General features: G+C 32.4%; 7 protein-coding genes across 17 annotated transcripts; 4 read left to right on the forward strand and 3 right to left on the reverse strand.

The window, feature by feature from the left end:
• Positions 1-12,601: 12,601 nt before the first annotated feature.
• LOC131596522 (26S proteasome non-ATPase regulatory subunit 14 homolog) lies at positions 12,602-15,778 on the reverse strand. Its single transcript, XM_058869191.1, has 6 exons — positions 15,517-15,778; positions 15,238-15,415; positions 14,105-14,186; positions 13,252-13,428; positions 12,995-13,162; positions 12,602-12,907 (listed from the first exon to the last, which is right to left on the reverse strand). Exons 1-6 carry the CDS (start codon positions 15,659-15,661, stop codon positions 12,716-12,718), a joined length of 942 nt encoding a protein of 313 aa, XP_058725174.1. The 5' UTR covers positions 15,662-15,778; the 3' UTR covers positions 12,602-12,715.
• An 8,482-nt stretch (positions 15,779-24,260) lies between these two features.
• On the reverse strand, positions 24,261-26,614 carry LOC131594165 (patatin-like protein 2). The gene is made up of 7 exons (XM_058866257.1): positions 26,334-26,614; positions 26,056-26,237; positions 25,703-25,892; positions 25,461-25,622; positions 25,067-25,369; positions 24,737-24,912; positions 24,261-24,623 (listed from the first exon to the last, which is right to left on the reverse strand). The coding sequence occupies exons 1-7, from the start codon at positions 26,475-26,477 to the stop codon at positions 24,533-24,535; spliced, it is 1,248 nt and encodes a 415-aa protein (XP_058722240.1). The 5' UTR covers positions 26,478-26,614; the 3' UTR covers positions 24,261-24,532.
• A 15,819-nt stretch (positions 26,615-42,433) lies between these two features.
• Positions 42,434-49,995, forward strand: LOC131596523 (uncharacterized). 4 transcript variants are annotated; one of them, XM_058869192.1, is made up of 10 exons: positions 42,435-43,476; positions 43,824-45,026; positions 45,145-46,290; positions 46,451-46,492; positions 48,344-48,420; positions 48,573-48,657; positions 48,731-48,814; positions 48,932-49,033; positions 49,109-49,207; positions 49,364-49,995. In XM_058869192.1, exons 1-10 carry the CDS (start codon positions 42,727-42,729, stop codon positions 49,472-49,474), a joined length of 3,699 nt encoding a protein of 1,232 aa, XP_058725175.1. In that variant the 5' UTR covers positions 42,435-42,726; the 3' UTR covers positions 49,475-49,995. The 4 variants fall into 4 exon arrangements, 3 of the variants coding, with proteins under 3 accessions (XP_058725176.1, XP_058725175.1, XP_058725177.1); XM_058869194.1 differs by having other exon boundaries at positions 43,346-43,476; positions 43,870-45,026; XR_009282330.1 differs by lacking the exons at positions 48,932-49,033; positions 49,109-49,207; positions 49,364-49,995 and having other exon boundaries at positions 42,434-43,476; positions 48,384-48,420.
• Positions 49,996-51,912: 1,917 nt separating this feature from the next.
• Positions 51,913-55,518, forward strand: LOC131596524 (probable inactive heme oxygenase 2, chloroplastic). 2 transcript variants are annotated; one of them, XR_009282331.1, is made up of 5 exons: positions 51,913-52,448; positions 53,458-53,681; positions 54,634-54,741; positions 54,839-54,984; positions 55,246-55,518. XR_009282331.1 is itself a non-coding variant. In XM_058869195.1 (4 exons), exons 1-4 carry the CDS (start codon positions 52,034-52,036, stop codon positions 54,929-54,931), a joined length of 840 nt encoding a protein of 279 aa, XP_058725178.1. In that variant the 5' UTR covers positions 51,913-52,033; the 3' UTR covers positions 54,932-55,518. The 2 variants fall into 2 exon arrangements, 1 of the variants encoding a protein (XP_058725178.1); XM_058869195.1 differs by having other exon boundaries at positions 54,839-55,518.
• A 9,706-nt stretch (positions 55,519-65,224) lies between these two features.
• LOC131596526 (uncharacterized) lies at positions 65,225-73,467 on the forward strand. 6 transcript variants are annotated; one of them, XM_058869200.1, is made up of 7 exons: positions 65,225-65,358; positions 65,447-65,499; positions 65,589-65,681; positions 67,043-72,631; positions 72,746-72,925; positions 72,990-73,145; positions 73,258-73,467. In XM_058869200.1, the coding sequence occupies exons 4-7, from the start codon at positions 72,419-72,421 to the stop codon at positions 73,420-73,422; spliced, it is 714 nt and encodes a 237-aa protein (XP_058725183.1). In that variant the 5' UTR covers positions 65,225-65,358; positions 65,447-65,499; positions 65,589-65,681; positions 67,043-72,418; the 3' UTR covers positions 73,423-73,467. The 6 variants fall into 6 exon arrangements, 5 of the variants coding, with proteins under 5 accessions (XP_058725183.1, XP_058725184.1, XP_058725185.1 ...); XM_058869201.1 differs by having other exon boundaries at positions 67,057-72,631; XM_058869202.1 differs by having other exon boundaries at positions 72,373-72,631.
• Positions 73,468-73,653: 186 nt separating this feature from the next.
• LOC131596525 (uncharacterized) lies at positions 73,654-82,022 on the reverse strand. 2 transcript variants are annotated; one of them, XM_058869196.1, is made up of 16 exons: positions 81,820-82,022; positions 80,588-80,988; positions 80,264-80,489; positions 79,938-80,186; positions 79,727-79,842; positions 79,119-79,217; positions 78,939-79,026; positions 78,107-78,336; positions 77,305-77,477; positions 76,873-77,072; positions 75,981-76,313; positions 75,763-75,864; positions 75,342-75,639; positions 74,616-74,764; positions 74,256-74,540; positions 73,654-74,166 (listed from the first exon to the last, which is right to left on the reverse strand). In XM_058869196.1, the coding sequence occupies exons 2-16, from the start codon at positions 80,884-80,886 to the stop codon at positions 73,948-73,950; spliced, it is 3,066 nt and encodes a 1,021-aa protein (XP_058725179.1). In that variant the 5' UTR covers positions 80,887-80,988; positions 81,820-82,022; the 3' UTR covers positions 73,654-73,947. The 2 variants fall into 2 exon arrangements, with proteins under 2 accessions (XP_058725179.1, XP_058725180.1); XM_058869197.1 differs by having other exon boundaries at positions 81,815-82,022.
• A 53,541-nt stretch (positions 82,023-135,563) lies between these two features.
• Positions 135,564-138,181, forward strand: LOC131594166 (uncharacterized). The gene is made up of 2 exons (XM_058866258.1): positions 135,564-136,804; positions 136,874-138,181. The coding sequence occupies exons 1-2, from the start codon at positions 136,458-136,460 to the stop codon at positions 136,971-136,973; spliced, it is 447 nt and encodes a 148-aa protein (XP_058722241.1). The 5' UTR covers positions 135,564-136,457; the 3' UTR covers positions 136,974-138,181.
• Positions 138,182-144,179: the final 5,998 nt, after the last annotated feature.

Here is a 144,179-nt window from a genome sequence, read left to right on the forward strand (position 1 = left end):
TATGGATTTTGTTTCTGGTTTTCTAAGGACAGTTAAGAACTGTGAAGTTGTTTGGGTTATCGTGGATAGATTGACGAAGTCTGCTCACTATATATCGATGAGAATGGATTATCTATGGAGAAGTTAGCTTAGTTGTATATTGAGATGATCGTTAGTCTGCATGGTATTCCTTCGAGTATTGTGTCTGATAGAGATCCAAGATTCACATCTAAGTTCTGGGAAGGTTTGCAGAAAGCTTTGGGTACTAAGTTGAGGTTAAGTTCTGCTTATCATCCGCAGACTGATGGTCAGACAGATAGGACGATTCAATCGTTAGAAGATTTGTTGCGTGCTTGTGTGTTAGAGAAAGGTGGTGCTTGGGATAGTTATCTACTTTTGATTGAGTTTACCTACAACAATAGTTTTCACTCGAGTATTGGTATGGCTCCGTTTAAGGCTTTGTATGGCTGGAGGTGTAGGATGCCATTATGTTGGTATGAATCTGATGAGAGTGCTGTGATTGGACCAGAAATTGTTCGACAGATTACAGAAAATATTAAGATGATTCAGGAGAAAATGAAAGCTTCTCAAAGTCGTCAGAAGAGCTATCATGATATGAGGCGGAGAACACTTGAGTTCCAAGAGGGAGATCATGTATTTCTGAGAGTTACCCCTACGACTGATGTTGGTCGAGCGCTGAAGTCAAGAAAATTGACACCGATTATTTGGATTAATTGGTATTTTATTGGATTATTGGAGAAATTGTGAAAATAATGTTGTTGGGCCAGTGTCGTGATTAGTAGAGGGGAGGTGCTAAGTGTTAGGCCTTACTAAAGTTGGATTTTATTTTATTTTCATAAAACAAGGAAATAAGGGGAAAGAAGAAATTAGAAAGCAAAAGAGGAGAATAACAAAAGAACGTGAAAGAACCAAGAGAAGAGGAGGATAACATTCAAGGGCATTTGACTAAGGTAAGGGGTGACAATCCATTTAGCCTATATTATTAGTTTAGATATGATAGAACTGGATTATGTGTATTGTTCATGTCGATCGAATGTTTAGATTTTGGGATTTTTGGGGGTTTGGAAGTTTAGGTTGTTTGGAGTGATTTGATGAAATTCATGGAATGATGAATGTGTTTGGTGTTAAATGACCCCTAAAAAGTGTTAGAATCATGTTAGGATATGTTATTTGGTGATGTTTTGGTATGGGGATTGTTTTGGTGCGATTGGATTGGAATTGGGTGAAGAGGGATGCCAAAATCGCACAGCAGAAATTCTGGTTCTGGTGCGGAGTGTCGGGCGGACGAATCGGAGCACCGGGATAGCGTGCGCCCACACGTCTCCGCCGGGCTAGCGTAGCAGGAAAAGGGATTTCACGTTGCTGCCTCAGAGCGTCGGGCGAGCTAGTCTAGGCGCCTGTCAAATGAGCCCAGTTTTGCAACTTTATTTTTCGTATCTTTTGAACCGTAGGTCCGTTTCAAGTTCCGTTTGGGCATTGCTAAGCTAATACAACAATTTATGTGATAAAATGGTGATATCGACGGTGGCCCGAATTTAATTTACAGATTCCGATTTAATTATGTTGGTGAGTTATACATTGTGTGCATGTATTGTTAAATGTTACAATGTGATAATATGGTGATGATATGTTGTGATATTAATATGATATTAACTGTGATTATGAATATTTGATTATTGAATAATGCCAAACATGAACATACGGTGATGTGGTGTTGAGATGAATTGTTTATCGTGATCGGTGACGATGGTAAGTATGTTAGATGTTTTTGCACGCATTCATAATCAGTTTGTGGCTGAACCCAGGTGATGTTTTGGATCAGTAGATTAATGATTCCCATTGTGTGGAATTACTGCAGGCATGGCTGTATCTCAGTGATGTTTAGATCAGTCAGATGGGTTAATCCCATGACGAATTGGTACCACATGCTATGAATATGTACTTAACCCCTAGGTACGTGGTTCGATTCCTGCGGGAGGCAAAAACAATATTTCCTGGGCAGCCGATAAGCGGACCTAGGGGGGATTATTGATTAAGCCGGTAACATGCTCGGTTGGCCGACACGGTTGATGCGTGCAGCGGATATCGGGGTGTTACATATAACATGATTGAAAGATTTTCAAGTGTTATTTCATGGTGACGTAGTTGATTTTATTTTGTGTTAATTGCCGAATATTTTATGAATATCTTAATACATTGAAATTGGGTGAATAATATGTTGATGATGTTTTGTCCTTATGAACTTATAATATAGTTTAATTGTGAAATGTCTCACCATTACTATTGACATTTTTCAAATTGAGGAGTAACGGATTTTGGCTTTGGTGAGGATGGCTTATAGGCTAATCCGTATAGTTTAGCGTTGGTGTCATGCTCTGATTTGTAACACTGGGGAACACTTGTTTTTTTTTGAGTTGATTGTTATACTTTCAGTTTATTAGTTTTGATGGATTATGTTATTTGGTTTATGAACAGGTGATTGGTGTTTATAACTGATAGTTATGTTATCCAATTTTTTTAAAATTATTTCCGTTGTGTTGAACATGGTTCACTAAAATGAGATTTTCGATTCCTCGTGAAGCATGACATTCTATATGACGTGCTGTTTATTTTAAATTGTGACATCCTTGTTCCATGTTTACTCTAAATTAATTATATATATTCGTAGGGGTTTAGAAGGGTGTTACACCACAGACTCGGAGAGGGATGTCTGTGGAAGATAAGGACTGTGGCTGGAAGTTGTATCCTCTTAGTATGTTTGATCACCGTGTTTTTTTTAAGGTTGAATACTATAATACTTCCTTGATATTATTGACCGGGGAGAGGTGTCGGGTTACACTGAGGCCATACCGCGTGCTTAGAGCCTTCACCCCCCTCAGAAGGAATCAGGTGTCGGATCCTTACAGGCGCTCTCTTGACCACATGGCCATTGAGGAAGTCAGATATGACTGCTATGATGATCACCGTGAGACGGTTCCATTTGATAAGATCACACTATATTCTTGATGGTTGGTTGCGAGTTCGACCATCATTGTTCGTTATCTTCTGGAGCGCGTCATGCGTTAGTTTGGATACCAGCAAACGATACCCCGCCACCCTTCTGACTCCGTTCATATCGCCATGACCCGTCGGCAGCTAGATGAGGTCTTTGCAGACTTGGAGCATCACATGGTTCCTGACGAAGCTTGGGCGACCACATCAGAGGTACACTGGAGTTGCATCGATGGGTACATCACCTGGTAATATAGAGTGTCACACCCATACATGATTCCCACCGCACCTGGATCACCGTCAGAACCAGTCCACTTGGAGATTTTGCGGGCTCATCAAGCTCAGTTGGACTACATTCAGAATGTTCTTCCTCGGTGTCGTCAGATATCTGACATGGGGCGGGTAGGCATTGCAGATGGTTTCTTCTCTAAGGAGTATGATGTCAGGCGTGTAGTGGATGGTATGATTAGGCTGGCAGAGGAGGCAATTCCGTATCATCGACGTCGTGTCAGGATTGGTGGAGCACTTGACGGTAGAGGCAGAGTAGTCAGCAGACGGTGTGGTGGACGTAGGCTAGAGGCAGAGGAGATGCGCATGATGATGTCCGACACACACAGTAGTGATGCCTGTGATTTTTTTTATATTTGTATTTAGATTTCATTTATGTACGTTACTTTGATTTTGTATTCGACATTATAACCAGAGATTTTTACGATGTATTTTCTGGTGTACTATTTACTATTGCCTTTAAGTTGCATTACTTTAATTTACTATAATTTGATTTTCCATTTTTTTTAATAAAAAATGAGTTTTTGAGTGAAATATATGTGATTTGAAAATATAGGAGACTCTTCCGTTGGTACATGTACGAAAAACTCTGTTTTAACACGTTCCGTAGATGTACCTACGAGAAGAAAATTTAAAAAAAAAAAGTTTTCGGATGTGTATCTACGAAAGTAAGAAGCATAATTAAAATTTTTCCAGATAACTGAGAAATTCAAGGGGTGGATTGAAATTTTCTCTTATTATTCATAGATACTTATTTTTAATTAATATAATTTAAACTATTTATTTTTATTATTTCATTTATTTTAACTATAATAAATCATTCTTATTTTATCAAAAACGAATTATAAACCACCCTAATCTTCCTGTACATTACTGATTAACGATTTATTTTTTCAATATGCTAAAATCAAATAAACAATAAGTCAGTTATATTATATAAAATAAATGAGATATAGTAAAATGAGTTGGTTAAAATTAATGGTTTTTTAATATTAGAACGGTATAAAATTATTATACATCCATATTAATTAAATTATTTATAAGGTCAATGCTGAATTATTCTACATCATGTTAATTAAACCGATTATCCGGTTAATGTTGTATCAATGAATCTAAAATTATAAAGGATTTTTCTAACCTATGCAACATTGTATAGGATAATGGACAATTAATACACTATTTTCTTCAATATAAATTATCATATTAATTGTTCTTCTTTTGAAAAATATTTTTTTTGTTTTTTCTCTCCCACCTAATTAATTAGTCAACATGAATAATAATCAATATGTTAATTTATAATGAAGAAAATAGTGTATTAGTTATCCCTTATCCTATGGAATGTTGCATAGGTCAGAAAAATACAATTATAAAAGTCAAATCCATTTAATAATATTTAATTTTGTTTAACTTTTAATTTATTAAATTTGTTGTAATTTTATTGGAATTAGTTTCTTCGTGTTAAATGAACTTGCTACTTTCAATAAAAAAAAATCAAATTTATGGGTTAAAATTAAAATTTTATTTTATAGTTAAATTAAATTAGATTTAAATATTAAAATTAGATTAGATTTAAATTTAAATTGTTTGTGTTTAGGAATATTTTAAGTCTTTAAATATGTAATAACTATCTACATATATTTAAAGAGATAAAATTGTTTATTTGATATATATCACATTATATAATTATCCTTTTTCAAAAAGAATCAACTCCTTCTAGGGTAAGTCTGCATAAAATTATTTGGTTAAATAATTTATTATATTTTATTAACTCAATGGTTGAATTAAATGTTTTATCAAACAAATTAATAACATAAATTTTTATAAAAATTTGATAATTGTAATTAAGTAAATAAATAGGTGATATTTATTTATATTTAAAATACATATCATTCCATTAAAGTTATGAGATAAAGTATAAACTAGTTTAAATTTAATAAAATTCTGTGAACTAACCATTTCAACAAAAAAAAAACTTTTAAATCAACGGCGAATTTGTAAAATCTAATGCTTATAATAAATGGTTAAAGAGAACAACTTTATGAAAAACGTCCAATAAGTTTAAGTAAAATCAGTATAGTGGATTGCTAAGGAGCTCATTCCCTTATATGAGTTGGTTGTGATATCTTATGCTCCTCGCTCTACGAATATGTCCGCGGACGCGCTTGCAAATAAGGGTTGTTCGGACAAGTCCAACTATGTTCATAGTGATGCTCCTGAGTTTCTGTGGTCGCTCTTAGCAGCGGATTCGTTAGGGATTAGCATTGTTTTTGTTGATCCGTTGTAGTTGCTTCTTTTTTCGGGCCTAGGCCCTCCATAATATAAAAAAATATATATCGGTATAAATTCATTTATTTTATAAATAATATTAAGTGTTTTTTATATAAAAAATTAATCTCTCCTCTAATTACACATAATGAAGTGCAATCTAAAACTATGTTTGGGATTTATCAAAAAAAAAAAAAAAAAACTATGTTTGGGAGTTTGGAGGAAAAGGGAGGGGAGGACTTTGAAAAATAGAAAGAATCGGGTAAAAAGGATAAAAAGATTTTGGGTAGGAGGGTTTTGGAGGGTTTGAGTTTATTCATAATACCAAAAACCCCATAAAATGGGGAACGAGGGTTTTGGAGGGTTTTGAAGGACTTACAAAAATTTTCAAAATATCTTTTAGGTTGTTATAGTATTCTGAAAATTAAAAATTTAGTAATGATAATGACTCTTTTATCATTTTAAACAAAATTATTTTTTCAAAAAATATCAAATATTTTCTTAAATTTTTTTAAAATTTCATTTTTGGAAGCCTTCTCCTCCCCTCCAAACTCCCAAACATAGCCTTAAAAAAAATTACATCTTATTGTTTGTCTTTTGCTAGTATATATACTAAAATAGCATACATAGTATGTGCGATACTCATCATGAGAAATGGTTGTTTTATAGGTAGTCATGAGAACTTACGGATTCTGTTACATTATTATTTTATGCAACATATTTATCGAAGTTGTTATAATTTTTGGTAGGTAAAAATATATTATTTTCCTGAGAAATGGTCATGCTTTATATCTAATACATGTAAAGCAAAGTAAGTGATGTCTATAGTTATAATTCATACTAAAATAGTGAAGTTCTACGAGAGAGATTATTGTGTGATTTGAGGGCGTCTAAATTGATGTGTTTGGTTTGGACGAGGTAATTGGAAATCTTAAAAAGATTTAAAATTTAAAATAATTTAAATGATTCAATTGAAATCCATTTATTTTTAAATTATTTTGTTTGAATGGAGTATTAAGATAATTTATTTTTAGATTTTTAGGGTCATTTTTTATAAAATTTAATTTTTTTAAACCAAATTAAAAAATTAAAAAATTAAAAAGTAGACATCAAATTGCAATTTTTAAAAATTTAAAGAACCAAATTGTAAATTTTAAAAATTATTAAGGATCAATTTGTAATATTTAAAAAAATTGGGGTCAATTTGTAATTTTAGAAAATATGAGGACCAATTTACAAAATTTGAAGAAATAATAGTAACAAATACATTCTATGTAATAAGAAAGAAATTTCAAATTTTTTAATTTTTGGTGTCATTTCAAAATGATTAAATTTAATTTAGATAAAATACTCCATAAATTTTAATCATTTTAATAATTCTTCATTTTTCGTATCCAAACAATAAATTTTGTACAAATTATTTTAATTTTTTTTAAAACATTACATTACCTCATTAAAATTATTCATCCAAACACACTCTAAGAGAATATGTGAGTTGTTCATTTTATGAAAATTTGTTTAACGAGTGTTCAGGAAAGTCAAATATTATGTTATTTAAATTAGACCGTCAAATATTATGTTAGTCGTAAATTAGTAAGTAAGTGGGATATTAATTGACCGATGTTATTTTTTTTAATAGAAGATGAGTTATAAGAATTGTTGCGAATATATTAAAGTTGAAAATAAGTCGAGTCGAATTTGTTTTAGTTTGATTCTATTTAAGAATTGTTTCAGTTCAAAATTTAATTCGAGTTCGATAGGAACCTCTTTTTAAGTTCAAATTCGACTGGTTTTAAATTCATACATAATTAAAATTGAAATTATTAGATTCAACTTGTTTGCTTCATGAATTTATCCATTTTTTTAATTAAATTTTTTTATACATTTGACAAAAAGCTAAGATTTGGTGTAAATTCTTAAAACCTACTCTTGGAACCAAGCCGACTTCCTATTTACAATATAGGAATTGGTGTTTGTTGGTTTTTATAAATAATTTATAATACAAAACAAAACATTGCAAACAGGGTTTCCATTGTCTCTAATACTTAAAAAAATTATTGAAAGGAATGGTAAAAAGCTATTATATTTTATTTCCTAGTTCTAGGGTGGTATATAGAGTGGTAATATAATAATGATATTAATTCCCTCCTTAATAGAGAATAAAGGAAAATAAAAGAGAATAAATGAAAATAATACAAATAAGAAAATAAGATATTTCAAACACCCCCTATCATGCCCAATTTATCAATCAAATGTTCAAAGGTTGGTCTTGCCAAACTTTTAATAAGGATATCCGCAGTTTGCTGATTTGAAGTCACAAAAGGGAGACATATGATTCCAACATCTAATTTCTCTTTTATGAAGTGTCGATCAATCTCAATATGTTTGGTTCTGTCATGTTGAACTGGATTATGAGCTATGCTAATGACAGCTTTACTGTCAGAGTATAATTTTAATGGAAACTCAGTTTTCATCTTAAGTTCTTCTAGGACTCTAAGGAGCCATAACCTTTCACAAATACCTTGAGACAACTCTAAACTCAGCTTCTGCACTACTTCTTGCTACAACTCATTGTTTCTTGCTCCTACATGTCACAAGATTACACCAAACATAGGTACAATATCCTGAGGTTGATCTTCTATCTGTGACTGAGCCTGCCCAATCAACATCGGTGAAGATAGACACATTTCTTTCACCAGTTTTCTTAAAATGTAAGCCTTTACCAGGCTTTCCCTTCAAATATCACAGTATCATGTAGACTACCTCAAGATGTTCCTCGTAATGGGAATGCATAAATTGACTTACTACACTAATTGAGAAAACAATATCAGGTCGGGTGTGTGACAAATAAATCAGGTTTCCAACCAATTTCTGATATCTTCCAGTATCAACAAGAACACTACCTTCTCCCCAAAGTTTAGCATTAGAGTCCATAGGGGTATATGCAGGAAGATATCCACTCATTCCTGTGAAACCACAATACCATTCTTTGACCGAGAAACCTCCATACCAAGAAAATATCTCATGGATCCAAAGTCCTTGATTTCAAAGTCTACTGCTAATTTCTCTTTTACTCTTGTCATTTCAATTGTCTCGTCTCCAGTAAGGACAATATCATCAACATATACAATCAGGGCAGCCAATTTTCCATCATGGGAGAACTTCGTGAACGAGGTGTGATCAGCCTGTCCTTGAATGTACTCTTGTTTCTTCATGGATTGAGTGAATTTTTCAAACCAAACTCTAGGGGACTGTTTTAATCCATACAAAGACTTATTTAATTTTCATACATTTGATCCAAATTTGTTTTCAAAGCTAGGAGGAATGTCCATGTATAATTCTCCTTCTAGATTACCATTAAGAAAGCCATTCTTAACATCTAACTGATGTAGGGGTCAATCCAGGTTAGCAGTAAGAGATAAAAGAATTTTTACAGTGTTCAGTTTTGCAACAGGAGCAAATGTCTATGAGTAGTCTATACCATAGGTCTGAGTAAATCCTTTAGCCACCAAGCGGGCCTTGTACCTTTCAATTGACCCATCTGAATTATACTTTACAGTAAACAACCATTTTCATCCAACTGTCTTCTCGCCATTCGGTAATGTCATAACACTCCAAGTTTTATTCTTTTCTAGAGCTTTCATCTCCTCAAGTACAACTTCCCTCCACTTTGGAATTTCTAGAGCAACCTGTACATATTTTAGAATTTCTACACTACACGATTTTGAGGTGAAGGCGGACCAAGATGAAGACAAATTTGAATATGATATAAAATTGGACATGGGGTGTTTAGTACAAGATCTAACAGGTTTTTTAATGGCAACATGATCATCTATATCAGGATATAAAATACGACTTTCAGAAACAGAGATGAACTTACCTTTCCTATTCTTAGGAGGTTGATCATTCCCCGGTTCAGATTCCTGACAGTATGGAGATGTGGACTCATCCATTCCTTTGTGGTGTTTTTTCACAAAAACCTTCCCTTTCAAAATCCTGTTTCCTAATTCAAATATGTTTTCCTGAAGTGACTCGTTATTCTGTGGCATTTCAATTAGATCATCACTATCATCGTTTTTCAGGAATTTCATTGTTTTCTACATGAAAAAGTGTAGGCTCGGAGTCACAAGGATCCTTACTCATAACAGGAATAGGATTAGATAAAGAATCATGACCATTTTTTTGTTGGTGCATAAGTATAAGTCTCAGAACTTTGTGATACAGAAAAAGATAAATTATTTTAAAAATTGATGTTCTCATTTTGAAACATGTCTTCCTTTATATCCCCCTAAATGAGTGTCATAAAAAAAAGGTTTATTTTCAAAGAATGTAACGTCCATAGTGACAAACATATTTTTGGTTTTTGGATCAAAATATTTATATCCTTTTAGGGTTGGGGAGTATCCAACAAAAACTCACTTTATAGCACATGGTTCAAGTTTTCCAACATATTTATGTTCATGAACAAAAGCTGCACAACCAAATATTTTTAATGTCAGATCAATTAAAACACGAGTACTAGGAAAACGTCCTTTGATAGTATTAATTGGAGTTTGAAAATTGAGAAATTTGGAGGGTATTCTGTTAATCAAATATGCAGCTGTTAAAACAGCTTTGCCCCATAAATATTTTGGTACTTTATTTGAGAAAAGTATAGCTCTAGCAACCTCCAATAAATGTCTATTTTTTCTTTCGACAACCCCATTTTGTTGAAGAGTATTAGGACATGAACTTTGATGTACAATCCCATTTTTTAGAAAAAATCATCCAGGATAGTGTTAAAATATTCTTTGTCATTATCTCGTCTAAAGACTTGGATATTTGTTTGAAATTGATTCTACACCATTGTAAAAAAAAAATCTTTACAACCTGACAAACATCTGATTTCCTCTTTAACAAGTACACCCAACATACTCTTGTATGATCATCTATAAATGTGATAAACTATTTTTTTGAGAGAGTGTACTTGTACGGTTAGGGTCCCAAACATCACTTTGAATAATAGAAAAAAAGCTTTGATGGTTTATAAGGCTGCATTGAAAATTGGGAACGATGATGTTTTGCAAACTCGCATGCTTCACATTTAAACGAAGAAAAGTTCTTATTATGAAATAACTTAGGAAACACGTATTTTAAGTAACGAAAACTAGGATGACCTAATCTTAAATGTCATGTCATAATGTTGTCATCTTTATTATTCAAAACAGAAAAAGACTCAAAACAGGAACTTATTATTTTTTAAGGTAGTTGTAATGCAGATCCAATGTCAAGGTAGTAGACACAGTGAGTTCGAAAAAAATTAGTTTGACAATTTATATCTTGGGCTAATTTACTGACGAACATTAAATTACATGATAAATTTGGAACATGAAGGATATTTTTCAGAGTTAACATTGGAGACAACACAACTGACCCTTTACCTGCAATGGCTAAAAAAGAGCCATCTGCATTTTTTTTTGATTACCTGCACATGGACTATATGAAGAGAAAAAAATAGATTCACCAGTCATGTGATCAGAGGCACTTAAATCTACTATCCAAGTATGATTGGGACTGACACTAATAAATGAAGAATTACCTTTTGTTGCTATAGAGCAAGAATGAGTTGGAGACTCGAGGAGTTTGTACAGTCTGTCTAGTTGTTCCGTAGTGAGTGGAAGTTGGGGTGAAGAGATTTACTGCCCTTGATCAGAATTACTAGCCTGAAATGCACGACCACCTTTCATCTTCCAGTTAGGAGGTTTCCCTTTGAGCTTCCAACAGGTTTCACATGTATGCCATTCACGCTTGCAGTGGTCACACCAAGGAACTTTGTCTAACCTTTTTTTTCTCGTCAAGGTTCCTAGTAGCCAAAGTTGAGCCTTCGGATTCAGAGCTGCGTGGTGTCTTGCCCATCATAATACCTTTTCTTGCCTCCTGCCTTCTTATTTCTGCAAAAGTTTCACGAAGAGTTGGCAATGGTATTTTTCCTAAAACTCTACCTCTTACCTCATCAAGGTCTTTATTGAGCCCAACGAGAAACATGAAGACACACTCATTTTCTTGTCTTTTGAGAAACAAAACACTATCTTGTGTACACCTCCAATTGTCATCATAACATAGATCAAACTCTTGCCACATGGTCAACAACTCATTGTAATAAACAGTAACATTCCTGTCCCCTTGTTTCGCATACCATAACTTTGATTTTAAACCAAAAATTTGTGAGGAGTTTTGAATATCAGAGTATGTTTCCTTAACAACTTCCCATACATCCTTTACAGAAGACAAAAACAAGTAAGGCTTACCTATTCCAGTTTCCATAGAGCTTACCAACCACACAATAATCAAGGAGTTTTCAAATTTCTATTGTTTGTAAAAAAGGTCTCCTTCTGCCGGTTTAGCTACTGCTCTTGTTAAAAAACCAAGCTTCCCTTTGCTATCCAATATTAAGCGAACTGTTTGGGCCCATTCATTATAGTTATTCTCTTTCATCTTAGGAATATCGACCTTGAGGGAGTATGAGGAACCCTCTTAGTCATTGCCGCCTAAATTGAAATAACTGTCATTGTTTATGACACCCGACATCTCGTCGCCGTTTCCGCCACCATTGTCATTTCCTCTACCGTCGCCATCTCCGCGGCCACCACAGTTATCGCGGCCGCCGCCATTACCGCAGCCACCACCATCACCGCGGCCACCGCTGTCTCCTCGGTCGCCGCAATCATTGAATCCAGTGTAGGCGAAACATAGAGCGGGCAACCTCATGTTGTTATTCATCGTAGGGGATTAAACGGGTATGTCAATAGGGTTGGGTAAGAAAGCGGGTCAATCAGGAGTCCCCGAACCCCCACTAATTGTGGAAGCTTTACAGTAAACCCTAACCCAGAACTCTTAATACCATATTGAAAGGAATGGTAAAAAGCTATTATATTTTATTCCTCAACTCTAGACTGATATATATAGTGGTAATACAATAATGATATCAATTCTCTCCTTAATGGAGAATAAACGAAAATAATAATAAGATATTCCAACAAAAATGATTATCATCAGGAAACATTTGATATGAGCATAATGAAATGCAAATAACTTTGTAATAAAAAACAATCCATTGCAAACAGGTCAAAGAGTGTGAATGAAATATTGCTGGACATCATGAAGAAGAAGAATACAGTGGACGATCCTAACTCTAGAAAACAACTGTGTCGAGCATCATTCCCAAAGTCTGAACAATGTTCGACGACATTAAATTAGAAACATGCTCTTCAAGGTGCTTCTTAGCATCCTGCCTCCCCACATTTGCAATTGCAAGTTTTTCAGGGGGCAGCTCATCTTCCTCCTGCACTGCCTTGTTGTACTTGGTTGCTAAACTTAGCATCTCCTGAATTACCAAAAAAATTATAATAAATGAAGATTTTCTCTTGAGCATATCTTATTGTGAAATTTACATCCAAGAATATTAACTTACCTGAACAGTCTGTTCATTAGTTTTAGAATGTGAATCGAATCGTCTGAGTGTCAAACCATCAGTCCACTTCTTCTTATGAAGGTTAAGCAACATCTTCTCTTCAAGCTCGTTCTTCCTGTAATTGATTGCTATTGAGTAATAATGTCGGTTCAAGCCATGGATCAGAGCCTGAAAAGGAGAATAAGATGTCAAATTTGGTGCAGACAAATAAAAGAACGCAGAAGCTATAACTTTGAATAGAATTTCAAGACACTCACTTGAATAGATGGCTTGTTCAAATGGCCAAGGTTAGAGGTTGTCTGTCGTGGTTCTTGACCCAGCATCATAGTTTGTGGATTAATCAGCCGGAATGCATCAATCACCACCTTGCCTTTAACACTCTGAATAGGATCCACCACGACTGCCACTGCGCGTTGATTTAAAGCCTCGAAACTCTGTAATAGATAAAAGTAGCATACATATCATGAGTAACTTTCTAAAAATAACAGCACTATCTGCATAAGACATTGGCATGGCATGGCTCAAATAAATTTGACTTTTCATTTTATTGCATAAAAACTCCTTAGTTTACAGAAGTTTCAATTATTAATTGTCTTAGTGCTTCACAATCTAAAATCGAGCTAGAACTTAAATATAAAGCTCAAGCTACAGTCTTAATCTGATTGCAGTTACTTTAAAACACAATAGAGAAAATATTCAAATATTGTACAATTTCATTACTGAAGCAGTATTATTCATCCACATATTAATATCCCTCAACTATCTAGCTTGCTTGTAGCTCAACAAGCACTGTCCCAAATCTAAGAATGGGGGAATGTGATGATGTTAAAGCTTTAGAGGTTCAATCCTACACCAGGACACATATCCTCCCCTATTTTTTTGCTTGAACCAATTAATGTACACATTTACCCCAAAAAAACTGAAGCATAATCTAGGAGATAAGTTTACTTGTCTATATGTCCATCTTAAACAATAAAACTAGTATAGTTACCCGTCTTCATTTTTGCCCCACCTGGAGAAGTTTCGTAAATATAATATTTTTTATTTTGAATGTTTGGCTAATTAAAGAAGCTACCACGGTTAACTGAAGATTGAAGAAAAGTTGAAAACCTGTTGAGTATTAATGTCCACTCCAGAAAGCCAGCAGCCAAATCCAGGATGTGAATGATACCAACCTACAACCATCTCTGGTCTGAAACAGAATGTATAAAGTTTCAAATAACTGATGTAAAGTGATCCAGTCCAGACATGGAATGTATAAGTTTCAAATAACTGATGTAAAGTGATCCGGTCCAGACATGGAATGTATATTCATGGCAGAAATATATAGATCATGGAATAGCAAACCATAAGTAAAAACATGGTTATAAAACAGTTGCCAATGTCTTCAATTTTTTCCCACCAAGTAGGCTACATGAACCAAAGGACATAATAATATCCTATTTATCATGAATCATGTCTATTGACAAATCATTTGAATCAAAATCCCTCTTAATGGTTTGGCCTATATAGTGTTTCTTGATCTGCCTCTATCTCTAGTTGTTGTACTTTTCTCCATCTTATCTCTAATCACCTTATAACAGCTTTTACAGATCTTCTCAAAACATACCCAAATAACCTAAAGCAAGATTCTACCGTTTTTTTCACAAGAGATAGTACTCCAACTTTCAATCCATCCAATGCAATCACCACTAGTCTTATATTTAGACAACCTTGATAACATTGCAAAACTGAAATTATTTTTTGTTAGCTCTTTACCACTACATTCAATCTCATACAGCATCTCAAGTCTTATTATCATGGCTAAAACTATTCTTTAAGCTTGGACGAAAACACCATTCACTTCATGCATAAATTCTACCATTAAGGTTACATCTCTTTCTATCTTCCTTACCTTTAAGTATATACTCAAACAGTGCCACTTATAGTATGATACATTTCAATTTTTCATAAATTCTTTTTACTTATTAATACTCTTCCTGCCTAATTTACATTCAATTTGTAACAAATTATATGAGCAAACCCTCACTTTGACCTCACTACGTGTGAGACGGTGTAACCAAGGAAATAACACATAACAACGACCAAACTAACTAACTTTTGATCCATTCAGAAAATATAGCAACATCAACTAACACATTCAAGCAACAAAATGATAATTCCCGCATATTATCCACTACGAAATCTCATTTCGCTTCCCGTTTAAAAATGTAAAATTGAGGAGAACCCTTAACACAAAATACCTTCCAGTTTGTTTCAACATATCAAGCATATTAGTTTGAAAAACATGATCAACAGCTTCAACACTAACACCAGTCCCACTCTGGGGCATAGCAAACACATCAACAACGCGAACTGTATACTCATCCACAAACTCCCCCAACATCAAACCCATAACCTCCATAGGAACACCAGCCCTTCCTAAATTCAACCAAAAAAATTAGGGTTTCGAAAATTAGGGCTAAATGAAATTGAATGAACAGATTGAAATGACTATACAAGAATGGAAGAAGAATGTATACCGTGTTTGAGCATTTTGAGAAGAGCGAGAGAGGAGATGTAAACTTGCTCCGATGAATCTAGGGTGGGGGAATCCGGTGGTGGATGGCCGCCGAGTGCTCCACCTGCACCCGCGAACATTCTTTGAAGTCTCTCCATACCTGACATGATTGTTCAAGATTTACACAACTGATGAATGAATGAAGTAAAATAGATTTTTTTTTTTTTTTAGTTTGTTTTCTTTTATAACAAGTTAAGAATGATATTATTTTTTTTGGTTTTTGATGAACACTTGAAGAGAGAAGAGGAGAAACTAAGAGAAGGTTAAATACGACATTTCACGAGTTAACGTTTTGATCAAGAAACTAGTGAGAGACCCGTGCTGTCGCCCGGGTGCATTATTTTTTGTGTAGTATTTTTTGAACGATATGAAAAATGTGTACTAAATAATCTCAAAAATATGTAGTAATTTAGAATCTTCAAATAATAACCATGAAGTAATAAAAATAATAACAAAATATTTGTTAATGTGATAACACATGAATGAGTCTTAATGTCATAACATTTAGATACTATGAAATACAATTAAGCAATTTTAGATATGAATGCAAAATTTAAAATTGTTTACTTTTTTTTAAAAAATGAAAATAATCATACACAAAGAAGAAAAAATATAATTGTGAGATGGAGAAAAAATCTACTATCTATCTACTATCTACTATCTACTATCTACTATCTATCTACTATCTACTCTACTATCTATTCATTAATAATAGATTGACCAAATTGCCTAAATTACCCTTTCACCAAAATTTATTTGCACTAATAAAAGGTCATTTTTGTAACTAACAAATTAAGTATTTACTCTTTCAACTTTATTGAATGGATGCACCAAGTGTTAGCTTTTCATTGGTCCGAATTAAATAACATTTTCCCTACAACTTTATTGCATGAATGATGACATCACATGTAAGCCATGGATGATGGAAGTCATATTTAAATTTCTTTTACATTTCATTTTCCCACACTTTCTTACTTTCATTTTAATTTTTCTTAATATATTTATTATCACAAAAAATATTAATAATCTATTTTTAAATTTTAATCTTACTAAAAATTTCAAATTTCTTTCGCATTTCATTTTTCCATACTTTCATTTTAATTTTTCAATATTTATCTATTATCGCAAAAAATATTAATAATCGATCATTTAATTATTATTCCCAAAAATATTTAATTATTTCACGGGCCACTATCAACTCAATATTTAATTTTTTTTAATCGATCATTATACATTTTCTCTATCTTAATTAAAATTGCAAATTTCTCTCACATTTTTTCTCACTTTCTTACTTTCATTTTAATTTTTTCTCTATTTATTTATTTATTTATTATCTCACGGGTCACTATCAACATAATGTCTATTTTATTTTAATCAATCATTGTCTTTATTTGAGAGATAATATATTTATTTTTATTTTTTTCTCCATCTCACGATTTTTTATCATTATTTAATACAATTAATCTACTATCTATTCATTAATAATAGATTGACCAAATTGCCTAAATTACCCTTTCACCAAAATTTATTTGCACTAAATTCTCCATCTCACGATTTTTTATCATTATTTAATACAATTAAATTTCCATGATTATTGTTTATTTTACATTTGTTTTTAAAAATATTTTATATCGCATCAAATTATTTTTTTATTTCACGGGTCATTATCAACGTTAACATAGTAGCTATTTTATTTTAATCAACAATTACTATTAATTGAGAGTTAATTTTTATTTTTAAATGTTAATATTTCATTTTTATTATCTCCATCTTATTGTATTTTTTATATGATTATTTAATATAATTGAATTTATATGATCATTTTTCATTTATAATTAAACCATAGTGATCTATATCATTTTCTTTTAATTGTTGTTGGACCGTCAATTATTAAATTACCTGACCCAATTTTGCTATTGTGTTCTTAACCTATCTTAAACATTTTTTTGTGGATCATTGTTTTCTATATAATTATTGTTAAATTTACAATTAAGTAAATTATTTCATATTTTTCATTTATATTTAAAACTTTACATTTGCATTTGTTAAGATTTTATTTTTTTCTCCAACTCACATGTTCTTTTTTATATGGTTCTTTATTACACACAAAATTAGCACATGAATACGATAATAATGTTTAATCTTAATGGCCACTTTCAATACAATGCCTATTTTATTTTAAACAATAATGATTTTTATTTGAAAACTAAAGTATTTATTTTCAAATTTCAAAACGATTCCTATGGATATTCGGTTTTCAAAGAATTGGGAGTATAACAGAGCAATCAATAAAACTCAAACTCTATTCAAGTAAAACAATTCCTTTTAATTACGCATATTGCTTATAATTCCTTTTATTTATATTATTCATATCATTACAAAAATACTACACCAGAAAAATATCACCCGTGCGGAAGCACGGGTCTCTGACTAATTAATATTTAAAAATAAAGATTTTGTCTCTTATATTAAAATAACGATTGATTAAACTAAAATAAATATTGTCTTGTTGTGACCCGTAAGATAAATATATTTTTAATGTTATTAAAATTAAGAAATACGTTATACTATCATGCCATTGATATGGTATAAAATTATTTAAATATAAATAAATTTAAAATGAATTACTTAATTATTAAATAATTATACAAAAAAATTGATCCATGAGACGGAAAGAGAATAAAAATAATTTTAACTTTTGAAAAAATAAATAAAATATGTATTTTGTTGATAGTGACCCGTAAAATATAACCTAATAACATGTAAATTTTTTTAATATTGTATATAATATATTTAAAAACATGTAAATTTAAAATAAATAATTGAATTATAAATGAATAATAATCATAAAAATTTAACTATATTAAATAATCATATAAAAAAGATATTAATACAATCCAATTAAATTTTATAAACCTTAAAGCATTTGAAATACAAAACATGTTTGTTAAATTATTTATAAAAGTGTAAATAACATTGTCTATGTTAATAATAAGTGATATATAACTTAGTGCTAATCAAACTAAAAACCAAAGGATGCTAGTTGGCATGTAGTGAATAGGTTAGTTTTCTGAAAATGTGACAGGAAAATATAGGAATTGATAAAGTAGGCAAGTAACCTTTATAGTAGAGAAACATCTACTTAATGGCTAGCTATGATATTACGAAAAAAATTAATGTCAATATTTCAACTTAAAAACAAATTTTCAACTTAATTTTTTTTTCCTGATATCAATCCTACCCTACCTATTCCTATTCATTTCAACTTAAAAAAAAGTCAATATTTAAATTAACAATTAACATACACTCTTTTAGCCTATGTTTGTTTTAAGAGAATTATAGAAGAGAGAAGTAGAAGAGAGAGAAGTAGAGAAGAGAGAAGAGTTTTCCTCTGTCTGGTATAAGAGATAGGTTGAGGAGAGAGAATTAGCAAAGACCAAATTTTTACTTTTTGCTTTCTTCGTTGTTCAGCAAAGAAAAGGAAAAACTGCATGAATTAGTTATGAAAATTACAATTTTGTCCATGCGTTGATTTTTTTTCTTTGAATAATTCATGCTTTTACTATTACAAGTAACACAATGCTTAGTTGTGTTGTGATCATCTTTTAAAAACTAAGCAAGACACAACCGTTAATTTACAGCAAACAACATTCATATTTTTATTAAAAATAATAATTTAAATCGTTTTTAATTTTATTTTGGAAAGGGATTCATAACTGTTATTTTTATTTAGAAGTAAAAATAATTTAATATTACTTTAAGATAAGGGTATATTTGACAATTTATAAAGTTAGTCAATTTCTCTCTTTTGCATTCCTCTTCTTTCTCTCTTATACCAAACAATCTATTAAATCTATTCTATTTCTCACCTATTTCTCTCTTTTCATACTCTCTCTCACTTATTTCTCTCTTTACAATTTCTCTTAATAACCAAACACACCATTAATGTTTTTCTCGATATCAATCATACCCATTCCAATGACACACATAAAATAATAATCAAGGTTGGAGCAGTGTTTTCTGTATTTTTATACTGACAGGATTGGAAAATATATTTAGCTGTCTTAGGAAATTGACAGGACTGCACACGAATATCAAGGAAAAGCAGTATGGTTGAAGCAAGAAAAAAATAAAAGAGACCTGTAGAACCTATATAATAAAGTTGTTGAAATTGCCGAGCTAATATGTGATCTGCTTGGCTATAGCTGCTGCAGAAGTCAATTCCAATGAAGCTCACAATCTTGAGATGAGCGAAATAATACCTGCAAGTGGTATTTTTCTAATAAGTAAAGTATAAATGAAACAATTAGTAATAATGAAATAGACATGGGCATATAATAGGTACAACTGTAGTTCTATACAAAGGATGGAAAGAGATGGGTTCAAATATATATTAAATTTATTCTGTTATGAGATATATTAAAAGGACATGTAAGTGCAGTATTGAAGAAAAGCATGAAATCGAAGAACAATCCTATCTGGAGAAAAGCATGTTGCAGAAAAACGGAAAATGTTACAACAAATAATGGTAAATGACACCAATAGACAAAGAAAAATCAAAACTTTAAGAAAAACCAAATAAAGATAAAATTTTGAAACAAAACCCAAAAGCTTATAATAAATGATGCAAACCGGGCAAAGTAAAGATCTTTCCACACTTTTAACAACACCCATAATACAAAAGAAGGGAATAAACACCCAACTTTGACAACAAAGCAATATCATTGCAGAAAATATTAAGGAACATATATGAATGCACTTTATGGAAAGATAGATGAAGAAGAAAATCACCTGTGAGCAGGATGAAGATGAAAATTTAAAGCTGAGAAACCAAAATACTGCACTTTGAATTCCGCAGGGGAGAGAGAAATGAAGCACAATGTTTATGAAATGAGGAAGAGCAGGGAGGAAGAGTTGTTTTATTGGAGGGAAATATTATAAAATAAGTAGGACCAATTAAATTGCAACACTTGGTGAATGATTTCACAAAAGTAGGAGAATGTAAGGGTGAATTTGTTAATTACTAAAGAGGACATTTGGTAGTGTATTTAATTTTTAAGGAAAGGGCAATTTTGGAAGTTTGCTCAATTTTTTAGTAATGGCTTTATAGTTGATTGTGTAATGTCAAAGTCACCTCTATTATTATTTATCTCTTTTAAAAATTACAATTTGAAAAAAAAATTCACTCTCAAAAAAGAGAAAATGGATGATGAATTTATTTTACACTATCAATTAATTACGTATTTCGTCAAATCATACATAAATTTTTAAATTATTGATATGATATGGCAGGAAGATATACTTTTATTGAATGACAGTGTAAATTTTTTTACACTGTTAGTGCATCTCCATTAAACTCCTCAAAAAAATGAGTACACCACAAAAAATTTGGTAGACTTTTCGAAAAATCCGATAGTTTTATTGATTCAGGTGAAAATATGTGCATTTTTACTCAATTTTCTAAAACTCGATAGATTTTCTTACCATTCCCGGTGAAAATATATGCATATTTATCGAATTTGTAAAAATCTAATTTGAGTTTTTATCGGGTTTTTCTATACATCTGATACTTAGTTCTATTTTATTGGAAATTTTAAAAATTCATTATAAGTGTGAGTTGGAAATGTTGAGAAACAGGTGTGGGGAAGTCTCACATTGATTAGAAAAATGAAGATTGAAGACTTTATTAGTGAGAAAACCCACACATCTATCACCTTAAGATTTTTGGTGGATATGTGATGTGTCTCTCACAAAGGTGTGTTGCTCATAAAACAATGCTACAATGTAAAAATATTCTCAAAGAGATGAAATAATATGGAGAAAAAATCTCTAAATTGTAGAATATGGAGAAGGTGTTAAGGGCTCTTCCAATCAAGTTTGATCACATTGTGGTGGAAATTGAGGAATCTAAAGACTTCTCAAGGATGAAGCTTGAAGGACTGCAAGCATCTCTTGAAACGCATGAGATGAGGCTGAAGAAAAATAATTCAAAGAAGGTATCTAAATAGGCGTTACAAGCAAAATTCTTCAAGAAGTTGAAAGCAAACTCCTCAAGCAACAACAAACTGAAAGCAAAATGAAAGAAAAGGTTGAATGATGATGGTGATGCTGGTAAGGCTACAAGAAGCCATGGTGAAACTAGAACAATTCATTTTACAAACAACAACGTGGTGCGAAAAAAATACCAGAGCGTATCGCACGCTCGAAATACAAGAGAGTCGCTATCAAACTTTATTTATTCCAAAAGAAAAGGAAAAATATCGATAAAACTCACGAAAGAAAAGAAAATGATTGTTACACCCAAACTTGAATTCGAAAATCGCTTATGCAAAGGGAATGTATTAGCATCCCTCACATCCGTTGTACCCAACGGAACCCCTTTGTTAATTTTGTGAATGAGTGTTAGTGTGATTGTTTACTTGTGATCCTCTAATTATTAAAAGAAAAAAAAAAGAAAAAATTTTGTTTTTATTTTTATTATTGTGCTCGCCAAAAAAAAAAGAAAATATTTTTATTATTATGAATTGCTTTTATTTTTTAAACAAAATAAATTAAAAATAAACTAAAACTAAACCATATTTTTGTGTGAATTTTTAGAATAAAAAAAGGAACTGGAATGAACAGAAAGGAGTAAAATGCAAGCGTGCACCATGTCAAAAAATATAAATGGACGTATCAAAATGATCTACGCGCAACAAAGTTTAGTAAAAATGTCTGGTAATGTTGAAAATCGCAATTAAAGTACTCGAATAAAAAGGCTCTGACTAATAAAACAGTGAACTCACGCAACGCCGAAAAAATAAAATGAGCACACCATAATGACCTACGTGCACCGTAGTTCCGTTATACTGTCCGGTGAAGGTCAAATCTCAATATTTCGCCCGATAATATTACGCGCAATGGAAAAATGCATTTATCAATCAGCTTGTAAAATTGAAATTTTATTCGGATTGACATTTGGTCGACTTCACACAATGCATGAGGCGATGGTAGTGAATGAAAATGCATGAAATACAATTATATTATTTTTTAATTTTAAATAATGCGAAAATTGACCTTATGTTGACTTTTTTTTTCAAAAATTTAATTGATTAAAGTTTGTCGCTCTATTTTTAGTAGTTAATTTCAATATTTTTAATTACTTTTACTAATAATGCATTTTCATCTTGTAGGTTTTAATAAAGATTTTGAAGGTTTGTGAAAAATATCAAACTAAGTCGAAATCATTCTAACTAGACAAATTCATTGTATTTTAGAGTGAAAGTTACAATGAAGAAGTAAATAGAGAACTAGCACACGAAGAACGAAAGAGAAACACAAAAAAATTACAAAAGATAATCAACAATGGCGCACCCACACACAACATCGGCGTTATCTAATTATGTATGACCAAAGCGGCGCCTTCAATGGCATAGCGACACAATTGAAACATTATGCCAAAGAATTTCAATTTTCAAAAATAGAGAAATTGACTAATAGTGGCACAGTTAAGTCAAAATGGGAAACAATCAGCTGTTTTTCAAAATAATTTCTATAAATTGTAAAACATGTTTAGTCAATAGGTTTCTGATATTTTTAAAGAGAATGGCATGTTTTGGTGCCAAGGAGCAAGAAAAATGAAAGCTACTCGTCATCCATAGTCGTTGTAAGTTTTAATTCTTGCTTTTTACTTGTTAAAGTCATGAATACCTTAAGGATAAATGACTAGTTCTCTTAGATTATATTTTCTCCTAAATGACTTTACCTTTTACAGTGCGAACAATGTAATCTTTCTTGATTATCTCTATAATGAACATTGTTTGATTAATTATATAATACTATTTGAGTTTAATGTTTTCCCTCTTCTACGAAAATGAGAGAATTAATTTAGATGGCAACATAGACCTAACTAGAGATTTGTACATCTGATGAATAATATTGTGGAATTTTTATGATTGCCAACAAGCATTAATCAATAGTCTTGGCCATTAGTCTAGTTTTACACGCTATAAAACCTTCTCCAATTGCGAATATATTCCCTTAGGAGTTCTAGGGGCCGCTTCAAACGAACCAGGTTACTCAACGATCAATCCATTGGGTAATTGTGTTTTATAAACTAATCTTCTTATTTTTGCATTAAAAACAATTCATCTATTGCGATTATATTCCCTGTGATCTCTAGGGGTCACATTAGACGAATCGGGTTATTTGGCGATCAATTCATTGGGTAGTCGTGTTTTTTGTAAAATGTCATAACTAAAATAAAATTGTTATCCGTTCAATCAGTTGTTTCTCACACATAGGGGTAGATGATTCGAAGAAGAAACTTAACCGTCTTTATCATCATCTTAGTTAATTGTACTAGTTCAATTCACTGATATTATAATTAGCTACAATTCAATCAATCTCGCTCTGCGCACCTCATTATAATTACAACTTTCGCGTTAAAAATCACAATTACATTCATCTTATTCTTCCTTATACAATGTTAACATAATCTTCCTAGTTAGGCTAATTTACTTACAACTTTTTTTTGATACATTTTACTTACAACTTTGTCCTTGTTCAGACGACAATTACGAAAGAAAAAAAAATTAAAAGACTATTATTAGAGTGTTTTAACGGATCATTGGAACCTAATATATGGAAATACTTGTGTTATTTAATTTAAAGTATGATAAAAAAACATGCTGGTGAAGAACTTGGTTCCAATTAAATAACAAATATTATTTGCAATATGGTTATGTTTGATTTAATGGCAAATTCATAATGGAGTTTTATTCCTTAAGCAAATAACAAATCAATGAAAAGAAAGAATACATTATTTTACATTGAATAACAAGCAAACAAACTTTTGATCTAATTCATGTTACATTCTATAATCTCATACTGAGTTTTTTTTTTATTGTATTTCTTCTTCTACAAACAACATATCTGAAAAGTTTTAAAGATGATGTACTCAAACACCTTAGTAAAATCTAAGAGTCATGAAAGAATCATTAAGCTAGATGCCGATTTTTCCTGCCTCTACTTGTATGCGGGGATCTCATTTCGCGGAGTCTCCTCTCTTGTGAAAGTATTTTTGCAAGCCTGAAAAATTACAATCAAATAAGTTATGATTATTATTATACTAATCAGAGCACAATTATATTTGAGTAATAATTTAAAATGCACCATTAGTACTACTAACTAATCTTAATTACCTCTTGAGAGCATCTTCATTAGTTTCTCCACTTTTCAATGGCTCAAAGTGACCATTTTCTAAATTAACCCTAGAAACTGGTTTCTTCAATAAGGTTTCACCAATTTGGCAAAGTTTCTTCAAGTTTTCCTCGGTAGCAATGTCGACCGAAGAATCTATTCCAGTCAATGTATCATCCTGCATTTTGTGTAACAAATTAATCATTAATCCTTCAGAATGAATCAGTATTGAAAACCCTAAATACGAATTCGAATCATACTGATATAAATATATATATATATATATATATATATATATATATATATATATATATAATGTTAATTTTTTTTACCTGAATTCGAAGATAATTATCTTCTGAATGAAGAGCTTGAGTGACAGCAGATAAATGAAAATCAACCATATCACCACTTGATTGAGTAAAAACATCAATTAAAGGATTAGAACCACTATGTGTTAACCAATCCAATAATCCCCATTTTGCAGCCATTTGTGCATTAAACTTTTCTTCATTTTTCGCTGTTCCGGTCCCTATTGAAATTATCAGAAACCTACCATATTCCAAAGGCTTAATAGGAAAAAAATCAGGACTTTGTTTGATGATTTGCTTTGTCACTTCATTCATAGCCACTAAAGCCTAAATCATAGAAAAAAAATAGCAAATTAGTTTTACCTTCAATAAATGATTAACAACTAATTAGAACTTATTATTGAAAATTTGAACGTACCGGATTATTTGCGCAAACACCACCGTCAATGAGATTGAACTCTTCTTCTTTTCCAGCATCATCTTTATTTATGAAGTTATGAGCAGGAAGATAAGTCGGTGCAGCAGATGTACTAATGCATATGTCGGAGAGTTTCGCATTCAAACAAGGAGTATTCTTAATCTGCATAAATTTCAAACTACTAATTTAGTCTAAGTTTGAACATAAATGAAAAACATAATCAAAATGAATGTATAATTAACCTGATAAGATGAGAAAATAATTGGCTGCAAAGTCTTGATATCAAATGTTGGAATAACAATGTTGGTGATGGTTTCATTCAACTTTACGTCACCAAGCTTCTGTCTCACAACTTCATGAAGATACTTTCCATCATATTTAGGTCCTCCAAGCGATCTCATTACTTTCGCTAACATCAACCCACCTACGCCTCTACAAAAAATTAATTCAACAAAAAAAAAACATAAATTTCTCAATTTTTTGTACATATATAAACAAAATATCAAACACCACGTAAACTCTGACAAATAGAACTCCGAAGTCTCAGGTTTGAAGGTGTTCAGTCTAGTAATATCGACTTAGTCAGATGACTGACCTATGTTGTGGGAATATTTTTGGGCAGTGTTCGAGGTAGAAGGGTTTGATATCTTTGGCAGCAAAAAGTGGACGATTGTTTTGATCAGGAGCGGCTAACATGGCAGTAACAAGACCGCCTGTGCTTGTTCCGGATATTACATCGAAGTAGTCTGCAAGTCTCGCATCTTCACCGTCCAATTCCTACATAATTATCAACTTAATTAATTAGAATATTTTCAAAGAATAAATAAAGTGTATAGTATATTATTGAAGATTATATATGAGATTAAAATATACCTGAAGTTGAGATTCAAGGAATTCAATAATTGCAGCAGGAATGAGACCTCTAATGCCACCACCATCAATGCTAAGAATGGTTACTAAGTTTCCATATGTAGGGGGTTGAATTTGTTCAACAGATAATTTTGTGACACCCTCCATAGAAATATTATGTAATTTCTCTTAAGTTTAGTGAAGAGTAATGGTAATGAAAATCAAAGATGGTGAAAAGAAAGGTAGTTTAGAGTATGGTTTGCAAATGAAGAGTTTAGTGTAGAAATATAAGTTTGTGATATGATATGATGTGGTAGTTGATTATGATATTTATAGTGGAAGGAATGACTTTGTTAGATTTTATTTGACAGAGTCCATATTAGAATTATAAGGAGTCGTCAAGGGGGGCTGCGAAATGAATTTGAAAATGTCCTAGTGGGTAGTTCAATCAATTCCAAGGTCATTATAATATTATAATAATCAGGCCATTTATTAGGATAACGCATAGTTAATTAATATTATCCCTTGTTTGGTTGATGGCTTAGAGTATCTCGATGTGCATCATTGTGTTTAGTAAGGGGCTCACGTGAGGGGTTTAATTGGTTTTGAGGTACAGTGTTCTTTGATTCAAAGAAAACCTATAAAGAAATTTTACATCTCTTAGCTTAGTTTTCAAAGGAAAGAGAGGGTCTAAGGCAGGAAGACTTTTATATTTTTTCTTATATTTGTGTTAGACTGTTGTGAGGAGTAGTTAAATATTTATTTTGAAAAGTGTGAATGTATCGAGATTTTGGGGTGGTTGAAGATAGTCTAAGTCTTGTAATAATTTTTATATAGTATTATTTTCTGATTTTCATTTGAGAACAGTTGAAATTTGTTTTCCGATTTTCGAGTTTCCACGATAACCTTTTATGTTTAGGGATGGCAAACGGATATGCCCGCCCCGTTTAGACCCATCCCGCAAATGTCCGTCAAAATTGTGGTGGGGCGAGCATACTTAAGAATGCGGGCCTAATATCTTGATCCGTCCCGTGCTAAAAGTGAGGACGGGGACGTACACTGCTCTTTTTAGGCTTAAAAATATAAAAATTAATATAAATACATGTACCCTCAAAAACCGCATAAAAAACGGAGCGGACGGTCACATTAACGTAATTTAATTTATTGACCGTTAATTTATTAGAAGTGTTTCACTTTTATTTTAATTTTTTTAAAAAATAATATAATTAAATAATTGTGTTGTATTGATAGTGTAAAAAAATTTACATTAATAATGTATAAAAATTAAACTCTATTTATTATTATTATTATTTATTTATTTATTTATTTTTATTATTATTATTATTATTATTATTATTATTATTATTATTATTATTATTATACAAAAACAAGCTTTAACTCATAATTATTCAAAACTTGTTTACCAGTTAGTTGTAATATTTTTATTTGCATATAATTATATTGGATCTCGCTAACCAGTGCCTTCGGGGGCATTTTAAAAAAGAAAATATTTCATAGAAAATTTAATATTTCAATTTTCGAAACATTAAATACGCAAATTACCAATATAAATTTACTATTTTGGAATGCTTAATCATTGCCCCCGAGGACACTAGTTAGCATTTCCGAATTAGTATATTATATCAATTTTTTTTACCGGATATCAAACTATTTATTAGTTGCCAAATTAATACAGTAAAAAAGATTTAAGAGCATAGTTCATAAATGCAAAAAAAAATAGAAGTTGTAAATTTTACTTTTTAAAATCAAACTTTTTAATTAGCCTCCAAATAAACTTTTAATTAGGCCCGTTCAAATAAATAAATCAAGTTTGAATTATTATGTTTTCGAAAAAACAACCTACTATAATTTGAGTGTTGGACCAAACTGAACTTTTTGGAAAAGATTATAGTTTGAGAAGAGGTTAAAACCACTTTAATATTAAAATTAACCTTAAACAACATTAGATGTCTCATTGAACCAGATACAAATAAATGGAGAAAATAAATTTAAAAAATTATAATTATAATCCTGAAGAGCATGAGTGACAACGTTACCTATACCTCTTGCACAAGCAAACGAAATTCTTGAATGTTTACATTCAAAGAAGACTTTTTTCTTTTTGACAGAAGATTCAAAAGAGACTTGTCAATGATATAATCACAATCATACAATAATGATCACTAATCCGTGTACGGATTGATTTGGTTAAAACCTAGAATTTTCTCTTTATGAAAAATTGTAGTAAAAGAAAAAGAAAAACTCATGCAGTCCTGCCTAATTTCTTAGTCGTATGGTCGACCAAGCAACAGCACGTATGGAAAACAAAATATGTTCAATGAATTGTATGGTTTAGGAAAGAAACTATGACATGGACGAGTTCATTTATATTATTTTATAATTAATTTTTTTTATTAGAATTATTTTGAATGTATCTTTTTATTTAAAAATATCGGTCTTCAGTTTAAAACCGACTCATCATCAACAAAACGGAATTCAATTAAAATTTAAATAAAATTGTATATAAACTGATAAATACAAAAATTGTTGTTGTTGACATCTTAAAGATTTGAATTGAAAATTTATAAAAATATATATATCTCCAGGTCTCAACTTTTCACCATCAAAATATATTATCTTGAATGTATTTAGGCTTCAAAAACTATATATTTTAGTATTATGAAATTGATAAATTATCTTTCGGTGAGTTATATAATCTTGCTAAAACTTCTAAGCAACTTAACACAACTAGATTATCCATCAAGAAATGAAATTTTACACGTCTAACGTCAATTTTATTTTTTTTAAAGAAACACTAGTAACATTTTCGGCAACACTTTCGACGGTGATAACTCTGATATTATCAACAAAAACACATAACAAATACGAATTTTGCTCACACACTCAATTTTGCAACCATCAAAGAAGTAATTATTTTGATTTTGATCTAAACATGTGTAAAATCTATTTTGGGGACTAGTATAAGTCTCTGTTTGGTTCGTGAAATTTACCATTGAAGAAAATCTCTCTTTTGGGTTTGTGAATATTAACTAGTGAAAAATCTTCACAACGGTCCTTGAGTTCAACGCGGTTAAAAGCTCAGTTGATTCGAGATCGGCCTAGTATAAAATCTCACGTGGCTTGTAAGTTTAGCCTGTGTAAAACCTTGGTTTATTTTAGAGGATAGTCAACTCAAAACTTCGTCTTGGTTTGAGATCAGCATGTGCAAATTCTTCCTTTGTTGCAAAGAATAATCGCTTTAAGTCGTTGTGTGGTGTGAAGATTAACCGCTTCAAGTCGTTGTTTGGTGTGAAGACTAACCACTTCAAGTCGTTATTTAGTGTGAAGACTAACTGCTTCATTCCATTTCAGTTGTTTGGTTGGAAGTTAGCCTGAAACTTCATGTCCTTGTATAAGGGGATTCATGGGCTTAACCTTCTAATAGCTTTCAAACTATAGTGGATACTCTTAAGATCAATTCTTGGGGAAAAGAGTGGGTCATTTCTTTAAGAGTGAATCTCTATAAATCTCTGGTGTCGTTATGTCTTTCCTTATCTTTTTTACTTTCCAATTAGTTTCATTACTTTGATTTTTCACTGCATATTCAAAAAAAAAATTGTAAAATATTTTCAAACTTTGATTTAAAAAATTATTTATTTTAAAAGAATCATTTTCCAAATCTCTACAACTCACCCCTCTTCTGTATGGAAACAGATGTTCAACACTTGTCTCCTTATAAGACAATTTTCTTTTGGAATCCTCACCAAAGCCGACCCAAGTCCCAACGCACCTGCAAGTAATGCTTGAGGGACACGCCTACAGGCAACACTTGAGAGACTCTCCTCAAGTGGGAAATCTATTTAGTTAGAGTGTCATGTAGTAATACGCCTAGAAACTAATTGGAACTACTAATAAAGAAGTCCAAGTAAAATAAGGCAAATAGTCATAAGGTATAAACATTTTCATTAATAAACCCTAAAGGACGTGATTACATATGGGGATACCGAGGGCGAAATATAAATAGTGAATAAAAATACACATATCTAAAGCATTAAATGGTGCGCGTGCTCACCTCAAGCTGCACTTGAGAAACTCTCCCCTAGTCTCCATCTTAGAGATGCACTTAATTAGAAAGAGATTAATGCCTCATATGTGTAAATCATTTCTCCCTTCTAAGATCTTTTTTCTTCGTGAGAAGTCAAGGTCTCCGTAAGATTTTATCTTGTTTTAGAAGTGTTTCTTAGTGAGAAGTCAAATTATAACCTCTCTTCATGGGTATTCCTCACAAGGTGTCTTCTCCAACTCAAGGAACAACAATAAAAATAAATCAATAAACATGCCATCTAAGGTATAAGTACTACCATTAAAGATATCCCAATGGGTGATGTTGCAATAAAACTCATAACTCAGTAATGTGAATACAAGATTACAATCACAAAGATGTTTTTGATTCATGGCAAACTCAATAAGCATACAAGCAACAAGGTGGAAGCAGAAAACTCAAAGAAAAGCAAGCATTGATCACTCATGACAGAACAAGTTGATCTACCATGCATATAGGTCGACTCAACACAAGCCAAACAAGAAAAATGCAGAAAAGCAGCAGTTAGGTCGACCTACCATCAACCCAGGTCGACCTAAAATGGAGAAAAATCCATATACTTCTGCTAGGTCGACTCACACATCATCTAGGTCGACCTAAATTGATGAAATTTACATACCAGTCTGCTAGGTCGACCTACACAACAACTAGGTCGACCTAATCTGAGAAAATGTCCCCAGAATGCATTTGAAGAGGATTCTGGTCGACCTACTCCTTAAACAGGTCGACCTAACTGGGAGCAAAATTCTGCAAGCACTGCTAGGTCGACCTAAGCTCTACAAGAGGTCGACCTAACTGATCAAGAATGCCAAAAATTCTGTTTCTCTCATCTCCAACTGTCAAGCTATCATATATATTGTCCAAGGTTCATTATTCAAAAGAACACCAACGACTGAAAGATACACAAACGCTTCTCATCTTCGTTCTTCATCATCTCCAACACAATTACACATAATCATTCTTGCGTTGCGGGTTAGTGATGAGTTCGATAACGTCCATGGAACGGAATTGAAGATTCCTAGTGGGTGAAGGTCTGTGGGGTTTGTTGGTGAATAAAATCTGCGGGTTTTGTCCTCCACGACGGGTGGTTCTTGGGGGTTTTTATCAAGAGGCGTTCATTGAGGATTCGGCTGAGTGTAACGATTGAGGAACGGGGAGTTCAAGGAATCAAGACACTGCAGAAGGGAATCAAAGTGAAGCTCTTGGATAACCTTGATCTGACTCAAGATTAAGGGGGAAGAAGATTCAAAGGATCGACATAATTGGTTTATCGTTTATCGCTTTGTTATCTTCTTTGTATATACTACTTTTAACATTAATGAAAGATTACCCAATTTCAATTTGGAATTGGGGACAGACGTAGTCGTAGCGAGGACGATCGACGAACTGCCTAAACAAATATCGTGTTCTTGTCGCTTTTACTTTCTCATTTACGTTCTGTTCATATTTGGTTATAATAGCAAATTGATCAACGATTCGAGTGTTAAGATTGTGAATTAAGAACATATATAAACATCACAATCCATCACATATTGAATAACCGTCAATTTGATCATTATCACCAAGTGTTTGTATATTTGTTTCTATCACTTTTACTGCATTGCAAACATTGTCCATCATACAAGAAGTTAATCTGATTTTCAATAAGAGCAACGCTTTGATTCTGCAACATATACTCTTATCACTTATCTCAAGTTTTCGACTGGTGTTAAACACATATACAATCGTTTCGATAGTGGTTCGGAATAGACGCGAGTCGATTCAGAATCACTTCCGCTGAAAAGTTGTTTAATTCCGAAAAACTGTGAACGATCTATTCACCCCCCTCTAGATCCTAAGGCCAGCGTCTAACAAGTGGCATCAAGAGCTCTGGTTTATTCCGTGCTACGTGAAACACTTATTGGAAAGATGGCTTCCGGACCTAAAGGGGCTCACAATAGAGCTCCAGTTTTCAACGGTGAAAACTATGGCTATTGGAAGGATTGTATGTGTGTCCACATCAATGCAATTGATAGGAACATCTGGACAGCTATTGTCAATGGTCCCTTTCAGATCACCATGACAAATGCAGCTGGTGCAGTTGTTCCAAAACCAGAAAATACTTGGGATGCTGAAGATGAAAAGAGATATGCATACGATTGGAAAGCGAGAAACATTCTAATCTCAGCTCTAGGAGTTGATGAATACTATCGCGTTTCCCATTGTAGATCAGCTAAAGCTATGTGGGACACATTGCAAGTTGCCCACGAGGGAACGGATGATGTCAAACTAGCTAGGATCAATACGTTAACTCAAGAGTTCGAACTCTTCCACATGGAAGATGGTGAATCCATCGAAAACATGCAGAAGAGATTCGTTCATCTGAAAAATCGGTTAAATTCTCTTGATAGACCTGTTTCCAATGCAGTTGCTACTAACAAAATCTTAAGATGTTTGAACAGGGAATGGCAACCCAAAGTTACAGCAATAAAAGAAGCAAATGATCTAAACACTTTAGACATCACAACTCTATTTGGTAAACTAGAGGAACATGAACAACACCTTAAATGCCTTGACATGCATGAGAAAAGGACAAAGAAAGAAAAGAACATGGAGAAAGAGGTAGAGAAGAAGTCAATAGCTCTAAAAGCTTCGAGCTCCAAGACCTCAAAACGAGAGCCAAAGGATAGTGACACAAGTGATGACGAAGACTCCGATGATGAGGAAATGGGACTGTTTGTGCGAAGATACAACAAAGATCTAAAGAAAAATGGAGCAAAACATTCTAACAAAGGCTTGATCAACTATAGAAAGCAATCAAACATGTTCAAACAAGATGACGACAACAAGGGAAAAATCAAAGGACTTTGCTTCAATTGTGGGAAAGCCGGTCACTACAAACCGGATTGTCCATACCTTAAGAAAGAAAAGGAGAAGAACCAAAGCAAAGGTCATAACAAATCTAAAAGAGCCTACATAGCATGGGAAAGTGATTCATCTAGTGAAAGCTCATCAAGCGATGAAGAAGAATCAGCAAACCTATGTTTCATGGCTCATCAACACAAGAAAAAGAAAGCTGTAAGTCATCTTAAACCTGAACTCGTAGATAAGGTATCTCATTCTCAACTAAAACTTGCTTTTGAAGAATTACATAGAGATGCAATTAAAGCTTTCAAACTTTTGGCCTCAAATAAGAAAATATTTTCATATCTTGAATCAAAAGTTGAGAAAACCGAGAAGGATATGGAAGCTTTAAAACAATCTATGCTAGACATTCAAAAGGATAAAGTTGAAATAGATCCTACATCATGGTTTGGTTGTGAGACATGTCACATTTGGCAAAAAGAAGTAAGAGATCTAAAAGCCAAATTAGACAAGGCTCTACAACCAAAAGTAACTTTTGCGGTTGATCCAAATAAGTTCAAAAGATCGTATACTCCTTTATATAGTAAATACACTTTTGTACCAAAAGTATCAACTAGCAAAACTCCATATTCTCATCATATTACCTGTCATTATTGTTGCAAAAAGGGACATACCATTGAAAAATGCAAATTTAGGAGAATTTTAGTTCCTAAAGGAGTATTTCAATGGTTGCCTAAGTGCAACAAATTGTGTACTCACTACCAAGGACCCAATGAAAATTGGGGACCTCCCTCTTTAAATTAATCTTGCAGGAAAAGTGTCTTGACATTGCCGAAAGGTTGTGGTTCCTTGATAGCGGATGTTCGAGACACATGACTGGAGACCTATCTCTTTTCGTTGAGTTTCAAGCAAAGAAAAAGGGTATGTCACCTATGGAGATAACAATCGGGGAGCCATACTTGGTAAAGGAAGTGTAGGTCCATCCACTGAAGACATTGTCAAGGATAAGGAAGACGAGAATGAAAGTATTGTAAAGAAAGATGCTGAGAGAGAGAAAGATAAGTCTCACGATGAAAATGAAAAAGAAAGCATCTCAAACAATGAAGAACTTCCCAAGGCCTGGACAAATGTGAAAGACCATCCAATTGACAATATAATAGGAGACATCTCAAGGGGCGTTACAACACGCTCAAAGATAAGTAACTTCTGTCATCATTTTGCTTTTGTTTCACAAGTTGAACCGAAAAACGCTAAGGATGCATTACTTGATGAGCATTGGCTAATGGCCATGCAAGAAGAATTAAACCAATTTAAACGGAATGATGTTTGGGACTTAGTCCCTCATCCGGGAGATCATCAAGTAATAGGCACTAGATGGGTTTTTCGTAACAAACTTGATGAAAACGGCGTTATTACTAGAAACAAAGCTAGATTAGTTGCCCAAGGTTATAATCAAGAGGAAGGTATTGATTATGAAGAGACATACGCTCCTGTAGCATGTCTCGAAGCTATTCGTCTCTTACTTGCTTATGCTTGTTCTAAAGACTTCAAACTATTCCAAATGGATGTTAAAAGTGCCTTTCTAAATGGCTATATAAATGAAGAAGTTTATGTTGCTCAGCCACCAGGCTTTGAGAATTACATGTATCCAACTCATGTCTATAAGCTGAAACGTGCTCTATACGGTCTTAAACAAGCCCCTCGGGCTTGGTACGAACGTTTGAGCAAATTTCTCCTTAGTCAAGGGTACTCTAGGGGTAAAGTTGACACTACTCTCTTTATTAAAAGAAAAGATAAAGACATTCTCCTAGTCCAAATTTATGTAGATGATATTATATTTGGGTCGACTAATGCAAAACTTATCAAAGATTTTTCTAAGCTTATGCAGAGTGAATTTGAGATGAGTCTCATGGGTGAGCTAAATTTCTTCCTTGGCCTACAAATCAAGCAACTCAGTCATGGAACGTTTGTGAATCAAACTAAATACTGTACGGAGCTGCTCAAAAGATTTGGAATGAGTGAAGCAAAGGAAATTGACACACCTATGGCAACAAATACTAATCTAGACAAAGATGAGAAAGGTAAAAAGGTTGACGTGAAATTATACCGAGGTATGATAGGTTCGCTATTGTATCTCACTGCCTCAAGACCAGACATCATGTTTAGTGTGTGTATGTGTGCAAGATATCAATCTTGTCCAAAAGAATCTCACTTAAAAGCTGTCAAAAGAATTCTGCGATACTTACGTAGAACTACTACATATGGCCTATGGTATCCAAAGGGAAATGAGTGCCATTTGGTAGGATTCTCAGATTCAGATTTTGCTGGCTGCAAATCCGATAGAAAAAGCACAAGTGGAACATGTCATCTATTCTCAAATTCATTGATAAGTTGGCATAGCAAGAAACAAGTCTCAGTTGCATTATCTACTGCTGAGGCAGAATATGTAGCTGCTGGAAGCTGCTGTGCACAAATATTATGGCTCAAGCAACAACTTCTTGACTTTGGTATTAAGCTTGATCGCATACCTATCATGTGCGACAACACAAGCGCCATAAACTTGAGTAAAAATCCTGTCTTACACTCACGTACCAAGCATATTGAAATAAGACATCACTTTCTACGAGATCATGTAGAGAAAGGAGACGTTACATTTGAACATGTAGAAAGCAAGAAGCAACTAGCTGACATCTTCACCAAACCTCTAGCAACGGAGCAATACTTCAACATTCGTAGGGAATTAGGGATACTCGATATCTCTAATTTGGGCTAATCACGTTTGTTCTCTCTTAATATTATTTCCTTACTTTATATATAATTCTGCTAACATTTCTCTTAGCGTAAAGGTAGTTCATCATCAAGCCAGGCGTCATTCCACATTGACTAAAGGCTGCCACTAAAGCTGACACCTACATATTGAAAAATGCGGTAACATAATTGTTGTTCACTTCCAAAAATATCATTGATACTATAATATGCTATCAATTAACATGCTTATAGTGACTTCATGCATATAATCGTTCTTGCTCATATATGTGTCTCTACCTTTTATCTATTACACTATGAATGTTAGTGTTTCCTGTTTTATTATTTTATATATGTTTCTCTCGTTACTCTTCCATTTTCGTTGTATCTCTTCTTTAATTTGTTGTCAAAGGGGGAGATGGATGCTGAGTGTACGGGGGAGCTTTGTTGAGAGAGTGCCTTGTTGAGAGATAGATGCTGAATGTACAGGGGAGCTTTGTTGAGTCTCTATTACCTACTACCAAAGCTTCGACTAATGGTTTGCCATCATCAAAAAGGGGGAGTATGTGAATACAAGATTACAATCACAAAGATGTTTTTGATTCATGGCAAACTCAATAAGCATACAAGCAACAAGGTGGAAGCAGAAAACTCAAAGAAAAGCAAGCATTGATCACTCATGACAGAACAAGTTGATCTACCATGCATATAGGTCGACTCAACACAAGCCAAACAAGAAAAATGCAGAAAAGCAGCAGTTAGGTCGACCTACCATCAACCCAGGTCGACCTAAAATGGAGAAAAATCCATATACTTCTGCTAGGTCGACTCACACATCATCTAGGTCGACCTAAATTGATGAAATTTACATACCAGTCTGCTAGGTCGACCTACACAACAACTAGGTCGACCTAATCTGAGAAAATGTCCCCAGAATGCATTTGAAGAGGATTCTGGTCGACCTACTCCTTAAACAGGTCGACCTAACTGGGAGCAAAATTCTGCAAGCACTGCTAGGTCGACCTAAGCTCTACAAGAGGTCGACCTAACTGATCAAGAATGCCAAAAATTCTGTTTCTCTCATCTCCAACTGTCAAGCTATCATATATATTGTCCAAGGTTCATTATTCAAAAGAACACCAACGACTGAAAGATACACAAACGCTTCTCATCTTCGTTCTTCATCATCTCCAACACAATTACACATAATCATTCTTGCGTTGCGGGTTAGTGATGAGTTCGATAACGTCCATGGAACGGAATTGAAGATTCCTAGTGGGTGAAGGTCTGTGGGGTTTGTTGGTGAATAAAATCTGCGGGTTTTGTCCTCCACGACGGGTGGTTCTTGGGGGTTTTTATCAAGAGGCGTTCATTGAGGATTCGGCTGAGTGTAACGATTGAGGAACGGGGAGTTCAAGGAATCAAGACACTGCAGAAGGGAATCAAAGTGAAGCTCTTGGATAACCTTGATCTGACTCAAGATTAAGGGGAAGAAGATTCAAAGGATCGACATAATTGGTTTATCGTTTATCGCTTTGTTATCTTCTTTGTATATACTACTTTCAACATTAATGAAAGATTACCCAATTTCAATTTGGAATTGGGGGCAGACGTAGTCGTAGCGAGGACGATCGACGAACTGCCTAAACAAATATCGTGTTCTTGTCGCTTTTACTTTCTCATTTACGTTCTGTTCATATTTGGTTATAATAGCAAATTGATCAACGATTCGAGTGTTAAGATTGTGAATTAAGAACATATATAAACATCACAATCCATCACATATTGAATAACCGTCAATTTGATCATTATCACCAAGTGTTTGTATATTTGTTTCTATCACTTTTACTGCATTGCAAACATTGTCCATCATACAAGAAGTTAATATGATTTTCAATAAGAGCAACGCTTTGATTATGCAACATATACTCTTATCACTTATCTCAAGTTTTTGACTGGTGTTAAACACATATACAATCGTTTCGATAGTGGTTCGGAATAGACGCGAGTCGATTCAGAATCACTTCCGCTGAAAAGTTGTTTAATTCCGAAAAACTGTGAACGATCTATTCACCCCCCCTCTAGATCCTAAGGCCAGCGTCTAACAAGTAATAATGAAGATAATACAAAAGCAATGACCTAAGTGTAGTCAAAAGGACTCGATTATCTAAGTTTCGACTGAGGGACTTGACTTTCAATTCTCACTTGAGGGACTCGACTATCTAAGTCTAGATTGAGGGACTAGAGTATCTAAGTCTCACCCATAAAAAAAATTACCTCCTACCCGACTTAAATTACTTCACCTTTCCCTAGGCCTTGTGCTTGAGGGACTGTGGAGTGGGATAATTCTAATTGGGTCTTAGAAGAGATAAACCAATAAACTCTAAACCCAAAACCCATATTAGTTCGCCTCCAACTTCCCCTATGATGAAAGGAAATCAATTCCACTCATTCCATGATCTGGTCAAAACCCTAGTGGACTAGGGAAACTTTAAAGGTCCTAAAGAGAAATAGCCCGAAAAGCCAAGCAAGAGTCGGGATGGCACCACTGTAACACCCCTTTTCTAAACCCCAAATTTAACCCAATCATGTTGGCAAACATTGCATATTTCGAACAACCACAGAATACATGATATACACACAAATACAACACATATTACGGGTCTTATAGCATCATACCAACACCAAACATCAACTAAGCACATTTCAATCCATCAATTTATGCATATGTTCATAAAAACCTAACCTTTCTATGTTTTTCCATGAAATTGCAAAGATGAAGAGATAATCACAACAAAACACATTACCCAATCATATAACCTATAAGAACTTGTATTCAAACCCTTACCTCTTGAATTTCTCCTCCTAACTTCAAGAATCTCACAATCCTCTTCTCTTGTCTCTTCCACTATTTTGCCTCTTTTCTCTTCTCTCCTCTTCTTTCTATCTTTCTATCTAATTTAGGTTAACTCACAAATACCTTCTAACTTTCATTATTTCATTTGGGCTTAACCCACCCAATACTCTTTCTCACTCAACTAGGCCCATTTAGCTAATTCCAAACAAAATTCTACCACTCATTAATTAGGTAAATAACACATTACCACAAAATCAAATAATTATTATTCAAACAATAATTAAATAAACACGTAAACAATGCCAATTATCAAATAATCCTAATTAATTAAAATGATAATAAAAATAGGATGTTACAACCACCTTGGGTCTCCCAGCTGTGATTTGGGTTACTCGACTCAAACTCGTTGAAGGCTCTCTGATTGTTGGCATGCATTTTGCTAAAACATACCGAGGAATATCATGTTGGAAGATATGCTATATGACTTAGCATTCAGACTTCAACATGTTGAAGAAGATGTCATGACATCCTGGCTACAGAAAGCTGATCTGTGTTAGAATATAAAATAAGTATTTCCTTTATCGTTTCCTTAGGGATTGATGCGATACTACCGCCGTTCTACAGTTTAGTGTATTTTGAGTTAAGGTTGGGTAAAAGTTTGGTGACATAAAATGTATAGAGCATGAAAAGTAAATAAAGACAATAAAATATGGTTTGAAAACGATTTAAGAAAATTGTGTCAAGATTAGTGTTCATTATATAATTGTTAACTTAAATCAAACAATATATTAAGTTATCAAGTAGGACATTTCAACATCTTTTGAATATCTTTGGTTGATCTTGCAATCTTCACATCTAGCTTGATCATACCTTTGTTTCGTGACAGTGAAATGTACTCCATATAACTATTAAATCTTCATATGTCTTCAGATCAAATTCACTGAAATATATCTTTCCACAACTGTCAATTAAGGGTGAACGATAATAGGGCTTCACAATTCTGTGATCTTTGAGAACCTAAATTAAAGAGGGAGCTTCTCTCTGTTGAAGTAGACCAAAGCAAGATATGCACATTGAGATATTTCATATGTTCTTTGTATGTTTGTGAAAACAAGTTTAGTGACACCCATATTTTTAATATTTTTAGATCAATATAGACCTTAGAAACTCAATCATGTGTCAGGGGATATTTCGGAGATGTACTTCTGGGTGCACCATGTTATGTTTAATGAAATTAGGGTGAATTCGGAATTGCATTTCCAAATAAACCCCTATTATCATTTTTTAAAATTGAAGTGCATTCAAAAATGCATTCCGGGATTCACCTGTTACTATTCACACAAAACTTGTTTTACAAACAGAACCTGTTATAACATACAACAATATTGGAAATTTTGGAAAAAAGAAACATACATTAAAATCTATGAAAATGTATACATTTGAAATCGTTAAAATTAAAACAACATTACATATAAAACATGTCTAACCACTTAAATACATTGTTGGAGAAAAACTAAAATGAACCAAAATATGTGACACCGCCTAAATCTATATCTATGCGTGATTCCGCTTTGACTTTTGCTTATTATATTATCTTTCAATCTCACTTAACTTGGTGGATTATCGCATCCTATCCATAAAATATTCTGGCCAAGTTTTAGCTTCCTTTGTTGAATAAGTTGTCATTTTTGAAAAGTATAACAAAATCAGCATATAACTCTTTCATGGAAGAATTTATCATAACATTCTAGGCTTCCATTGTTCTTTCTAGTATCACGCTAGCTTTGACCATTTTTCCATATTCACCTTTTATTTGTTTGGTCCCTACCACAAACTTAAGTTTACTTCTCACATTTTTGTGATGTGATACCAACAAAGTAATGTGCATGAGGTAGGAAACATCTTTGCAACCGAATTCATCAACGTGGTATTTCAATCAGTGACAATGACCTTCGGCGTATTTTCTTTATCCTTCAGTATTGTCCGACACACTTATAAAGCTCAAGTAACATAGTTTTGTTTTCAAAATTGCAAACCCAACGAAATAGGTTTTTTCTATAGAAGTAACACCAACAATTTCCAATAGTGAAAATTTGTACTTCTTGGCCTTATACGCTAAATTAATAATGAGTTTAGTGAGAAATGTATTGAACAACTTTATGGAATCAGGATGAGTCCAAAATATATCTCGAACAATTTCTCCACCCTCGCACACTCGATACCTAGATACATAATGATTATCATCCAGAAGCTTTAACAATTTTTGCATTTTAGTTCTATCCCCTCTTATCGCCTTATTTTTTTGGGTACGAATATTGTATACTTCTCCATTTGTCACGGAGTTGTTAAATAAGCAAAATCCTTGATGAGGTGTGTCTGGAGATACATTTTTTGATTAAATTTTGGAAAAATAAAGCGGAGGTGTCTCACTTAGAACGTGTTTTGGTGTGAAATGGATGCGTTAAAAAATGCACTTTAGAATTCGTATGGACTTTTCCAGATTTCTATATGGCGCTTCTCCACCAATCAGGGTGGGAAAAGCAGTTCCCTTTAGGAATTGCTTAACGCACCCTAAGAATAGCTTCCCCACCCTGTGAAAAACCAAAAATACCCCATAGAATCTGGAAATACATATTCGGACGCACCTCATGCACACACATCTCATTCGTTTTTAAGCCACGTCCCAATTCTATAACTAAATCTATTTTGAAAATACATTTTTCGGAACCTACTAAGGTCAACGACACATGTTCCTTTACAAAAATTTATCGTTTAAGTATATTAGTCAATTGCGTGAATTAATATGATTACGAGAATTTACTTTCAACACCGTTATTTTCAAAGAAAGATAACAAGAACTTCAATGCAGTGTTGTCTATTCACTCAAGACACTACAAACTAGAGTACTCCACTCAAAAGTTAAGATGAATAATTAATATTAACTCATAATAGCCACCCTCATTCCATAAGTGATCAACGATTGTTCACTTCTTCTGAACTTGGGATGGTGATAAATGAGTTGCTTCTTAACTTTTCTAAGATCACTCAAAATTGTTGTTTTTTTTTTTTTTTACAAAGATGAATGTGAGTTTTTAAGAATCAAACATCGGATTTCTATTTCATAACATTCTCCTACACATAAGAACCACCTATTTGCATTACTCAAATAACTCCCTCTTTTTAATTCATTTTAATTGAATGTTTTAAAAAAAATTATTGATATTTCCAATGTATGTAAGCACTTAATATAGTAGGTTCTAGAAATGTATTTCTGAAAATATTCTGAAAATGCATTTTTAAAATAAATTTAGTTATAAAATTAAAGATTGAATTAATAACAAATGAAGTGTGTGTATGACCTGCATCCGAATTTGCATTTATAAAATTAGAGAAACATTTTAAAAAAATTTCTTAGGGTAAACCTCTTAGGATGGAATTAGCAATTTTCTTCCCTTTAAAGAATCTAATATGTACTATATCCACCGAGTCCATCACACTTATGGGCCGAAGCCCAATACCTCTACCTCACACTAGAGTCATGACCAAAATGGTACCTAATTCCCATGGCATATTCTCCTAACAAAATTCCTAAATCCTTAATTAGAGAAACTCACAATCTTGCCAAAGTTTCTTCCATTTCATGCAACAAAACCGAGATACACTCCCGCCATCTTCGCCAGCAACTTCTCAAAACATCTTCACAAAAACAAAAACACTCAAGTCAATCAATCAACAACCCTTCTTCTCTTCTCTTTCAAATCCTCAATAACCAAATCCAAAACCATGATATTATTATTATTATTATTATTATTATTCTCATCACATTGCAATAATAACACTAATTATCATCAAAACTAAATTAACAAACAATGCATCGATTCTGTTTTAGAACCCAACCCCTTCTCCGTTCCTATCATCCCCGCAAATACATTTCTTCATCATCTTCCAATAACCATCTCAACAATCCACATTCACCCGATAAACCATTACAAAATTCCCAAATTACCCCTCAACAAACTCCTAAAACTCTCTCTCCTGTAACTACTTCTTCACCTCTCTCAAAAACCTCCGTTATCGCCATCTCCGCCGCCGTCGTTGCTTCCGTCGCATTCATCTCCTACGATTACGGCCGCGAACATCAATCTCGTCCAAGCGGTGAAACCGGAGAAACTAATCCTTTATATACCACCGCCGAGCACGCGGTACATCGTTCCGCCGACTCTGTTAACCGGATTTTCCACCATGTTAAACGAACTGGCGTTGCCGCCACTGTGCTATGGCAGTCGCTACGTTCGGTGTTGTCATCGGCGAACCATGAAGTCCGGTCTGGTTTTGAGATTCGTGTTGCGGCGTTGCTTGCGGATATTGCTGCCGCGAATTCGAGTCGGAGAGCTGCGATTGTTGGTGCTGGTGGTGGTGCTGTCGTGGATTGGTTACTTGATTCTGTCGCTGTTGTGAAAGATGCCGGTGGAGGTACTCAGGCGGAAGCGGCGAGAGCTTTGGCGTATTTGATTGCGGATCCTGATGTTTCTGCTGCTGTGTTTGCGAGGCCTCACGCCGTTCCGAATCTGCTGAGGTTTATCTTCTCTTGCAAGCCTCGGCGTTCCAAGAATAAAACGGTAGTTGATTTTATGTCTAGATTTTCTTTCTGAATTGTCATTATCGATTTTACTAAGCTTGAAACAAGACCTAGTTTGAATTGTACTTGTAGATGCTGTAGTTTTTCTTTAATAATGCAGTTCATAGTCTAGATGTATTTATTTATAAAACTGTAACTGATTTTATGCGTAGATTTTCGTTCTGAGTTGTAATTATTGATTTTACTAAGCTTGAAACAAGACCTAGTTAGAATTGCCTAGATGTTGTAGTTTTTCTTTAATAATGCAGTTCATAATCTAGATGCATTTATTATCTTGATATAGTTTACTCTTGAGCATTAGTGACATCATGCAATTTTTTATTTCAGAAAAATTCAAGACGTAGTGGATTTGATGTTTCTGATTCTTTGAAAGGTAGGAGCATGCTTGTGGCTGCTATTATGGACATTGTTACTTCCAGTTGTGACAATGCGGACAAGATATCTTTTAAGCCGTCTTTGCCTGGAAATGCTGAAACTAGAGATATTGCTGCAGCCCTACAAGTTATCGAGGAAGGAGGTTTGCATTTGGACGAGCCGCCCGATGATGATGATGATGGTGGTGGGATAGGAAGGAAAGGGATTGGAATCAAGATACTTGAAGGTACCACTGTTTTAGGGCTTTCAAGGACCCGCGATGCAATGGAGTTGGATAATACTGATTTTGGTCGTGAAGAACCGTTGAATCATGGTATATCGACAACAGATTTAAGTCATGAAAAACCGTTGAAGCACGGTACACCGACAACCCTTGCGTATCATAAATTTGATGACTCGCAGGTGAAACACAATATGTCCTCTGTCGTTGTACCTGGTCTCTGGGATGATTTGCACTGTGAACACGTTGCTGTTCCTTTTGCCACCTGGGCATTGGCAAATTGGGCAAATGCATCACAGTTGAATAGATCTCGTATTCATGAGCTAGATCAGGATGGAAATGCTGTCCTATCTGCTCTAATGGCACCTGAGAGGTCTGTAAAATGGCATGCGAGTTTGGTTGTGCGGTTGCTTTTAGAAGACCGCGATATGCCTTTGAATGAATCTGTTACTGATTGGAGTTCCAATCTTCTTTCTACTATATCTCATGCATGTAAGCATGAAGATGTTTCGTTGGCTGGGGTAGCTTTTTCTGCTTTTCTTTTATCTGTTGAGAGGAGTCCTGGGGTGCAGAAAACAGTGATGGAGAAGGGTCTTAATTCAATGAGAGACATTGCTAAGTCAACAAAGCATAAGCAGGTGCAAGAAGCAGTGGCAAAGGCATTAGAGCTACTCTGTTCTGGGGATCGTCATTTATCTTTTGAGGAGAGTCAAAAGTGGTCAGGCATTCTCATTCCCTGGGTTTTTGGAACATTTTCTTCCGATACTATACGAAACTCGTCCATAAAAATTCTGTCTCAGATCCTTGAAGACTATGGAGCAAAATCAGTACCACTTTCCCAAGGATGGTTGGTTATGCTGTTAAACGAGATACAGAATTCCATCAAAAAATCAATTGATAAAGGAGCGAGTCAACCAAAAAGTGATAAAGTGAAGGTATAAAAATAATCTTATCTCTTTCTGTTAAAAACCATACAGGCTATAGTTGTCTGATTGTGCTGCTTCAATTCCTAGTCAGCTTTTGATTTATATTTAGCTGTCATAACTTTTGCAGACTTTAATCAATAATGCAAATATTGCTTCTGCTGCACAAGTTGCAAATCAGCTTTCTAGTGCTGTTGTTAATCTGGCAGCTAAACAACTGAGCACTGTGTCTAATTCTGAGGATATATCCCCACTGGCAGACTTTCTCTCTCTGGAACCTTTAGCAGGGCCATTTAAAAATTTGAAAAAGGATAGTCTGCCTAAATTTGGTGCTGCGGACTCTGCCTTGGCAACCCTTAAAGGTATTAAGGCACTCACTGAAGTTTGTGCAGAAGACTCTGAGTCTCAGGACAAGATTGTAGATTTCGGCATTTTATGTTTGCTGAGGCGCTTTTTGTTGAGTGATGATTATGAGAGACTGGCTGCTATGGAAGCTTATGATGCATCATCAAGAGCGCATGAGGGGCAGGAGAGGAAGTCAAATGAAGGTGAGGAGCCACCTAGATCAGACATAAATGATCCAGCTAGTGTCCGAGTTCCCCCCACAGCTCATATCCGCAGGCATGCAGCTCGGCTGTTGACCATCCTCTCACTGCTTCCCAGAGTCAAGAAAGTAATTGTAGCTGATAAAACATGGTGCAGTTGGCTTGAGGATTGTGCTAATGGCAAGATTCCAGGTTGCAGTGACCTTAAGTTACAAAGTTATGCCAGGGCAGCACTTTTGAATATATTTTGCAATGATCAGATTAATGGAAGGTCTGACAGTGCTGGCCCTTCTGGTGGTGTTGTAAATAATTATAATTTGTGTCCCCGTTATGATGACATGATATTCTTGATAAATTCTCATCTTCCTCACTGGAAATGTCACAATGAAACATATCCACAAGGATCTTTCTCAAAAGACATATATGTGGCCACTTCTGCTGTTGTTGAGGATGGGTCCAAATCCTTGAATGATGGCACCTGCTCTAGTGGTTCAATTGATTCAACTAAAAGCAGCCTAGATACAGATTGTCCTCCACTAGATGTGGTTTTTGTCCATGGCCTCCGTGGCGGTCCTTACAAAACTTGGCGTATATCTGAAGACAAATCCTCGACTATGTCTTCCTTAGTAGAGAAGATTGACGAGGAAGCTGGAAAGCTTGGAACCTTTTGGCCTGGGGAATGGCTTTCCAATGATTTCCCCCATGCACGTTTGTTTACCCTCAGATATAAGGTTTGACTTTGTAAGATTTTGATACAGCCTTAGAAAAATTACTCTTGCTTATAAATCTTGCATGTTTTTTTATTCTTAGTCCTACTTCTGACAGATTGTTTAGAGCTTGCCAAATGTGTGATTACCTTCACCTGCATCTAACCGTTGACGTTTTATACAGACTAATCTCACACAGTGGTCTGGAGCTAGCCTGCCTCTTCAGGTTACACTTTTTTTTCACCTCTTTATCTGTTATTACTAGATAAGTAGTTTAAGAAGCAGGATCACATTTTCTTTCTCCACCTTTAACTTGATTTTTTAAGTTATTTGGGAACTTGACAATCCTTCGCCATATGCGAGTTGATATGGTGGAGGTTTTCATCCTCTACGAACCTTGTTAAGCATTATCTTACTCTTACTTCAAAGTTGTAATTTCAGCATCTCTTCCTATAGTCCAATCCTGGAAGTACTATTACATGATTGTGTAGTCAATACTAACACCATTATAAAACACATAGTTCTGTACTAATTACCAAGTACATTTGCGGTTTCTAAAATATATTTATCTTACTGTTATCCCCATGCTTAAATGAATTCTTTATTGAAGTGAGTCTGACTTAGGTCGATGAAGATTTAAATAGTGCTCACTGTGATTTGAATAGATGGGTTGTGAAAAAAATTATTTTTACTTTAGTATATCATTTAGTTTCCGCGTTTTTAATTTGCTCTTGTTCATATTGTAGTTTGCAAACTACAGGCATATATGACAGCACTGAAAATACTTCATAATTTTCCACGGTCCCAGTCAAGTTTATCTTCTTACTCGTGGAAGAGTATATAGATATCATTTTCTGTCTCATGGGGAACTAAATGTTAAGCCATTAGAACCTCTGACCTGATAGAAACTGGTACCAAACAATGAAATTTAATAGTAATTACAATGAGTTTCCAAGAAATTCTAGAGTCGTGGTTCTCTCCCTCCAAGAATTCGAGAACTTGGTCTCTCTCCCAAATAAACTCTTCTAATTATCCAGGATAACCCATCTAACCTACGGTTTCCTCATTTTATTCACACTCCCCAAATAATTACTTAATAACTGCTACTAGATGTTCATATTAATAACTGTAACTGTTGAACATCCAGTGAACCTTCAATGGTTAACGACTCTGATTCAATTTCAGGGTCCTCTTATTTGTCAGAATATATAGTCAATATACACCGATATTCCGGCTTGAAATGCCAAATAAATGAAAACCAAAGGGTATGCCAACTAACCTGTTGATGGCGTGTATTCCACCAGTGCGACCATTGACGAGCACAACCTTTGAGAAACTTCAACACCTCTGCCAGTTTCTCCACCACTGGTATTTCTCTCTTTTTAAATATTCCTCGATGCATAGTACCCAGTCCCACCAGTATGCATCTTCTTCTCCACCAAACACTCGAAACTTCATTTCAGGCACGATATACCACAGATCCATGAAACGTGCTCTGATACCGGTTAATAGAAACTGGTACCAAGCAAATGGAATTTTATAGATATTACAATGGCTTTCCAAGAAATTCGAAAGTCTTGGTTCTCTCCCTCCAAGAATTTGAGAGCTAATAAAAAGTAACTGCCTGACAGAATAGAACAGGTACGTTAAGTTTTGGTTCCTAGTAATTCTTAAGGTCTATCATGACCTAAGCTCTCTAGAAGGGGCTGTTGCACGAGTCTTCCACTAGGTGGAGTACGAAGAAGGTAGATGTATGCAGTCTACCTCAGCATGAGGCGATGCTGTTTTTAGGATTTGAGCAGGTGACATCCAGGTCACAAGGCAAGGCAGCAAGATTACCGTTGCACCAAGCTCGCTCTCTTGCTTACCTCTCTCAACTTTAATATTTTAAAATCGTGATCTATCAATACACATTTCTGTAATTGAATCCCTGAATTTCTCAATTTTTTATTCCCCCCATACACACATAGTTGTGGTTGGCTGGTCTCTTTTATCTCTCCTTTGGTTCTCCCCACACTTGTTGCTTTACTTTCCAGTTACATTCTAGTTCATATACATCTGTATTTTAAACTTGCAGGAAGTTAGTTCTATGCTAATGGAGAAGCTTGTTGCTGCAGGAATTGGGAATCGACCAGTTGTTTTTGTTACTCACAGGTTAGTATGGCTGTTGGACAAAAACACAACTGGTTGTTCTAATTTTTTCTTTTAATTGAAGTTTCTGATTATCTTGGGTACCTAGTTATTTGTTTAATCAAATTGTGCCTCACTTAATTTGGATTTTCCTCGTGGTTCTCTTTTTTCTGCAGCATGGGGGGTTTGGTCGTGAAGCAGATTCTTCATACTGCAAAGGAGGAAAAACATGATAATCTTGTCAATAACACTAGAGGAATAGTAAGTATCAACTCCTGGATTAAATATATGTTTAAAAAGTTGTACGTTTTTTATGCTTTATTTTTTGTTGTAGGTGTTTTATAGCTGTCCACATTTTGGCAGCAAACTTGCTGATATGCCTTTGCGAATGGGCTTTGTACTTCGTCCTGCTCCATCGGTGAGCATTTAAAGTTCCCAACCCTCATTTAACAATATATGTTAATTAATGTATTTCCTATTAATAAATTGCTTCACTTGGAAGAATTTTTAACACTTGATTCTTAATATTATATAGATAGGAGAGCTAAGAAGTGGGTCTACAAGATTGGTCGAGCTTAATGATTATATGCGACTACTTTATAAGAAAAGCATTCTTGATGTCCTCAGTTTTTGTGAGGTAATCAGCAGTTCCGTTTTTCCTTGTTAGTATCATACTGGTTTTTTGAGTTTAAGTTGTCACCTGTTTTTGCAGACCAAGGTAACTCCAATAGTGGAAGGTTATGGTGGATGGGCCTTTCGAATGGAAATTGTACCAATTGAGTCAGCATATCCAGGATTTGGGGAACTAGTTGTAAGTATATTGTGAAACTGTATCCAATGTGACAGGCAAAAGGAATAAAAATAAAAAATCAAACTTTTTTTTGAGTAAGCTTTGACTCAAGTGAGCTCCTTCTGAGTTCCCAGCTGCAAAGGCAGTTTCCTAATTTATCTTGAAATTTTGAAACAGGTTTTGGAGTCGACAGATCATATAAATTCTTGCAAGCCAGTGAACCGCCTAGACCCTTCTTATACAGAGACATTAAAGTTCTTACAAAAATTAAAAGCATGCTATACCTAAATAGATATGTTTCAACAATAGATATGTAAATACTTAAAAAGCTAGGTAGGCGTTTCGGAGTAGCATTTATACTCAAATGCACAGGAAGCTTGTATGTCCTGTGACATCGGCTTGATACTATTTAACATGTTTAATAAGCTTCAAGGTGGACTAAGACATTGACATGCCTAACTTGCATATTTTTCCTCTCTTCAATCATCCTGGTGCTTCAAATTTCGTCGGTGTTGCAGATCAGCTGGCTCTATGGTATTGCAATCAGTATCTCTTGTACATAAATAGGATACACAATTGTAACCCATGTATATTTGTATATGCATGTAAATCTCCATTTTTTTTTATTGTTAGGTGTTAAGCATTAGAGATTTTGGTTTCTATTTCTGTTTTGAAAGTAGTTCAACTTCGATTCCTCAGCGAGGACATAATTGGAAAGGTGGATTTTTTTCATTTCTCATCAAAGAATTCATTTATGTGGTGTGTTTATGTATATATAGGTGATGCCATTGCCACCTCCTTTATATGGAGATGTTCTACTGGGTTTATTTTGTGGTGAGTTAAGGTTACTTGGGAATTGAGTGAGGAGAGGGATAGAAAAAAAGTTGGTCGAGTTGTATAGACTGAAACATATATCTTTTGCTATAATGCGGTTTATACATGCCACCCATTAAGTTGTCCATGCCACTGAGTATGCTTTTACCATTATATCCTGGCCTAAGTTCCTAATTTTCAAAAAATATGTGTTTTTACCGAAAATTTGGGGGGTGTATTGGAAATTTCGAAAAAATTATCAGATTTTTCAAAATTTCTAGTATTCTATATCGGAAATTTCAAAATTTTTGATATTTTGTATTAGAAATTTCGAAATTTCCGCTACTTTTTGTAGGGGTGTACTGGAAATATTGTTTGAAATTTGTTTGTTTCTCATCAGGGTAAACTTGGAATATTTGAATTTTGGAGTGTTATGGTTAATTTGGAGTGTTATGGTTAATTTAGAGAGTGGCACGTTAGTTCCTCGGTCTCAATGGAATGCTTGTCAGTTTCTCAACGAATTCCTCCTATGTGAGTTGATAAGGCAAGCATGAAAAAACTCTTCAACGTAGTCAGCAACAAATTTCCATGAGAAAATGCTAGAGGAAACTGATGGAGACCCATGACTGAAAATAGTAAAATAAAAAATGTAAGTATTTATATACAATTTTTTTAAAAAGAATATAAAATTAATAAATTACATGTAATTGCTTTAAAAGACAATTGTTTTATGACATTTGTCTCCACTTTGAATTACATTAAACAAAATATGCAGGTTTTTAATTAAACTCATGAATCCTCTCTAGATCTATGAAGTAACAAACATATAACGTCCACAAATGTTGCACTTTTATTCATAAATATAACTGTATCAACATAGTACAAGAAATATATCCTCAAATCACATTGCATGTAATAATCAACCAATGCATAATTACAAGAATTAGTAACAATGACAATCAAATGGTGTTCTTGTGAGTCTTTAGAAATCCAAATTGCGCATGGACTCCTTATGTCTGCAAAAGATCAAGCTCGATCTCACTAGGATAAACTCCTAAGTGTTTAACCATTAGTCTAGCACTTTAAGCCTCTAAATAAAAAAGTGATCCAAAAATTGACCTCTTTAAACATATGCAGAAGACAGAGTACATCATTCAAAATGATGCTCATCTCACCAATTGGTACATGAATGGTAGGTGTCTATAAATATCATCTCTCAACAAAAACATACATAAATCCATGGTGGATGAATTGAAAGCACTCCTAGAAGTATCTTTTAGTCGGGATGCTACTAATACTTCATGAAACTATGAAATATCAGGGTAGAGGAGGAGGATGTTGTCCGGCACACACATTAGTGATGCCTATAATTTTATTGATGTCTATATTATGATTATATTTATGTATTTTTTTTTAATTATGTATGACACTATTTGGATGATTTATACGACATATTATTTTTGTATCCTATATACTATTGTCTTTGCATTGCACTACTTTGATGTACTATATTTTAATGTTAAAAAGATTGGAGTTTTGGAGTGAAATAATATTGATTTAAAATATATCAGAAGGTTCCGTAAATATATCTACAGATCTACGGAAGATTTAGTGAATTGAAATATATTTTTAATATTTTCGTGTATATATATTTACAGAAAAAAATAATTTTTAAAAAAAAAAGTACTGTGTACTGGACATAATTAAAATTTTGTAAGACCGTAAGAGTATTAGACATTCTCTAAATTAATAGTATTATGTTACTCCCTCTGTCCAAAAATAAGTGTCACATTTACTTTTTAGATTCATTGAATATTTAATGTATTTGGTCTCTATACAGACTAGATACATTAAATATTCAATGAACCTAAAAAGTAAATGTGACACTTATTTTGGGACGGAGGGAGTACAGTTTATAGTTACCATTTTTCAACGAAACATTTCCCACAAAGAACACTCTAGCAAGAAAAAAGATATTTGCAGTGACGTTAACACAAGCAATAGCCAGTAGCAAGTAAGAAGAGTAACATCACAATGTTGATAACAGCAAAACCCACTCAATTTCAACTACGGTTACCATTCCCACCATCAACTAAACGAACAACCTTCAACCCTAGAAGAACCATCATTCTCAACAACAACAACGAAGATACCAGCAACAACAACACCGCATCTTCTTACCCACCGATGCGTATAAAGAAGAACCTCCATCGTAAACTCTACCCCGGAGAAACCATCGGAATCACCGAAGAGATGAGGTTCATCGCCATGCGCCTTCGAAACGACACCGTTTTCACTCCCGAAACTACTTCTACTGTACAAGACGATAAAGACCGAGTTCCTGACATGTGGCATCCTTCCATGGAAGGCTTTATCCGATTCTTGGTTGATAATCAACTCCTTTTCGCCACGCTCGAACGCATTGTTGATGATTCCGATAACGTTTCCGGTAACTCCAATTAACTGTGTGTTTACCTTTATGGTAGCCAAAATTGATTTTGGACAATTATTTTAGGGTAATAATAGCATTTGTAGGCAAGGTTTTCAAAAAAGGGTTGCCATAAGCTTTCGCGATTTCGGTTGGTATACTCATTGCGGTCATCGTCGCGATGTGACTTAATCGCAATTTGTTTTAAAAGATAAAAAAAAAAGTGAATAACCTACTGTTTTGTCGCGGTCGTTTTTGCGGATTAAAAAAATTCAATGCTGAATGAATTTTAGTTTGTATGTGTTGATTGACTTTTATTATCTGTCACTGAAAAGAAACACCATAAAAATCTGTTTGGATTGACAAATTGGAGTTTATCTATTACTATAAGCACTTATGAGACCGTTTGCAAAAGCTTATAGAAAGAACCAGGGTTGTCATGATCGAGTGCTGGATCGTAACATCTTTTGTGCCAAGGGTGGCAGAGAGTGATACGATCTGAAAAAACCGTTTTTGTCGGCGGTGTGGTCAAGATCGAGCTTTCTGAAGCAAGATTATAAAAAAAAAAAATTGCTGGACCTTTTTTTTGGGACTGAATTATAATTAATTTACATGTTTTGTGTATGTGTGTGTATAAATATATATAAAATTAACATTTTTCCCTTCGGTAGGATCTTACATTTCATGCTAACGATTCGATTTTTACGATCTTTTACAAGATGATCGATCTTACTTAAGATCTTGTGCTTGACTACATTACAAAGAGCTTGCCTGTCAACTTATTTCTATAAGCTTTTGCTTTTTTTTCTTACAAAAAGTTATATAGCTTATATAAAAACAAATTGACTTTATTTTATCTTTTGTTATAAAAATAGCCTATATATACACTTATATTATAAACACTAATTCTGTAAGAGCTTAATTAAACTGTTTATCCAAACGGAGCCTTAATCGTTTGCGTGATTTATTTTTTAGTTGATTTGATTTTGTTAGTTATGATGTTGGTTTTTTCTGTGTCTTTGAATTGCAGTTGTCTACTTTAGAAAAACTAGATTGGAAAGATCAGAAGGGATTAAGAAGGATCTAGAATGGTTGAAGGAAGATGGTGCTGAGATTCCCAATCCAAGTTCTCCTGGGATAACATATGCAAAATATTTGGAGGAACTTGCGGAAAGAAGCACGCCTTTGTTTCTCTCCCATTTCTACAATATCCATTTTTCTCATATATCTGCTGGCCAGGTTATTACAAAGCAGGTACCCACTTTTCCCCTCTCTTATAGAGAATCCAATCTATTCTATTTAGGTGGTGTTTTTATGGTTCTTTAACCACAACAAATTCCTTATTTGCTTATAGATTTTTGTGGTGAAGTTAAACATTCAAAAAGTTGAAATGGAGAAGCTAATTTTAACTTATACAAGAATTCATTGTTTAACCAACATGGTGTAGTTGAGTAGCTAGTAGCATGAGCCCTCTAATCAGATGTCTATGGTTTGAATCCTGATGATGATAATAATGTTTAATCGGAGTTTCATCCATTGGTAAAGGAGTTGTCTCTTAACTGCTACCCTGCTTCCTCGCGTATTAGTCATACAGTTACCAGCTATGAAGATACCCTGAGTACATTCCCGGATAAAAAAACAAGAATTTATTGTTTAAAAAATTCAGTCCTTTACTCACAGAACCCCTGATTATTAGCTAATGAGAGTATGAGACAACATTGAAAAAACTGGAATCGAAAAACTTATTTCAACTTATACGAGAGTAACTATTGTTTAAATACTTAAGTAATTACAAGATTCTCTGAACATTTCTGTTTTTTAAGTGTTTTTTGATAAACTCACTCAACTGGCTCTAATAATTAGAAGAGAAACCAGAGTCACTGAAAAGAGATTTTTTTTTCTTTTACCTTTAATGCTAATGTATCAATTCTTCACTTGGAAGGACTGGAAACTAACAATATAAAGGAGGTAGTGATTTGTATCAGCTTGAGAGCCTAGTGAGTGAATGCGTTAATGATGGATGGATTAAATTAGGTGATAATTTGATTTGATTGTATTTTTGGACAAAAGTGAAACGAGAATTTGATTAGTTAAAAGTTAATGATGAGATATGGCTTCCATAAGTGAGAATGTGAGATTACTAAATAGAGTGTTGTCAGACCACAACTCAAGATTTAGCTTTTACTTCTATTGTTATTGCTTGTAGGTTTCTGAAAAACTCCTGGAAGGTAAGGAGCTGGAGTTCTGCAAATGGGAAGGAGATGTACAGGAATTGCTGAAAGATGTACGAGAGAAGCTTAACGTGCTTTCAGAGGTTGAATACTGAGAATCCTTAATTGTGGCTTTAGTAGTATAATATTTAGCTGCTGCATTAAACTTTTTATTTATGTGTATACTTGTATTTTATGCAGCATTGGCCTCGAGATGTAAAAAAGAAATGTTTAGCAGAAACAAGAAAGTCATTCCGGTTTTTGGAGCAGATTGTTCGTTTGATCATCTTGTGAAGATGCTGGTTGGTTCTCAGTTTTTTTGTTCGTAGGACTGACTTTTTTTTATGGTAAGCCTTCTAAAAACATATTCTTCCTTTAACTTTTAAACTCAGTGGTTTTGAGTGATAGAGGATCAGGAACGGTCATCTCAAATGTCTGATGTATACTATGATAATTTATTATTCTATTCTTAAGCAACATATACAAGTGATATTTTATGCTTCACTATATGCTGCTGAAAAGTGGTCAAGGGTCGAGGCATGTCGTGATGTAGGATAGTGGGCAGTTTGTGGGCGTTAACTGTAGCTTGGCAACCGTTTTTGTTACAGCAAATATTGATGTTGCGGCATCTCACTTTTTCCAGCAATTTCAATGTTTTCCCCAAAGTTTCCAGGACCTGGTTACATCTCTTATAGATTTTTCGATCCTTATTGATATAGACTTTAATGGTTAAGCCAGGGTATAGGAATGCTGTAATTTGAAGGCTTTTGAGTATGTAAAATCACTGGAGCCATTAGTTGCTGTCATATGGATCCCCTCTATTTGTATTTCTTAACTGTCACTCTTTATTATCACATGCATACTCCATTTTTTGGGTTTGAGATGCTAGCCTGGTTGGTGCTCAAACTTTGTGCTTAGAATGTTTCGTCTGCATTGTTTTTTCTAGAGGAAGGAGAAGCCATTGCCACTTATTTTTTTTAAAGGGACTTCACTATGCTGGACTTTGCAGGTGTTTGGTTATGTGGTAGTAAAAAATAATTATTGTGAATTCATTTTTTAATTTGATTTGAAGCTATTTTAAATAGATTTTCATAATTGAATATCATTTTTAAAAAATCACTTAATTTTCTAAAATTGAATATCAAAATTTCAAAAAATCACTTAATTTTGAAGCTATTTTAAATAGATTTTCATAAAAATTATTTTTGAATTATAACTTTTTGAAAAAATTCCGACTTTATCTTAGTTTTGGTCTCAATAATGCATGGTTATGTTATAGGATGTGAAAATTAGTGTTTCATTTTAGTAAAAACGAATATAAAAAACTTGAAATATTTTAGAAAACGGTTTTGGAAAATCTATTTTAAAAAATACAAAGAAAAAATTCATTTTTTTAAAGCTGAAACAAATAGGCTTATATCAAATCAGAGAACAATTAGATTATCAATTTCTACTAATGTGTTTATATCTAAGACGGTCGATAGGTTTGATTTGTGAATTTTGCTAAATTAAAATTGATAAATTAAAGAACTAAGTATAGGGTCATACACCGATTAGACAAACAAAGTAAAATTAAGTCTTTAGTTTCCTTTGTTTTAACACTTGATTTTTCAAAGAAAGATTTAGACTATATTTTATTTCAAAGCATATAACCATATCATAAATCTTTGAAGCCTCCTATTTTCATGATTTGTTTCACAAACATGATCCTTGAAGTTTAGCCATTTGCAATTAGATTGCGCTTTCTCGAATAGGCACAAGCTACTTTTGTGCGTTAATTTATTTGTTTGAATTTTTAGGTTCAGACATCAACCTTTGTCTTTCAGTTTGTCTGTTGATGTGTGAAACTACCTCTACTTCCGTAGAAGTATTCACATAAAAAAACATAATGAATAAAAGTAAAGATTGTTAAAAGACAGGTTTTTTCAAAGCTTTTATCCTACCTATGGATGATGCTCATGATCCTAAGTCTAAGGGAAATTACTCACTCATGACAATGATAAATATATACATAATTTTAAACAAAAACATGAGCATGATAAACAATATATAAAACCAAACAAATACCATGTATTGCAGAAAAATACTGGTTACAAACTACTACATAGAAAGTTTCACCATCAGCTACACAAAAGTTGTGCAGAAAATAAATTGCCGAAAATTCTATAACAAAGAAATGTGAGTTGTATAAAGTTTGGTGTTTCTTTTTTTGAGTTTACATCCATCTATATAGGCCTAGGGCAATAAAATCGCACTAAACAAACTTATAGCATGTTTGGATTGGTTTTTGGAGGTGATTTTAAGGTGTTTGTTTCATCAAAAGTAGAATTAATTCTGCCTTCAGAATTAATTTTACTTGAAGTTAGAATTTGTAGCTTCTACCTCCAAATTTGATTATGGTTGATTTTTACACTGAAATTATTTGTTCAACTCACTTTTACATAAATGTATTCAAACATAAATTAATCTACTTAATATAAATCCAAGGTTGTCATGATGACAACCTTGGACACAACCCTAACCCTAAATCCTAGGTGGCATCATATTAGAAACCTTAATCCAATGTGACATCATATTAGAAACCTATTAAAATTATGAATTTTTATCACTTTTTTATTTTTCACATCAAATCACATTTATCCAATCTAATATCCTAATTTTATTATAATAAATAAATAATTTGTAATAAATTGTCTCACTACCAAAAAAACGTTTGATATTAAAACATTTGAAGTCAATAATTTAATATAAAATTTTATATTATTAGCTCATAAACTTAGTTTATTTTAATAATATATAATATTTAATTTTATTTACTTATATTTGATTAAAAATAATCGATTGACCAACTAGAACTAATATGAGTAAAAAAAAATTATTAGGACAAGATTTTATTAAAAATAATTAGTCAATATTTTTATTGATTATTATTATTCATTTTATAGATATAAACTTCTACATGAAAAAAAACAAATTTCATAATTCTAGATTTTTTTACTTGGCTAAAATATATTCCATAAATATTCTTCATTTGCAATACTATGAAATTATTATAATGAAGATAAAAGTAAATATATTTTAATTAGGATACAAATATTTAATTAGTATTAATTAATAATAGATTTTAATTGGTAAAACGGTGAGTTACAATTTTTTTTTGTAACATATGAGTTACAAAACAAGAGTTATTGTCTTTTTAATAATCATTCTTATGGATATAAATACATTGCTGATAGATGAGTTTTACATGTCTGTATTATATATTTTGTTTTAGGTCTTTATCATTCTCTTTAAATAAGGTTGAGAGTTGAAACAGTACTTCATTTTTTATTTTGTGTTGATATTTTCCTTTCTTTTTCATATGTTTTAGCTATTATTTGATTTATATGACAAGTAACTCAACTTATTCTATTGTAGTAATTATATATATTTCAACTATTTTTTGTTGCAGTATATCTTCATCCTCTTCTACCCAAACAAAGACAAGGTACCTACTTTTTTTTGTATCGATGTTTTATTTCCTTTTTTTATTTTTCACTATGTGTTAACTATTCTTCAATTTATGTGACAGACTTATGATTTAATTTACTCTATTATATCAATTATCTAAATATTATAACTATACGGTTTTGTAATAATTTTTTTATAGGATTTTGTGATATAGTTTTCTCTACTATTTCTGGCTGACGTAAAGAAGGAAGAAGAATTATTTTGTTGCTACTTTTATATTCTTATTACTTGAGAATCATGTGAAAAATCATATAAGTATCTGTCTCTAACCATCATATATTGAAGGTCTTGAATTATGTTACAAATGATTCAAACAATATATGTTATTTTGTTCTGCATTATTTGAATTTCATAGAGAACAGTATTTTATTATAATAAATAAATAATTTGTAATAAATTGTCTCACTACCAAAAAAAACGTTTGATATTAAAACATTTGAAGTCAATACTTTAATATAAAATTTTATATTATTAGCTCATAAACTTAGTTTATTTTAATAATATATAATATTTAATTTTATTTACTTATATTTGATTAAAAATAATCGATTGACCAACTAGAACTAATATGAGTAAAAAAAAATTATTAGGGCAAGATTTTATTAAAAATAATTAGTCAATATTTTTATTGATTATTATTATTCATTTTATAGATATAAACTTCTACATGAAAAAAAACAAATTTCATAATTCTAGATTTTTTTACTTGGCTAAAATATATTCCATAAATATTCTTCATTTGCAATACTATGAAATTATTATAATGAAGATAAAAGTAAATATATTTTAATTAGGATACAAATATTTAATTAGTATTAATTAATAATAGATTATAATTGGTAAAACGGTGAGTTACAATATTTTTTGTAACATATGAGTTACAAAACAAGAGTTATTGTCTTTTTAATAATCATTCTTATGGATATAAATACATTGCTGATAGATGAGTTTTACATGTCTGTATTATATATTTTGTTTTAGGTCTTTATCATTCTCTTTAAATAAGGTTGAGAGTTGAAACAGTACTTCATTTTTTATTTTGTGTTGATATTTTCCTTTCTTTTTCATATGTTTTAGCTATTATTTGATTTATATGACAAGTAACTCAACTTATTCTATTGTAGTAATTATATATATTTCAACTATTTTTTGTTGCAGTATATCTTCATCCTCTTCTACCCAAACAAAGACAAGGTACCTACTTTTTTTTGTATCGATGTTTTATTTCCTTTTTTTATTTTTCACTATGTGTTAACTATTCTTCAATTTATATGACAGACTTATGATTTAATTTACTCTATTATATCAATTATCTAAATATTATAACTATACGGTTTTGTAATAATTTTTTTATAGGATTTTGTGATATAGTTTTCTCTACTATTTCTGGCTGACGTAAAGAAGGAAGAAGAATTATTTTGTTGCTACTTTTATATTCTTATTACTTGAGAATCATGTGAAAAATCATATAAGTATCTGTGTCTAACCATCATATATTGAAGGTCTTGAATTATGTTACAAATGATTCAAACAATGTATGTTATTTTGTTATGCATTATTTGAATTTCATACATAACAGTAGTATTATTATTATGATAAATTATATTAATTTCTCATATAAGTAATATTTATATTTTAATTATGATTGTGATTTACTTGCAAGCATGTTGTTGCAACAGTAAATTGAATTATTGTTTCAATTGTTGTAACTTATCAAAATAGTCAATTTTGTCTTTTATTATTCCAAATAATTGATTCGAAATTGTAATGTTTAAAAATGGATAATAATCTACTTAATATAAATCCAAGGTTGTCATGATGACAACCTTGGACACAACCCTAACCCTAAATCCTAGGTGGCATCATATTAGAAACCTTAATCCAATGTGGCATCATATTAGAAACCTATTAAAATTATGAATTTTTATCACTTTTTTATTTTTCACATCAAATCACATTTATCCAATCTAATATCCTAATTTTATTATAATAAATAAATAATTTGTAATAAATTGTCTCACTACCAAAAAAAACGTTTGATATTAAAACATTTGAAGTCAATACTTTAATATAAAATTTTATATTATTAGCTCATAAACTTAGTTTATTTTAATAATATATAATATTTAATTTTATTTACTTATATTTGATTAAAAATAATCGATTGACCAACTAGAACTAATATGAGTAAAAAAAAATTATTAGGGCAAGATTTTATAAAAAATAATTAGTCAATATTTTTATTGATTATTATTATTCATTTTATAGATATAAACTTCTACATGAAAAAAAACAAATTTCATAATTCTAGATTTTTTTACTTGGCTAAAATATATTCCATAAATATTCTTCATTTGCAATACTATGAAATTATTATAATGAAGATAAAAGTAAATATATTTTAATTAGGATACAAATATTTAATTAGTATTAATTAATAATAGATTTTAATTGGTAAAACGGTGAGTTACAATTTTTTTTGTAACATATGAGTTACAAAACAAGAGTTATTGTCTTTTTAATAATCATTCTTATGGATATAAATACATTGCTGGTAGATGAGTTTTACATGTCTGTATTATATATTTTGTTTTAGGTCTTCATCATTCTCTTTAAATAAGGTTGAGAGTTGAAACAGTACTTCATTTTTTATTTTGTATTGATATTTTCCTTTCTTTTTCATATGTTTTAGCTATTATTTGATTTATATGACAAGTAACTCAACTTATTCTATTGTAGTAATTATATATATTTCAACTATTTTTTGTTGCAGTATATCTTCATCCTCTTCTACCCAAACAAAGACAAGGTACCTACTTTTTTTTGTATAGATGTTTTATTTCCTTTTTTTATTTTTCACTATGTGTTAACTATTCTTCAATTTATATGACAGACTTATGATTTAATTTACTCTATTATATCAATTATCTAAATATTATAACTATACGGTTTTGTAATAATTTTTTTATAGGATTTTGTGATATAGTTTTCTCTACTATTTCTGGCTGACGTAAAGAAGGAAGAAGAATTATTTTGTTGCTACTTTTATATTCTTATTACTTGAGAATCATGTGAAAAATCATATAAGTATCTGTCTCTAACCATCATATATTGAAGGTCTTGAATTATGTTACAAATGATTCAAACAATATATGTTATTTTGTTATGCATTATTTGAATTTCATACATAACAGTAGTATTATTATTATGATAAATTATATTAATTTCTCATATAAGTAATATTTATATTTTAATTATGATTGTGATTTACTTGCAAGCATGTTGTTGCAACAGTAAATTGAATTATTGTTTCAATTGTTGTAACTTATCAAAATAGTCAATTTTGTCTTTTATTATTCCAAATAATTGATTCGAAATTGTAATGTTTAAAAATGGATAATAATCTACTTAATATAAATCCAAGGTTGTCATGATGACAACCTTGGACACAACCCTAACCCTAAATCCTAGGTGGCATCATATTAGAAACTTTAATCCAATGTGGCATCATATTAGAAACCTATTAAAATTATGAATTTTTATCACTTTTTTATTTTTCACATCAAATCACATTTATCCAATCTAATATCCTAATTTTATTATAATAAATAAATAATTTGTAATAAATTGTCTCACTACCAAAAAAAACGTTTGATATTAAAACATTTGAAGTCAATACTTTAATATAAAATTTTATATTATTAGCTCATAAACTTAGTTTATTTTAATAATATATAATATTTAATTTTATTTACTTATATTTGATTAAAAATAATCGATTGACCAACTAGAACTAATATCAGTAAAAAAAATTATTAGGGCAAGATTTTATTAAAAATAATTAGTCAATATTTTTATTGATTATTATTATTCATTTTATAGATATAAACTTCTACATGAAAAAAAACAAATTTCATAATTCTAGATTTTTTTACTTGGCTAAAATATATTCCATAAATATTCTTCATTTGCAATACTATGAAATTATTATAATGAAGATAAAAGTAAATATATTTTAATTAGGATACAAATATTTAATTAGTATTAATTAATAATAGATTTTAATTGGTAAAACGGTGAGTTACAATTTTTTTTGTAACATATGAGTTACAAAACAAGAGTTATTGTCTTTTTAATAATCATTCTTATGGATATAAATACATTGCTGGTAGATGAGTTTTACATGTCTGTATTATATATTTTGTTTTAGGTCTTCATCATTCTATTTAAATAAGGTTCAGAGTTGAAACAATACTTCATTTTTTATTTTGTATTGATATTTTCCTTTCTTTTTCATATGTTTTAGCTATTATTTGATTTATATGACAAGTAACTCAACTTATTCTATTGTAGTAATTATATATATTTCAACTATTTTTTGTTGCAGTATATCTTCATCCTCTTCTACCCAAACAAAGACAAGGTACCTACTTTTTTTTGTATCGATGTTTTATTTCCTTTTTTTATTTTTCACTATGTGTTAACTATTCTTCAATTTATATGACAGACTTATGATTTAATTTACTCTATTATATCAATTATCTAAATATTATAACTATACGGTTTTGTAATAATTTTTTATAGGATTTTGTGATATAGTTTTCTCTACTATTTTTGGCTGACGTAAAGAAGGAAGAAGAATTATTTTGTTGCTACTTTTATATTCTTATTACTTGAGAATCATGTGAAAAATCATATAAGTATCTGTCTCTAACCATCATATATTGAAGGTCTTGAATTATGTTACAAATGATTCAAACAATATATGTTATTTTGTTCTGCATTATTTGAATTTCATAGATAACAGTAGTATTATTATTATGATAAATTATATTAATTTCTCATATAAGTAATATTTATATTTTAATTATGATTGTGATTTACTTGCAAGCATGTTGTTGCAACAGTAAATTGAATTATTGTTTCAATTGTTGTAACTTATCAAAATAGTCAATTTTGTCTTTTATTATTCCAAATAATTGATTCGAAATTGTAATGTTTAAAAATGGATAATAACGATATTAATATTAACACTATATAATTAAATATTTTTGTCATCTTTATTTTATTAAATATTAAATTAACACTATATTAATACATAATAATAATAATAATAATAATTACTAATAAAAAATACTAATAATAATAAAAACATAATATTGAATCATCTCTATTAATAATATTATAATAATAATATATAAAGTTTAAATTATACAAATTTATTGAAATAAATAAATATAAATTTGATGCAAAGAATAAAATAGGGATACCATACTAAACAACAAAATAATTGAAATCAACAATTATATTCTATGGCATTGAAATAAATAATTAAGTTCGATTAAATTTTTTAACCCTCAAATTATTAAAGTCAGTTTTAAAATTTCAATCAATTAAATTCAGTTTTAAAATATCAATCAATTAAAATCCGTAAAATAAGCATTTATACAAAGAATTAAATTTGGTTTCATTGAAACAAATATTTAATTTTGATTAAATTTTTTAACCCCTCAATTTATTAAAATCAGTTTTAGAATATCAATCAAAATCGATTTACTTTGACAGTTTATTTCACAAATCTGTATTCCTTTAAAATTTGCACAATATTGGACGAGTAAGATCTTAAATCAAATGATTAGAGTCATATCTTTTTCCCAATGATCTTACAAATCATTGAGATCAAAATAGCAAATCATAAAAATATAATAATCTCACGGATCATTGGGAACATAACTAAGCGAAAAGAATTTACTTACATTATAATTTAAATTTTTTTCAAACTATTTCTTCCTTTAAATAGTTTAACATTATATTACTCATCTTTCTATTACAGATATGATGTATTATTATTTTTGTGATATGATATTTTTCTCCCTCTTAATTTAAATATATTTCTACTATCCTTTTTTATTTGTGTTCATTTTCTCTAATAAGTATATCATTACCCACACCCAAAATATAAATCTTTATTATTTTTATATATTCTTTATTTTTCATTTGACATGTGTCATCATAATTGTTGATTTTTTTTTAATTTTTTTGTGTGTAGGAAAACAAAATATACATATTTTTCTCTAATAGGTATATCATTACCCACACCCAAAATATAAATCTCTATTATTTTTATATATTCTATATTTTTCATTTGACATGTGTCATCATAATTGTTCATTTTTTTTATTTTTTGTGCAGGAGAACAAAATATACATATTTTAGATTTATAGGTCAATTTATAAAAGTTTTGTTTAAAAATATGTGTCTAATCACCCATTTTTCCATGTATTTTTATTGAATTTTTCATATTTGTCATCCGATACTAAATATTTTTAATGACAATAACATCTCAATACCTCAAAATTTGCAAAATTATGTATACCATTAATAATATATTTTCTTTTATTTAGATTATTTATTTAAATAATGATTACGTTATTTTAAGAGATATTGAAAACATATGAGAATGTATTGATTTTTAAGTGACAATTTTAATTCGATAATAAATATTTTAGTGATAATAATAAGTCATTAAAACAAAACTATTGTAATAAAAAATGAAAATAAAAATAAAATAAAATAAAATAATATTAATAAAAAATATCATGATATAGTAATGTAATTGTTAAAAATTAACATTAATAATAATAATAATAATTATTATTATAACCTACTTAATATAATAATAATAATAAAATATTAACTTTTAATAAATATTTAGTTTTCAATCTTAAAATAGCCGTGCATCGCACGGGCCAATAATCTAGTTTTTCCAAACTCTATCTTGTTAAAATTAATTTTACCAAACTCAATTATGTTAGAATCAATTTTATTCACCGTCAATCCAAACACAACCTTAATCAAAAGAGAAAAACTATGAAAAGAATAGAGGTTCACCATTTCAATTCTCATGTAACCTTGATTCCAATCTAGAATATTTTTTATAGGCAAAAATTGAATAATAATAATATTAAAAAATATTTCAAACAAACAGTGTTTGACCTTCTAAATTTGCCAATAAATATTCAATTAATTTTTTTGCTTATTCATTCTTTCATCCCAATTTAAAAATTTCCATCCTCAGCGCGTCAGATACACGACTAATACTTAATTAACAAAATCCAATCTAAGTAACACTACTTTCTTGTTTCCTTCTCAATACGTTTGACTTTGCACCAAACATGATTGAAGTTGAAGAACGATTTATCCTCAACAAGGTAACAACACTATTGTTATGATTTTCTATTTAATCTTCATACATGTCACATACTCACATGCTAATTAATTAACCATTCTTTTGATCAGGACAATGAGGACAGTAACAAATGTATTAAGAAGAAATCTCCATTAACATTGAAGTTGGTACTTTTTGTCTTATCTTCTGTTAATGCAATATACATTTGTTCAACTAATTTGGAGCAACCAATGGTTTTCATTCGTGCAACAGCTAAATTGTTGGAACTAAGAGTCACCGATCAGTCATGTCATCCTTCTCATCTTGAAGATTTGGAACTCCCTTATGTGTATTTTCCTCACCCAGGTAAGAAAATGTCTAACTATTTCTTATTCCACCTATTAATAATCCAACATCTTAAAAGTCGGTTTTGAAAAATAGTATCTAAGAAATTATCGGGTCGAGTATAGGGATGGCAAATATATTGATATTCAATGAATACCTACAACAAATACTAATAAGTAGGGTAAAAATCCAAAAAATAATATGGACGTGGATATTAGTAATTACCCATTAAAATAAGCAGATTAGAGTATAGGTACGGATACCTTAGTACCCACACCGCTCCATACTAATAAATGTATATTCATGTATTTTAATTTATATTATCATATAAAAAATATGTCTCTCTCTTTTAAAAAAACACACCACAATTAAACTATTGCACATATTAATATAGGTGTTTGTTTATTTCATAATTCAACAATAAATTTTTTGATTTTTTTGTTAATTTTGTTAAAAAATTAAAATGATATGATATTTTTTTAATTGATAGATTTATTTTTACTAGAACTACGGATAACTGGTACGAGTACTTAGGTACTCATATGGTACAAGTATGGGTATAAAATGTTGGTGCCCACATGGGTACGGGAATTTTTTCAAACTGCGGCTATGGAGATGGGTACTATAGTAACTTATCCAAACCCTACCCATTGACATCCGTAGTCGAGTCAGGAATTAAGTCGCTCTTTTTAAAATCTTTCACGACCCTGCCCAAAATTGTGAAGACAGACTATCATCTACGACGCCTCCAAAATAAAACAACTCAATTCAATACTATGGTTATTGATTACTACTGCACAATGTATAATCGATCTAGAAATACACTCTCTAGGATACAAATATCACTCTTTAATAATTTCTCAAAAGAGAAGTTCAAATAATTTTTCAAAAAAAATTCAATAATGGTCGTTTGACCAACTTAGATAATTTTCCAAAAGAGCGGAAATTTAAATAATTCTCCTAAGAGAATTCAAGAAAATACTCGAAAAAATCAACGAGTAGAAAGAAAATGAAGATGTTGACGCTCTAACAATTTGTGAGCATAGAGTAAGAGAGTAAGGAAGGAAAAACTCAAAAGTAGTTTTAGTATGTTTTGGAATGTAACGTGTGCATTTTTTATATAATGAAATAAACTAGCTAAGATATGTAAACTAAATGCGACTTAGAATTTTCTTTTTATTATATAATAGTGAAAACTAACTTTAATGTCTAAGCTAAGCAATGTGAGACTTAGAATTTTCTCAATTAACACAAACACAAAGTTTTTTTAAATGTGGAATTTAATAATTTTTTTCTTCAAATTCATCCTCCATATTAGAATTTTGACATGTTCTAACACAATAGCATAATCATGTGCACTTATTGTTCTTGAAATGATAAAGGTCCTGTCAAACAGACACAATTATAAGGCCATACCCAAAGCAACATCGAAAAAGGACAACGAACAAGTGGAACCATGCTAGAAAGTTGGACATCTGATTCGAGTTAACAATGCATCAGCCACATGTTACCATGCATCAGCCACATGTTATATCATGTATTATCATTCTACTCCATTATTATCTCAATGGCTTTGGCGTTTAGTGTTAACCTTACAGGTCCACCCTCACTACATCGCACCAAAGATTCTCACCACTATACCTAGAAGATTTTCTCCCTTAACAGACCAATCTCTTTTTTGTGACCAAAACACCAATGTCATCTGTAGGAAACAAATTCTAATTCTAGGAAATTTCCAAAAAAATCCATCATCTCTTAATCGCTGCATCAAACAAACATTTCTTCTCTGCTATTCTTTGATCAACTATGTATCAACTATGGTGGCATCTAAGTCTGCTCATATCACAACTCAAGGTAACGCCAACATCGCCTCTGAAGTGACGAATAATGCTTTCGACCTCTGTTGGCTGGGATTTTTGACCTGAGCTAAAATCCAGCGAAAGAGAATGAAAAGCATTGTGAGAGAAATATTCTCAAGTCGAACCACATTTGGTCGACTAAGAAACCAAAAGGAAAAATAGCTTATCAGGCTTATAAGTACTTAAAAGCCCAAGAAGCGGGCAAAAGGCCCAAAAGATTCAAATAAAAAGTATATTTCATGCAGGTTGAAGTTTTGGAGGGAAAAGACACCTGAATGTATAACGTGGAAGCGTGGGATGGAAGTTAAGGTGAAGAACGTGGGGTTCTTAAAGAAGTCGACAACCTCACCAAAGTAGTTATTTTTATGCACTATAAATAAAGAACTTTGTGCATAGCTTTAGAGGTTCACAATTTTACAAACGCCTGCACGCTGTAACACTCCGAGTACCCAAGCGAACGAGCGAAATGAGTCAAGCAAGGGCTATGTATGTTTAAACCATCTACTTTTCTGCAAATTTTAAATGTTATGTCATTTATCTTTTACTCTTTTCGTTTTCCTTTGTTCATTTGTGGTTTGATTTTCACCAAATACGTTTTTACAAAAAATATCGTTCTGAGTGTGTTAGACGTCGTGTCGAACACCCTCGTTTTTGTAACTAAAACAAAAGAACTTCTCACAAAAATTATTGCAAACAAAAGCACTATTCTGAGATTCTCTGGTCGATCTCGCAAGTAACCTTTAAAAAGAGACTAGCGAAGTTTACCAAAACCCGAGGTGGACAACCCCGCAAGAAAAGCTTTGCCTTCTACAGAATGAGGAATCAATCCAGTCCTCATGACTTCTCCCATCGTTTTGATTTCTTAAGCTTTGGTTCCTCCGCTTATGTGCAAAAGAAAATTTCTGATCTTGCCGATCTTTCAACCTCTCCAACAGTTACACGTAGGTCAAACATCTAAACAACTACAATCACACGTTCCTAGATCAGAGATGCTCCAAAGCCTCCAGCAACTCCAAGCCAATATTGGCATGCAAGGAGGCGAAATGAACTTCTCACTAGCATATACAACTTGGCGCAACAACACAATGCCCATCTCTTAAACTAAATACTCCTCAGAATAAAAAGAGAACCTACAACACGCTCGATCTTGAGATTGCTCGCTGCGGGAAGTGACATTACGCAATAATTACGAAACCTCGCCTAAACCGATCCTCATTAACACCGTCTCTTTGTATCGATTTGTTTCTAAATTGTCACCTATATCAGACACACCACTCTCCATCACATGACTTGGGGGGAGAGGTGACATCCATACTCCCTCTAAAGAACGTCAACCCAGAAGATCTATGTTACGCCACCCTTAGGAATGGGACAAGCGAGACATCAAAATACAAATTTTTGATCAAAGAAGAAACCAAAGATTTAGGCACATCCTTGATAGTCCGATCCTAATATTTCTCAATAAGCTCCCTAAGTTGGATAATTATGACGAGATCGGAGATCTAGATGAACATATTGATCAAGTGGATACTATGCTTGATTGTCACAATGCCGTGAGTGCGGTGAAACGCAAATTATTTGTCTTGACTCTCAAAGGAGCAGCCGTGACATGGTGCAAAACGTTTCCTAATAGATGTATAAATAGCTCCTACAAAATCTCTATGATTCCTTCACAACTTAATTTACATCCCAAAAACGGCAGCCCAAGACTATTGTCTTCCTCAGCAAAATCCAACATAAAAAAAAGGAAATTCAGAGGAAATACATTGATCGATTTACCAAGGTATCTGTCGAAGTAAGGGATCAAATGAATTACTGAAATGTTGGATATTTGGAAAAGGATTAAAAGCATACTATATGTTTAACGAGAATTTAAGGAAGGAAGGTGTTAGAGGCATGAGTGACCTCCCCGCCAGGGCAAAACCGTACATTAACTATAAAGAAATATTCTAGATGAAAAGAGGAAATAAGTTGAGGATAATTGAACCTGGAAAATAACCGATCAATTGAAAGAGACCTCAACCGATGTCGAGACGACGGAGACCAAGGTCCCTAAGCCATATTTTCAACCTACACGCCCCCTCAATACATCTAAGGAGAAGATCTTGCAAGAATTCTCAAACACTGATTTCAAGGAAACGGAAATAAAGAATCCTCGACTCTTAAAATAATTGTCATGACTTATAAGATGAGATTTTTTTTCGATTTCAAATGAGCAATGAACATAATACAAATGAGTGTGTAGCCTGAAAAATGCAATTAAGGAACTGATTAAAAAATGAAGCTTAAACTAGTACACCAAGGAAAACGTACAGAAGGAAAATTATGGGATAAAAAGAAAATATAAAAGGTGAGACGAGTCATCAAGGAAGAAGCAATTGCCTCGTCGAGAGAATGTGTCCCTAAAAAAGACAATTGATGTCGTGATAGAGGGAAAAGGAACACAATATAGCAGTTACAAGGAGGATGAAGATGGAGGAGGAAAAATGTCAATTAATAGCCTTTATCACCAGAGGTTTTTGCTGCCTAAATATCCCATCAAAAGGAATGTTCAAGAAAGAAGATGTAGCTTCTAAAAGCAAGTCAGAAAGACTTATCCTTGGATTCAAAGATAGTGAAATAGTGGGTGGCATCACAAATGAGAATTTTCCCTTGATTACAACGACGACTATTGCCAACTTTGATGTTTCATGGATCCTTATCAACGGGGGAAGCTCGTATGATATCATGTGCACCAAATTCTTTGAAAAGTGGAACTTGAAATAAAAAGGTTATCGCCTTATACATGCTCCAACCTAATGCTATCATTGGCACAATAACCCGTTCATGAGATATTTTTAGATTTCATGGTCACGCTTGGAGAAGGAAAAGACACCAGGACAATAGACCTACAATTCTCTATGGTTCCGTGCAAAAGTGTGTACAACTGCATTTTGGGTAGACCTTTCACTGCAACACTAGATATTGTGGCCTCCATGATTCAATTGAAGATGAAATACTATAACTTCCATGATGAGTCTATGACAATATGCGCCAGCAAATCTAGAGCTCGGAAAATACGCAAATCTTTGTAGCACAACAAGGACGTGACACCTACTAAAAAGGGGAAAGAAAATGTGTTGGAAAAGTCAACATCGCCAATCTCCACAAGCGCTTAGAGGAGATGGTAGTCATTTCTCATAGCAGAGGACGGGCTCTCTAACAGTTATAGTATGAAGAATCCTAACTCAATCAATGCAAGTGACGTCATCAAGAAAATAGCTTGTCATTTGGTTCTGAAAAAATAATCAAGGAACAACGCTGAAGCAACTTAGAGTCCATTACAACACTCGACCCAAGAGACTATAATGATAATAAATCTACTACTAAGGAGAAAATATCTGGACCAATAAGACGAAAATTATATCATGATAGCTAAGTACTTTTAACCATACATTCAAAGGTTCATTTTATTTTATAATCATTTTCTTTCAGTAGTGAATAAATCCTTCGCTAAATTCCTTTCTTTACTGTCATGAAAAGACAAGTATGGATAAAGGGTGTTGTTGCAAACACCATGAATGTGTGACTAAAGCAATCAAACATCCACAACGAAAGTCAGTTAATCAAAGACACCAAACCTAGAAATAAAATATGGTGATACGGGTTTACCCCCTCCTCTTGGTAACTAGTCACTCCATGGTGCTTGAGGTGAAACCTTATTACGCGGGCCTAGAACTTAGTCTAAACTTAGGGGTAGGAAAGAAGAGTAGACCCTTGGTCGCGCGAGCTCCTTAGAGACGTCTAGTAAAGCTTCTAAGCACAATCACGCGAATGAGCAGGGAAGAATGTTGCTTAGAAATCCTGTTTAAGAGCATAAACATTCATGAAGAGGAAGAATACATTTATTGTATGTACTCCACAGTCTTTTAACATATTCTGGAGAGAGCGCCCTTCCACTCCGAGGAGGAACACACCCCGGTAAAAGCTTGGTACATACCTCCTTTATTGGAAAAAATAGAAATGATGAGTCTTCGTCTTTAGACTCTCAAGCGATCCGACAATTACTTTGGTCCATCTCGGTTTCACTGCCAATACATTAAAAAAAACGATAGTGAGTTTAAGCATGAGACTGAGATTCCAACCACCACATCACTTCAATGTCATTAGGATCAAGACCAACAACCAACCCTCTATCTTTGACGACAATATATTATTTCGAGACCTTCATACAAATCTTAATAGCAACTCGAACGATTAATAAGTGGGCATAATAAAAAGAAGGCAAAGTAATTACCTTTAAGACAAGCAACTCCCGATATGTGTGAGAACCAAGTCGCCTGAGCACCACGAAAGATGTTGGAAGAAGAAGAAAGTGATACACAGATCCTTAAACCTCACAGGCAATGAAAAAGAAAATATGATCAAATTCACCCTTTAGCCTTCATATATTGATTGTAGAAGACCACACGATCTGCAATTAAATATTTAGGAAAGCACATCATTACCACAAACTATCTTGATTGAACCTCACTAGAGAGTCGGGCACCTGACCTGAGTTATTGATGCATCAACCACCGTCAAATCTGATCGGACAGCTTCCCGTGAAACACACTGGATCAAGTAGGAACAATTTTAAACGTTTATTGTGTACAAGTTCTACCATATGCCATAATAGATATTTTCATGTTCACTCTTGCCATCGTACCATAAAGACTTTCTCCCTTCATCCAACCAATTTTCGTTCTCTCATGAGAGTAGATTCAATTTTGACTTGTGGTCTAAGGAGTTATCAAACTTTTAATATGTACCATTTTTAGAAGGTTGTAATTTGAAGTATAGTTCACTATGTTATTGAATTGATGAACGGGCAGGGAAGAATGTGGTTGCAATCCTGTGCGGTATTTTTGCATCATATCAATGCAAAGATCTGGGAGTGGATGGTTAGAGGCACTTTTGAATAGTCACATTAATATAAGTTCCAATGGGGAGATATTTTCTAAACACAAAAGAAGGGGAAGTGTTTCATCAATTTTAAAGACAATGGACAAGGTGTATAATCTTGACTACTTTACAAGTGCTTCCAAGAATCAGTGCAATGCAGCTGTAGGCTTCAAGTGGATGCTTAATCAGGTAGGTTGGTACCACTCTTTTCATTGCATGGTTCAATTCACCTCTTAAAAATGTTTAATCATACTCATACAGTTTTCTATAAGATACTAAAAGAAGAAATTAATATTTTCATAGGGTTTGATGGCCCATCATGAGGAGATAGTGGAATACATCCAAAGAAAAGGAGTTTCTGTAATATTCCTATTAAGAAGGAATTTCCTACGTAGAATAGTATCTTTGTTAGCAAATTCCTATGACAAATATGCCAAGCAACTCAATGGAACCCACAAATCTCATGTCCCATCCACAACAGAGGTATCTTTCTTGTCCTTAATCTTATGTTCTAACTTAATTGGTTTCATCCTACTATATATTGCAGGCTGAAGTTCTTGCCAAATACAAACCATTGATCAAGACCACATCACTAATGGCAGAGCTAAAGCAAACAGAGGAGACAGTTGCAAAAGCCATTGAATACTTTAACAACACTCGCCACATTGTTCTCTACTACGAGGATCTTCTCAAAAATCGCACGGTAATTACAGTCTATATCATACTTACAAGATAGTCATTGCACATTACGGTAATATTATTTAAAAAGTTTGATATGATTAGCTGTTGATCTACTTTTCAATTTTCATTTTCAGAAACTCAATGATGTTCAAGAATTTCTGAGGTTGCCATATAGAGATCTGCAAAGTGTTCAAGTTAAGATTCACACTAAGCCATTGTCTAAGCAAATTGAAAACTGGGAAGAAGTAAAGGATGCCCTAAAAGGGACCCCATATCAGAGTTTTCTCTTCTCAAACTAACAATAGTTTGAAACAATTGCTTATTAACACATTGTAAGCACTTGAAAGATACATGGAAGAATGAGATTAACATCATTTCTTTTACTGAAGAATACAATCTTTGTTCTGGAATCCTTGAGAGAATCAAGAGATTAAAGCATTAAGCCTAACAAGTAAACTAAAAATACAATCAAATCTAGTTTCAAACAACATAACCTCTATCAATTTGAAGATTTTAATGTTGGAACGAGATCAATCTAACTTCTAGCATTTGTAATTATACTACTAAGTGTTACAAGATTTTTTTTACAAAATTACAATCTATAATGAAGATATTTTAACTAAAAATTAGAGAACGGAAGAGTGAAGGCTCATACTTACCCATCCCTAAATCCTTAAGGTCTTATGCTAAGAGATTGGTCACCATCTCACTTTGCAAAAAGATAGTAGAGAGTAACAGAGATGTGGAAAGTGTTGTTCTACTTTCCATTTCTTCAAATCTCTTCCTAAATAATGTTACATATGGGACACAACTAAATCAATAAATCATTGATCTAATGGCCCTTTAGAATCAGTATCACCGCATTCATTTTTATCTTCAGTTCGGTCAATAACAAAATGATCAACAATTTTGACTGTATGTACTGGATCCTGGTGGGAAACGGCTGCCCTCCATTTGCTCGGAAAGCGTCTCAAATGGCTCGAAATTTGTGGATTTTTTGTCTCTCCGTCCCAATCAGAATCAAGCTTCCACTCCTTAGGAACCTGCAAATGGAAAGAAAAAAAACTGAACCAATTCTATACCTCACTTTACATAAAATAAGACAATACTAAAGTAATTAACAGCTTCTTACCTTATCAACTGCGAGAGTATAAACTTCAAGATTGCCATCAGAATTGATGTGAAATCGTGTGAATGATTTGTAATTAGCTATTCTGAGAGAGGAGAAGGCTTCGTCAAAGTGTAAATGGAGCCAGTTAATGCAAATATATAAGTAGCTTCCAAACACTAATGAAACAACCGGAGTAGAGAAAACCCAAAAGTAAAGGAAGACGGAAGCATAATAGATTACGGCACCCCCTCGGGAAATAGACTCTAATCCATCTTTGCAAATATTGTTCCGAGAGACAGCCATGACCTGAGAAAATAATCTTCATGATACTATCCATTTTAAGAATAATCAGAACTGTAAAAGTCCAAAGATGTTTCATACCTCTGGCACATCAAAAGCAGACATTAAATACTTGATACATGCTGGATAAAGACCAAATGTCCATTGTTCAATACGAGCTCTGAGGCCAGTTGGATCTGGAAAATGTTCACTTTCCACTGATTGATACCATTGATATAACGAGTGATACCCTGGATCATACACACAAAAAATCATCATCTTAATCCATATTGGTTACATACAAGACAACACTACTTTACACATTATCAAACTCCTAAGTACAGAATCACCATAGATTAGCAAGCAGTGACACTGAACACGACACCAACACTTGTAGTATTTGAGAATATAGACTAACTGAATGTAACCACATGTATCGGTGTCAGACACCAGACACGCCTTAAATATGAAGTGCCAGAGCTATTTAGGTTCTTATACTACTACTACTACTACCAAACACCTAAAAGTTCACAAAGTTTGGCGGAGACAGTTAAGTAACCTTCTAAGTTTGGTGCTGTTGTGCCAATATTATTTGAAATAAAAAATGACAAGACATTTTATCCGGACATTTGGAAATATGGAAAGTTAGAATACTACGGACACATGGCATAGTGCCAAGTCGATGTCAATCTAACAAGTAGACTCAAATTAAAAACCAAATGTAGCCAAAGTATATATATAATTTATCAATTAAGGCTGAACACACGAATTACATAAATTTGTAGCAATACAATTATACAAGTCATTCAGCAGGAACGAAAACCAAACCTGAATTTGCCAGCAACTTATGCCGGATGCATATTTCAATGCCTATTTCAAGAAGTAACATAAGAATCAGAGCTGCGGCGAGATGAGCAGCAACATGAAGAACTCCAATCATTAATCGTTTCTTCCGTGACATCTTTGGTGGAACAAAAGAATATGCTGAAATTAGTAATACTAAAGCTCCCACAAATGACACACAAGAGTTTTGTAGGATATATATAAATCCGTTCCACACAGTACCAAGGAAACTGCTTAATTGATTTGAAAATGTATCATCTTGGAGAATGTGATTCAACTCACACTACAAATTAAGAAAAAAAAGACAGTTGGGTATTAGTGACAAAGGAAACTGCTTATCTGTGCTTACTTTGAGCCAAAAGGAAACCACTGGCTAAATTAGCATTGAGAACATAGAGGAACTCACTTGAGGAAACATTGAAAATACTAGGACAAAATATATGATGCCGCCGATAAAATCAAATTGCCAGTTCTTCTTCCGAAATTTAAGGATATTTCCTAATGCAATCTGCATTAAATTAAAAATAATGTTATAATCCCGTAAGTAGTAACATGTATAAAAACCAAACATTTAGTGGTTAGAGTTAAGAGACTAGAGTAGGAAACTGTTTACATTCTACATACCCTGCTTGAATCTTCAAAGGAAGGATATGCAGCTTTGCATTCATAGGAAACTCCATCAAATTTACTAAATTTACTGAAAACATGGGTAGGATGTAAGAAAGCTCCACCACAACCATTTACAAGAAGATGATGGACATGGACAGGCCCATCTGATTTTACATGTGAATGACGCATGTAGTGGTGCAAGTCCCCAGCCATCCGAAGCGTACATCTTCCTTTCAAATAATCACAAATCAAATGTGAAATATTCTTCCCAGTAACATCGCTCCAATACCAATCAGTAAGCCAATTAGGCTCGTGAGTTATAATGATCACAGAGTCATTCTCTTGAACCTAAGATGAAAATGGGTCACAAAGGCAGGTATGCTCAATCAGTGTACAGGTAAAAAATGAGGCATAAAATAGAGACAAAATTGGGTCTATGTTTAGATTCAGAAAGTAACCGATATTACGAAATAGTTTATCAAATATCTGGTACTTCACTTGAACAGAAACGACAATCCAAAACAAGATCATAATCAAAATACAAAAAAATTATGACAGCAAATTCAACTAGCTTAAAAATAATCACATTATGCCGAGGGGGCAAATAGCATTCAATCTTCAGAGTCTATCTCTAGTTTTATCTGTTATAGCTCTTGTTGCTTTTAAGGTAATTAGAGTATTGCTCGATAAATTTCCCCATAATTTCGGTGTAAATACCAGAATATAGCAATACATCAATTTTTCATTTCATATTAAACCAATGGCAACAGCAAAAGAATGACTAATTAAAAAAAGTTTAAAAAAATGTAGTAGTTAAACTCACATTAGACACTAGAGACTTTAAGAAGCAAAAATTAAATTATACATCATGTAAATATAAAAAGAGAAGAGACAGACATTATTTTACCTTTTCCGTTATCAGCTCAGTAAAGAATTTGAATTGGTACACATCAATATCACCATGAAGAGCAAGATCAAGCCCAAAAATCCACCACCGCTTAGGGAGTTGCAAAGCAAAGTAACTCTTTTTCTGAGGCATGAGCCATCCACCTAACCAACTCCTATGACATATATACCTCATAAAAGTCTGAAGTCCATCAAACCAGTCTGTGAAGCAAGACAATAATAACGATGAATACATATTTCCGTTACGCATAGAAACACAATTTTATAGACTTTTTTAAAATGAGATCAGGTAAAATGACCAAAACAAACATAACAATTAATGAAAAATAAATGAAGCAACTAAATAGATACAAACAGGGAAAACTGTGAAAATTTAATAAACTCCTTGAAAAGTATAGTAGTTTGGTGAGGCTCAAACCACGCTAAAACTAACCATGGTTTCCAGGAATAACGAAGCACTGAGGTCCATCATACTGTCTCAGTTGATCACCAAAGGGCTTATTTACGGCTATCTGCTCAGCTTTATATGAAGGAGGAGGTTGGAGTGCATACTCAAAGGGAACAAACAGACGTCTTTCATATGTAAATGCTGATGGATTGGGATACCTACAACAGTACAAACAAGCCCTTGAGAAAACAAAAATAGCAACAGAACTCTAAAAACAAATAATAGAAAGAAAAGGAGTTAATCTTCAAATGGCAATACAAAGATATTTTTGGTCTGTTATAAAAGCAGTTAGGGTGTCTCCTATCATGCTAACAAATTGCAAACTAATTTTAAGCTTGATTTGAAATTCACAAATTTGATTACCATATGATATTCAATAAAAATACCTTCTCTTCTATATAATAGATCATATATTCCGAAACAAAATGTAAGATACACTCAACTTCTTAAATACTCCCAATTTCCCAAACTCTATAAAATGCGACTACTCCATGAAAATAATACTTTTTTCTTAAACATAATTATTGACTATAACTTGTTTCCTTTACCCCTCCACCTGATGTACTTTCTAATAGGGCTTCCATATCTTTTTATAAAAATGTACAAAACTAAGGACAGAAAACTCAGAATTTTATTATTCATGATTTGATTTTAGACCTAGCTATTCAAAATTCAGTATCAAAAACCACGGGCATTAAATGGCTAGCAAATCACTCAAGAGAATCTTTCAATCAGCATAATAATTGATCCCAAAAAATTACAAAAGCACAATAAATAAGCAACATACGCAAGGTCACCCCCGATAAGTAGCAGGTTACCACGTGGTAGGGTAACCTGAGCATCATCTTTCATTGTACGAATGGAAGGCTTTGCAAGTAGCCGTGCAACGGCATAAGATGAGTTCCCACCATCACCGGTATCAGCCATAAAGTCAAACCAAAAATCATCCTTCTCACTAAAATGATCAAATAAAAGGTCACGATGCTGCTTTCCATCTTCAGCCCTGCTCATTGCTGCCTGGCAATGAAAATAAGACTCAGTATACCATCGCATACAAGTACGTGACAAGACTCATTAAAAGATACTTTTTCCTGAATTATAAAAATAGATTTTAAAAAAATGCCATGCAAGACTCATTAAAAGATTTTATACCAAACTTAACTACACCTACAGGCTACAGTCAACATATAGCTTAATATTGGCATGCTCAGTATAAATATAAAAATTGCAAGAAAAAATTTTAATATAAATTTGACGACTAGAAATCACATGGTAAACTGAATTTTAAAAGCATAAAAATTTGTGTGACAAATTCTTGTATGATTCATAAGCTTTCACATCCACATTTCTTGCAACTTGTGTTATTCTTATACAAGAAAATACCAGAAACAAGATCAATTGGCAACAGTATATGGAAAAAAAATCCTTTCAACATTATCCTACATCACATTTGGAGTAACTATAAACCCCTTGAAGGTAAGCAAGCACTTACTGTCACACTGTATGCAATTTAATAGTACATAGAATGTAATACGGTAATATAAGCAAATTCAGGCTATAAGTCAAATAGCATATTGACAAAATATTATGAATTATTGCAAGGAAATATAAAACATTACCTGCATCATTCGCATGTCAAAACGGCCAACGAACACCGTCACTGATACTAGAAGATCAAAAACAGTTTTGAATAAATCAGCAGATGTTCTGCATAATTCATCAAGTGTAAACATACAATCATGATCATCTCCAACACCTCAAAATATAACAAAGAAAGTAATATGGAATTATACACATACCCAGAGTACCAAGGAACCATGTCCAAAAAGTCAGGCTTCAAATGCTTCTTCTTCACCTTCTCAAATTCTTTAACAGAGAGCGGGTGAGCAAGAGCCCAACTGTTGATTTTTAAGACATCAAAAACAAGATATTAAGATAATGAAAAAACAAATTGATATAATGATTAGATTAATGTATTATGAAAATGTGATTTCCCATAGTAATTATTGCCCTCAGTATACTACTGTTCCTAGGGATCATGACACTGTTGTGCATTGCATTTTGCAGGGAACTATGGCCAGAAAAACAGTTTTGCAAAAACAAAACAACTATAACTAATACAGATTTCATTGGGATGACTAGACAATATAACAAGAACACAAGCTCAAGTTAAAAACATCCCAAGAAATTCAGGCGCAAAATTTCATATATGTCCAACAGCAGTCTGCCAAACCAAGAACAAAAACTGGCATATTCTAAAGTTTTCACGTGACTAACTTCTACCGGAATTTAATATCAGAAGGATTTTACAATACAACTTCAATACTTTGGACCACGTAAAAAAAAAAAAAACATACTAACATGCAGAAATATAGCAATGTTTAGCACATAAAAAAGAATTACTCACCCTGTTGACCTTTCAACCACATAGTTTGCAATGTAAAGCCCAATAAACGTAGCCCAGAGTGAGTAGATGGGGGAAATCTCATCTGACGAACCAGGACATGAACCATTGCAGGCTATCTAAAACATTAAAAGAATTCTTACATCACAACATGTAAATGACCACTACAGACAAAGATACACAAGATTATAAATTATAAGCTTATATTAAGTACCTCTCCATAAATAACCCACTTTGACAAAAGAGGATAATCACTTGCTGATCCAACTGGAGCAAACCAAGATGAGCAAACCTGATCCTTCAACTCATTCATCCGAAGAAACTTCACAAGCCATGTGTTTCTATCTTCTTTCTTCCAAAAAGGAAACCAGGTTGATTTTGTTTGGTCAACAAGCGGTTTTTCTCTTAACATGGCACGGTTTCCACAATGACTATAAAATACACAGCATGCTACACTAAGTACCTATTATTAATATAAAGAAAGGGCATCAGAATGATATTGAATCTTCTAACGAACAAAAAAGAATCTTTCAAACTTACAGCGCAATTTTGAAGAATGGCCAAGATCTCTGGTCTCTTTCCAGCCACACGTGAAACCAACCCAATATACCAGAGGCCGTAAAAAAGAATATGGAAAACAATAAGAAACACAATGGATGAGATATATATTGTCAAGAACAAAGATAGATTCATCCTCATATCCACCCCCATTGACTGAAAACTAGGAAGATGGTACACTGCAGCCACTAAAATCCAGGCTATGTACCTGCAAAGTGGATGCCATATCAGTACTAATCTTGTAGAATCTTTTTCATAAACATAGTCAGTAGTAACACATATGCACATTTGTTAAAATAAACTTACCATCGACTGAAATTTGAATAACTCGGCTTGATAGTCTTGCCTACAAACGGTGATGAAAAGAAATAAAAGAAGCCAAACAAGCAGCCATACATAGACCACCATTTAACATTGTTGTCTAATTTTTCTACAAGAGTATGTATATTGTCGGATGAGATGAAAAAAAGGCAACCCACTGCAACCGCAATTACAGCATGGCGAGAATGCTCGTGAGGGTAAGGATAAGTGTGGGTAAATATAGTTCTGACCCTCTCCATTTTGAGTGTATCAAGAAGACCCGCAGGATGCTTATCAGAGCCCATTTCCGATCTTTTAAAAATGTCCAATACAAAGAATTAAAACTCTTGCAAAGAATCCTACTTTAATAATTCCAGAATACCATATAGAACAGCGACACAAGAATCCTGCAGAAGATGAAAAATAATAATAATTTCAGTATTATTGACAAAAGGGTCGTCTCAGAAACAATAAAGCAAACTGTAAATTTCTTCATTTTGAAAAATTTCATCTTTAGTCAAGCATATATATGGCATAAGATTTCAATGGAAAGAAGAAAAACACGACTTATAACAGTAACTATTCAAAGCTATGAAACTAAATCCTTTGTCAGTTCAACAGAAATTCAACTGCAAATCGTCGTTTTCATATTCTATACATAATCAAATCCTTCTCCAAGATTATTAGCACAGTGATTGAATTTCGTAATCATTGAATTCCACTAAATTTCCATATGTAGACATTTTCACATCAAGTTTATGGGCATGATTAAAATATGTCAACATCATGATAGTACAAAAACACAAGAGAGGCAAAATAATGATCACGATGAAAAGAATAAAGTTGTTGAAAAATATAACTAAGTAAAGAAAAACAACAAATTAAATTCCAATTATATAGCAGTTAAGAGAAGTTGAAAATCAATAAAATTAGGGAAACGGAACAAAAGCCCTAATTATAATTCCTCTTATATAATTATTATAATCATAAATTTTCATTTTTTTTTAATACCTTACAATGTTGTAGCTAGCCAAAAAAGCAACAAGAAATTGAAAAAATAAACAAAATCTTTTAAACTAAAAAAAATAAACAAGAGATGAAGCAAAAGCAACCGTATATTTATAAGAAAAAACAAGAACAAGAATGAAAGAAAAGAACAGGTTGGTTGAGAATAAAGAGATTTTGCAAATGTTTAAAGAAAAATGAAGAAAAGAGAGAGATAGAGAGAGAAACCTTACGTTGTTGTGGTGTGTTAGATTGTATCGAGAGAGAATAGAAGAGCGTGCGATGATGAAATTGAAAGAGAAAAGGTTATGAAGTGAATGTTTGTTTTCAGAAGAGTATTATTTGGTTGGAATCTGAGAATATCTGTGAGGAACATAACAATTTAACTATGGCATATTCTTTTCTCTTTTCTGAATTCCCAAAACCCAGTTTCTTTTTTAAATTAATTCATGTATTTCGATTTTATTCGTAAAAATAATAATTGGACGGTATGACTTGACTTGATTGCATATATATATATATATATATATATATATATATATATATTCGTTACTTTTAAGATTTCATCTAAATTAATAGAATATCTTGAAAATAACATGAATCCAATATTGTAAAATATGAATTCAAAAATAAATTTAATATTTTTAAATTAATAATACAAAATGTTTTCTCGTGAACTTAGGGTATAACAAAAATTATTCTTGAAAATAAGACTATGGGAATGCAAGATTCTCTTGTTTGATTCAAGTTTTTAATAATTATTCTATGACATTTTTTATTTCGAGGATTCCTATTTACACATGATTTTTCGATTCATATTATAAGACTTAAAGGGTTAGAATATAACATTTCAATGAGAATAAATTCATTCAACTCTAACTTCCTACTATCAGTGACATTTTTTTATATAATTTTAAATTTAACAAATTTTATTTATTCCTTGAAAGCTTAATTCTAACCAAATACATAAGTTGGAATAATATTTCAAGGAATAATAATTCTGAAAATACCATTTTATGGAATAATTTTTGTAACCCTGAAACAAACACAACCTTATAGTAAAAAGTGATGTTTGAATGAGAGAATTTAAATTTAAATACTTGAAAAATTACATGATTCATTCTTTAAATATGGAAACAATTAATAAATGAATGCATGTGACAGGTTGTGAATTGTAATCAAACGTCAGATTAATCTGGACGGTTGTTAAGGTCTTCCCGAAAAAGATTGTCTGTTTAGTAGGGAAAGAATCTATCTATTTTTGCGTTAAATGTTTTATTGCTCATTTATTGAGCCTTAGCTTCTTGGGTCTTGTGGTCAATTCAAAATAGTTGTCCTCAAAGCTCTAGCTTTTACTCTGTATGGTGAAGGTTTATAATATGTCTTCTCGTAATATGCATAAATTTGATAATTTTATTAATAATGTTCCATTTTAATAGAATAAAAAATATAAGATTCATTGAAATGGATTTCATCAATTTTTCATTATATTTATAAAGAGTTCACTCACACACCGAGAGATCATAGATTCAACTCTTATAAAAACATCCTTAATGAATAACCTATAAAATATTTTTATAAATGTTGATTGAATTTTGAAGTTTGCTCTCACTCTTACGAGCCTCATGAAAACTTATGAGCCTAGTAAAGTCCAACTCACACAAATTTTTACACCACAAACATGTAGAAATTATTTATAAATTCAAATAATAAAATCACATAATTTATCTCTTCATTCCATCAACTATCATTAATCCAAACATATCTTATCTTATGCCTTAAAAGAAAAAGAAATAAGTGGGGAGAGTTATCTGACATGGAACATGGTCATATATCAACTAATTTCATGACAGGACTTGGAATGTGATTAAAAAATTAAAACAAAAAGTTTAGTGAATATATCTATAAACCAAAATATAATTCTTTAATAGTAGTAATAGTTATAAATAAAATATATACATTAATTACACTTTGTAAAATACTGTACGTGATTGAGTTTTATTTATGTAGTTTAAATTCACACGTCACTCCTTTATAAATGAATTAATTAATTAATATACTTTTCTGTATTTTCCAAAACGATATGCACAGAAAACAGGTAATTTTGCTTGCACGCTTTCAGTTTCGGCGGCTTCTTTCCGCGTCTTTTCTTTCCGTCCAACTTGTCTAAGTTTCTATCACCGACCCCAACTTCCAACTCAAAGTCGGTTACAGCATTTATTTCTTTGGGCTTTAGGCCCAATATGGAATCAAGGCCCAAAACATAGTCCACCAGCGTTTTAAGTAAGGGCAAAGCATATATAAAATAAAACTACACTAGTACTTAGACCCGAGGCACGGGTTAAATATTTTTTAAGTAAAAAAGATTATTTTAAAAATACTTATAATTTATAAATTGTATTTATAATAAGATTACTATTGTATAAATAAAATGTCATTGTAATTAATAATATACATAAAAAAGTTAATATAATTTTTTTTATAAAACTATAAAATAATTTGGAAATTTTTAATTTATTAATAATTTATGTAAGTTTTAAAAAAATTAAGAGAATCAATCAAGATGACATTCAAATTAAAAACATATATTTGTAACAATTATTATAAAAAAGTTTCTCTTTTTATTAAAAATAAATTGTAATAATTGTTATAATAAACAAATTAAAATTTTCAAAAGCAATAAATGAGATGATAAATTAATTAAAATAAGGCTAAATTACAGTTTTGATTCCCCTATTTTAGTGTTTTCACGATTTTAGACCCCCTATTTTATTTTTAAACACATTTGATACATCATTTCCATTTTGAATAAATAAGACATTATGATGAAATAAAAAAATCAAAAAATTTATTAATTGTTCCTAACCAAAATATTTATTATTTTTAAAAGAGATTATAAATCGATTTCTATAATTTTTTTATAGTAAAACAGCACAATTTAAAAAAAAAACTCTATTTTACTTGATTTGCATATGCCTAAAATTAAAATAAAATATATCATAAATATTAAATAATTTATTTTAATTTTTTACAAATAAGGCAATTAATTCTAAGAGAGATAATTAAGATAATTAGGTCACTCTCTTATCTTATAATAATTATCTATAATAATTTTACATATTTTTTTAAAAAATAAATATTTTTTTTGCAATTTTTAAGTCTTTTACCAATAATATAGTTATTTTATAATCAACAATATACTTATTTATTAAAAATATATTTATTTTAGAAGCATGTTGTCTAATTATTTAAGAATTATAATCTTTTTATATATAGAAATAATCATACATGATACGTGGGAAATAATTCATTTAAAAATTTTAAATCACAATATTTATCCTCCAAATTTTTAATTTTAGCAACATATTATTTTAAAACAATAATGGCACTAAAAGATTACAAAACAATGCATCTTTGAGTGCCGTCAATAATCATTAAAAAAAATAAACATACATGAGTAAGGATCCGCTCCATTTCTTAAAAATAAATGGAGGGTCCATTACTATAGTTTTGTGTGCATAAAGTTAAATAAATAATAAATATGTGTCATAAGTCTTAGAAATACGTGTAATATACCCACAAAACTATAGTAATGGAAAAGAAATGAAGTTTAAGAAATGGGGTGGATCCTTACTCACATGTAATAGGAAAAATCCATACCAATTTTAATAATTATTTATGGGAATACTTTTTAAAAAAGATTTAAGATCTTATATTAGAAATTTAAACAATTATTCTCTCATTACTGAATAAAATTCTAAGAATCACTTATTACTAATGTAAAAAAAAATTGTAGTAATAATTAAAAAATTGTAAATTATTATAATTTTTACAAAAATTGTTAATCAATTCTAATAAACACAATTGATAATAAATATAAATATTTAATCTTTTCAATTATTTGATGAAACCAAATTAATTTTCACGTTTTAGATTTTATAAAAATTATCTAAATATTTTAGAATAAAGAGTGTTTTTTTAATAATGTATTGTCTTTTGTTGTAAGTATAATAATCTTTTGTATATATTTTTTTTCATTTGAGATGGAGCATGATATTTAAACTTTTGAAATCTATAAAATAATCCATTTAAGAAAAGTAATTAACATAATAATCACCTTTAAATCCAAATTTAAAATTAAACCTTAATTTATTTTGCATATCTAATAATTTTAAATAAAAAAAATATTTAATTAATATTACACATTACTTATGACAACTAACAAAAACCAATGAGACACACGACTGATAATTTTTTTAACATAAATAATGATAATTATATCATTTAATATTTCTCCATTCTCCACTATTTTACCAACTCAAATATTCATAAACATTCCATCAAAAAAGTTTAACATTTTATCCAACTAACATATAATAAATCTTATCTTATTAATGATATAACATTAAAAAGTTATGAAAAATTTGTTAAATAAAATTTTATAAAAAATTTGTGATTAAAACTTCAAATTGCAGTTCCAAATGACTTTGCAATGAGAAAGCGTTGAACCGAAAAACCCTAGATTGAAAAAAAAATGGCTGCCTCTTTTTACTTTTCTTGTTTCTTTAAATCTCAAGCAATCATCTCAATTTCCAATAAAAAATAATAATTTCTAAACAAAATTCTCTCTTTGCTTAAACATCCCACGCTCCCCTCTGACCCTCAATTCATCTCCTTCCTCTTGTTATCCCTTTCACGCTTATCTTTCTCAAATCTCTAATCTCACGATCTTTCCCTTCTTTTCTCTCATCACCGAACGAAATTATGGTCAAACCCTAGTCTCTTTCGATTACACAAATCAAACACTATAATCAAACAAAAATAAAATAGATAAAATCCAACAACTCTTACCCCAATTCATTCACATTATTTTGAACATTATAAATTACATCAATCGTGATTGCAAAAGGTAAAACATGAAATCGAGCAATAAAACGAAATTCTTCTTTTGGACCCTCTTTGATTAGGAATCTTCTTCTGGATATGAAATTTTGGCCCTATTCTTCTTCTGGATATGCTGTGTTATGCGATTTGACTCTGAATCAGGTTTGAAGGGTTGAATAAAGTGAAGACCAATTCACCAATTCATCAAACAGTGAATGAACATTCTCAAGATCAAGAAGCATCAAAGTTTTCCTCTTTTATTCATTACTCTAAAATAACACAAAATTGCTTCTTGCAATCAGGAAGTTACCTAAAAATTTGAAATCAAAACACAAAGGGTGAATTCAGTTTGTATCAATCATACACGATATAATAAGAAAAAATGAAGGCGAAATGGTTGAAAAAACTAAACTGCAAAATGTGGAGTTAGAGTTGTTCCAATTTGCACATCTTTATAAGATGGAAGATCGGATGAAAGAGAAGCATGGGTAATGACATAAAAATTTGATTAAATTAGAATAAATTGAATTAGACTAGAAAATCTGAAAAGTTGGAATTGGGAAGGTAGAAAGCATTAATTAGGGCAGACATGCATATTTCGGCTAGGACCATTGAAGCATTTGTTGCAAATTCAAAGAAGAATTAATGACAGTGAACATTTGAAAAATTAATAAAATAATAAATTAAATAATAATAAAATAATTAAAATTAAATATAGTAAAATTACTATTAATAGCATATTTTAAAATAGTAAGAGTTCTAAGAAGATGACACTTGGCAAACTTGCCAAAGAACTCATCTTGCTTTATTCTATTGTATGATTTAGAGAAATTGTGAATGCCTATTTGAATATAACTCCGAATGAATAAACTTAAATTTGCTATCTCATCTGCACAATGATCTTATTATATATATGAGAAATAATAAAGGAATTTCTATCAATAATCTTAAAACAACTATTCCATCTATTTTCAATTGCTAAATGGACGAGGTTCGAAGGCTTAAAAACTAGAGTGAATGGTTTAAAATCCCATTCTAATCGTATTTGATTTTAGTCTTTTTTGTTAACTATTTCACCTAGAAATGGCAAAAGGGATTGAATATGTAGAGGATTTTATGTCACCCATTAAATTATATATGATATCCTTCATTTTATGGTGTTTTGTCGTAAATATCTTTATCTGAACCTAATTATCGTCGTTGACAAAGCCAATATCAATGATTTTATGCATGTTCGTATATATAGGTGGAGCTAAGGCAAGAGGAAAAAATGTGATATTAAGTCTTTTGAAAAGGTAAACAAAAAACAACATTGTATCTATAAGCAATAGGCAACCCATATCAGGAATTATTATCCATTTGTCCATACCCTACACACCCAAGTGGTCTACTCGTAAAACATTCCTAACTGTAGAAATCGTATCATAGAACAACTTGGAAAATAATTGAGAGTGTTGATGAACTTGAACATCTAAATGCGTCCAAATCAAGGTCACGACTCTTCACCTCATCCAAGTAGAGTTGCAATAACACGAAAACCACAATCTCCATTGTCACCAACATCAATAATGTCATCGATGTATGGATGTAAGGAAGTAGGGAATTGCGATAAGAAGATATGCCCTGAAGATTTGGTGGATGGTTGGCTTCTAATTGGCGTACTTGACAGTTAACTTGTTGTTGGGTTTGTGCATGATCTCTTCGTAGTCTGACTCCTTTGCAAGCCCTCTGCATTCTTCCACTGGCTAGGATCAAGATGCATGCCACTCTCTTGACTCTTTCTACTCTTCTTAACACCCTTCTTTGGCTTGTACTTCACTGGCGGTGGACACATAGAAATTGTGGATAGATGTATTAGTTCCTAAACCTTTTTCTTCAACACTTTCTAGCCTACAATATCCAATGAGCTGAAATATATCTTCAACTCTTCACACTCTGCTTCTAAATCCCACTTTGTACCACTCTCATCATGACTAACCACATGCTCTACAATGTGTAATTTCGTCCAAAAATTCATGAATCGATTCTAAAGGAACAAGATTGCCTAGTATTTGAAAAGTGGAAAGTTGGCACGCACACGGTAATCCATGTGTTGTTTTGATGAAGCAACAACATCTTACTTGGCTAGAACCAACAAATTTCACCATCCCTAGTTCCTTTCCAATGAGTTGTATACAATGTCTTGAGACAAAACCGTACAACCTGGAATAGAAATGAGTGTTAGATCGATGCTCAATATTGACAATACTTTTTGAAGTGACACTCTGATTAAATTGAGCTACAACTTCAACATGGTGTTCACAACATCCCAACTTCGACATAAATCTCCCCGCCTTTTAGCCAACATGTTTTTTAGTCTCCAATGAGCAGACTTCACCCTAAAAATCATAAATAGAAATATATGTTAGATTATGACTAGTTATGTAATAACATCAAACTCTCATGTTCTATGTACCTGTTTGTTGTTGTGTTCCCTTAATGAGTGACTTTGTTAGTCCAAGCAGCAACAAATCTTTCTTTGTAAGGTGTCAACCATGTTTTATTCACATATTTAACAAATAAAGGAATATCAACACAAACAGTCTCAAAGTGCTTCATGTGTTTGACAAACTCAACTTATGTATTTGAATACATGATGTTGTTCCATAGATCCATGACATTAGGCATGGCAACGGGGCGGGTTGGGGATAGTTTTTACCTCCCCAAACCCAAACCTGAATCCCCAAACAATCTCCGTTTCCCGCCCCAAACCCAAACGTGGATGGATAATTAAAACCCAAACCCGTCCCAAACAGATTTGGGTATCCCTGCCCCGCCACCATCCATTTACTAGAATCAATTTTTTAATAGAAATTTTTATTTTTTATAAAATCAAATTAAATTATAAATAATAAAATAAAACAATCTCAAAAAATTCCATACATACATTTCAAATTATCAAAACATTAGCCACAAATTTAATAATAAAGTATCAAATATAAATAATAATATACATAGTGAAATAAACGGGGCGGGTTCGGGGACGAGTTTGGGGTGGGTACTAGTGTCCCAATTACCCGACCCATTCCCATATTTTGTAATTGGGGAAAACCCAAACCCAGACCCAAACCTAGTCAAAGTGGGTTTTCTCCGTCAACTTTGGGGCGGGTTCAGGTGGATACCCGCGGGTACAGGTTTTGTTGCCATGCCTACATGACATGTTCTTGTCTTTCTGATTTGACGTACTCTCTACATTTCATGCTCACGTTTTTGTTGAAATATGGAACAAACACAACAGATGTGTTGCATTTAGGAACACAAATTTCATGGCATTCATCAATGCAAGTTCTCGATCCGTCACCACAATCTTCGATTGAAATTTTTCCTAAGAGAACAACTCTTTGAGCTTCTCCAGTGCCCATGCGAAATTCTCCTCCCTTTTATGTTCCAAATACACAAAGGCAACTGAAAACGTCCACACCAACAATCTCAAGTAGTGGTATCTGGTACCTACACATGAAAATGCACTTAATCAAACTCAACTCAACATCTACAATAGATATTAGGATGTGCACTCAAAAATTATTACCTTTTTATCTTGTATGTGCAATCAAAAATCAACACCAAATGAAACATATTCAGCAACTTCATAGAATCAGGATGTGTCCAAAAGATATCAGCTACAATATTTGAGTTATCCCTCTTTCTAGTCCAACACATGTATTTCTCTTTATGAATAAGGCTCAACAACATCTGCATTTTTGTCAATGCACCTCTCTTGCTCGTTTTGTATGCATCTCTAGTTGTATACATCTGAGTAACACTCATGAGGTTTTATGGATCTCTGTCTTTCAAAGCATCAATTATGTACCTTGGAGCCATATTGTATTTCGTCATATCATTCACAAACTTTCTTTCATGATCTTTTAAATGACCCAATATGTCACGGCCTTCCAAATCCTTCGACAGTTTATGATTGTGCATCCCACATTTAACCATCACCTTCCAACTGATACCACTTGGAACAGATCTCAACCTAAACGGACATTTAACTTTCATACTATAAAGGCCTTATAAGGAATTAGTGTTTTCCGCATATTGATTCCTTATTTTGTAATTTCCTCCTCTCTCACAACTCATTATTAGGTTATCCTTCCTCCCTGATATTCCATTATCCTTCCTCCATGGTCATGGCAAGCTACCTGTCATGAGTTGTGAAGATCATGCGCTGGAACGTGTGAAAGACGTTCCTCCTCCATGACATTAAAATTTCGAGCAAAACCAAACTTCTTCCCTTACTTGTTCCGCTGTGCCGGAATGACGACCTCATCCACCGCTCTAGCCATCAAACACCTTGAACAAATCTTTGGCTTGCAATTTCTCAAGTAAGTAAGTGAAGAAATAGGTTGTGGTAGAACTTATGTCTCTCCTTCTAGACCCATTAACAAAGTCCCAAGACCTTAGTCCACCCACCCTCCACCACGCCATCTCTCACTATGTCTCATTCGTGTTGGCTCAATTTTTCCCTCCTAATTAAAGAATAACCACTACAAATATCTATAATACACATGTGTTAAAAGCTAATACATATAAGTTAATAACCCAACATACTAACCACTAGAGATTACAAGTTTTTATTTAAGTTAAACAACTAATCTAGAGGTCACAACCAGAGCGAGAGGGCTCCAGCCCTCGCCATTATAAATAGGAAATTCAACATAAACCCTAATAATCCATTTATAATCCTAAACATTAAAAGCTTTAAATAATAATCATAGCACATCGTTGGCAGGACTCACTCTATTACTTACCTATATACATCATAACCTTGTTGGTAGCATACTATTAACCAAGTCCATCTTATCAATTTTTACTCACTATTTACTTTTCAACTAGTACTATCTAATCTAAAAAGGAATGAATTCCTTCTATATATATCTAATCTAAAAAGGAATGAATTCCTTCTATATATATCTAAGCTAAAAAGGGAATGAACTATACCTCCGTTTAGTGAAGGTATTAACGAATACAAAACACATTTTATTGATATTTCCTTTGTGTCATTTTTTTTTTTCAATAGAATTGTCAAATATTTCACCCACGTTGCATGTCTTTGCTCTTAACGATCGTGCCAATTTTATGCCTATTTTTTCCACTTTTTCAAAGTCATATATATTGAATGCGACGGATCCACATTTTCCTCATAAATCATTGCTCTAGTAGTAGAGACTGAAAGTGTCATTCTCCATTCATAAAAATAAAAAAAAAACGTGCCTTAATTGTCACAAGTCATAGCTAGATTAATCAAAATATAATGAAATACACATTTGTAGGCTTCAATTGATCCTACAAATTAATGACACGAATGGATTCAAATTATTTCACTAAGTTGTACTATTATCATCATGTGGCCTTACAATAGAGACGTGACCTTGAATCCTTTTATTTCTCTTGTGAAGGAAATTTTGAAGTGATCGCTTTATAGAAAAGCCATGTGAAGCATGCATTAATAATGCTTGTGGTTGCAATGAAAGAGATAGTGTTGGATGGATTCCTTTGCTTCCATCCCTTCCTTCCATTTCTTGACTTGCCAACCATATTATCACTCTAGCCTACAAAAACATTTCAACTATATTTATTAGAAGACGTATAATAATACCGCAAATCGTAACTCAACATACAAAAATCATTTTATTAAGTTAGATGTCTAACACCAAGGTTCAAACTCTAAATCTCACGACTATATATATAAAATTTTATTGATTATTATCGCTTCCTCTACCTATAAAAAATAAAAAGACATATAATATACATCTAATAAAAATAAAAATGTATCTTAAACTTTTATCGTGAATATGGATAAATATTTACTATTAAAATAATATCATATACATTATATTACATATTTTTATGAAGTGAATAGCACATTGATCAAAAGTGTTTTTTTTTTTGTCATATGTAATTATCGCATGCAAAAAGATTATAGAAAATAAATTATTAATATATATTATAAATTAAATTTATATTACCTGAAGTTCTCTTTCGTCGAACTTGTCATATTCATGAGAAACATCAACCGGTTGTTTCTTTACGTTCAACTTTCCATCCCTACTAATTTTCGAATTAAAAATTTCAAATTAAAAAAGAAGAAGACATCAAGGAAGAAAAAAACTAGTAAATCACTTACATTGTTTTTCGGAATGATGAATCTCTCCAAATAAGTGATTCCAATGTATAGCTTGTTATATTGAGAAGGATGAAACAATATTAATATGAGAAAAGCTACATAGTGGAGAAGAAAAAACATTTAGAGAAGACACGACACATACTTGAGTATTGTTTAATGCATGAGACATAGATTTCAAAGGTGATATATATAGGTGTCGGGGGGAAGATGAGTAGGCACGTTGAAAATGAGTTACACATGATAAAAACATTTGTATAGCATTGTAGCTCTCATGAGTTACGTACACTTTGTATTGAAAAATCAATTAACACCACACACACATCACATACACAGTAACTCAATGTGTATTTTCACGTGGCTTCTACTTGTTTGCAGCTACATTTGCTTGCTCTTTACAAGTGGAAATTACCCAAAGTAGAAATTTTGCTTTCTTTGTGTAACCACACTCAATGCATTATGTCTTTTTTGTGTTTCCACTTCTTTCACGTGATTGAATTCAGATATCATAAATTTTTCTTTTTTTCTCTTTTCTATATTTCACTGCAACTGTTTTATGAGATAATGTACCGTTGGGACCAAAATGTCTATAGCGTTTTAAATTTCCAACCACTTAAGACAATTATATATATGCTATGCATATGCTTTTTGCACTTCACTTTTAAGACTGTTGAGATACTTTGGGAGATATTTAGACCTAATACATGTTTCTTTCAAGAGAAATATTACATTATTTGATAGAGTTTTTAATTTAAATTTTAAATTGAGCTAGATTTTAAAATAATTATTTAACTTATACGCTTTTTCGATATAAAATAATTTTCACAAACAACAAATCACATTATTTAAATATTTGTGTCGGCATTCTAAAAATAATTTAATTATAGATAACAAATATATAAGTTTTTTGTGTATATTTTCCCTTTTTGTTTTTATCTTTTCTATAAATTTAATTCTTCTTTATTCCGCGTTTGTGCGATAACATACTAGTATATATGCTAAACTCTTGAAAAAGGGTAGAGTTTCCAAATTTGAATTAGAGAAAAATATTTGTAGAGTTATTATGAAGCTAAAGAATTGCCTTACTATTATTGGAGCTCAATTGTTACTACTATAAAACTCGTTTTTAGTAACTGATTTAATGACAAAATAAATTTAGTCAATTTTTTTTTTGAAATTTATGAGTTAAATTGAAAAGGTCATTAAAATAAATTAGGGGTGGTAAATGGGCATGTCCAGCCCGTTTAGGCTCATCACGCAAAAGCCCGCAAGAAAACAAGGCATAGCGGGGCGGATAGTTGAGGGTGTGGGCCTAAAATTTTGAATCGTCCCGCAAAAAATGAGGGTGGGGCGGGTTAAATCCGCGGACACTGCACTTTTTAGGTCTAAAAATACAAAAAATTTGTTGATGTCCGTGCCCGCAAAAGCCCATATAAAAAACGGGGTGGGGCAGGACGGTCACACTAGAGGATGGGGCCCTAAAACCTTGACCCGCACTGCACAAAAGTGTGGATAAAATGTGCATGCCCAACGGACCGGACCCGTTTTACTACCTCTAAAATAAATCAACCATCGATTTAACGACTAAAATTTTGGGACTGTGTTTGGTCACAAAAAATTATTTTTATAAAACAATTAATTTATATATTAAAATTAGAGACCGAAATTTCAGTCACTAATATATATTTTTTAATTTTATTTTTTAATCTTCTTTATTTTGTTACTATTTTCCTTCTATTTTTTTTTAAAAAAAATTAATTCTCTTTTAATTTTAATTTTTAACTTTTTTTAGAAATGTTTCATATTTTAATTGTTTTAAAATATAAAACAAAAAATAATGTCATTTTATATTTATATTGGAAAAGTTAGTTGCTATAGTAGCTTAACTGTTTTTTAAATAATTATTTTAATTATAATAATGGAATTGTAAAAATTTATTTAATTTTCTCGTTGATATCAATTGAAATATGAATGTTCTTTTTTTAGATAATATTCTCAATATTTTTATTATATTCTCTATGGTCCTTATTATAAACAAAAGAAGTAAAGTATAATTCACTTAGGTGTGTTTGATTCGAGGTAGATGGAGAAGAGACGAGAGAAGGAGAAGAAATATTTTTAATAAAAATATGTTTTGTCTAATTTTTAGGAGGGGAGGGGAGAAGTGCAAAATCTCTCTAAATTACACTTTTTGTGTTCCTCATAATGAGGGGATTTGGAGGGGAGGTGATGAAATATGAATTTTAATATTTAATAAATTATTATATTTACTAAAATATTCTCAATTTTATTTTAGTATTCTAAAATTATTATTTTCTTTCGTGTTTCTCATTCTCTTTTGTGTGATTTTTCTCTATTTCTTCCATCAACTTATTATAATTATTATTCACAATCAAATTATTTTTAATTTTTCTATTTAATATAAATTATAATCACTGTCATTTTTTATTTTCTTTTATAAATTTTTATTTTTATATTTATTTACGTTTATTTTCTAATCTTGTTTTGTATTTTATTATATTTTATTTTATATCAAATTTTAAATCTATTGTTTTTTTATACATTGTAATATAGAATAATAATAATAATAATAATAATAATAATAATAATAATAACAATAATAATAAGAGAAAAGAAGTCACGCACCGACAGTGTAAAATAGTTTTACACTGTCAACTAATCACAACCATGCATCTAATTATACCCCACTTTTATTTTTAAAAACTTTTAATGACATGACATTTTATTAATTTTTTATTGGTTGAATGTGTAAAATAACTTTACACTGACAATGTATGAATATTATTCTCTAATAATAATAATAATAAGTGATTTTATGTATTCAAAAGTTATTATTAACACATTATTCAATTTGTGTTAGAGAATTATAATACGAATCAAATTTACTCAATTTTTTTAATATTCTATAGTAAATTATGACTTTATTAATCGCTCATTATTATAAATTTGATTGTCAAAAAATTATTTATGAATTTTTCACATTTAAATATAAAATTGCAAATTATTAAGAAAATCTCTCCCTCCCTCTCGTGAACTAAATATATTTTAAATTAGTCCTCTTTTTTTTTCCCTCCCCTCTTTTGAACCAAATATATATATATATATATATATATATATATATATATATATATATATATATATATATATATATATATATATATATATATATATATATATATATATATATATATATATATATATACAAAACTAAAAAAGTCTCTCACCTTCCTTCCTCTTCCCTTCTGTCCATTAAAATCTTTTTTTTTTCTCCTCTCATTTGAATCAAACAGATACTTAGAGAAAACTTTATATTCTCATATGTGAGAACAAAGAATGTTGTTGTTTGTATTTAGTTTTTAATCCGATATTATATAATAGTGGAGTATATGGACACGCGCTAAAAGTATAAAAGATTATGACATACTTTATTATATTTTAAGATGAATTGTGAATGATTTACTTTTGAAAATTGTGTTAGATCTACTTTAAGATTAAAAATATTTATTTGAAGTGTTACTTTTATTACTATAATTTTAGAAAAACAAAAACTATTTAATTATGATTGGATTTCCACATCTATTATAATATATTTTTGAAATTTGAAAGAATATACTTTGTTGAAGTAGCTCTTATGATGTTAAAATATTTTGCTCAAAATGAATATGAAATTTATTCTCTTCAAAATAATTTTATAAAATAACGAAAAATTATATTAATGAGTTGAAATTTTTGTAAGTCATTGATATTAAAAGAAATATATCTCTCTCACACACACACACACACACACACACACACACACACACACACACACACATATATATATATATATATATATATATATAAAATATGTTTTTGTCCCTATAAATATATCAAAATTGATTTTTAGTCACTATAAAAAAATGTCATATTTTAATCCTTATAAAATTATTTTTCATGACGTTTTCGTCATTTTACAGAAACTACGTGCATAAATAATTTTCTATGGACTAAAACATGAATTTTTTTATAAGGATTGTGTCAAATTTGATAATTTTGTAGAAATATATATATATATATATATATATATATATATATGATTTTATCGAGCAGATCAGATGACCAGCAACAATTAAGGCTTGTGGTTCCGAACGGTTGAGAGGGGAAAAAAGGGGTTGTACCTGCAAGGCACTCCGATGTCAAAGTAAGTAGGTGTTCCACAAGGTACAACAGAGTGAGAGAAATTTGGGGTAAGAAAAGATTACCTTGCCCTCTGTGTGAAGAGGGCTATTTATAAGATGTTCTTGTGCGCATTTGACTCCTCCTTCTGGGGCGGATATTTAGGCTTCACGCTGTTGAAAGTATTTGTGGGTAAATATTTTCTGTAATATATCGTATCCACAGGGATTGGTTAATATCACTGCCGTTCTATAGTTTTTTTTTTTTTTTTTTTTTAAACCAAAAAGGATTTCATTAAAAGAAAATGAAAGAGTACAAAGAAAGAGCAAGGCCCATTAGATACAAACCCTAAATCTAGGGATACCTTGCCTATCAAGCAAAAATTCCTTGTACAAAACAGAAGGTAAGAAATTTGGTTTGGTTTGTTTTATACTAATAATAATATCAAAAGCAAATAATAAAATAAAAGCGAGTAAAGGACTTTGTGTTAACGAATAAAGAAAGATGTTGAGTCTTTAGGGTTCATCAACCTAATCCTATACAATTATCAATTAAATCACAATAGAACAATCCTTTGAATCATTATCTTCACTTATCCTCAAATAAGATTCCATGTCTGCAAATCAAATTAGATAACTTTTACCGGTATGAGATTCGATCTCTCCAAATCACAATAACGATAATAGTAATTAAGAATGATAATTATGAAAACCCAATTACAATTCCATCTCTGCAAATTGCAATTGAATCAATATAGTAACCTAGGGCAAAAGTTAAATCCTTTCTTTCGATCAAAGATTCAACGATAATGTAAGAATAAAAGCAAGGTTTCTTATTGATAATGAATTCAAATAATTGTTCACAGGAATTAATCAATGGTATTGTATATTCATAGGTTAACTACTACCTTAGACTCAACAAGAGGGGTTTAGCTCTCCATAGACATGAAGAACACACAAGGTTTCATGGATGGATTCATCTTCATCAAGGGAATATCTTCAATTGATGTTGAATTCTCCGTCGGATGTTGTTTGCTGTTCTGGATTAGGATTGCTCTCTGAATTTCGCTCACAAAAGATCTCTACCAAGTTGTTTTTTCTCTTGGAAGCTAGGGCTTCTTAAATAGAAGTTTTGGGCTTTTAACGCCGAGGCCGCGGCGCGGCATCGGATTGGCGCGGCGCGCTTCAAAACAGAAACTTTGGCGCGGCGCTGGCTAGAACTCCCGCGGCGCGCCCTTGTCAAACTCCATCTTTTTGCTTTGCCTTTGATACTTCTAGCTTCTTTTCCTCTTCATGTTCTCCTAAAGCTCCAGTTCAGCTCTAAACCTGCAACAATAACACCCACAAGTGATTCGATTTGCTTTATACACGAACTAAACTTATTCAGTTCAATTCTTCATAAAAACCTATGGATCTATCACAATTTGCATTAGTTTAAACCAAAATTTACTTATATTAACACATGAATTTACCATTAATTTACTCCTAACAAACTCTCCCCAACTTAGAGCTTTGTTTGTCCCTAAACAAAATTACTTACCTCCAGCAAAGTTTACCGACAATCATGCAACAGGTTTTTTTCAAAAAGTTTTTCTCAAGTGGTTCAATACAGTAACTAAGTCAAATACTCCTCTTCTACCTGCAAACTCAGAATATACACATGAAACAAACTTTGAAAGCAAATTACCTCCAGAAGTTCAAAACACTACACAATTGTAATTGAATCAGCACTAATCACTCTCATCAAAAAGTATGATGACTAAAAGAGGGGTTAAACACTCATCCAAACAATTAAATCAACAAAGATCCATATCATACGTTCACCAAATTGCTCGCATCAAGTCTTGTGGAATCTGAGAATCAAAAGGTCTTTCTATGGTTGTAATGTGGTTTAGATTCAAAGAAAAGAAGATAATCAAGGGTTGTTCCTAATATAGGGAAGCATCCAATTCATAACTTATTTCTTTTTCTCTAAAACTCTAATTCTTTTACCTGTCCATCTTTTCTCATTCGTAGCTCGGTTTTTCTTTTTCACTCTTTTTTTTTTCAACAACCGTTATATTCAAACGTTGTTCTTTTTCCATAAACTCTTCTTTTTTTTTTTCAAGCTACGACTTCTTTTATCTTTTCACCGATTACCATAAGTACTTACTCTTCTTTTGAATGTGACTCTCCCCAACTTGGAGATCAACCTGTATTCAGATTATATGAATGCTCCCCTACTTTCTACAAAGGTCAAAGAGAAAACACATCACCAAATTTTATGGTTGATGGTCTAAAACAAAACTTTTTATTGAGATCAAAACTCACCAGGTATTTTCCTTGGTGCATATTATGATGCTTACCTTGACCTCAGGCTCAAAGAATGGTTAGCAAAGGATCACACTCTCACAGAAGAAAATAATTTTTACGGTAGAGTCGGCTCAAAGAACTCTCAAATTCAAACAATTGCCTAAATCACTTCCACAGATTTCCACAGACGATGCAACAACCGGTTTAGCATGATACAAACAAGTCAAAATAATTGATGGTCTCCTGCATATAGTAAACACTGGAAGGCTTTCCTCACAATGGTTAAGGCTAAGCTGATCCAATAACCAATGTACCATAAAGAACTTCTGACAGTATTTACTAACACCTTAAGTTTCATTGCACACATTAAGAGTTTGAGTTTGAAAATTCATACGTGCTTTGTTACTTATTGAAAAAGAAAGTGAGAACTGAAAATTTTTGAACATTCACTTCCTACCACTTTTCATACATGTTGCTTCCTTGTTGATACTTCGCTTGAGATTCTCTCTTTGTTATGGGACTACTTACTCTAACTGGGAGTACATAATTAAATAAAAACAGAAAATTTGAACAATTCAAAAATAAATAACTCCACCCCCCAAACTTGAACTAAACATTGACCTCAATGTTTCGTAACAAATCCGAGATGGTGACTTACAGAGAGTAACGCAATATCAATTGCTGCCTCCTAGCTTTCACCAGACGGGTTCCCAGATTTTTTTCCTGAAATAAAAGCTAAACAAAACAAAACATTAGAAGTGTGGGTTACCTCCCACAAAGTGCTTCGTTTAACGTCGCATGGCTCGACGGTCCATTACCCCTTGTTTTATGGAGGGTATTTCCTTTTCCAACACTCGCTACTTTGTACTTCCATACCCACACTCTCATGAAGATAAAAAACATGGATGACTTTTCTCTTCACTTTATCTTCCCCATTCTTATCACTCTCCTTAGCCCTCTTAGGACTCTTGACATCATCATAATTTGGTTTCATTGGAGAAGATATGTTAGAGACTTTTTCTTGGAGGTTTTTGAGATTTTTGTTTTCTTGTGCACCTTCCGGTATACCAGTTGAATTTTTCTCATTTACCCCTGACCTGTGTTTCTTGACTCCCAGCATCTTCAATGTTATTTCTTCATTAAATGATTTTAGCGTTAGCGTCCCCTTTTCAATGTCAAGATTACAGCGTCCTGTCGACAAAAAGGGTCTCCCAAGAAGGATCGGGGTTTCTTCATCTTCTGGAATGTCCATGATGTGGAAGTCAACAGGGAAAACAAACTTATCAACTTCTACTAGTACATCTTCCGCTACTCCATAAGATTTCTTAATAGTGTGATCGGCGAACCGTAATTGCGACTTACTTTCACTAATTTTGTCTAATTCAAGCCTTTTGAAAATGGATAACGGCATTAGACTCACACTAGAGCCAGAATCGAGAAGTACCTTTTTAAATGATATATTCTTGATAGTGCATGGTATCGCCACCGCCCCAGGGTCTCTTCTCTTAATTGGGATTTTTCTTTCTGCAGCGACTATACTACATTTTTCGATTGCCATTTTTGGTTCTCCCTCTAGTGATCTTTTTTTCGCCGATACCTCCTTCATAAATTTCTTATACACAGGCACGTGTTCCAGCGCTTCAAAGAAAGGTAAATTCACTTCTAACTTTTTGAACAAGGACGTAAATTTCCGAACGTCTCTCTCTTTTGAATCCTTCTTTGTTACTCGCAAAGGGAGGGGTGGTTTAATCACCTGTTCCACATCTTTCTTATTTTTTTCTTCAACTGGTTTCATTGGTGGTATTACAACTTCTGGCTCTTTTAGGTCCTCTCTTATTTCCAGATCTACCTCCATCGCCATAGGGTCACCTACCTCTTCTTTCTCTTTTTCCGATTCTGAACCCCTTTGACTCCTTGTTGTAACAGCATAAATTTTCTCCTGGTCTTGCGGTTTTTTTTCGGTTGAGTTTGGTAAGGCTCCTTGTGCCTGTAGAGTGAGTTGATGTGTTATTTGCCCCACTTGAGTTTGCAGGTTTTTAATTGCCGCTTCCTGGTTCTTCTGATTTATTACTGATGTTTGAATGAACTGATTCACTGTCTCCTCCAACTTGGATTGTCCTCCTTGCTGTTGTGGTGGTGGTTGAGTGTATGGTTGGAATGCTTGTTGTTGATACCCTTGATTCGGTGGTCTTTGTTGGTACCCTTGGTTGTTGTATCTTGGTGGATAACCTTGTTGGTATGGCTGATTCTGATATTGATTCTGCCTTTGTCCTTGGTTATTATTCATGTAATTCACTTCTTCTTCTTGCACTGGTGGACAGAATCCTGTTTGATGATCTCCCTTGCACAATTCGCACCTAGCAACTTGATATGAATTAGATACCCCGTTCAGCTCCTTGATCTGTTGTGGTAATTTAGACATTTGTTGTGTCAAAAGTTCCACTTGTGAAGTTAGCAATTTGTTCTGAGCAAGTAGAGCATCACTGTTGTTCAACTCTAACATTCCGGGTTTCTTATCTCTTACTGTTCGATCATGATTGCCTTGACGATCATTTAGAGCCATTCGCTCTATTATCTGAGTAGCTTCTTCAGGTGTTTTGGACATGAGAGAGCCACCAGCTGTGGCGTCCAAAAGTGTCTTGTTTGTGGCTGTGAGACCGTTACGGAACATATGGATTTGATCGACGTCTGTAAAGCCGTGTCCTTTGCACTTTCTCAACATAGCTTTATACCTTTCCCATGCTTCATTTAAAGATTCATTACTACCTTGAGAAAATACTGCTATTGCTGTTTTTGCTTCAAATAATCGGTTTTGAGAGTAAAACCTTTCCAGAAATTTTTCTTCCAATGTGTTCCAATTAGTCATCACTGCTTCGGGTTGATCCAGATACCAATCTTTTGCCTTAGATAACAAAGAGTGTGGGAACAACCTCTTGAATAATGCTTCCTCATCAGCTTGAGCGACACCCGTAGTACCTGCTAACTCATAGAATCGAGTAAGATGCGTGTACGGGTCTTCATGGTCCAATCCGGCGAAAGGACTTGCACAAATCAATTGTATGATACCGGTCTTCAGTTCTGTCGGTCGCCCGTTGGCGGCAGTTCTAGCGAACTGAGGATTGAGTCTTGGACTATTAGCACATGGACCATTAGCAGCCATGTTGACAATAGTAGGTTGTATAAAAACTTCCGGTTCTTCCTCCGTGAATAGTTCGTGAAAGAAGAATCCTTCTTGCGATTCGTCAATGGTTTCCAGTTGTTGTGACGATGTCGCGGTTGCGTTGTCTCTTGCTTTTGCTATGTTTGCTCTTCTTCGTGCTTTGCTATTTAGCCTCCTAGCAGTCCTTTCGATCTCGGGATCAAAAAGAAGTTGATCGCTAGAAACTTTGCTGCGCATACACAATCTTCTGCAAAAACTAGCAAACACGTGAAACAACCAAATAGAGAAAATAAAACTTAAAACTCAAAATAAGAACTATTGCAATGCGTGCAATATTGACACCAATCCCCGGCAACGGCGCCAATTTGTTGAAAGTATTTGTGGGTAAATATTTTCTGTAATATATCGTATCCACAGGGATTGGTTAATATCACTGCCGTTCTATAGTTGTTTATTTTGAGTTAAGAAATTTGGTTTGGTTTGTTTTATACTAATAATAATATCAAAAGCAAATAATAAAATAAAAGCGAGTAAAGGACTTTGTGTTAACGAATAAAGAAAGATGTTGAGTCTTTAGGGTTCATCAACCTAATCCTATACAATTATCAATTAAATCACAATAGAACAATCCTTTGAATCATTATCTTCACTTATCCTCAAATAAGATTCCATGTCTGCAAATCAAATTAGATAACTTTTACCGGTATGAGATTCGATCTCTCCAAATCACAATAACGATAATAGTAATTAAGAATGATAATTATGAAAACCCAATTACAATTCCATCTCTGCAAATTGCAATTGAATCAATATAGTAACCTAGGGCAAAAGTTAAATCCTTTCTTTCGATCAAAGATTCAACGATAATGTAAGAATAAAAGCAAGGTTTCTTATTGATAATGAATTCAAATAATTGTTCACAGGAATTAATCAATGGTATTGTATATTCATAGGTTAACTACTACCTTAGACTCAACAAGAGGGGTTTAGCTCTCCATAGACATGAAGAACACACAAGGTTTCATGGATGGATTCATCTTCATCAAGGGAATATCTTCAATTGATGTTGAATTCTCCGTCGGATGTTGTTTGCTGTTCTGGATTAGGATTGCTCTCTGAATTTCGCTCACAAAAGATCTCTACCAAGTTGTTTTTTCTCTTGGAAGCTAGGGCTTCTTAAATAGAAGTTTTGGGCTTTTAACGCCGAGGCCGCGGCGCGGCATCGGATTGGCGCGGCGCGCTTCAAAACAGAAACTTTGGCGCGGCGCTGGCTAGAACTCCCGCGGCGCGCCCTTGTCAAACTCCATCTTTTTGCTTTGCCTTTGATACTTCTAGCTTCTTTTCCTCTTCATGTTCTCCTAAAGCTCCAGTTCAGCTCTAAACCTGCAACAATAACACCCACAAGTGATTCGATTTGCTTTATACACGAACTAAACTTATTCAGTTCAATTCTTCATAAAAACCTATGGATCTATCACAATTTGCATTAGTTTAAACCAAAATTTACTTATATTAACACATGAATTTACCATTAATTTACTCCTAACAAACTCTCCCCAACTTAGAGCTTTGTTTGTCCCTAAACAAAATTACTTACCTCCAGCAAAGTTTACCGACAATCATGCAACAGGTTTTTTTCAAAAAGTTTTTCTCAAGTGGTTCAATACAGTAACTAAGTCAAATACTCCTCTTCTACCTGCAAACTCAGAATATACACATGAAACAAACTTTGAAAGCAAATTACCTCCAGAAGTTCAAAACACTACACAATTGTAATTGAATCAGCACTAATCACTCTCATCAAAAAGTATGATGACTAAAAGAGGGGTTAAACACTCATCCAAACAATTAAATCAACAAAGATCCATATCATACGTTCACCAAATTGCTCGCATCAAGTCTTGTGGAATCTGAGAATCAAAAGGTCTTTCTATGGTTGTAATGTGGTTTAGATTCAAAGAAAAGAAGATAATCAAGGGTTGTTCCTAATATAGGGAAGCATCCAATTCATAACTTATTTCTTTTTCTCTAAAACTCTAATTCTTTTACCTGTCCATCTTTTCTCATTCGTAGCTCGGTTTTTCTTTTTCACTCTTTTTTTTTTTCAACAACCGTTATATTCAAACGTTGTTCTTTTTCCATAAACTCTTCTTTTTTTTTTTCAAGCTACGACTTCTTTTATCTTTTCACCGATTACCATAAGTACTTACTCTTCTTTTGAATGTGACTCTCCCCAACTTGGAGATCAACCTGTATTCAGATTATATGAATGCTCCCCTACTTTCTACAAAGGTCAAAGAGAAAACACATCACCAAATTTTATGGTTGATGGTCTAAAACAAAACTTTTTATTGAGATCAAAACTCACCAGGTATTTTCCTTGGTGCATATTATGATGCTTACCTTGACCTCAGGCTCAAAGAATGGTTAGCAAAGGATCACACTCTCACAGAAGAAAATAATTTTTACGGTAGAGTCGGCTCAAAGAACTCTCAAATTCAAACAATTGCCTAAATCACTTCCACAGATTTCCACAGACGATGCAACAACCGGTTTAGCATGATACAAACAAGTCAAAATAATTGATGGTCTCCTGCATATAGTAAACACTGGAAGGCTTTCCTCACAATGGTTAAGGCTAAGCTGATCCAATAACCAATGTACCATAAAGAACTTCTGACAGTATTTACTAACACCTTAAGTTTCATTGCACACATTAAGAGTTTGAGTTTGAAAATTCATACGTGCTTTGTTACTTATTGAAAAAGAAAGTGAGAACTGAAAATTTTTGAACATTCACTTCCTACCACTTTTCATACATGTTGCTTCCTTGTTGATACTTCGCTTGAGATTCTCTCTTTGTTATGGGACTACTTACTCTAACTGGGAGTACATAATTAAATAAAAACAGAAAATTTGAACAATTCAAAAATAAATAACTCCACCCCCCAAACTTGAACTAAACATTGACCTCAATGTTTCGTAACAAATCCGAGATGGTGACTTACAGAGAGTAACGCAATATCAATTGCTGCCTCCTAGCTTTCACCAGACGGGTTCCCAGATTTTTTTCCTGAAATAAAAGCTAAACAAAACAAAACATTAGAAGTGTGGGTTACCTCCCACAAAGTGCTTCGTTTAACGTCGCATGGCTCGACGGTCCATTACCCCTTGTTTTATGGAGGGTATTTCCTTTTCCAACACTCGCTACTTTGTACTTCCATACCCACACTCTCATGAAGATAAAAAACATGGATGACTTTTCTCTTCACTTTATCTTCCCCATTCTTATCACTCTCCTTAGCCCTCTTAGGACTCTTGACATCATCATAATTTGGTTTCATTGGAGAAGATATGTTAGAGACTTTTTCTTGGAGGTTTTTGAGATTTTTGTTTTCTTGTGCACCTTCCGGTATACCAGTTGAATTTTTCTCATTTACCCCTGACCTGTGTTTCTTGACTCCCAGCATCTTCAATGTTATTTCTTCATTAAATGATTTTAGCGTTAGCGTCCCCTTTTCAATGTCAAGATTACAGCGTCCTGTCGACAAAAAGGGTCTCCCAAGAAGGATCGGGGTTTCTTCATCTTCTGGAATGTCCATGATGTGGAAGTCAACAGGGAAAACAAACTTATCAACTTCTACTAGTACATCTTCCGCTACTCCATAAGATTTCTTAATAGTGTGATCGGCGAACCGTAATTGCGACTTACTTTCACTAATTTTGTCTAATTCAAGCCTTTTGAAAATGGATAACGGCATTAGACTCACACTAGAGCCAGAATCGAGAAGTACCTTTTTAAATGATATATTCTTGATAGTGCATGGTATCGCCACCGCCCCAGGGTCTCTTCTCTTAATTGGGATTTTTCTTTCTGCAGCGACTATACTACATTTTTCGATTGCCATTTTTGGTTCTCCCTCTAGTGATCTTTTTTTCGCCAGAACCTACTCTATGGATACCTAACGGGTACAGGTACAATTACTTAGGTATCCATAGAGTAGGTTACAAATATAAAGGTTTATGTTCAGACGGATATGGACTCGGATACAATTTTTTTTTCTAATTGTGAGTATGAGGATATGTACTATAGTACTCTAACTATACCCTATCCATTGTTATCCTTAATTCAAACTCTCAAACAAATCAAATAAATCTTTGTTTTGATAAATAGAAATTTTGATTCAATACTAACTATAGTATTCTTTTCGATACTTAGTGATATTAGACTATAATATTACTTACAAAAATTTGGTAAATTTTTCATATCATCATCATCATCAACTTATAAAGTCAAAGAAAAGTTTCATACTTAAAGTTATATTTTTTCTCGATAAGCAAACTCAATTGATAGTTATATAAGAATATGAGTTGAAAGAACATGGATTCAAACTCGCAGCATCTCATTTGTTCATTTTTAAATGATGAATTCAAATTGAATTAATAGACTACTTGATAAAAAAAATATTTTTTTAATTCTATTTTATACTTTACCCTAATAGTAGACAGTGATGTACACAATCTTTCTCTGTTTACCTTTTGAAAGAATGAAATATATTTGACAGAAAAAAAAAAAGAAAAAGAAGAGGATAAGCCATAGACCTTAACTATACAATGCAATGGGTTCACCATCTTGTTTACACCATGTCTTGTTTGAATTAGACACTAATAGTACTCAAGGTAGGGAAGGGATTACTTTAAGTCAAATCCTATAATAAATCACTATCAAAACAAAACATTAGGAATTAGTACTTTAAACATATAATAATCTTGAATGATAGTATAGCAATAGGGGTGATGTATCTGTGATTTATTCTTCCTCAAATTTATGCACTTACCACCACATGGGTTTAATTTGATGATGCTCTTTCTGAAATAGAAAAAGTAGCCACGTGCTAGACACCATTCATGTGGCCATGAGCAAATGAGTGTGGAGGAGTGTACTATACCAGTGTTGCTTTCAAGTGCTGCTGGGGAAAGTCTAAGGGCCTGTTTGAAAGGCTTTTTAAAAACTCTATTTTAGTTTTTGAAAATTTAAAAACTAAAAACTTGTTTGAATATAATATTTTACAAATGTGTTTTTAAAAACTCTTCACAATTTTTCAGTTTTTAAAAGCAAAAAACTGAAATGGCTAAATTGTGTTTTGATTTTTACTTTTCAGTTTTTAAAAACTAAAAACAAAAACTATTTCAAACAGACCCTAAGTTTTTCAGTTTTTCTACGGCCACATGGACAAAAGTAAGAGGCAGAGCATCTACCACAAAGAAGTTTTTCGGTTTTATATCAAGCTAACTACTTCTATTCTTTAGTACCAACTTCATTTTAACTGTATTTTTCTAATTGCCTTTCTATATTAATTACAAAGTTATTTCAATTAGTTATAAGAATGTGGCTGTATTTTTCTACTTGCCTTTCTATATTAATTACAAAGTTATTTCAATTAGTTATAAGAATGTGTAAAAAGAATTAGTTATAAGAATAGATAAGTTAGTTAGAAAGTTATTCAAGTTAATTATAAATTGATTAGTCATCATTTAATTAAGTTTTATTCAAATATTTGTATAAATTTTTTAATTATTTATTGTTTCTAATATCTAATTAAGTAGGTTTTTCAAGAAAATTCACATATTAGATTGTATAAGATTTAATGAATTTTTATTAGTAATGTGCCTCTTTGAACAAGTTTATCTTGTTTAGTGGGTCGAAGAACACAAAGAAATGATCACAAGGGAAGAAAGTACTTAGTCCATACGTGTCCAAAAGCTTAAATATACATATGTAAAACATGGGAACAAAGGGTCAAATATTTGGACGCCCAAGAAGACGTACATAAACAAAATTCAAATTTGGTCATACATGTATACAAGATAAAATATGTGTAAGGAACTTAAGAATATTCATCTAGACACTCTCTTAGCATTCAGAGGCCATGCACACCCAAGTGAAAAGCATATAGACACCCCAGATTTAGTACAGACAGGTGTAAAAATTAATAGAGCATCTGAATGCTTACCAGGGAGGTGTATGCAGTTAAAATCAACTTCTGACAAAAGGGGAGGCCTACCAAGGTGTATGCAGGCAAAACCAACATATGGAAAAAGGCATTTAGATGCCTAAATGCAAATTTGTACATCCATTTGCGACTATTTAATAGGGAAAATCTTATTTTCTCAAAGATCTTGAAGTTTTATGGCAAAAAAACACACTTTAGAGTATCAAACCAATCAGGATCGACATAGAGCATATTACAACGAATTTTTAGGTTGAAGCTTTCTCATTATAATTTATGTGTAATTATTATCATTATTTCAATGTGTTTCGATAGGATTATGATATGCTAAGCTCTTTAGTGTTAGGGATTAGTTATTGTTACGAAGTCAGAACCACGAAGGAATAACAAGCGCTAAACTTCGAATAAAAACACAGAATTGCAAGCACAAAACCTGTATTATAAGCTCTTGAATCCATAAATAAAGAAAATACTAAATTTTATTCTAATCAAAGATATCCTTAACGACCACACCTAAATGTGTTTAAATACAGAAAAAAACCTTATGGACTTTTAATCTAAAACATAAATAAAATAGAAAAAAGAAACCCTAGTGGACCTTTAATCCAAAAAAAGAAGAAATAAAATAGAAAATTGCATAAAATATTAAAAAGTTGTTTTTGGGACTGAAACAAACTCGGATGACTAAGGAAACCTTACTACATCAGTCTCGTCCACCTCTGAAGAACTCAACCTTGAATTCTCTTCTTGATAAAGAGCCTCGTCTCCTTGATATTCATGAAAGTCAACAACATTAAAAGTATTGAATATATTCATGAAATATGAGGGAGCTACCACATAAGCATTATCATTATCTTTCGGATCACTTTGAACGGGCCATACCTGCATGATTGCAACTTGTTGTAAGTACCAACTGGAAACCTCTTCTTATGCAGAAACACTTTCACATAGTCTCCCATATTAAAAGACGTAACTTTTTAGCGTTTATCTTGCATAAGAGGAAAATTATTCGGTAGCTTATCTACGGTCAATTCCTTGAAATCCTCTAGGATCCCTAATACTTACAAAATTGTTGTTTCCTCTTTTACAACACTTATAATCCCTTTACTCACCACTTGGCATAAAATTCAATTTCTTTAACAACCTCATCAAGCTTAATTTAACTTTGTGTTATCACCAAGAAACTAGACTTCTTTTCTCATGGATGCTTATCAAAGTGCAAAATAGTAGCCATAGAAATTTTATGTGTGCCCCATGTAAACATCATCACATTATCCCGTACTCGATAAGTAAAATCATTATCAAACTGCCAAGGCCTACTAAATAATAAATGACAAACACCCATATCAAGAAAACCATAAAGTATCTTTTTTATGTAATGCTTTCCGATAGAGATATGAACTCTACATGCTAGTGTTACTCAAACTTGGGAACACTTGCTTACCCAAATGAGGGTGTATGACTTCTCATAGGGTTCTGTGGATAACTTCAAATAATCTATAAATTTCTATTACACCAGTTTCTTCATCTTGCCACTATTCATAATCAGATTGTACACCTTGTTCTTGATAAAACAACGTGTTTTAAATAAAATTTTATATTGTCATTCATCATTGGATGTTACTAAAGTTCCATGAAACACAAAATTTACCCTCTCATCAGATTCTTCCTCTGAAAACTCAAACTCCTGCATATTCATTGTTTTCAACTGCATGTCCTTCTCTTTCCTCCTGCCTTTCTTCTAGAACAGTAGCGACTCTCCTTGTTGGATAAAATTTTATCTGTTACCTCTTCCATTACAATGATAACATGTGTCTCAAGGGAGTTTAGCATATAGATTATCTGGCCTCTGGACTAGTGCTTTACGTTAGTGCACACCGCTAGGGGTGCTTGTCCCCTTATTCTCAAGATTGTAATCCCTAATTTTGCAGTTTTTTTCTTGTCGCCTACTGACTCAAAGTTATTCTGGAGCAAATACCTAGATTTGAAGGCAGAGTTGATGGAGAAATCCCCTCAAAATTTCTCAAATTTTAGACTATATACCTCAACCACAATCCACACAGTCTACAAATGCATCTTCACATCATAGATTCCTTTAAGCCAATGATGTATCAAGCTACCTTCTGGATCTCTGATTCTCCCAGTTCATTATACTCCAAGAGACGCAGGAACTCAGCTATGAATTATGTTACTATCATATTTGCCTAAACACACTTAATATACATCTTATAAAGAATTTTCTCATAATCCTCCAGTAAAAATTGCTTCATCATTGATTGTTTCATTCTTCGCTAAGATCTGACCGACCCTTTTATTTTCCTCTTCCTCTGAACAACAAGCTTATCACATCATACAATAAAAGCACTCTTTAACATGACTGCCACCATCTTAACTTGTTTGTTCTCAAGGATGCTCATAACGTCGAAGAATTTGTCATCGATATTCCAATCCAAAAACTCCTCCACTTCCATTGTTCCATAGAATAATGGAATATCAACCTTCACTCGATAATCATGGTTATGCTGATTCCAATGACCAAATATATCTTCCTTGCCGAGTTCTTTTTTCTTTAAAACTCGAATTTTCAGCAATAACAACATGATTGTTTCCACCCTGCGGAACCCTAATCGGTTCCCTTCACCTGTCTCTTTGCCGGTTCCCATTGTTGTTGTTGTTCACCTGAGTTGTTAAAGTCGCCATCTGTTCATTCAAAGTAGTTAGGGTCATGGTAAAAGCTGTAGTAATTCCCTCAAGGACTACTCTGGTCAATGGATGATATCTCATGGCTGATCAAGCTACGAAAAAGAAATAAGAGAAAACATGCTCTGATGCCACCTGACGTAGTCGTAATCCTGAAAGAATAACAAGCACTAAACCTAAAATGAAAACACAGGATTGCAAGAGCAAAACATGTATGATAAGCTATGCGATCCATCAGATAAAGAAAATACTGAATTTATTATTATCAAAGATAACTTTGATGACCACACCCAAAGGTTTTGAATATAGAAAAAGAACTCTAATGGGCTTTTAATTCAAAATAGAAAAAAGAAACCCTATTGGGCTTTAAATCTAAAAAAAAGAAATAAAATAAAAAATTTTGAAAAATATTTAAAAAAATTGGGCTTTGAGTTGATTCTTGCAATAAGCATTAGTATGACTTTTATTTATGTGTGATTTATTCTTATGAGCTCTTAATGCTCTTTACACTTTGATCTGTTGTAAACTGAAATACAATTACCTGTTAGAAAAAAGTTTCAACAAGTAAAGCTTGATAGAAATATTCTTGCTAGTTATCACCTAGGCATAGGGATAACACCTTGAAGTTGAAACGTTATTGATAATTAAATGTTTAGTTTTATATGTAATTCACTAATAATCATAGATAATTAACCTAATACTAAAGGTTTATTCACCAAGGAATTAGGGATAAATAATCTAGAAAATCAGTAGTCATACTGAATAGTAAGTAACAATAACAAGGTCAATTTAGGGGCTATAGGGGAATCAAAGCCACACCCATCCTCGACATATTTCATCATACCAACTTCAATTTAATTAAATTTACTTTTATTTTATGTTTTTGAAACAAACCAATTTTAATACCCCATGTACCCTTTTGTTTAACTGAAAGTTCACACAAACTCGTTGATCATATGGAATCTTTGAGTTCAACATTCGGGACATCCCGATATTACTATTAGCATCAGTTAATAAAAATTTTAAACAACAATCAAGCTTTTGGTGCCATTGCCAAAGACTGACAATAATTATAGAGTTTATGTATTTGTATCACTTGAAATTTGTTGCTCTGCAATGAAATTTTTATTTTTTTCATTTTATTAAACTAACTTTCGTTTAACATTTGTATGCAAGGCTATACCTTAGTTGATTTACTTTTTTGACGCAAAATTTGAGAGAATGTTACATGTTAAGCGTATAGTAGCTCATAGTGGCGGTTCTATAGCCCAGCGAGCCCGGGCACGCGCCCGGGCTCAACCCCTATTTTCTTTGTATTTCTCCCAATTTAATAGTAAAATTCTAGACGAAATTATAGGCAAAATTAATAAAAATAAGGGTGTGAAAATTAAAATAGATGAGTACCCAATGGTCTAGACAAGCCCAACCCAATTAATTATATATGAATTATAACAAAAAAAATAAAAAATTAATTATGCTACAGTGTTATAGACCGGCTGGTGTTTCATCTTTCACCTTTTTGTCTTTAACGGTTGGTGTTTCATCTTTCCCCTCTTTGTCAATGTGTGCTTCAAGATATACATATTTAATCATTATTATTAACCAACATAAAAACTAAAGTGAAAAAAAAACTATTTGAATTTTTAGAGTTTTTTAGTTTCCTCTAGGACACACACTTTTACAATTGAACATTTACTATTGTTCACTATAAATAGATCTAACAAAAACTAAAGACAATTGTAATACTCTTTATTTCCTTATTTTGTTTAGAGTACAAGTTAGAAAAGACAAGGTACTCGAAATCATGGGCGGAGCTACAGCCCAGTGAATTCAGACACGTGTCCGCGCTCAACCCCTCCTTTCGTTGTATAATCCTCACTTAATAGTTATTTTTAGACAATACTAGGGGCAAAATTAGTAATTTTTAGACAAAATTAAGGGCAAAATCAGTAAAAATATGGTGTGAAATTTTTGGACAAAATCAAGAGAGTTTTTTTAGATAAAATCAATAGAAAAATTAGTAGAGACATGATGTAAAATTAGTAAAAACAAGGTGTAAACTTTTTGCCCAGGCTCCCTAAAATTTCTGGCTCCGCCACTGGTAGCTCAATTACATAAGTAGAATAAATAGAGGAAACTAGTCACCAAGCAACATATAGACAAGATGAAGAAGAATTAGAAGTAAATATGGTGGAAAATCCATCAACCTTAGTTGTAAGACTTACATGAGATTTTACAGGATGGAGCGTGAACCTGAGTAGTGTTGTACCCTAATTTTGTTTGGGTGGTTTAAATTAGTTTTCAGATTTTTATCTTTTCATTCATCTTAAAAATACAAAAAAAAATTAGTCTCTCATTTTCATTTATCATCACATCTCATTATAAAAAATAAATTGTTTAAAGTTTTGATATTTTTTAGTAAACCACAAAAATTTTTAATTTGAATTTCAAATGTTAAAAGGCAAAATGACAAAATTTGTTTTACCATGATTAAAGACAGATCAAGAATTTTCTAAGGTTAATTCTCATCATTAATTAAGAAATCTTCCTCTTTTTGTGCTAACTTTCTTTCACCTTCTCATTTACCCCCTTTTGCCTTGCCATTTTGGTGCTTCATTTGTTGTCTTGCATTATGTGTGTTGGATGACTTGAAGACCAAGTTTGATGAAAATTTTGAATCTTCCAATTCTGCATTTTCCATATCACATCTCTATCTCAAACACTATCAAGATTTTTCTTCATCCCTACTCAAAACCTTAGCATTTCACTATAAAATAATGGTCATTTTTGTGAAAAAAAGTGAGAGCTTTTTGAGAATAAAGAACTTATAGTGAAATTGAGAGATAAAAAGAGATTCCTTTTATGATAGAGTTGGGAGAAAAATACATCATTAGTCTTACAAATATAGTCAATGTCCTTTTCCTCCAAAGCTCTTCCTATTGGTAACTATCCTTCCATCCTGCACCCTTTTTCTTTTTTGTGTTTTGTAGAGATTTGATTTTGGAATAACATGTTGTATTGTTGCGATTTATGATGTTTCATATGTCAATAGATGCTATATAGAATATAGTGTATGATATGTGTGAATTGAATGTGTGTTAATATTGTATGTATGTCGTATGTGTAGTGCCAACATGATATAATCGATTACAAGCCCACGGTAATTGATTACATGCCTTTTCTATTTGGAAAAAAAATCCTTTTTGCTAAAAGGTAATGGATTACCTAAATGTGGAAATCAATTACATGCCTCTGCTGGTTGAAAAAAGTCATCTTCGCTAATAGGTAATCAAAATCCTTATATAAAAAAGTAAAATAGGTGATCGCAATCTCAAAAAAAAAAATCATTCGTTCTTGAATCTATATATTCCCCTTCTTAAACTTCATAATTCTCTTGAAAATTGAATGTACATGCTAAATTAATTTAATATAGGGTTGAAGATAACAAAAGGAGAAATGGGAGGTTAAAATTGAAATTTGAGCCTTATAATCCTTTTATTCAAAAACCATGAATTAAGCCATGTTACAAGTCTTAAAAGACCTTGTTGATACAAAATTTAATTTAGAGCATACTACTATAAAATAGTGGCAAAATACACTAACTTTAAAAATACTTGCTACTCATCTACAAAATATATCATGCTCTCACATAATCACCTTTTACCACCTTAAATGTATAAACTCTAAACCAACATTGTATTCTAGCCATTGACTCATTCGCTATATATCACAAATAACAAATTTTGATTTCAAAACTGCATGGACATTACATTAAGGTTACCATCTTGAAGGTACAATTTTATTTGTGTGACACCAATAAGCATTGAGGAAATCCCAACAATGTATGATCACACCCATGAGCTTGATTATTCATAAGTTATCATATCGAGGATAACTGATTCAAAGCTCAATAGATTGGGTCAAGATAAGATGCATAAAAATGAACCAAAATATTTGATACATCATGGTGTTCATGCAAGTCCAGTAATATTTCAACAACCATTGAATTATATGAGTTTAAAGGAAACACTTGGAAGATGAGCTAACACAATATTGACACGCGTAAGCATACGCCAATGCGAAGTAGTATAAAAAGGTTGTCGAACCTCAGAGACCAAATATTTGATTACCAATTTCTTCTTCGTCAGTGTAAAGCTAAAGCGGTTGAATAATCAATTTTGAGTGGTTTTTACTTTTGTAAATAAAATAAATAAAACAAGTTGAGTTTAGGACTCTGATTCATGCCTATAATTCCCTTGCAAATCCTAACTCGTTATGCGAATAAAGTGATTTTCATAGAAAATGGGAAAAGGTATACAACACCTACTTTCGCCAACGTGTTATCCTGCTCTGATCAAATTCTCTACCCACTGTCGTCAGCATAGAGTATTTGTTCAGAGTCCGTTTGTAGAACAGCCAAAAATAAAATTACGTTTTCTGTTAGAATTTTGAGACACTTTGGTTTCCTTAATCCAATAGTTCGATATTTCTAATTTCGATATCATGCCACACCCTTTTAGCGTATAGGCGATATCTATGGTATTCCAACTTTTACAACGAAATTGTATATTTTTATGATAAAAAACATCGAAACGAATTTTCTAAAGTTCCCACAAAAAATTATAGGAATCTACATGAGGGCTATGATGAGGCAATCCTCATCACCCTAAACTCCTTATCGACTACTCAGGCATATGAATCAAATAAACAAATAAAGCATCCATGGATTTAGCATACATAATAAAATAAAATAAAATAAAAATAACAAAGCTTAAATGACACCTGAACTTAAGATAAAATACTTGAATTAAAGAAAAGCAAAGCTATAATGTAAAATCCTACATCTTGGAAATGGAAATGAACTTGCGACGAAGATCAAAACTAGAGAAATAATCTAAGATAATGTAAAGTGTAGTAAGATTATTTTCTAATGATCATTAACCTAGTTATAGTATATTATTACATTCAAAGGTAATAAATTTGTATAATTGTCACTAAAGAGCATTAAGCATCATTTTGGGGTAGTTGTGAATCACTAAGGGTCAGAAACTATTACAAAGCTTTTAAAATTCACAACTGTATCTGGGCACAACAAGGGGGGGGGGGGCAGTTGAGAAACATGGACCGTGTTACACAACACGAGGATGGGGGTCCTGTTGAGTAACATGGGTTTTGTTAAACAACACTAGCCAACCACGTTGTTCTCTGGCAGCCTGTATGAGGGATGGATTTATGGCCAACACTGGTCGTGCCAGAGACACGGCCCAACTGTGTTGGTCGCATGAATTTTGTACTGGAGGTCCTCTTTTTCGCGCGATTATTAATCATTTTCACTCTAATTTGATCTTAAACATTCCTAACACTTGAAAAAGATCAGCAAAACACCAAGGCGCATAAAAGGGAAATAAAACGGGAAATTACAAACAAAATAGAAAGAAAAAGGTAAAAACACAGTGTATACACCATATATAAAACTCCCCATACTTAAACGATTGCTTGTTGATAAGTGCCAAAATGTTGTTATTTTGAGTATATAATTGTGGCACTTATCGATTCTATTCATTCCGATTTTGTAATAAAATCCCCACTTTTGTGTATATATTCACATTATTTAGTTTTCATATGTTTTATATACCGTTTAATAGTTTTTCCTTTGTTTTTATAGGTATTCATGCTTATTGGAGCCTCGAGGAATAAAGTGTCGAAGGCACGGCTCCGATTGCGCGATTTTTGGATCAAATAAGCAAGTTTTGTGCAGCAAGCGCCGCTGAGCGGCGTGTAAGCGCGCTTTCCAGGGGCGAGCCAATTTTCCATGGCCGCTAAGCGGTGGTTCTGGCCGCTAAGCGGAGGCCTGTTTACTGTTGTAGATATTTTATGAATACGTGTAGCCCGCTAAGCGAGATGCAGGCCGCTAAGCGGCCGTAGCAGAACTTGCCTTTATATTTCTTTCATTTGAACATTTCTAGGTTATGGTTTTGGGAAAGTTTTAGTTCCAACTCCATCATTTTCATTCTTAGAGTAGGATTAGCTTAGAAAACAACACCGGGTCATGCACTTGGAAGATCGGAGGTGGATTTCTCATCAACCGGAGCTGACAACCCGCGAGATGTTTGGTTTATCTTCTCTATTCTTTGTGTATTTCTTTGTGTTGGGTTTGTTTGTATATTTACTCGAATCTTATGTATATTTACCGATTATAATGTTATGTTTAACTTGCTTTATAAATCTGTGTTGATATTGTTCTGGATTTTTGCTCTGTGCTGAAGATTTGAGTTGCTTTAGAGATAAACTTCTTGAATCTTTATCTAGGATGATAATCTGTTGGTTCTGAACTCTAGAGATAGATTTAGAGCTAGCATTCACCGATTGTATCTGTACTTAATGCTTTCGTGTTTGAGCGGCGCGCGAGAGATCGCCGACGCGAGAATACGGATGTTCTCGCAACTTTGCGTTAGAGATAACCTTAGTTGTGAGATTATCTCGTTTGTGCTCCAGAGATGGACGCTTATGTGAGAGATACGTGATGACATAGATGAGTATTGTAGGTTGAGTATAACGGGTTGGTAAGTGTATGTTTGTGAAGAGTGAATATATTTACATTCCTGATAAGTTATTTCTCTTCTAAGAATGTGTTTATTCTTTTCTTGTCTATATCTTTGTTTACTTTTTGTTCATTCAAACCCGAGCTCGAAACCGTAGAAACTGTTGAATGGCATCTTCCATCTCTGTGGACGATAAATCCCGGATCAATATTTCCAAATCTTTCTTTTGTTGCTTGCCCTATGCTGCATTCAACAAAATGGCGCCGTTGCCGGGGATGGTTGTGATTGCATCGCAATAGTTTTCGTGGTTTTGAGCTTTGTATATATCGTATATATTGTATATGTTTACTTGTATATTTCCACTTGTACATGTTTACTTGTTTATGCTCACCAATTTAGCTTACTTGTTTATAATTACATATAATTATACTTGTGTATATAACATATATATTTTTATAGTTTCACTTGTATATGTTTACTGGTTTATATTCACAAATTTTTCCTTTTTGTATGATAATAGTTGTTTGTGTTCCATACTTGTGCATATGTGTTTATTTGTGTATATAGTTGTATACTTTCATTTTTATGTTCGTTTAATCATTGTATATATTTGTACCTGTAACGTTTGTTGAGTGGTTGGTTAGGACACTTTCTTTAGGCTTGTGCGGTGAGATGTCACCATGGCATGACGAGAGGAGGCTACTTTCCAAACACCGAAACAATAAAGGCGTCGAGCTAACGACGTAAAACAAGCGCTTGTTGGGAGGCACCCCAACGGTTGTAAAATTTTGTCTATTTTTCAGTATTTGAGGTATTTAGGTGAAGTGGAGGAAAATTGGAACAGCTGTTCTGTTCTGGTTTTTCTGGTTTTTTCTGTCATCGCTAAGCGAGCCTAGCTCCGCTAAGCGATGACAGTAAAATTTTGTTTTCTTGCTTTGTATCAGTGGGATTCCCATTCCACTTGGTTCACTCATTTTTCCCACTTTCACCAAGGCTATTTAGTAGTATATACTAGTTTTATTTTTCTAATTCTTTTATTGGTTGTTTGTACTCGAATTTTGTCGGTAATTCGAAGATTTTTGAGGTGATTTTCCAAAGCTTGAGTGTTTCAACTTGCGGATGTATGGTAGGATATTGTTTTTGAAGTGTATCATTCAAGGTACTCATTTATCGCTTTCTATAGCATAGCATGTTTAGGAAACTTTTCATTTGTACAATTACCATACCATTCATTCTTTTGCATTACTTGCTCATTGATTGAATCACTTTAGTTCCCAAACCATAAATGTGAGGAAGCTTTCCATTATTCATATATGTTGGAGGCCACAATCTTTGTTTTAACTGGATTTTATTATGCTTAATCTTTTGTTTATGTTGATTTTATGAAAGCATGAAAAGGATCAAGGCATTTTGTTTCATTTTGAGCACAACTACAAAAACCAAATAGTCAATTCACCTTGTGAGTGTGTGATCATTTGTTAACCCTTTTGAGCCTTTTTGTCAATATCCATGTTGTTTTTGCTAAATGCTTATCTTTGAGTGTTTAGTTGTCATTTTTGCATGGATGATTGATTCTTTGTTTTCTTGAACCCTCAACCATGATTTTTGGTATGAATTTTTACCTTGCCTTAAAAAGTAGGGAGTATTCACATGATGATGTGGTTGAATTCAAGTTGGGGAGAGAAATGGTTGCTACTTATTTGGTTGTTGCTATGAGGTTGAAAAGAAAAAAAAAAGAAAAAAATGTGAAAAGAAAAGAAAAGAAGAAAAAAAAGTGAAAAAGTTTGGAAAAACAAAAAGAAAAGAGAAGCGAATAATTGTGCTAATAAGTATTGTGATTGGTTTGAGAAACTTGTGGTTAAGGAGTAAGTTTAATCGAGGTTTTGTTGTTTGAATCTTTTGTGGATTGATCACTCCCTTAGGTTTAGGCAAGTTTTTGTTTCGATTAGCCTTAGGACTTATCCCTTGTTTGTTAACCAAGCCACATTACAACCTTGAAAAGTCCTTGTGATTCTTGCTTTTGTATCTTCAATGTGATTTTTGGATGAATGCATAATTTAATCTTTTGTTTGCAAGATTGTTGGATGAGTGTTAAAAGTCCTTCACCTTTGTGTGTTCTTCATCCATTGATGAAATTTTGCTAGGTGTGATTCATGAGATAGCATGTATTGTGTTAGAATGTTTTGTATGCTTTTTGTACTTAGGATTAGTTTCGTTTACATGTTGTTGTTGTAGTATAGTGGTAAGTATTTACTTTGTTTATACATTTTTGTATTGAACCATACATTTGTTTTTGGTTTTCAAAACTTGTTGATTTACGATTCTTTGGTTTATTACTTTTGATTCTTTGATTTATTTGACATTGTTTGAGGACAAACAAAGTTTTAAGTTGGGGAGAGTTTGATAAGTGCCAAAATGTTGTTATTTTGAGTATATAATTGTGGCACTTATCGATTCTATTCATTCCGATTTTGTAATAAAATCCCCACTTTTGTGTATATATTCACATTATTTAGTTTTCATATGTTTTATATACCGTTTAATAGTTTTTCCTTTGTTTTTATAGGTATTCATGCTTATTGGAGCCTCGAGGAATAAAGTGTCGAAGGCACGGCTCCGATTGCGCGATTTTTGGATCAAATAAGCAAGTTTTGTGCAGCAAGCGCCGCTGAGCGGCGTGTAAGCGCGCTTTCCAGGGGCGAGCCAATTTTCCATGGCCGCTAAGCGGTGGTTCTGGCCGCTAAGCGGAGGCCTGTTTACTGTTGTAGATATTTTATGAATACGTGTAGCCCGCTAAGCGAGATGCAGGCCGCTAAGCGGCCGTAGCAGAACTTGCCTTTATATTTCTTTCATTTGAACATTTCTAGGTTATGGTTTTGGGAAAGTTTTAGTTCCAACTCCATCATTTTCATTCTTAGAGTAGGATTAGCTTAGAAAACAACATCGGGTCATGCACTTGGAAGATCGGAGGTGGATTTCTCATCAACCGGAGCTGACAACCCGCGAGATGTTTGGTTTATCTTCTCTATTCTTTGTGTATTTCTTTGTGTTGGGTTTGTTTGTATATTTACTCGAATCTTATGTATATTTACCGATTATAATGTTATGTTTAACTTGCTTTATAAATCTGTGTTGATATTGTTCTGGATTTTTGCTCTGTGCTGAAGATTTGAGTTGCTTTAGAGATAAACTTCTTGAATCTTTATCTAGGATGATAATCTGTTGGTTCTGAACTCTAGAGATAGATTTAGAGCTAGCATTCACCGATTGTATCTGTACTTAATGCTTTCGTGTTTGAGCGGCGCGCGAGAGATCGCCGACGCGAGAATACGGATGTTCTCGCAACTTTGCGTTAGAGATAACCTTAGTTGTGAGATTATCTCGTTTGTGCTCCAGAGATGGACGCTTATGTGAGAGATACGTGATGACATAGATGAGTATTGTAGGTTGAGTATAACGGGTTGGTAAGTGTATGTTTGTGAAGAGTGAATATATTTACATTCCTGATAAGTTATTTCTCTTCTAAGAATGTGTTTATTCTTTTCTTGTCTATATCTTTGTTTACTTTTTGTTCATTCAAACCCGAGCTCGAAACCGTAGAAACTGTTGAATGGCATCTTCCATCTCTGTGGACGATAAATCCCGGATCAATATTTCCAAATCTTTCTTTTGTTGCTTGCCCTATGCTGCATTCAACACTTGTCCTCAAGCAACTTGCTCAAATGGAAAGAATTTGCACAAGCCTTATCATCATGTGAAAACTTATGAAAATGAGAATACCAATATTCATATGTGAATCCCTGATCCGATAGGTCAAATATATATTCTCCATGTACTAGTTTGACTTAAAAGGTATCATAAGAACACAAATTTCTCAACAAAAAAAACTCTTTCCTTTAATATTAACTTAACTATGGCCTTGTACTCAAGTCTTATCACCTGATTTTATCCCCATTTTATTCGATATAGTCATATTAAGGCAATTTGAGTATAGATAGTCATCACATACGTATAAAGTCAACTAAGGATTTATTTATTCATTTAATTAAAGTGCTAGGTGAACTACCATTTATGAAGGGTAACTTTTTAGGGAAAGTCCGACTTATTTGACTAGCTGTTTTTTATTTACAAGTAAATTTATACTGTATTATTTTTTCTTCAAAAGTGGGATTCAACCACAGTTTGATTGAATAACCAGGTGAGAGTTATCTAACTTAAAGGGTGCACTTTCCTTTTACAGTCGGTATTTTTACTTTTTCAATTTTTCCCTCCTTTTTCATTTTTATCCTTAGCTAGCCAAATTTAATACACTAATCAATATTATACCACACTATTTTAATAAACTACTTGGGGGATATTTCTCAAATTTTTAAGGATTTGATAAAAAGTGAGTCAACTTAACATCAATCTTGGGAGACCTACGATGTTCAAACAATACCTAACTCATCAAATTATCCGGGGGTCCTAAGAATCAACCTTTCTTCACTCAAATTCTATATACTTTCTAGGTAAAGTCAAGATCAAAAAAATTTCAAAAAAAATTCTCGGTTTAATTTTTGGGATAATCTAATAGGTGTGTACACACAATAGACAACTACACAAAGCACACAACAAAATAAATAAAACGCGAAATAAAATAAAAGGGAAATACCCCCCAAAGTTGAACCAAACATTGTCCCCAATGTTAATAGTGAAAGAAAAGGAAGAGTGAGAAAGCCCATATTGTCCCCATTCCTGATTAGCTTTGCTTGACGCATATCGTCTGGTAGAAAATAGTGGTGCTCTTTGCGTAACCTTCTTTTTTATTCATGCAAAAAATTAAAGAGTTGTGCTATCTTTACACTCTTTTTGAGAATTTCTCAATCCACCCCATGAGTCTCTTAGCCACCTGCCGAAATTCTATTTATGCCCCCTGCTTCCGTAGATGTATTTTCGGAAGCACATTTCTTTATAAAAAATTGGTTTTTTCCGTAGACGCATTTACGGAAGCGTTAAAACATAGTGAAACTTGGGATTTTCCTAATTAATTGGGAAAATTCCAAGTTCATGAAATCTTTCGTAGCTACGTCTACGGAAGGGATTGAAAATAGTGTTCCGTAGATGTACCTACGGCATATTCTATTATATTTTCAAATCAACTACATTTCACTCCTAAACTCCAATTTTTTTAACAAAAATGGAACATCAAATTATAGTAAATCAAAATAGTGCAATTGAGGTTTTCCAATTACTTTGATTTACTATAATTTGATGTTCCATTTTTGTTTAAAAAATTGGAGTTTAGGAGTGAAATGTAGTTGATTTGTAAATATAACAGAATATTCCGTAGGTACATCTACGGAACACTTTATTTTCAATCTCTTCCGTAGATGTAGCTACATAAGAATTCATGAACTTAATAATTTAGGATTTTCCTAATCAATTGGGAAAATTTCAAGTTTAACTATGTTTTAACGCTTCCGTAGATGTATCTACGGAAAAAACCAATTTTTTTTAAAAAAAATATTTCTAGAGGTACATCTACCGAAACAGGAGGGCAATTTTGCCAATTCGCAGATGCGTGAGAGATTCATGGAGTGCGGTAAGAAATTCTCCTCTTTTTTTACACCGTAGCTATTAAGAAAGAAAAATATTTTAACACAGAAATCAAGACAAGATAATTATTAAGAATAATATAACTGTTATGAATAATAGTAAATAGATGTGGATGTTCATTTTCCCCAATCTTTCTAAATTCCTTAACTCCTATAAATTAAGTTCCTAACCTTTGTGTATTCCTTGAGTTAATGGTTGTTATTGGTCATGTACTATAAATATGGATCATGTTGCAATGTTAAGGTAACTTGAAAGAAGATGATAATACAATATTACTTTTTCTCCCATTCATCTCTTCTTCATCTCTATATTGTTTTGTTTAATTTCATAACACGTTATCAGCACGATACTCTACAACGCGGGTGATGATATAGTCAGGTTCTATGTTATTTTTCTAATCTTAATATATTTGAACCAATATAATATAATTCATGTTTTTGTTACTATTTTTTTCCTTCATATAAATATGTTTATTTTTTTATATATTTTGTAGAGAAATTGATTTATCTTGTACAATAATATTAGATTTCTTTGATCATTCTTGTTAAATTCCAGAAGAATTTAACATTAAGGCATTTCTATATGTTTGTCCGGAATTGAATTTTAACACATAAAAGTGTTAATTTAATATTCAAGCATCCCTGAAGGATTGCACAAAGAATAATTTTTCTCGACCGTTGTTTATGGAAATAGTTTGTGATGTGATATTTGTAGAACTGAAGATTAATATTAAACTATCTCCAAATTATTATTCAAAGATTGAGTTTAATCGATTATTGTGATAATTGATGAATTCCAGAAGAATTCAACATTCAATCACCTTTAAAAGGTCGCATCTATAATATTATTGAATCCTAGAAGGATTATAAATATTATTATTTTTATTAGTAAAAGATTTGTGATTGAGTTCCTAAAGAACTACAAAATGTGATTGAGTTCCTGAAGAACTATAAAATAAAATTTGTGATTTCATCATGATATTAATGAATCTTATAAGGATTGCATCTATACTAGTAACATATCCCAGAAGGATTGCATCAGTTATGTTAAAAATTTGAAAAATGATTGCATCACCTATATTATCGAATTCTAGATGATTGAATCAATAATAGTGAAGTATCCCAAAAGGATTTCACAAAGAAATTTTATTTTTCTTTTATTGATGATTGTAAAGATTTGTAACCTACATTTTTGAGAAATAAAATTTCATAAAGATGATCCAATTTTCTTTCATAATTTAATGGGATACATCTATGAAGGATTGCAAATATTGTAATTTTCTAAGTAAACCGAAGCTCTCAGGATAATATCAATTGTGATCTTCATGCATCCCAAAAATATTTCAAGAGTAATATTAAAATATCCCTGAAGGATTTCATAAATTTTTGTTGTTGTATCGATCTAAAAATTCATAATTTGTAATATGTTCATTAAAAGATTGTCATTCCAGAAAAATGACACAAATGATTTTAACGCATCCCAGAAGGATGGTTATATATATATATATATATATATATATATATATATATATATATATATATATATATATATATATATATATATATATATATATATATATATATATATATATATATATATATATATATATTAGATTATTATTTATAACAAATTATTTATATAGTTCCTGAAGAACTTATCAAGCATCCCTGAAGGATAGAAAAATAAATTATTTTTATAGTTCCTGAAGAACTTATCCATCCCTGAAGGATAGTAAATCAAATTAATTATATGACGATATAATTTTAGTGATATAATATTGTATGATTAAATATGTTTAATTTTATAAGGGGTAATTGTTTGATAATTATATGATCATATGTTCATATGAATGTATTTGATTAAAGTGTTTAATAATGAAATACTATTATATTGGTTTTTACTTATATTGGAGGTATCGAATATCTTTGTATTACACAACACAATTTGGACAGAAAATGTGTAATAGAAAAGCTACATTCTTTTTCCTCAGGCTTGTACTACACTTATATTAGTACAATTGAAGCACATGTCATTGTAAACCGGTAGTTTATAAATTACACTTAAATGTGTCGTTGGTAAAATCGGTTGGGTCATCTCGGATATAATATGATGCGAATAATTTGTATTGAAGAACCAGAAGTTTCTTCAATCTAGTCAATTTTTGTGTGTTTGTAAAAGAAAATAAAAATGTGAGAAATTACATTTTGATGACATTAATTGTTGCATCGACTAAAATATCATGCATATGTCTCTACTCACAACCAGAAGTTTGTGAAATTATTTTCTCAACTAATTAGACTAAGATCTTGTTTTATGGATTTTTTTTATAGAAATTCATGTATAAGTATCACATATATTATTAAAATTGATATTGAATATCATATATATTCATAAAAAGAAAATGGACCCGAAGATCCATTCTTTAGACGTCTAAAGTTAATTATATGGTTGATACTTATGAGATCATCAATTCTAAATTATATATTTGAAACACCCTAAGTATGATATTAATATATTTATTCGCATTAAGCCAACAAGATACTATATCTTAGTCCTCCCTAATTTATTCTAATACTTCTCATCTTAGTGAACATTTAGATGTGTTGTGTAAATTCCAATTGCTCCAATATAATACATTAAGATGAGTCATGATAGAATATTGGAAAAATATAATTAATATGACTCTCAATTTTGAGGATATAATTTGAGAAAATAATCAAATACTTGATTGCAGCCCAGTAGGCTGATTATCACTTGATAAATTAATTTTCCCAATATTAGGGGGAGGGAAATGAACAGCTGAAATCATGAACAAGAAGTTCAAATGAACAAGTTAAAATAAATTGTTGTCTTGATCCTTGTACAAATCAATGTGAACCAAAAGTTCAAAATATTATTCATTTGTAAAGTTTATGAAATAAATTATCAGCTGGTAATACTCCACTCAAAGTGGATTCTCCTATTGGATAATATAATATTGCAAATGAGTTGTAGTTGCGCTTGAAGCGTGGTATGAAAGTCGGTTCCAATGTTAAAAGTCCTCTACTAAGAAAAGAAACTAAAGATGACCCAAGTGAGGATATGAAAATGCTAAGAGCACTTTGATCTAATTTAATTTTCAGTTCCAGAAGAACAAATCAAGTACTTGAAATATGAAATAAAGAGATCTCGATAAATTATGTCATGGATGAAATGGATTGGAACCGGATTTGAGATAACCGAATAAAGTCAATATTGACAATGTCTTTGTATACAATATAGCGCTAAAAGTGATCAATGATAACGAGGGTCATGAGTCAAAGTCTATTAAAGATTAGATACTAAGTGAGAATTGGCCAAAGTAAATATATTCAATTGAATAAGAATTAAACTCACTTTACAAGTGACTCACTTTTGGACCTGTAGTCCGAACACCTCATGGGGTGAAACTAAATGGATATAAATGAGTTTTTGTGAAAAAGAAAAATAAGAATGATATAAAGTTTGATTTATCGCTCAATGATTTTCACAAAGACCTAAGATTGATTTTGATAAAACATATTCACCTGTAGTGGATTCAATTGATTTTTGATAATTAATTAGCCTTGTAACACATGAAGGGCTTAATTTAAACATGATGGATGTAATGACATCTTATTTATAGGGTTCATTTAATAGTGACATTTACATGAAACTCCCTGAAGGGTTCAATATACCAGAGGCACGTAATTATGGATCTCGAGAAAACTACTACATCAAATTGAACAAGTCTCTGTATGAGCTGAAAGAATCTGGATGCATGTGGTATAATCGCCTCAGAGAATATTTACTAAATGATGAATATACAAATAATTCAATTTGTACTTGTATTTTCATAAAATGATGTGGAAAAGCATTTGCAATACTAGTTATCTATGTGAATGACATACATATTATTGGAACTCCTGAAGAGCTTCCAAAAGCTATAAATTCCTTAAAGAAAGAGTTTGAGATGAAGGACCTAGGAAAAACAAAAAATTATGTCTAGGCTAACAAATTGAGAATTTGGACAATGAAATATTTGTACATCAGGAAGATTATATAGAAAAGTGTTGAAACATTTCTATATGGACAAATCTCATTCGTTGTCTACTCCAATGATTATTATATCATTAGATGTAGAGAAAGATCATTTCAGGCCTCAAGAAAATGATTATATAAATTGTTTGGTCCTGAAGTACCATATCTTAGTACAATTGGAGCACTAATGTACCTTGCTAATTATACACGTCTCGATATATCGTTTGTGGTCAATCTATTACCAAGATACAATTATTCGCCTACATGAAGACATTTGAACGGAGTCAAACATATACTTCGTTATCTTAGAGATGCCGGTTACTTGTGAGATTCTCAAAATAGTAGATCAGAAACAGGTTATTTGTTTACATGTGATGGTACAACCATTTCATGGAGATCTATGAAACAACTCATGGCAACAACTTCATCAAATTCTGCATAACTATTAGCACTACATGAAGTCGCTTCGAAGAAGACATTTTAAGCAACGACTACAAAGAATATCACCACACATATAAATGTTTGCATGAGGGGGAGAAATACATATGTTTTGCACTCTTTTTTCCTTCACCGTGGTTTTGTCCCACTGGGTTTTCCTGGTAAGGTTTTTAACGAGGCAATTCACATTCAAAGGATATTGTACTCTTTTTCCTTCACTAGAATTTTTCTCACTGGGTTTTCTCTAGTAAGGTTTTAACGAGGCATATCCTCAATGAACATCCAAGGGGGAGTGTTATGAATAATAGTAAATAGATGTGGATGTTCATTTTCCCCAATCTTTCTAAATTCCTTAACTCCTATAAATTAAGTTCCTAACCTTTGTGTATTCTTTGAGTTAATGGTTGTTATTGGTCATGTACTATAAATATGGATCATGTTGCAATGTTAAGGTAACTTGAAAGAAGATGATAATATAATATTACTTTTTCTCCCATTCATCTCTTCTTCATCTCTATATTGTTTTGTTTAATTTCATAACAATAACTTATTTATTGTATGTATAAATATACGGTGTTGATGTTAAAACAAGTTGTCAACTTATCATTCCCCAAAATTAAAATACACAATTTTGTGAATTTGCCTCCCACCGAGTACTTCTTTAAAGTCATTAGCTCATTAGCTTGACCTTTTGACCCTCATGTTCAAGAGGGGGCTTAGTTTAAGTTTAGGTTCTTCACATTGTGTCTAGCAGCTCTAGGAATCTTCTTAAACTTATCCATCAGTATCACACACTCTTTACCGCATTCTTTTTTTTTCTCTATGTGAGGGTTTATATTTTAGGTTCGGTGGAATTTGTTTCTTTTAAATTTTGAGATTGCCCCACACGCTAGCCCATTGGTTTTGGGGGCTAATTTTTCATGAATCTCATGCCTCTCTCCTTTATTCTCTTTGGTTTCATCCCACTTGACATCTTGATAGGTTATGTTTACACTACAACCAGAGTCCGAAACAACAATATTAATATTCATTAAATGAAATAGGATGAATTCAATACTTATGGATGAGGAGTGCATGCAGAATGAACAATGTGTTATGCTAACAATGTTAGTGCAGAGGAATAAGGTACTATTTCATTAATATCAAGATTCAACTTCCAGTGTATAACTTAGAAGGAATCAAACGATTACAAGCATGGAATGATAAGGAGAGAAATCTCAGTGTGAGGAAGAAGAGAGAAGAATATTCTCATACAAATCATTCACACCCTCAGTCTCAATCCCAATACTATAAATACTAGGGTTAATGGATGAACCCCTGCAGCTTGCAAGAAGGACGACGCGTCCTCATTCCTCTTCCCACTTCCTGAATTTGCGGATCTATAACGGCATTTGTTGTGCTGGCAGTTTCTGGAATTTTGTCCAGCTGTCCACTCTTATGACGTGGCTTTTCCGTTACATTACCTTCCCCTTTAACATCAACCTTGTCCTCAAGGTTGAAATTAGGATAATTTGCAGCTATGTCTTCCACATCTTCCCACGTTGCATCTGTGTTACTCAAACCTTCCCACTGGATCAATATTTGTGAAATTACTTGATCATTTCGCATCAGCTCTCTTCTGTTTAACACTGCTACTGGTTGCAAAATAGGTCCAAATTCATGTGTAGTTAATGGTAAGGGAATATACGGATCAACAAGCTGCCCTTTAAACTGTTTCAGCTGCGAAATGTGAAATACTGGGTGAATCTTAGCATCCATCGGCAATTGCAATTTGTAAGCCACCTTGCCTACTTTCTCAATGATTGTGAATGGTCCAAAATAGCGCATGCCCAATTTCTGATTCTTTCGTAACGCGACTGAATTTTGCCTGTATGGTTGTAATTTAACTAGTACCTGTTCCCCAATCTCAAACTGTAGATCTCTTCTATGTTTATCTGCTTGAGCCTTCATAACTTGTTGAGCTCTTTTGAGATTTTCCTTTAAGGTAGCTAGCAGCATATCTCTTTCCATCAATTGTTGTTGCACAGCCACAATATCACTAGGTGAATGAGTGTATTTGATCAAAGTAGGGGAAGTTCTGCCATATAGTGCCTGAAATGGTGTCATACCCAAACTCGTATGATATGCTGTATTATACCAATATTCTGCCCAGTCTAGTGCCTTGGACCATGTTTTTGGATTTTGGAAAGTGAGACACCTTAAATACATCTCAAGACATTTATTGAGAGCCTCCGATTGTCCGTCAGTTTGTGGGTGGTAAGCTGATGACATGGACAATGTAGTGCCTTGCAACTGAAACAATTCCTTCCAAAATTTACTAATGAAAACCTTGTCTCTGTCAGAGATTATAGACTTAGGCATTCCATGTAGTTTGACGACGGTTTTCATAAATGCTTCAGCTACAGTCTTGCTATTATAATCTACTTTCAAAGGAGCAAAATGACTATATTTGGTTAGTCTATCAATGACTACCATAATAACAGTATAACCATTAGAAAGAGGCAATCCTGTAATAAAGTCCATTGCAATATCCTCCCAAATCTGGTCTGGAATTGGCAATGGTTGCAATAAACCTGCAGGAGCTCTAGTGTCATGCTTTGCTTGCTGACAGATCAAGCAGTTCTGGACAAAGTGTTTGATCTCTTGTTTCATGTTTTTCCAGAAAAATTGAGCTGCTATTCGGGTTGTGGTTCGTGCTATTCCTACATGACCTCCAATCGGGGACGAATGAAACTCTTGCAATAACTTGTATTTCACATTTTGGTCCTCAGGTATGACAATCTTGTCTTGCCAAAAGACCAATCCATCCTTCAAAACAAACTTGTGTCTCTGTACTGAGTCCACAGTATCTACCAAACCTTGTAATTGATTGTCTTGGGCTGTGCATCTTCTTATCTCCTCTAAGAAGGAAACTTCGGGTTCTGACCATGCCATTAAACATACTCGAGATAGAGCATCTGCCGCTACATTCTCTTTGCCTGGTTTGTATTCTATGGTAAAATCATAACCAATGAATTTATGGACCCATGCTTGTTGCTCTGGAGTTTGTAGTGACTGGTCCATCAAACTCCTCAAGCTCTTCTGGTCTGTTTTGATAATAAACTTGTGGCCTAACAAATAATGTCGGAACTTAGCAATAGCTTCCGTTATTGCAAACAGTTCCCTAGTGTAAGCTGACTGTTTTTGCATTCTCGGTACCATCTTCTTCGAAAAAAATGCGATGGGATGCCCTAATTGACTCAACACAGCACCAACCCCCATACCCGAAGCATCTGTTTCGATAGTGAAAGGTAAGGAAAATTGAGGCAACGCCAGCACCGGTGCAGTAGTAAGCGCTACTTTAAGTTTTTCAAAAGCCATAGTGGCTACTGCAGACCACTTAAAACCTTCTTTCTTTAGTAAATCAGTTAAAGGTGAAGCTATAGAAGCATAGCCTTTAATGAATCGTCTGTAGTATCCTGTCAGCCCCAAGAACCCTCTCAATTGTTTGACATTGCTTGGTTGAGGCCATTCAATCACAGTTTGTACTTTCTCCTTGTCCATTGCCACACCAGTACCAGAAACTGTGTGCCCCAGATAATCTACTTTTTCCATTCCAAAGGAACACTTAGAAAGTTTGACAAATAATACATTATTTTGTAAGATTTGTAACACTGTTTCTAAATGTTGTAAATGATCAGAAAAGGATGGGCTGTAAACAAGTATGTCATCAAAGAAAACTAACACATACTTCCTTAACAGTGGTTGGAATATCTGATTCATTAAACATTGGAATGATGCAGGCGCATTTGTTAATCCAAACGGCATGACGAGCCATTCGTAATGACCTTGATGCGTTCTGAAAGCTGTTTTATATCTATCATTAGGCTCTACCAATATTTGGTGGTAACCGGACCTCAAGTCTAACTTCGAGAAACATCTTGCTCCATACAATTCATCCAACAATTCGTCTACTGTGGGCATGGGAAAAGAGTCTTTCACTGTTATAGCATTCAAGGCCCTGTAATCAGTGCAAAATCTCCATGTTCCATCTTTCTTTTTCACTAACACAATAGGTGAAGAGAAAGGGCTATTACTTTGTTGAATGATGCCTTCAGTTAACATTTCTTGTATCATGAGTTCGATTTGCTCCTTCTGACTTTGGGGATATCTATAAGGTCTCACCTTAACTGGTCCTTTTCCTTCCATCAATGGTATATTGTGGTTTTGTAGCCTTGGTGGAGGTAACCCAGTAGGTTTGTGAAATACATTTTTGAACTTGTTCAAAAGTAAGACCAATTCTGGCTCCATATCAGTAGGTAATTCCAACCAACAATCTTGCTTAGTAATAGGTTCAGCTCTGTGAATGGCAAAACATGCTTCAATCGCATCAGTGTGGTAGAGACGTCTCATGTGATGCAACTGTGCTTGTTGTGGACCCTGAATCTTTTCACCTTGTAGTGTCACAAACTCACCTTTATCATAATATTTAATAGACAATGCCTGATAATCTGCTACATGAGGGCCCAATGTAGCTAGCCATGCAGCGCCTAAGATCAAGTCAGCTCCCACAATAGGCAATAGATACACGGGAATTTTGATGTCATGGTTTTGGACAGCTACACACAGTTCAGGAATGGACCCCTCAGGACTAAGGGAATTTCCATTTCCTACCAAAACTTTAAAGAAAGGCGCAGGGGCTATCTCCATTTTCAAAAATTGAGCAATTCGAGGTTGTAGAAAATTGTCCGAACTACCCCCATCAACTAGGATTTGAATTGGCATTTTACCAATATGTCCTGTGAATTTAATAGTGCCAATCCCAGTTGCTCCTCTTAAAGCATTAAAAGACAAGTGTAATTCTAATTGTCTATCCTCAACTGATGTCACATTTGTCTCACTGCCTGCGTCAGTTTCACTAGCTTCCTCCTCTACTTGCAAAATCATCATGGTTCTATTTGGGCATTTATGGTTAAAGGACCACTTCTCATCACAGGTGTAGCATAAACCTTTTTCTCGTCTGATTTGCATCTCTGCGGAACTCATTCGTTTGACATTTTGGTTTTTTGGATGGAAACTAGTGGGTTTGGAGTTTGGTGTGGGTAGTAATGGGGGTGTGGTGGTTCTGTTAGGGTTTGGATTATTGAATGAGTTGAATTTGGAATTGGAGGAATGAGGTTTTGGAATTGGTTTGCATTTTTCTTCAAAGAGTTTGGCCAAGGCAACAGCTCTTTGGATGCACGTTGGTGTTTGAGCTAACACTTCTCTCTGCAGATCCTGTTGTAAGCCACTAACGAAACAGTCTAATAAAGCCTCAGGACTAACACCATAGACTCGATTGGCTAGCGATGTAAATTCCAGATAATACTCGGCCACCGTGGCTTTCTGTGTCAGCTTGAATAGCGTAGCACGAGGGCATTCGTAGCACGAAGGACCAAAATCAACCTCAATCGCACGAGTGAAAATTTGCCAGGACTGGAATGGGTTTGTGCGCTGCATCATCTGATACCAAGGCACTACTTTTTGATCCAAATGAACGGCAGCTATCATCAAACGATCCGCATCTGGAATGTTATAATACTCGAAAAATTGTTCCGCTTTAAAAATCCATTCAATCGCGTGTGTACCGTCAAATCTGGGAAACTCAAGCTTAACACTTCTGGTTTGAAAAGGTTGCTGAGGACGTGAGTTCCTTGCATCATGTTGTGCTTCCGCCGCATTCTTGAGTAAGGATTCGATTGCCGATTCGATTCTGTAAAAACGGTTTTCATTCTCTGTTTCAACGTCGTTTATTCGTTTAGCTTGTTCGCGATCTCTGATGTCCATGGCGTCGAAGAACTTCAAAAGCTGTGACTGAACATCATGCTTAATCTCATCTTGGATTTCCTTCAAGCGAGCGACGTCAGACATGATGTGATGAAAGCACCAATGTTATGCTAACAATGTTAGTGCAGAGGAATAAGGTACTATTTCATTAATATCAAGATTCAACTTCCAGTGTATAACTTAGAAGGAATCAAACGATTACAAGCATGGAATGATAAGGAGAGAAATCTCAGTGTGAGGAAGAAGAGAGAAGAATATTCTCATACAAATCATTCACACCCTCAGTCTCAATCCCAATACTATAAATACTAGGGTTAATGGATGAACCCCTGCAGCTTGCAAGAAGGACGACGCGTCCTCATTCCTCTTCCCACTTCCTGAATTTGCGGATCTATAACGGCATTTGTTGTGCTGGCAGTTTCTGGAATTTTGTCCAGCTGTCCACTCTTATGACGTGGCTTTTCCGTTACACAATGCTTTTCAATGAACACTATTTATAGAATTCAAAGAATTCTCGATAAAAAATAAACAGTAATTAAGGAGAAAAAACAACAATTATGATAACTAGGGTTTAATCAGAAGCATGACTACTAAAATGTAGAGCTCATTTTATCATGTAGAAAAAGTACTTCAATATATTTCAAATGTGTGATTACACTACTAGAATTAACTTACTTAAATACCTAAATTTAAACATAATAAGTTTAATTAATGAGTTTCATACTAATAAGTTTAATTAATGAGTTTCATACTAATAAAATACAATAGCCATAAGTATAACTATTTATATTATCATATTTACAACTCATATCATGTTAAAGCCCACCTACTAGAAAAGAGCCCACATACTAGAAAAGTTTTATGAATATGCCTCTTTAACATTTTTATTTCATGAAAGATACATATACGAGTTTTTCCTATCCTTGTCTTAGAGAGAAAACTATTTTTGATTTGTATAGAAAACTCTAACTTTAAGATTTTGTTTGGAGATTTGAATGGAAAGTGAAGATTTTTATATAAAATGAGAATGTTGGAGTGGAAGATAGAGTTTTGGAGGCCTTTTTTTTTATAACACAATTTTTTTTAATTTGATGGAACCCAAAAATTATATTTGATATAAATTCTTCAAATTTATTACTTGCTATTTATTTATCATTACAATTGCAAATGTAGTCTCTAAAAAATGTTAAAATTTGTAGAGAATTTAACCTCCTATCTGACACCTCTACATATCACGTACTTTTACCGTTTTATCTTTTTTAAAAGTACCGCTATCATAAAATATCAGTATATAATATTAGAAATTTCAAAACTACACCGAAAATTAAAAAAAAAAACTAAAAATTTCAAAATTTTCGGTAAAAAATTACGAAACAAACTGTAGTTTGCGGCAGTTACCGAATATTTCTAAATTACCAATAAATACTCTTGTATTTTTTACTAGAAATTTTTAAATGTATGAATTTTTACTGGAAATTTCCAATAAATTATCAAAAAGTTTATTCGCACCTTTTAACTCAAATTTATTAATTATCCATAAACAGTTTGAGAATTATGAAAATATGCGAGGGTGCAAGATTTAATTGAGAGGGTGGCAGGTTAAATAGTCAAATTTGTATTTATTTTTTGAGAATTATACATGCCACCCCAAAATTTTACATACCACCTCCACATTTAACGCTATTCCTAAAATATTCCTAACACTATTTACTCAAAATTTTTACCCTTTACGAAAAAAAATTATTGTGGCAAAAATCATCAAAAAAGCAAATTTCCAGTACCCCTTTTTGGCCGATACCGAAAATTCTTTGTTTTTTACAAAATTCCGGTATCCGTTTACCGGAAATTTCAAAATTTCCGGTGCGATTTACAAATCATTACGCCGTCTCGGAAATTTCACAAATTTTCGGTAGAAAACCAATACCGGAAATTCCAAATTTTCGGTGTGTACCGGAAATTTCTTTAGAACCTAAATTTTCTGTATGACAGATGAAGTTTTATATCTTTGCGGTCCTGAACCGGCAGCTTCAGCTTCTTCTCCGGATTCATGTACTTATCTTACGCAGTACTTCATCACAGATACAATATGTTTATTGGACTTCATACACAATTTTTTTTTTTTTATAAATTGATGAAGTTATCTAATTATACGTTTTTGTGGTTGTCAGATTTTTGAATCACGAGATAAGGTTCTAGAATGGTCACGATCAATTGGAAAAACTCATGGTATTGTTGTTGTTACAATCCGATCTGATTTTGCTAATGGACTGCGAGGGAGGAAGGATAGATTGATTATGGGTTGTGACAGAGGAGGAAATTACAAAAAGAAAAATGTGAGATCTGATGGTAACTATACTATGAAGATTATATGCCCATTTAGGTTGAGATCTGTTCTGAGTAGTATTGGTTAGAAGGTGATGGTTACATGTGGGATGCACAATCATAGGCTAGATAAGGATTTGGTATGTCATGACATCTTGGGCCGTCTAAAAGATGATTAAAGAAAGTTTGTGAGTGACATGACGAAGTACAATATGGCACCAATGTACGTCATGTCTGCTTTGAAAGATAAAGACCCCGAAAATCTCACGAGTATTACCCAGATACGCTGAGATAGAGCAACATACAGACTAGGCAAGAGAGGTGCAATGACAAAAATGCAAATGTTATTGAGCCTTATTCACCAAGAGAAATACATGTGTTGGTCTAGAAATAAGGAGAATTCAGATATTGTGGCTAATATCTTATGGACACACCCTGACTCTGTCAAGTTGTTGAATATGTTTCCTCTAGTGTTGATTTTTGATTGCACGTACAAAACAAATAGTTAAGAATTTTAATTTTAATTTCACCCATCTTAAAAATATGTTGAGTGAGTTGGTTGCTGAATGGGTTTTTTGATCATGAAGGTACCAGCTATCACTGCTTGAGATTGTTGGTGTTACATCAAAAAATGGACGTTTTCAGTTGCTTTAGAATATTTGGAACATGAAAGGGAGGATAACTTCACATGGGCACTACAAAAGCTTAAAGAGTTGTTCTATTCTGAGAAGTTGCTTCCAAATGTCATGGTGACGGACCGGGAACTTGCATTAATGAATAAAATTGATTCTGTGTACCCAAATATGTCTCATTTGTTGTGCACGTTTCATATTTCAAACAACGTTAGCATGAAATGTAAAGAGTATGTGCAATTAGAAATACAAGAACATTTCATCGATCAATGGAACAGCATGATGTATTCAAATACAAAAGATGAATTTGATGTACATCTGAACCACTTCGAGAGTGTATGTGGTGATATTCCATCATTTGTCAAGTATGTGAAAGAAACATGGTTAACACCATATAAAGAAAGGTTTGTTTCTGCATGGACTAACATAGTCGCTCATTTAGGGAACACAACAACAAACAGGTACATTCTTCTAACCGGAAATATGTTTATGTTAATTTGTGAGTTGTTTAATGTGTTCATGATTTCTAGAGTGGAGTCTGCACATTGGAGACTGAAGAACATGTTGACGACAAGTCGTGGTGATTTATGTGCGAGTTGGGATGCTGTGAACACAATGTTGAAGCTGTAGCTAGGTTTCACAAGAGTATCGTTTCAAAAACGTATTGTCAACATTGAGCATCGGTACAACACTCCATTCTATTATAAATTGCACAGTTTTGTTTCAAGACAGTGTTTACAACTCATTGGAAAGGAACTAGAAAGAGTCAAATTTGTTGGTGCGAGCAAGGAGAGGTGTGGTTGTTACATTAGAACAACACATGGGTTACCGTGTGCGTGCCAGCTCGCTGATTACCATATTCTAGGCATACCTATACCTTTGGAAACTATTCATGTGTTTTAGACAAAATTGCAAATTTCAGAACATGATGTGAGTCCTGACGAGAGCAAATGGGATTTAGATGAGGAGTGCAAAGAGTTGAAGAGAAAATTAAGTACTCTGGATATTGTGGGTCAAAGGGCGTTGAAGAAAAAAGTTCGTGATCTAGCCTATCCGTCCACAACTTCAATGTGTCCACCGCCGGTGAAATACAAGCCAAAGAGAGGAGTTGAGAATAGTAGAAAAGGCGAGGAAATTGGTGTGCATCGTGATCCAAGTCAGTGGGAATATGTTGATGCTTCGCAGGGGAGTCAGACTATGAAGAGATCGTGCACACAAACAAGTGGGAGTCAATCATCAACCATGTAGATTGGTAAGTAACCTTCTACCAATTCTGCAAAAGGCGAGTACTTGTCACAATTTCCTGCTTTCTTTCATCCATACATCAATGACATTATTGATGTTGAACCAGATGGAAACTGTGGTTTCCGTTGTATTTCATCTGCATTAGGATGGGGGAAAGATACATGTTATGATGTTCGACGACAATAGCATACTCAAATCCATCAACATGAAGAATTGTTTTCCAAGTTGTACTATGACACTGTCTCTTATGTTAGTAATTCATTACTCGCAAAACACTTGGGTGTTCATGGTAGGGAGAAATAGACGTCAATTCAAGATATGGGTTACCATTTTGCTTATAGATATAGTGTTGTATTTGTTTCTCTTTCCATGAAAATGAACATAGCATTTTTTCCCGCTTCTCATAGCTCCACCCTCATACACGAGTCGACATACAATCATTGTTGTTGGTTTTGTCGATGATAATCATTGGGTTCAAGTAAAGTTGAGACTCAATTGTTTATTGCCTCCCATCACTGATCGTTGGAGGAAGAATTGTTCTAATGATGCAAAGACATGGGAATCAGCATATGCGGGTTGGTTCAGACATTGGGAAGAATTGTCTAGGAAGTGATTGTAGTTTTTTTTGTAATGCATCTATGTATGACATTTATTCTATTTATATATTAAGACGATTCGTTATTTCACGTGTATTTTATTCAAGTTTTAAAAAAAAATCAAGCCCCAGTATTACCGGAAATTTGAAATTTCCGGTATTTTTCATATACCAAAAATTTAAAATTCCCGATCTTTATGAACTGAAGTCACACTGGAAATTTAAAATTATCGGTATCGGATATTTCAAATTTTCGGTTTCAATTGTAATTGTTGCTACATACAAGAATTTTGAAATATCGGGTACCGGTAATTTTACATTTTAGGTATGAAGCATCAGACACGGTAAATTGGTAAATCCAACAAAATTTTTGGTATTTATATGAAATTTCCGATACCGTATTGGAAAATTTCAAAAATCCGATGTTTTAAAAGGATAATTTGATAAAAAATACTCTACTTAGAGGGTGGCATGTATAAAATGGGGGGCATTTTCCTCTTTATTCATTTCATTAAAAGAATAAACATGGCCCATTGAGAAAAAAAAGGCCACAATACTAACTAAACTTAACAATATGAAACTCAAGTCGACCAATATTCTCAAACTATATCATAAAACTAGTTTCAATATAAATAACATCATAATTTTATTTTAAAAAATTAATATAATATATTAATTATTTTATATAATTTAATTTCTTAATGACACAATGAATAATAAAGAGAATAAAATGCTTAAGTGTAATAAAAGAATTCACACAAAATCGGATCGATTTGATCTCACAATAAAATCATTCAATTTTTTGCGAAACACATACATCATATAAATTATGATATTTACTTGTAGGAGATTGTTTTGGTTTGATTGAGGACCCGTTTGTTTTGGTTTTTTTTTAAAATGATTTTTACAGTGTTACTAAATTTTGTGAAAATTTTTTTTACAAAAAACTTTTTATAAAAGCTTCAAATGAAAAATTTGTTTAAATAGTTATACTTAAAATGTGATTTTAGGTATTTCATCTATTTATGGGAAAAAATTTGGATATCAAAATTTCAAAAAATCACTTAATTTTGAAGCTATTTCAAATAGATTTTCATAAAAATCATTTTTGAAAATACAACTTTTTGAAAAAATTATGATTTTGACTAAGTTTTGGTCTTCAATTATGTATGTTTATGTTATAGAATGTCAAATTAAGTGTTTCATTTTAGAAAAAACAAATATAAAAAAATTTATAATATTTTGAAAAACAGTTTTAAAAAATCTATTTTCAAAAATACAAAAAAAAAAATCCATTTTTTTAAAGCTGAAACAAACAGACCCTAAATTGTGAGCGAAACATGTGAGTTTGAAGTTTGAAGTGTGGAAGTTGATGGAAAATTTAAGAAGTGAAGCAATGTAAGGAACGAAAAGAGCGATCCCAGAAACAAGGAGAGCTTTGTCACTTTGTTTTTTCACTTCAGAAAGATTCAGAGACATTCATCATATAATTAATTTGACATTGTTTGTTTATTTAGGTTTCTTTAATTTATGTTTTTTATAATATAATATGATTTAAATATATTTTAATTTTACCAATTTTTATTTTTAGTCCAATTTCACTATATTATTAGTCTTATAAATTGTATGCTACTAATTTTAGTCTCAAGTCTCCTTAGAAAGAAAAAAAAAATTAAGGGTAGGTTTGAATAAACAATTTATTTGAAGTTTATAACACAATTATTTATTAAAGTAAGCACTTATAAAAAAAGTTTGGATAGGTTATTTTTCTAACAAAAGATAAAATAATTTTTAAATAATTTTTATATATGTTCTAAATTATTTTTATGAGTTATCTTTGAGAACTTATAAAAATAAGTTCAAAATTGTTTATTGATAATATTTATAAACTGTTTTAATAAGCTCTTCTAAATAGTATTATAAATCTTATGGTATAAGTTAAGTTCAAATAAGTCAATCCAAATATATTTTAAAATTTGATAACATAAAAGTTTATTTTGCTTATTTAAATTGATTTTATTAAAATAATATATCATTGACAAGATTTTAAAATATTATTATTTTAACTATTTAATATTTAATGTAACAATTTTTTTTGATGTTATAGATAAATTAATAAAGATTATATAAGGCAATTTAAATAAATTATTGTTTAAAAAATTTATTAATGATATGTCATAGAAAACATTTGAAACATGTAACATGAAATTTTGTAAAAAAAAAAGGAACTAAAATTAGAGGAATCAAAGTTTAAAAGAAACTTTTAATTAGATTAAAATAAAATTTGATCTATTTGGAAGAAAAATAAAAATATTTAATCAAAAATAAAATGAAAATATCAATAATAGGAAGAAGAATAAAAAAATATGCAACATAAAACTAATTATTGAAAAATAAAATATCATATTTTAAAGTGTATATATAAATAAAAAGTATAAAATTAATTATTGATAGTAAATTTATATTTAAGAATAATTATATTAATTTTTTTTTTAATAATTTCTAATCAAATCCAATTATGCCAGTAATATGGCTGCCGTGGATTCTTTTCCAATTGGTACATGTTTCTTTGGAACAACTTTTACTTTCTATTTTTATTTTTATAAATTGTTTGTTTGTATGAGTTTTAAAGGATAGTGTTTTGTTAATATTTTCCTTTAATTTAAGCAGTTAAACATATTTTTATTTTTGGTAATTATATATTGAAAATGTTTTGGTATAATTATTGAGTTTTTGTTTTTATAGAAACTAGTGTCATGTGACTTGTCTCCTCCGCTTTCTTTAGTGCGCAAGCCGATAAAAATATAAACGATATTTTTTGTATGTTTATTTTTTAATTTTATATTTATTTTTAAAATTATTAAAAAATAGAATAAAAGAGATATGGAAATTAAACTGCCGTATAACAGTTATTAAAAGAAAAGTTGAACTTAAAAACAAAATTGAAAAGGTATAAATAGAATAAAAATAGACTACATCAAAATTATATTTTATCTTTATATAAATTAGCGTCCATACGAACACTGTACGTTTGTCCGCTTTCTTTTATGGATATGTAGGTGAAAATATATACGGTATTATTTGTGTGTTTATTTTTTATTTAATTTTAATTATTTATAAATAAAAAATGGAATGAAAGAGATCGGTAAACGGCCATATATGACACTTAGGAAAAGAGAAGTTAAGGTTAACAACAAAAATTGAAAAGAGCATAATTGGAACAAAAATAATCTACACCAAATTCATATTTTGTCATATATATATATATATATATATATATATATATATATATATATATATATATATATATATATATATATATATATATATATATATATATATATATATATATATATATATATATATATATATAACCCGTTTTAACAAAAATATTCAAACTATTCTATTTTAGTTATTGTTCCTCCATTTTATTAGATTAGGTGATAGAGGTTTTTTCTAAAAAATAAATTAGGTGAAAGAGTTGGGTATTAGCTTAACTACACACTACGCCAAATTTAAGCTGTAGCAGCGCAGCTACTAAAGCGCTTTTAGCAAAAGCGCTCTCGTAGGGCTCGCTAAAAACAAAATTAATAAACAAGGAAAAATGATGCAAAAAAAGCGCTCTGGTAGGGGGAGTTATGAGAGCGCTTTTAAAAAGCGCTCTGGTAGGGGGGTATGAGAGCGCTTTTAAAAAGCGCTCTTGTAGGGGGGTTATGAAAGCGCTTTTAAAAGCGCTCTTATAGGGTGGGTGCTACAAAAGCGCTTTTGGGATAAAAGCGCTCTGGTAGGGGGTGTTATTAAAGCGCTTTTGAAAAGCGCTCTGGTAGCCCATTTAAAAAATTATATATTTTACAAACACACGCGTTTTGTTTCAGATCTTTCTTCTTCCTTCGTTGCTCCGCCGTCCTCTCTCCGAAACCCTAGCAACCTCCGCCGTTCTTCTTCCTTTCAGATCCAAAACACACGAGTTTATGGTGAGTTGAGGTTCGTGTTGTTGCTGAGTTCGGTTTCGATTCTGAATCTACAAACCAAAACCGGGTGAGACCTTTCTGAGTTTATTTCTTATTCTCTCTTCCTCTCTCAAATTTCTGAAGGGTTTGTTTGATTAGGAAAGTGATGAACAAATGTTTGGGTTTGATGAATGTTTGTCTGGTTATGTTTGATGATGATTTGTGAATGGTTTTGTTTCTGATGAATGGTTTACGTGTATGAGAAAGATGAACAATTAGGGTTTTGGTTAGTGTTTGCGGCTGTGTATTGTGATTGTTGTTGGATGAATATGAACAATGTATTTACAGTTTCTGGAGAGGTTTTTCGAAGATGATGAACAGAATTTTTTTTAGGGTTTTTGGTTGTTGGCTCTACGGCTCTACGGCTGATTTTTTTTAGGGTTTTTGGTTGTTGGCTCAATTGACTTGTTCTTTTATCAAAAACTATTTTTATGTGCATGTGGTTGTTAATTGATTTCTTATAAATTGGTTTCTGTTCTGGTATAGCACTATTTTTATTAACTATTTTGTCTTTTGTTCGGAGATGAGGAAATTTTTGGTTGATAGAGAAAATATTGAGAATGTGAATGTTGTGTAAATAATCACGTTTTTCTATTGTAGGTTGAGCTTCAAACAGTGGATGGACTGGTAAAGGATAGAACACAATGTGCCCCTGCCGATTATGTTCCACAGAATATGAATCAAGTAATGTACCCCGAAGTCTTCTGTGGCAGGATCGTTCGGGGTACAGTTATTTGATTCATATTCTGTGACACAATACAACATAGCTCAGGTGACTACTGGTTCTCCACTAAAGCATCAATACAACATAGCTCCAGATAATACAGGAAGCGTACATTGGTTGCATAAGAACTCGGAAGTTGTTTCCCATTTAGTTGTTTTGGTTTAGAAATATGTGAATTGGTTTAGTTGTTTTGGTTTAGAAATATGTATATATGTATTTTGATTTACATTAATGGTATATAATATAATACTTTTTTTGTATATAATCGATATCGATTATAATGGTATATATCGATTTGAAATGATAAATTATAGGTTCATGAAAAAATACTGCCAAAAAATAGTAAATTACAGGTTCTGAAATATTGCTGCCAAAAGTGCAGGTTTAGAAATAATAAAAAGCATAAAAAAAAACGCAACACACGAAAGCGCTTTTGGAAAAGCGCTCTTATAGGGGTGGCTATCAGAGCGCTTTTTCCAGAAAAAGCGCTCTCATAGGGGGGTATCAGAGCGCTTTTCTTGAAAAAGCGCTCTTAAAGGGGGGGCCTACCAGAGCGCTTTCTGAAGCGCTTTTGTTACCTACGCCAGCGCTGGCTTTCACAGCGCTTTTAAGCGCTCTTAAAGCCCATAAAAAGCGCTTTAAAAGCCCTTCCGTGTTGTAGTGTACTTTTATTAGTGTTAGATATGGTTTAGTTAGTTAGTTATGAGAATTTTTTAATTTTGTTCTATTTCTCCTTTATTTTTATATATTATGTTAGTTTATATTTAAGTCTTTTTTCAGTTTCTTTGTAATTATGAAAAAAAGTTATACATTTTTTCCAATTCAACATAATGTGATTTTAAGCCTTTTCAATTCTTCTTTTTTAACATGGTATTAGAGCTCAACTGAGATCTGGTAGCCATCGTTTTATTCTTCAATTTTCTTCATTCTTATGTTCTTTGTGAATTCTTTCACATTCATCATCATCATCTTTTATCAACTATGGAGATACATAGTTACTTATATTTTATTATAAATTACGTGAATTTATATTGCTTCATCGTTCATTTTTGTTTCTTCTTACTTAGATAATACGAATTTTTATACTTGATCTTGTTCTATGCAAATCATTTTGATTTCAAAGAACAATGAGAAGTTCATTGATGTATTGTTTCCAAAACCACTTGTTTCTGATGCTTTGAATGCTCATTGGATCCATTACAATACGATGGTGCTCTCTTGGATACATCGATCGATCTCGAGATATTGCTAAATAAATTTTA

Source organism: Vicia villosa, linkage group LG4 (genome assembly GCF_029867415.1).
Source record: "Vicia villosa cultivar HV-30 ecotype Madison, WI linkage group LG4, Vvil1.0, whole genome shotgun sequence".
NCBI classification, from domain to species: domain Eukaryota; kingdom Viridiplantae; phylum Streptophyta; class Magnoliopsida; order Fabales; family Fabaceae; genus Vicia; species Vicia villosa.

Coding starts and splice junctions, on each gene's coding strand:
- LOC131596525 (XM_058869196.1), bottom strand. CDS start 80,886: ATGGGCTCTGATAAGCATCCTGCGGGTCTTCTTGATACACTCAAAATG. Junction 76,314..76,872: donor CTGAGCTGATAACGGAAAAG/GTAAAATAATGT, acceptor TTTTCATCTTAG/GTTCAAGAGAATGACTCTGT. Junction 74,167..74,255: donor ATACTCTCGCAGTTGATAAG/GTAAGAAGCTGT, acceptor TTCCATTTGCAG/GTTCCTAAGGAGTGGAAGCT.
- LOC131596522 (XM_058869191.1), bottom strand. CDS start 15,661: ATGTCAGGTATGGAGAGACTTCAAAGAATGTTCGCGGGTGCAGGTGGA. Junction 13,429..14,104: donor TGGACATTAATACTCAACAG/GTTTTCAACTTT, acceptor TATCTATTACAG/AGTTTCGAGGCTTTAAATCA. Junction 13,163..13,251: donor TGAACAAGCCATCTATTCAA/GTGAGTGTCTTG, acceptor TCTCCTTTTCAG/GCTCTGATCCATGGCTTGAA.
- LOC131596523 (XM_058869192.1), top strand. CDS start 42,727: ATGCATCGATTCTGTTTTAGAACCCAACCCCTTCTCCGTTCCTATCAT. Junction 48,421..48,572: donor GTTGTTTTTGTTACTCACAG/GTTAGTATGGCT, acceptor TTTTTTCTGCAG/CATGGGGGGTTTGGTCGTGA. Junction 48,658..48,730: donor TCAATAACACTAGAGGAATA/GTAAGTATCAAC, acceptor TTTTTGTTGTAG/GTGTTTTATAGCTGTCCACA.
- LOC131596526 (XM_058869198.1), top strand. CDS start 72,419: ATGCAAAGATCTGGGAGTGGATGGTTAGAGGCACTTTTGAATAGTCAC. Junction 72,632..72,745: donor TCAAGTGGATGCTTAATCAG/GTAGGTTGGTAC, acceptor ATATTTTCATAG/GGTTTGATGGCCCATCATGA. Junction 72,926..72,989: donor ATGTCCCATCCACAACAGAG/GTATCTTTCTTG, acceptor TATATATTGCAG/GCTGAAGTTCTTGCCAAATA.
- LOC131594166 (XM_058866258.1), top strand. CDS start 136,458: ATGGTGACGGACCGGGAACTTGCATTAATGAATAAAATTGATTCTGTG. Junction 136,805..136,873: donor GGGAACACAACAACAAACAG/GTACATTCTTCT, acceptor CATGATTTCTAG/AGTGGAGTCTGCACATTGGA.
- LOC131594165 (XM_058866257.1), bottom strand. CDS start 26,477: ATGGAGGGTGTCACAAAATTATCTGTTGAACAAATTCAACCCCCTACA. Junction 25,623..25,702: donor TTATTTTCTCATCTTATCAG/GTTAATTATACA, acceptor AAATTTATGCAG/ATTAAGAATACTCCTTGTTT. Junction 24,624..24,736: donor AATGAAGATGCTCTCAAGAG/GTAATTAAGATT, acceptor GTAATTTTTCAG/GCTTGCAAAAATACTTTCAC.
- LOC131596524 (XM_058869195.1), top strand. CDS start 52,034: ATGTTGATAACAGCAAAACCCACTCAATTTCAACTACGGTTACCATTC. Junction 53,682..54,633: donor GCCAGGTTATTACAAAGCAG/GTACCCACTTTT, acceptor TATTGCTTGTAG/GTTTCTGAAAAACTCCTGGA. Junction 54,742..54,838: donor AGCTTAACGTGCTTTCAGAG/GTTGAATACTGA, acceptor TATTTTATGCAG/CATTGGCCTCGAGATGTAAA.